General features: G+C 39.7%; 1 non-coding gene across 1 annotated transcript; it reads right to left on the reverse strand.

Annotated features, from left to right (window-relative positions):
- Positions 1-32,647: 32,647 nt before the first annotated feature.
- On the reverse strand, positions 32,648-32,755 carry LOC148580337 (small nucleolar RNA R71). Its single transcript, XR_015895818.1, has one exon. It is a non-coding gene; the product is annotated as a small nucleolar RNA R71 (small nucleolar RNA).
- Positions 32,756-143,290: the final 110,535 nt, after the last annotated feature.

Consider the following 143,290-nt stretch of genomic DNA (forward strand, 5'->3'; position numbering starts at 1 on the left):
TATTTTTATTTTTATTTTTATTTTTATTTTTTTTTTACGTTGTGCTTACCTTCGTTCTTTAAATGACGCTATCTCGAGAAGGACACATAAAGGCGAGCCGTAATGGCCACATCTTCGGCAGGCTCCTCCGGTTTTTTTTTCCGGTTTTTCTCTCTGGGTTTTTTTTTTTTTTACGTTGTGCTGACCATCGTTCTTTAAATGACGATATCCCGAGAAGGACACATAAAGGCGAGCCGTAATGGCCTCATCTTCGGCAGCCTCCTCCAGTTTTTTTACCGGTTTTTTTTTTTAACGTTGTGCTGACCATCGTTCTTTAAATGACGCTATCCCGAGAAGGACACATAAAGGCGAGCCGTAATGGCCTCATCTTCGGCAGGCTCCTCCGGTTTTTTTTTCGGATTTTTTCTATGGGTTTTTTTTTTTTTTTTTTTTTTTTTTACGTTGTGCTGACCCTCGTTCTTTAAATGACGCTATCTCGAGGAGGACACATAAAGGCAAGTCGTAGTGGCCTCATTTTCGGCAGGCTCCAGTTTTTTTACTGTTTTTTTTTTAACGTTGTGCTGACCATCGTTCTTTAAATGACGCTATCCCGAGAAGGACACATAAAGGCGACCCGTAATGGCCTCATCTTCGGCAGGCTCCTCCGGTTTTTTTTTTCGGATTTTTTCTATAGGTTTTTTTTTTTTTTTTTTTTTAGGTTGTGCTGACCCTCGTTCTTTAAATGACGCTATCTCGAGGAGGACACATAAAGGCGAGTCGTAATTGCCTCATCTTCGGCAGGGTCCAGTTTTTTTACCGTTTTTTTTTTAACGTTGTGCTGACCATCGTTCTTTAAACGACGCTATCTCGAGAAGGACACATAAAGGCGACCCGTAATGGCCTCATCTTCGGCAGGCTCCTCCGGTTTTTTTCCGGATTTTTTCTCTGGGTTTTTTTTTTGTACGTTGTGCTAACACTCGTTCTTTAAATGACGCTATCCCGAGAAAGACACATAAAGGTGAGTCGTAATAGCCTCATCTTTGGCAGGCTCCTCTAGTTTTTTTCCGGTTTTTTTCTCTATTTTTTTTATTCTTATTTTTATTTTTATTTTTTTTACGTTGTGCTGACCTTCGTTCTTTAAATGACGCTATCCTGAAAAGGACATATAAAGGCGAGCTGTAATGGCCTCATATTCGGCAGGCTCCTCCGGTTTTTTTACCAGGTTTTTTTTTTTTTATTTTTAACGTTGTGCTGACCTTCGTTCTTTAAATGACGCTATCCCGAGAAGGACACATAAAGGCGAGCCGTAATGGCCTTATCTTCGGCAGGCTCCTCCGGTTTTTTTTTCGGATTTTTTCTATAGGTTTTTTTTTTTTTTTTTTTTTTTTTTTTTTTAACGTTGTGCTGACCCTCGTTCTTTAAATGACGCTATCTCGAGGAGGACACATACAGGCGAGTCGTAATTGCCTCATCTTCGGCAGGCTCCAATTTTTTTACCGTTTTTTTTTACGTTGTGCTGACCATCGTTCTTTAAATGACGCTATCCCGAGAAGGACACATAAAGGCGACCCGTAATGGCCTCATCTTCGGCAGGCTCCTCCGGTTTTTTCCGGATTTTTTTCTCTGGGATTTTTTTTTTTTTTTTTTACGTTGTGCTAACCCTCGTTCTTTAAATGACGCTCTCCCGAGAAAGACACATAAAGGTGAGTCGTAATGGCCTCATCTTTGGTAGGCTCCTCTAGTTTTTTTCCGGTTTTTTTCTCTATTTTTTTTATTCTTATTTTTATTTTTATTTTTTTTTACGTTGTGCTGACCTTCGTTCTTTAAATGACGCTATCCTGAAAAGGACATATAAAGGCGAGCCGTAATGGCCTCATATTCGGCGGGCTCCTCCGGTTTTTTTACCAGTTTTTTTCTCTGGTTTTTTTTTTTTTTTTTTTTTAACGTTGTGCTGACCTTCGTTCTTTAAATGACGCTATCCCGAGAAGGACACATAAAGGCGAGCTGTAATGGCCTCATCTTCGGCAGGCTCCTCCGGTTTTTTTTCCGATTTTTTCTATGGGTTTTTTTTTTTTTTTTTTATGTTGTGCTGACCCTCGTTCTTTAAATGACGCTATCTCGAGGAGGACACATAAAGGCGAGTCGTAATGGCCTCATTTTCGGCAGGCTCCAGTTTTTTTATCGTTTTTTTTTTAACGTTGTGCTGACCATCGTTCTTTAAATGACGCTATCCCGAGAAGGACACATAAAGGCGACCCGTAATGGCCTCATCTTCGGCAGGCTCCTCCGGTTTTTTTTTCGGATTTTTTTCTCTGGGTTTTTTTTTTTTTTTTTTTACATTGTGCTGACCATCGTTCTTTAAATGACGATATCCCGAGAAGGACACATAAAGGCGAGCCGTAATGGCCTCATCTTCGGCAGCCTCCTCCAGTTTTTTTACCGGTTTTTTTTTTAACGTTGTGCTGACCATCGTTCTTTAAATGACGCTATCCCGAGAAGGACACATAAAGGCGAGCCGTAATGGCCTCATCTTCGGCAGGCTCTTCCGGTTTTTTTTAAACGGATTTTTTCTATGGTTTTTTTTTTTTTTTTTTTTACGTTGTGCTGACCCTCGTTCTTTAAATGACGCTATCTCGAGGAGGACACATAAAGGCAAGTCGTAATGGCCTCATCTTCGGCAGGCTCCAGTTTTTTTACCATTTTTTTTTTAACGTTGTGCTGACCCTCGTTCTTTAAATGACGCTATCCCGAGGAGGACACATAAAGGCGAGCCGTAATGGCCTCATCTTCGGCAGGCTCCTCCGGTTTTTTTTTTCGGATTTTTTCTATAGGTTTTTTTTTTTTTTTTTTAGGTTGTGCTGACCCTCGTTCTTTAAATGACGCTATCTCGAGGAGGACACATAAAGGCGAGTCGTAATTGCCTCATCTTCGGCAGGGCCCAGTTTTTTTACCGTTTTTTTTTTAACGTTGTGCTGACCATCGTTCTTTAAACGACGCTATCTCGAGAAGGACACATAAAGGCGACCCGTAATGGCCTCATCTTCGGCAGGCTCCTCCGGTTTTTTTCCGGATTTTTTCTCTGGGTTTTTTTTTTGTACGTTGTGCCAACACTCGTTCTTTAAATGACGCTATCCCGAGAAAGACACATAAAGGTGAGTCGTAATAGCCTCATCTTTGGCAGGCTCCTCTAGTTTTTTTCCGGTTTTTTTCTCTATTTTTTTTATTCTTATTTTTATTTTTATTTTTTTTACGTTGTGCTGACCTTCGTTCTTTAAATGACGCTATCCTGAAAAGGACATATAAAGGCGAGCCGTAATGGCCTCATATTCGGCAGGCTCCTCCGGTTTTTTTACCGGTTTTTTTCTCTGGTTTTTTTTTTTTTAACGTTGTGCTGACCTTCGTTCTTTAAATGACGCTATCCCGAGAAGGACACATAAAGGCGAGCCGTAATGGCCTTATCTTCGGCAGGCTCCTCCGGTTTTTTTTTTCGGATTTTTTCTATAGGTTTTTTTTTTTTTTTTTTAACGTTGTGCTGACCCTCGTTCTTTAAATGACACTATCTCGAGGAGGACACATAAAGGCGAGTCGTAATTGCCTCATCTTCGGCAGGCTCCAATTTTTTTACCGTTTTTTTTTACGTTGTGCTGACCATCGTTCTTTAAATGACGCTATCCCGAGAAGGACACATAAAGGCGACCCGTAATGGCCTCATCTTCGGCAGGCTCCTCCGGTTTTTTCCGGATTTTTTTCTCTGGGATTTTTTTTTTTTTTTTACGTTGTGCTGACCCTCGTTCTTTAAATGACGCTCTCCCGAGAAAGACACATAAAGGTGAGTCGTAATGGCCTCATCTTTGGTAGGCTCCTCTAGTTTTTTTCCGGTTTTTTTCTCTATTTTTTTTATTCTTATTTTTATTTTTATTTTTTTTTACGTTGTGCTGACCTTCGTTCTTTAAATGACGCTATCCTGAAAAGGACATATAAAGGCGAGCCGTAATGGCCTCATATTCGGCAGGCTCCTCCGGTTTTTTTACCAGTTTTTTTCTCTGGTTTTTTTTTTTTTTTTTTTTTTTTTTTTTAACGTTGTGCTGACCTTCGTTCTTTAAATGACGCTATCCCGAGAAGGACACATAAAGGCGAGCTGTAATGGCCTCATCTTCGGCAGGCTCCTCCGGTTTTTTTTCCGATTTTTTCTATGGGTTTTTTTTTTTTTTTTATGTTGTGCTGACCCTCGTTCTTTAAATGACGCTATCTCGAGGAGGACACATAAAGGCGAGTCGTAATGGCCTCATTTTCGGCAGGCTCCAGTTTTTTTATCGTTTTTTTTTAACGTTGTGCTGACCATCGTTCTTTAAATGACGCTATCCCGAGAAGGACACATAAAGGCGACCCGTAATGGCCTCATCTTCGGCAGGCTCCTCCAGTTTTTTTTCCGGATTTTTTCTCTGGGTTTTTTTTTTTTTTTTTTACATTGTGCTGACCATCGTTCTTTAAATGACGATATCCCGAGAAGGACACATAAAGGCGAGCCGTAATGGCCTCATCTTCGGCAGCCTCCTCCAGTTTTTTTACCGGTTTTTTTTTTTAACGTTGTGCTGACCATCGTTCTTTAAATGACGCTATCCCGAGAAGGACACATAAAGGCGAGCCGTAATGGCCTCATCTTCGGCAGGCTCCTCCGGTTTTTTTTTCGGATTTTTTCTATGGGTTTTTTTTTTTTTTTTTTTTTTTTTTTTTTTTTTGCGTTGTGCTGACCCTCGTTCTTTAAATGACGCTATCTCGAGGAGGACACATAAAGGCAAGTCGTAATGGCCTCATCTACGGCAGGCTCCAGTTTTTTTACCGTTTTTTTTTTTTAACGTTGTGCTGACCATCGTTCTTTAAATGACGCTATCCCGAGAAGGACACATAAAGGCGACCCGTAATGGCCTCATCTTCGGCAGGCTCCTCCGGTTTTTTCCGGATTTTTTTCTCTGGGATTTTTTTTTTTTTTTACGTTGTGCTGACCCTCGTTCTTTAAATGACGCTATCCCGAGAAAGACACATAAAGGTGAGTCGTAATGGCCTCATCTTTGGTAGGCTCCTCTAGTTTTTTTCCGGTTTTTTTCTCTATTTTTTTTATTCTTATTTTTATTTTTATTTTTTTTACGTTGTGCTGACCTTCGTTCTTTAAATGACGCTATCCTGAAAAGGACATATAAAGGCGAGCCGTAATGGCCTCATATTCGGCAGGCTCCTCCGGTTTTTTTACCAGTTTTTTTCTCTGGTTTTTTTTTTTTTTTTTTTAACGTTGTGCTGACCTTCGTTCTTTAAATGACGCTATCCCGAGAAGGACACATAAAGGCGAGCTATAATGGCCTCATCTTCGGCAGGCTCCTCCGGTTTTTTTTCCGATTTTTTCTATGGGTTTTTTTTTTTTTTTATGTTGTGCTGACCCTCGTTCTTTAAATGAAGCTATCTCGAGGAGGACACATAAAGGCGAGTCGTAATGGCCTCATTTTCGGCAGGCTCCAGTTTTTTTATCGTTTTTTTTTTAACGTTGTGCTGACCATCGTTCTTTAAATGACGCTATCCCGAGAAGGACACATAAAGGCGACCCGTAATGGCCTCATCTTCGGCAGGCTCCTCCGGTTTTTTTTCCGGATTTTTTCTCTGGGTTTTTTTTTTTTTTTTTACATTGTGCTGACCATCGTTCTTTAAATGACGATATCCCGAGAAGGACACATAAAGGCGAGCCGTAATGGCCTCATCTTCGGCAGCCTCCTCCAGTTTTTTTACCGGTTTTTTTTTTTAACGTTGTGCTGACCATCGTTCTTTAAATGACGCTATCCCGAGAAGGACACATAAAGGCGAGCCGTAATGGCCTCATCTTCGGCAGGCTCCACCAGTTTTTTTTTCGGATTTTTTCTATGGGTTTTTTTTTTTTTTTTTACGTTGTGCTGACGCTCGTTCTTTAAATGACGCTATCTCGAGGAGGACACATAAAGGCAAGTCGTAATGGCCTCATCTTCGGCAGGCTCCAGTTTTTTTACCGTTTTTTTTTTTTAACGTTGTGCTGACCATCGTTCTTTAAATGACGCTATCCCGAGAAGGACACATAAAGGCGACCCGTAATGGCCTCATCTTCGGCAGGCTACTCCGGTTTTTTCCGGATTTTTTTCTCTGGGATTTTTTTTTTTTTTTACGTTGTGCTGACCCTCGTTCTTTAAATGACGCTATCCCGAGAAAGACACATAAAGGTGAGTCGTAATGGCCTCATCTTTGGTAGGCTCCTCTAGTTTTTTTCTCTGTTTTTTTTATTTTTATTTTTATTTTTATTTTTTTTTACGTTGTGCTTACCTTCGTTCTTTAAATGACGCTATCTCGAGAAGGACACATAAAGGCGAGCCGTAATGGCCACATCTTCGGCAGGCTCCTCCGGTTTTTTTTTCCGGTTTTTCTCTCTGGGTTTTTTTTTTTTTTTTTTTTTTTTACGTTGTGCTGACCATCGTTCTTTAAATGACGATATCCCGAGAAGGACACATAAAGGCGAGCCGTAATTGCCTCATCTTCGGCAGCCTCCTCCAGTTTTTTTACCGGTTTTTTTTTTAACGTTGTGCTGACCATCGTTCTTTAAATGACGCTATCCCGAGAAGGACACATAAAGGCGAGCCGTAATGGCCTCATCTTCGGCAGGCTCCTCCGGTTTTTTTTTCGGATTTTTACTATGGTTTTTTTTTTTTTTTTTTTTTTTTTTTTTTTTTTTTTTACGTTGTGCTGACCCTCGTTCTTTAAATGACGCTATCTCGAGGAGGACACATAAAGGCAAGTCGTAGTGGCCTCATCTTCGGCAGGCTCCAGTTTTTTTACCGTTTTTTTTAACGTTGTGCTGACCATCGTTCTTTAAATGACGCTATCCCGAGAAGGACACATAAAGGCGACCCGTAATGGCCTCATCTTCGGCAGGCTACTCCGGTTTTTTCCGGATTTTTTTCTCTGGGATTTTTTTTTTTTTTTTACGTTGTGCTGACCCTCGTTCTTTAAATGACGCTATCCCGAGAAAGACACATAAAGGTGAGTCGTAATGGCCTCATCTTTGGTAGGCTCCTCTAGTTTTTTTCTCTGTTTTTTTTATTTTTATTTTTATTTTTATTTTTTTTTACGTTGTGCTTACCTTCGTTCTTTAAATGACGCTATCTCGAGAAGGACACATAAAGGCGAGCCGTAATGGCCACATCTTCGGCAGGCTCCTCCGGTTTTTTTTTCCGGTTTTTCTCTCTGGGTTTTTTTTTTTTTTTTTTTTTTTTTTTTTTTTTTTTTTTACGTTGTGCTGACCATCGTTCTTTAAATGACGATATCCCGAGAAGGACACATAAAGGCGAGCCGTAATGGCCTCATCTTCGGCAGCCTCCTCCAGTTTTTTTACCGGTTTTTTTTTAACGTTGTGCTGACCATCGTTCTTTAAATGACGCTATCCCGAGAAGGACACATAAAGGCGAGCCGTAATGGCCTCATCTTCGGCAGGCTCCTCCGGTTTTTTTTTTCGGATTTTTTCTATGGTTTTTTTTTTTTTTTTTTTTTTTTTTTTTTTTTTTTTACGTTGTGCTGACCCTCGTTCTTTAAATGACACTATCTCGAGGAGGACACATAAAGGCAAGTCGTAATGGCCTCATCTTCGGCAGGCTCCAGTTTTTTTACCGTTTTTTTTTTAACGTTGTGCTGACCCTCGTTCTTTAAATGACGCTATCCCGAGAAAGACACATAAAGGTGAGTCGTAATGGCCTCATCTTTGGTAGGCTCCTCTAGTTTTTTTCCGGTTTTTTTCTCTATTTTTTTTATTCTTATTTTTATTTTTATTTTTTTTACGTTGTGCTGACCTTCGTTCTTTAAATGACGCTATCCTGAAAAGGACATATAAAGGCGAGCCGTAATGGCCTCATATTCGGCAGGCTCCTCCGGTTTTTTTACCAGTTTTTTTCTCTGGTTTTTTTTTTTTTTTTTTTAACGTTGTGCTGACCTTCGTTCTTTAAATGACGCTATCCCGAGAAGGACACATAAAGGCGAGCTGTAATGGCCTCATCTTCGGCAGGCTCCTCCGGTTTTTTTTCCGATTTTTTCTATGGGTTTTTTTTTTTTTTTTTATGTTGTGCTGACCCTCGTTCTTTAAATGAAGCTATCTCGAGGAGGACACATAAAGGCGAGTCGTAATGGCCTCATTTTCGGCAGGCTCCAGTTTTTTTATCGTTTTTTTTTAACGTTGTGCTGACCATCGTTCTTTAAATGACGCTATCCCGAGAAGGACACATAAAGGCGACCCGTAATGGCCTCATCTTCGGCAGGCTCCTCCGGTTTTTTTTCCGGATTTTTTCTCTGGGTTTTTTTTTTTTTTTTACATTGTGCTGACCATCGTTCTTTAAATGACGATATCCCGAGAAGGACACATAAAGGCGAGCCGTAATGGCCTCATCTTCGGCAGCCTCCTCCAGTTTTTTTACCGGTTTTTTTTTTTAACGTTGTGCTGACCATCGTTCTTTAAATGACGCTATCCCGAGAAGGACACATAAAGGCGAGCCGTAATGGCCTCATCTTCGGCAGGCTCCACCGGTTTTTTTTTCGGATTTTTTCTATGGGTTTTTTTTTTTTTTTTACGTTGTGCTGACGCTCGTTCTTTAAATGACGCTATCTCGAGGAGGACACATAAAGGCAAGTCGTAATGGCCTCATCTTCGGCAGGCTCCAGTTTTTTTACCGTTTTTTTTTTTTAACGTTGTGCTGACCATCGTTCTTTAAATGACGCTATCCCGAGAAGGACACATAAAGGCGACCCGTAATGGCCTCATCTTCGGCAGGCTCCTCCGGTTTTTTCCGGATTATTTTCTCTGGGATTTTTTTTTTTTTTTACGTTGTGCTGACCCTCGTTCTTTAAATGACGCTATCCCGAGAAAGACACATAAAGGTGAGTCGTAATGGCCTCATCTTTGGTAGGCTCCTCTAGTTTTTTTCCGGTTTTTTTCTCTGTTTTTTTTATTTTTATTTTTATTTTTATTTTTATTTTTTTTTACGTTGTGCTTACCTTCGTTCTTTAAATGACGCTATCTCGAGAAGGACACATAAAGGCGAGCCGTAATGGCCACATCTTCGGCAGGCTCCTCCGGTTTTTTTTTCCGGTTTTTCTCTCTGGGTTTTTTTTTTTTTTTTTTTTTTTACGTTGTGCTGACCATCGTTCTTTAAATGACGATATCCCGAGAAGGACACATAAAGGCGAGCCGTAATTGCCTCATCTTCGGCAGCCTCCTCCAGTTTTTTTACCGGTTTTTTTTTTAACGTTGTGCTGACCATCGTTCTTTAAATGACGCTATCCCGAGAAGGACACATAAAGGCGAGCCGTAATGGCCTCATCTTCGGCAGGCTCCTCCGGTTTTTTTTTCGGATTTTTACTATGGTTTTTTTTTTTTTTTTTTTTTTTTTTTTTTTTTTTTTTTTTTTTTTTTACGTTGTGCTGACCCTCGTTCTTTAAATGACGCTATCTCGAGGAGGACACATAAAGGCAAGTCGTAGTGGCCTCATCTTCGGCAGGCTCCAGTTTTTTTACCGTTTTTTTTAACGTTGTGCTGACCATCGTTCTTTAAATGACGCTATCCCGAGAAGGACACATAAAGACGAGCCGTAATGGCCTCATCTTCGGCAGGCTCCTCCGGTTTTTTTTTTCGGATTTTTTCTATGGTTTTTTTTTTTTTTTTTTTTTTTTTTTTTTTTTTTTTTTTTTTTTTTTTTTTTTTTTTTTTTTTACGTTGTGCTGACCCTCGTTCTTTAAATGACGCTATCTCGAGGAGGACACATAAAGGCAAGTCGTAATGGCCTCATCTTCGGCAGGCTCCAGTTTTTTTACCGTTTTTTTTTTAACGTTGTGCTGACCCTCGTTCTTTAAATGACGCTATCCCGAGAAAGACACATAAAGGTGAGTCGTAATGGCCTCATCTTTGGTAGGCTCCTCTAGTTTTTTTCCGGTTTTTTTCTCTATTTTTTTTATTCTTATTTTTATTTTTATTTTTTTTACGTTGTGCTGACCTTCGTTCTTTAAATGACGCTATCCTGAAAAGGACATATAAAGGCGAGCCGTAATGGCCTCATATTCGGCAGGCTCCTCCGGTTTTTTTACCAGTTTTTTTCTCTGGTTTTTTTTTTTTTTTTTTAACGTTGTGCTGACCTTCGTTCTTTAAATGACGCTATCCCGAGAAGGACACATAAAGGCGAGCTGTAATGGCCTCATCTTCGGCAGGCTCCTCCGGTTTTTTTTCCGATTTTTTCTATGGGTTTTTTTTTTTTTTTTTTATGTTGTGCTGACCCTCGTTCTTTAAATGAAGCTATCTCGAGGAGGACACATAAAGGCGAGTCGTAATGGCCTCATTTTCGGCAGGCTCCAGTTTTTTTATCGTTTTTTTTTTAACGTTGTGCTGACCATCGTTCTTTAAATGACGCTATCCCGAGAAGGACACATAAAGGCGACCCGTAATGGCCTCATCTTCGGCAGGCTCCTCCGGTTTTTTTTCCGGATTTTTTCTCTGGGTTTTTTTTTTTTTTTTACATTGTGCTGACCATCGTTCTTTAAATGACGATATCCCGAGAAGGACACATAAAGGCGAGCCGTAATGGCCTCATCTTCGGCAGCCTCCTCCAGTTTTTTTACCGGTTTTTTTTTTTAACGTTGTGCTGACCATCGTTCTTTAAATGACGCTATCCCGAGAAGGACACATAAAGGCGAGCCGTAATGGCCTCATCTTCGGCAGGCTCCACCGGTTTTTTTTTCGGATTTTTTCTATGGGTTTTTTTTTTTTTTTTTTACGTTGTGCTGACGCTCGTTCTTTAAATGACGCTATCTCGAGGAGGACACATAAAGGCAAGTCGTAATGGCCTCATCTTCGGCAGGCTCCAGTTTTTTTACCGTTTTTTTTTTTTAACGTTGTGCTGACCATCGTTCTTTAAATGACGCTATCCCGAGAAGGACACATAAAGGCGACCCGTAATGGCCTCATCTTCGGCAGGCTCCTCCGGTTTTTTCCGGATTTTTTTCTCTGGGATTTTTTTTTTTTTTTTACGTTGTGCTGACCCTCGTTCTTTAAATGACGCTATCCCGAGAAAGACACATAAAGGTGAGTCGTAATGGCCTCATCTTTGGTAGGCTCCTCTAGTTTTTTTCCGGTTTTTTTCTCTGTTTTTTTTATTTTTATTTTTATTTTTATTTTTATTTTTTTTTACGTTGTGCTTACCTTCGTTCTTTAAATGACGCTATCTCGAGAAGGACACATAAAGGCGAGCCGAAATGGCCACATCTTCGGCAGGCTCCTCCGGTTTTTTTTTCCGGTTTTTCTCTCTGGGTTTTTTTTTTTTTTTTTTTTTTTTTACGTTGTGCTGACCATCGTTCTTTAAATGACGATATCCCGAGAAGGACACATAAAGGCGAGCCGTAATTGCCTCATCTTCGGCAGCCTCCTCCAGTTTTTTTACCGGTTTTTTTTTTAACGTTGTGCTGACCATCGTTCTTTAAATGACGCTATCCCGAGAAGGACACATAAAGGCGAGCCGTAATGGCCTCATCTTCGGCAGGCTCCTCCGGTTTTTTTTTCGGATTTTTACTATGGTTTTTTTTTTTTTTTTTTTTTTTTTTTTTTTTTTTTTACGTTGTGCTGACCCTCGTTCTTTAAATGACGCTATCTCGAGGAGGACACATAAAGGCAAGTCGTAGTGGCCTCATCTTCGGCAGGCTCCAGTTTTTTTACCGTTTTTTTTAACGTTGTGCTGACCATCGTTCTTTAAATGACGCTATCCCGAGAAGGACACATAAAGGCGACCCGTAATGGCCTCATCTTCGGCAGGCTACTCCGGTTTTTTCCGGATTTTTTTCTCTGGGATTTTTTTTTTTTTTTTTACGTTGTGCTGACCCTCGTTCTTTAAATGACGCTATCCCGAGAAAGACACATAAAGGTGAGTCGTAATGGCCTCATCTTTGGTAGGCTCCTCTAGTTTTTTTCTCTGTTTTTTTTATTTTTATTTTTATTTTTTTTTACGTTGTGCTTACCTTCGTTCTTTAAATGACGCTATCTCGAGAAGGACACATAAAGGCGAGCCGTAATGGCCACATCTTCGGCAGGCTCCTCCGGTTTTTTTTTCCGGTTTTTCTCTCTGGGTTTTTTTTTTTTTTTTTTTTTTTTTTTTTTTTTTTTTTTTTTTTTTTTTTTTTACGTTGTGCTGACCATCGTTCTTTAAATGACGATATCCCGAGAAGGACACATAAAGGCGAGCCGTAATGGCCTCATCTTCGGCAGCCTCCTCCAGTTTTTTTACCGGTTTTTTTTTAACGTTGTGCTGACCATCGTTCTTTAAATGACGCTATCCCGAGAAGGACACATAAAGGCGAGCCGTAATGGCCTCATCTTCGGCAGGCTCCTCCGGTTTTTTTTTTCGGATTTTTTCTATGGTTTTTTTTTTTTTTTTTTTTTTTTTTTTTTTTTTTTTTTTTTTTTTTTACGTTGTGCTGACCCTCGTTCTTTAAATGACGCTATCTCGAGGAGGACACATAAAGGCAAGTCGTAATGGCCTCATCTTCGGCAGGCTCCAGTTTTTTTACCGTTTTTTTTTTAACGTTGTGCTGACCATCGTTCTTTAAATGACGCTATCCCGAGAAGGACACATAAAGGCGACCCGTAATGGCCTCATCTTCGGCAGGCTCCTCTGGTTTTTTTCCGGATTTTTTCTCTGGGTTTTTTTTTTTTTTAATACGTTGTGCTGACCCTCGTTCTTTAAATGACGCTATCCCGAGGAGGACACATAAAGGCGAGCCGTAATGGCCTCATCTTCGGCAGGCTCCTCCGTTTTTTTTTTTCGGATTTTTTCTATAGGTTTTTTTTTTTTTTTTTTTAGGTTGTGCTGACCCTCGTTCTTTAAATGACGCTATCTCGAGGAGGACACATAAAGGCGAGTCGTAATTGCCTCATCTTCGGCAGGCTCCAGTTTTTTTACCGTTTTTTTTTAACGTTGTGCTGACCATCGTTCTTTAAACGACGCTATCTCGAGAAGGACACATAAAGGCGACCCGTAATGGCCTCATCTTCGGCAGGCTCCTCCGGTTTTTTTCCGGATTTTTTCTCTGGGTTTTTTTTTTGTACGTTGTGCTAACACTCGTTCTTTAAATGACGCTATCCCGAGAAAGACACATAAAGGTGAGTCGTAATAGCCTCATCTTTGGCAGGCTCCTCTAGTTTTTTTCCGGTTTTTTTCTCTATTTTTTTATTCTTATTTTTATTTTTATTTTTTTTTACGTTGTGCTGACCTTCGTTCTTTAAATGACGCTATCCTGAAAAGGACATATAAAGGCGAGCCGTAATGGCCTCATATTCGGCAGGCTCCTCCGGTTTTTTTACCGGTTTTTTTCTTTGGTTTTTTTTTTTTTTTAACGTTGTGCTGACCTTCGTTCTTTAAATGACGCTATCCCGAGAAGGACACATAAAGGCGAGCCGTAATGGCCTCATCTTCGGCAGGCTCCTCCGGTTTTTTTTCCGATTTTTTTATGGGTTTTTTTTTTTTACGTTGTGCTGACCCTCGTTCTTTAAATGACGCTATCTCGAGGAGGACACATAAAGGCGAGTCGTAATGGCCTCATTTTCGGCAGGCTCCAGTTTTTTTATCGTTTTTTTTTTAACGTTGTGCTGACCATCGTTCTTTAAATGACGCTATCCCGAGAAGGACACATAAAGGCAACCCGTAATGGCCTCATCTTCGGCAGGCTCCTCCGGTTTTTTTTCCGGATTTTTTCTCTGGGTTTTTTTTTTTTTTTTTTACATTGTGCTGACCATCGTTCTTTAAATGACGATATCCCGAGAAGGACACATAAAGGCGAGCCGTAACGGCCTCATCTTCGGCAGCCTCCTCCAGTTTTTTTACCGGTTTTTTTTTTTAACGTTGTGCTGACCATCGTTCTTTAAATGACGCTATCCCGAGAAGGACACATAAAGGCGAGGCGTAATGGCCTTATCTTCGGCAGGCTCCTCCGGTTTTTTTTTTCGGATTTTTTCTATAGGTTTTTTTTTTTTTTTTTTTTTTTAACGTTGTGCTGACCCTCGTTCTTTAAATGACGCTATCTCGAGGAGGACACATAAAGGCGAGTCGTAATTGCCTCATCTTCGGCAGGCTCCAATTTTTTTACCGTTTTTTTTTACGTTGTGCTGACCATCGTTCTTTAAATGACGCTATCCCGAGAAGGACACATAAAGGCGACCCGTAATGGCCTCATCTTCGGCAGGCTCCTCCGGTTTTTTCCAGATTTTTTTCTCTGGTTTTTTTTTTTTTTTTTTAACGTTGTGCTGACCTTTGTTCTTTAAATGACGCTATCCCGAGAAGGACACATAAAGGCGAGCCGTAATGGCCTCATCTTCGGCAGGCTCCTCCGGTTTTTTTTCCGATTTTTTCTATGGGTGTTTTTTTTTTTTTTTATGTTGTGCTGACCCTCGTTCTTTAAATGACGCTATCTCGAGGAGGACACATAAAGGCGAGTCGTAATGGCCTCATTTTCGGCAGGCTCCAGTTTTTTTATCGTTTTTTTTTAACGTTGTGCTGACCATCGTTCTTTAAATGACGCTATCCCGAGAAGGACACATAAAGGCGTGCCGTAATGGCCTTATCTTCGGCAGGCTCCTCTGGTTTTTTTTTTCGGATTTTTTCTATAGGTTTTTTTTTTTTTTTTTACGTTGTGCTGACCCTCGTTCTTTAAATGACGCTATCTCGAGGAGGACACATAAAGGAGAGTCGTAATTGCCTCATCTTCGGCAGGCTCCAATTTTTTTACCGTTTTTTTTTACGTTGTGCTGACCATCGTTCTTTAAATGACGCTATCCCGAGAAGGACACATAAAGGCGACCCGTAATGGCCTCATCTTCGGCAGGCTCCTCCGGTTTTTTCCGGATTTTTTTCTCTGGGATTTTTTTTTTTTTTTTTTTTTTTACGTTGTGCTGACCCTCGTTCTTTAAATGACGCTATCCCGAGAAAGACACATAAAGGTGAGTCGTAATGGCCTCATCTTTGGTAGGCTCCTCTAGTTTTTTTCCGGTTTTTTTCTCTATTTTTTTTATTCTTATTTTTATTTTTATTTTTTTTTACGTTGTGCTGACCTTCGTTCTTTAAGTGACGCTATCCTGAAAAGGACATATAAAGGCGAGCCGTAATGGCCTCATATTCGGCAGGCTCCTCCGGTTTTTTTACCGGTTTTTTTCTCTGGTTTTTTTTTTTTTTTTTTTTTTTTTTTTTTTTTTTTTAACGTTGTGCTGACTTTCGTTCTTTAAATGACGCTATCCTGAGAAGGACACATAAAGGCGAGCCGTAATGGCCTCATCTTCGGCAGGCTCCTCCGGTTTTTTTTCCGATTTTTTCTATGGGTGTTTTTTTTTTTTTTTTTATGTTGTGCTGACCCTCGTTCTTTAAATGACGCTATCTCGAGGAGGACACATAAAGGCGAGTCGTAATGGCTTCATTTTCGGCAGGCTCCAGTTTTTTTATCATTTTTTTTAACGTTGTGCTGACCATCGTTCTTTAAATGACGCTATCCCGAGAAGGACACATAAAGGCGTGCCGTAATGGCCTTATCTTCGGCAGGCTCCTCCGGTTTTTTTTTTCGGATTTTTTCTATAGGTGTTTTTTTTTTTTTTACGTTGTGCTGACCCTCGTTCTTTAAATGATGCTATCTCGAGGAGGACACATAAAGGCGAGTCGTAATTGCCTCATCTTCGGCAGGCTCCAATTTTTTTACCGTTTTTTTTTACGTTGTGCTGACCATCGTTCTTTAAATGACACTATCCCGAGAAGGACACATAAAGGCGACCCGTAATGGCCTCATCTTCGGCAGGCTCCTCCGGTTTTTTCCGGATTTTTTTCTCTGGGATTTTTTTTTTTTTTTTTTACGTTGTGCTGACCCTCGTTCTTTAAATGACGCTATCCCGAGAAAGACACATAAAGGTGAGTCGTAATGGCCTCATCTTTGGTAGGCTCCTCTAGTTTTTTTCCGGTTTTTTTCTCTATTTTTTTTATTCTTATTTTTATTTTTATTTTTTTTTACGTTGTGCTGACCTTCGTTCTTTAAATGACGCTATCCTGAAAAGGACATATAAAGGCGAGCCGTAATGGCCTCATATTCGGCAGGCTCCTCCGGTTTTTTTACCGGTTTTTTTCTTTGGTTTTTTTTTTTTTTTTTTTTTAACGTTGTGCTGACCTTCGTTCTTTAAATGACGCTATCCCGAGAAGGACACATAAAGGCGAGCCGTAATGGCCTCATCTTCGGCAGGCTCCTCCAGTTTTTTTTCCGATTTTTTCTATGGGTGTTTTTTTTTTTTTTTATGTTGTGCTGACCCTCGTTCTTTAAATGACGCTATCTCGAGGAGGACACATAAAGGCGAGTCGTAATGGCTTCATTTTCGGCAGGCTCCAGTTTTTTTATCGTTTTTTTTTAACGTTGTGCTGACCATCGTTCTTTAAATGACGCTATCCCGAGAAGGACACATAAAGGCGTGCCGTAATGGCCTTATCTTCGGCAGGCTCCTCCGGTTTTTTTTTTCGGATTTTTTCTATAGGTTTTTTTTTTTTTTTTTTTACGTTGTGCTGACCCTCGTTCTTTAAATGACGCTATCTCGAGGAGGACACATAAAGGCGAGTCGTAATTGCCTCATCTTCGGCAGGCTCCAATTTTTTTACCGTTTTTTTTTACGTTGTGCTGACCATCGTTCTTTAAATGACGCTATCCCGAGAAGGACACATAAAGGCGACCCGTAATGGCCTCATCTTCGGCAGGCTCCTCCGGTTTTTTCCGGATTTTTTTCTCTGGGATTTTTTTTTTTTTTTTTTACTTTGTGCTGACCCTCGTTCTTTAAATGACGCTATCCCGAGAAAGACACATAAAGGTGAGTCGTAATGGCCTCATCTTTGGTAGGCTCCTCTAGTTTTTTTCCGGTTTTTTTCTCTATTTTTTTTATTCTTATTTTTATTTTTATTTTTTTTTACGTTGTGCTGACCTTCATTCTTTAAATGACGCTATCCTGAAAAGGACATATAAAGGCGAGCCGTAATGGCCTCATATTCGGCAGGCTCCTCCGGTTTTTTTACCGGTTTTTTTCTCTGGTTTTTTTTTTTTTTTTTTTTTAACGTTGTGCTGACCTTCGTTCTTTAAATGACGCTATCCCGAGAAGGACACATAAAGGCGAGCCGTAATGGCCTCATCTTCGGCAGGCTCCTCCGGTTTTTTTTCCGATTTTTTCTATTGGTGTTTTTTTTTTTTTTTTATGTTGTGCTGACCCTCGTTCTTTAAATGACGCTATCTCGAGGAGGACACATAAAGGCGAGTCGTAATGGCCTCATTTTAGGTAGGCTCCAGTTTTTTTATCGTTTTTTTTTAACGTTGTGCTGACCATCGTTCTTTAAATGACGCTATCCCGAGAAGGACACATAAAGGCGTGCCGTAATGGCCTTATCTTCGGCAGGCTCCTCCGGTTTTTTTTTTCGGATTTTTTCTATAGGTTTTTTTTTTTTTTTTTACGTTGTGCTGACCCTCGTTCTTTAAATGACGCTATCTCGAGGAGGACACATAAAGGCGAGTCGTAATTGCCTCATCTTCGGCAGGCTCCAATTTTTTTACCGTTTTTTTTTACGTTGTGCTGACCATCGTTCTTTAAATGACGCTATCCCGAGAAGGACACATAAAGGCGACCCGTAATGGCCTCATCTTCGGCAGGCTCCTCCGGTTTTTTCCGGATTTTTTTCTCTGGGATTTTTTTTTTTTTTTTTTTTTACGTTGTGCTGACCCTCGTTCTTTAAATGACGCTATCCCGAGAAAGACACATAAAGGTGAGTCGTAATGGCCTCATCTTTGGTAGGCTCCTCTAGTTTTTTTCCGGTTTTTTTCTCTATTTTTTTTATTCTTATTTTTATTTTTATTTTTTTTTTACGTTGTGCTGACCTTCGTTCTTTAAATGACGCTATCCTGAAAAGGACATATAAAGGCGAGCCGTAATGGCCTCATATTCGGCAGGGTCCTCCGGTTTTTTTCTCTGGTTTTTTTTTTTTTTTTTTTTTTTTTAACGTTGTGCTGACCTTCGTTCTTTAAATGACGCTATCCCGAGAAGGACACATAAAGGCGAGCCGTAATGGCCTCATCTTCGGCAGGCTCCTCCGGTTTTTTTTCCGATTTTTTCTATGGGTTTTTTTTTTTTTTTTTATGTTGTGCTGACCCTCGTTCTTTAAATGACGCTATCTCGAGGAGGACACATAAAGGCGAGTCGTAATGGCCTCATTTTCGGCAGGCTCCAGTTTTTTATAGTTTTTTTTTTAACGTTGTGCTGACCATCGTTCTTTAAATGACGCTATCCCGAGAAGGACACATAAAGGCGACCCGTAATGGCCTCATCTTCGGCAGGCTCCTCCGGTTTTTTTTCCGGATTTTTTCTCTGGGTTTTTTTTTTTTTTTTTTTTTACATTGTGCTGACCATCGTTCTTTAAATGACGATATCCCGAGAAGGACACATAAAGGCGAGCCGTAATGGCCTCATCTTCGGCAGCCTCCTCCAGTTTTTTTACCGGTTTTTTTTTTAACGTTGTGCTGACCATCGTTCTTTAAATGACGCTATCCCGAGAAGGACACATAAAGGCGAGCCGTAATGGCCTTATCTTCGGCAGGCTCCTCCGGTTTTTTTTTTCGGATTTTTTCTATAGGTTTTTTTTTTTTTTTTACGTTGTGCTGACCCTCGTTCTTTAAATGACGCTATCTCGAGGAGGACACATAAAGGCGAGTCGTAATTGCCTCATCTTCGGCAGGCTCCAATTTTTTTACCGTTTTTTTTACGTTGTGCTGACCATCGTTCTTTAAATGACGCTATCCCGAGAAGGACACATAAAGGCGACCCGTAATGGCCTCATCTTCGGCAGGCTCCTCCGGTTTTTTCCGGATTTTTTTCCTTGGGATTTTTTTTTTTTTTTTTTTTTTACGTTGTGCTGACCCTCGTTCTTTAAATGACGCTATCCCGAGAAAGACACATAAAGGTGAGTCGTAATGGCCTCATCTTTGGTAGGCTCCTCTAGTTTTTTTCCGGTTTTTTTCTCTATTTTTTTTATTCTTATTTTTATTTTTATTTTTTTTTACGTTGTGCTGAACTTCGTTCTTTAAATGACGCTATCCTGAAAAGGACATATAAAGGCGAGCCGTAATGGCCTCATATTCGGCAGGCTCCTCCGGTTTTTTTACCGGTTTTTTTCTCTGGTTTTTTTTTTTTTTTTTAACGTTGTGCTGACCTTCGTTCTTTAAATGACGCTATCCCGAGAAGGACACATAAAGGCGAGCCGTAATGGCCTCATCTTCGGCAGGCTCCTCCGGTTTTTGTTTCCGATTTTTTCTATGGGTTTTTCTTTTTTTTTTTTATGTTGTGCTGACCCTCGTTCTTTAAATGACGCTATCTCGAGGAGGACACATAAAGGCGAGTCGTAATGGCCTCATTTTCGGCAGGCTCCAGTTTTTTTATCATTTTTTTTTAACGTTGTGCTGACCATCGTTCTTTAAATGACGCTATCCCGAGAAGGACACATAAAGGCAACCCGTAATGGCCTCATCTTCGGCAGGCTCCTCCGGTTTTTTTTCCGGATTTTTTCTCTGGGTTTTTTTTTTTTTTTTACATTGTGCTGACCATCGTTCTTTAAATGACGATATCCCGAGAAGGACACATAAAGGCGAGCCGTAATGGCCTCATCTTCGGCAGCCTCCTCCAGTTTTTTTACCGGATTTTTTTTTTAACGTTGTGCTGACCATCGTTCTTTAAATGACGCTATCCCGAGAAGGACACATAAAGGCGAGCCGTAATGGCCTCATCTTCGGCAGGCTCCTCCGGTTTTTTTTTCGGATATTTTCTATGGGTTTTTTTTTTTTTTTTTTTTTTTTTTTTTTTTTACGTTGTGCTGACCCTCGTTCTTTAAATGACGCTATCTCGAGGAGGACACATAAAGGCAAGTCGTAATGGCCTCATCTTCGGCAGGCTCCAGTTTTTTTACCGTTTTTTTTAACGTTGTGCTGACCATCGTTCTTTAAATGACGCTATCCCGAGAAGGACACATAAAGGCGACCCGTAATGGCCTCATCTTCGGCAGGCTCCTCCGGTTTTTTCCGGATTTTTTTCTCTGGGATTTTTTTTTTTTTTTTACGTTGTGCTGACCCTCGTTCTTTAAATGACGCTATCCCGAGAAAGACACATAAAGGTGAGTCGTAATGGCCTCATCTTTGGTAGGCTCCTCTAGTTTTTTTCCAGTTTTTTTCTCTATTTTTTTTATTTTTATTTTTATTTTTATTTTTTTTTACGTTGTGCTTACCTTCGTTCTTTAAATGACGCTATCCCGAGAAGGACACATAAAGGCGAGCCGTAATGGCCACATCTTCGGCAGGCTCCTCCGGTTTTTTTTTCCGGTTTTTCTCTCTGGGTTTTTTTTTTTTTTTTTTTTTTTATGTTGTGCTGACCATCATTCTTTAAATGACGATATCCCGAGAAGGACACATAAAGGCGAGCCGTAATGGCCTCATCTTCGGCAGCCTCCTCCAGTTTTTTTACCGGTTTTTTTTTTAACGTTGTGCTGACCATCGTTCTTTAAATTACGCTATCCCGAGAAGGACACATAAAGGTGAGCCGTAATGGCCTCATCTTCGGCAGGCTCCTCCGGTTTTTTTTTCGGATTTTTTCTATGGGTTTTTTTTTTTTTTACGTTGTGCTGATCCTCGTTCTTTAAATGACGCTATCTCGAGGAGGACACATAAAGGCGAGTCGTAATGGCCTCATCTTCGGCAGGCTCCAGTTTTTTTACCGTTTTTTTTTTAACGTTGTGCTGACCATCGTTCTTAAAATGACGCTATCCCGAGAAGGACACATAAAGGCGACCCGTAATGGCCTCATCTTCGGCAGGCTCCTCCGGTTTTTTTCCGAATTTTTTCTTTGGGTTTTTTTTTTTTTTTTTTTTTTACATTGTTCTGACCCTCGTTCTTTAAATGACGCTATCCCGAGGAGGACACATAAAGGCGAGTCGTAATGGCCTCATCTTTGGCAGGCTCCTCTGGTTTTTTTCCGGTTTTTTTCTCTGTTTTTTTTATTTTTATTTTTATTTTTTTTTTTATTTTTTTTTATTTTTTTTACGTTGTGCTGACCTTCGTTCTTTAAATGACGCTATCCTGAGAAGGACATATAAAGGCGAGCCGTAATGGCCTCATCTTCGGCAGGCTCCTCCGGTTTTTTTACCGGTTTTTTCTCAAGTTTTTTTTTTTTTTTTTTTTTAACGTTGTGCTGACCTTCATTCTTTAAATGACGCTATCCCGAGAAGGACACATAAAGGCGAGTGATGACAAGTCATCTTAGCCTATTTTAGCTAGTCTTTTTCTTTTGTTTTCATTAGAATTATGCACTTTCTTGAGCTACAAGCAAGCTAATTGAGTAGATTTTCATGTTTCCCTTGATTGAACCAACCATATATGAATTCATGCCATTTCATGAGGTTTTGTGCTATATTTGTTGCATATTATGAAAGAATGAAGATCTCATGATTTTGAGCAAAGCTTTGATGAGTTTGGTTGATTAATGATAGGTGAAGAAAGCTTGGAGAAAGGTTGAAGCAAAGAGGAATGGCTAGAAGTGAAGAATGGAATAAGTGAAAATTGAACCAGAGGCATGAAGTTAGCCCCAACGTTAGCCCCCTAACTTGGAGGCTAACGTTGGGCATGAAAGATCACTCCCTGGACTCCCCACGTTTGAGCCAACGTTAGCCCCCTAACTTGGAGGCTAACGTTGGCAAGAGAAACTTGAAACTCATCCCTGGGCCAGCCAACGTTTGCACCAACGTTAGCCCCCTAACTTGGAGGCTAACGTTGGCACATGAGTTATAAAGGGGGAGAAGGCCAACGTTTGCGCCAACGTTAGCCCCCTAACTTGGAGGCTAACGTTGGCACATGAATCACAAAGGGAGGGGCACCAACGTTTGCGCCAACGTTAGCCCCCTAACTTGGAGGCTAACGTTGGCACCACTAGCACTAAGCAAGGCCAACGTTAGGGTCAAAGTTAGACCCCTAACGTTGGCACCAACGTCCAAACCAGGGAATCATGCTTGCTGCTATGAAAAGTTAGGGTCAAAGTTAGACCCCTAACTTTGGCCCTAACGTTGGGACCAACTATGGCTAACTTCAAAACCGGTTCAATTGGTTCACTTCGGTTCTTCTTCAAACTTCAAGAGCAATCAACCAAGGCCTCTTTCAACCCAATTCCACCAAGAACAAAGGCCCAACTCAAGGCTTGAAGATCATTTTGGAAAGTGTATAAATAGGATAGAATTCAAGTTATTAAGGAGAGCTTTCCTTTTAGAATTTTCAATATAGTTTTCGGAGAGCTTTTGAACTTGAGTGAACTTTAATTTCTTGCTTTCATTGCTTTCAATTTCATTTTACATTTGTCTTAGATCTTGGATTGGAGAATTGAAGAAATTCTGTTTCAATCTCAATCTTGGATCTCTCTGTTTCTTTACTATTAATTGAATTTCATTTCCGGTTCATTGTTCTTCATCTCTTTTCTTTGCAATTTACAATTTCCTTGCTATTGTTCTTGTTGGATCTAGGAAGGCATTGAGATCTAGACTTGGTTTTCTAGTCTCTGGGTCCTGAGATCTGAATTTCTCATTTCAATTCCCTGTTTATTGCTTTTTCTGTCCATTTACTTTACTGCTTCAAGATCCGGTTCAATCCCAATTCCCTTTCCCTCTTCTGTTTGATGCAATTTAGTTTTTCTTTGTTTAAATTCTGCAAATCCATTCCCCAATTCCCTTTACATTTCAAGCAATTTATATTCCTTGCACTTTAAGATTCCGCAATTTACATTTCTTGCACTTTAAGTTTCTGCCATTTAATTTCTTGTTCTTTAAGTTTCAGCAATTTATTTCTTGTTCTCTTTACTTCAATGCAATTTACATTCTGCAAGTCACACAATCATCAACCAAATCTTGATTCGCTTGACTAAATCAACTACTAAACTAAAATTGCTCAATCCTTCAATCCCTGTGGGATCGACCTCACTCCCGTGAGTTTTTATTACTTGATACGACCCGATACACTTGCCGGTTAGTTTTGGGTGTTTTGGGAGAGATTTATATTTCCTCCAAAATATCTCATCAAGTTTTTGGCGCCGTTGCCGGGGATTGATTAGATTGACAATGATTAAGTGAGGTGGTAATTTAGATCAAGCACTTTTTCTTTAATTTTTGACTAACCCACTAACTGTTTGAAGTTTTGCCTGAGCTAATAGAAACCTCATTCTAGCAATAGAGTGAAATTTCCTTGGCTCATCCTGCTGAATATGGTTTTCATAGTTTGAAAAACAAACGAGAGGAGTGGTTTTCATTCATTACCCTCTCAAGTTTGCCCACTGTTTGATGCTTTGTGTCAACTGATCCTTCAATCATATCCTGGTCTGAATATGCTCTGTCTTCACTTGAATTGGTTGTGACTGTGCAGATCATGGAAGGGAACTCAACAAATTCTAGCAATCATGAGAGTAATACCCCCACCTTGGATGATAATGTAACCCATAGTTCGAAGCAACTATCCATAGCCATGAATGATGTTGCCCAATGGTTTGAAGCTTTTCCACAAGGAAGCATTATCGGATGGGAAGAACTGATGAATGGACTCCTAGTCAAATTTAACCCACCACAAGGAGTTGTTAAGCAAGAGGCAGAAGTGCATCCCTTAGAGAAAGAAATTGAAGGTGCTCGTGCAGTAATAAGCCAAAACAAGCAGATGCATCAGCAGACTCTACAACAATTAGATATGATGGCTAAAAAAATCATTGAGTTGAGACATGCTGTAGTACATACATACAACCTGACTCAAAGCTCATATGGGTATAATCAAGCTGAACAAAGCTTTGGGGCCATTAACCGAGAGCAACAAAGCTATGAGCAACTACAAGCTCCAAGCAATCACTCTAGCATGCTCCATAACAGGCCTCAGAATGATGTGTACAATCCACCTTGGAGAACTCATTCTAATGGGAGGGGGGTTGAGAACCAAAACCAAAGACCAAGGAACTTCAACTACAACAACCATTTCCCAAACTTGCAAAAACCATACGGCCCACCCTTCCAACCTCAGATACCTCTCAACCAACAACCTTCACAACACTATCATAGGACCACCAATTTGGAGGTCTTAATAGAGAAAATGATGGAACACCAAGAAATAACAAACAAAAACCAGGAAGCCTCATTGAAGATCCTGGAGAGTCAGATTGGGCAGCTCTCCAAGCAAATTTCTATTGAGAGATCTTTAAGCTCACTGCCCAGTGACACAATCTCAAATTTGCAACAACATCACCACACCATCTCACAGAATTCTCAAAGGATTTCCAATCTAGAAAGTGGAGTAGAGAGAATGATGACACATCTAAAAAGGATGAACAAACACTATGAGGACCTACTCGGGGGAATTGAGAAGCAAATAGAACAATTAGCCAAAAACCTCACAGAAACAAGTAAGAAGGAAGCAAAGCCTCACTTAGTTGGACAATGGGACAAGGAGAAGAAGGCTCAGAATCTGAAATAAGCAAGCACAGAGGATGTCAAGCTAGTGACATTAAAAGAGCGCTTGTTGGGAGGCAACCCAACCTGAGGTAGTTTTCTGTTCATAACTATTTTAATAAAAAGGTTAATTAGTTTATCTACTTTGCAAAGAAGCTAAGTTTGGTGTTACACACCAAAACAACATAAGAGAGAATGAAGGATTTTAAGTTTGGTGTTTCACCAAAATCCCATCATAAAACACATTCTCATTTTCTGCATAATGCTGGCTTCAAGCATGATGGATGAACTAGTTAACTATTCTGCTGTTTCCTAGTTTTCAGTTTTATCAATGTTGAAAAAGAAAAAGAGTTTCACACATGGTTAATCCGATGCATTGGCAAGGTGCTAAGTTTGGTGTTCCCACACCAGAGTAAGTACAAAGGCCACGAATAAATCATGCAAGCTAACCATTTTTCAAGTGCTTGGGGAACAAGCAACTTGCAATATCATTGCAGAGGTCCATACAAGCTGTTGGAAGGATTAAGCATCATCAACCAAAGAAACAATAGATGAACCTAAAGGCCAGCAATGATGATGATGAGAAGAAGGAAAGCAAGTGAACTCCAACAGGTTGTATTGTTAAGTGATTATTTTACATCAAATATTGCTGTGATTGCAAGTTGGATTGTATCCCTATTTACCCTGCCTGTCTGCATAGTATGGTTTCCTTTCTATATACCCCCGCCTGCATACATAGCATAGTCTTTCTTTATAATTCAATAAGCAAGGTGTCTGATCATTCACAACATTCTTATCTTCAAAACTTGTTTGCACTCAATTTTCAAGAAATGCATCATATGAAAGTTCTTTGAAAAGAAGGATTGAGGAATCAATCAGTTTTGAGGCAAGCAAAAGATTGGGAGAAGTGGTGGTTCTAGTTGTATGATTTTGTATCGAGGTTGCATGCTTGTGAAAACTTGCATGGGAGCTCATAGGCGGGACATGAAGTTCAAAGAAGTATTGTGGAGATTCTCAAAAATCTATTGATCCAAGAAGCAGCAAACAAAACAAAAGAAAGAAAAGAAAATACAAAAACAACAAGAACATGGTCCAAGGCTCTGAGCATCAATTACTAGGCAGAAAAGAAAGAAGAAACAATGACTCAAAGAGTTGTTAGCCTAGTAAAATGCTTGTGGTTGAAGTGTGTCAAGGAAAGAGGCTTGAGCAAGTAAATCCTTAGGGGTGCTTTAACACCTAATACCTTAAAACCAACTGGTTTAGGAGTATTGATTGAAAGCTTATCTAAAGAGCCGCTTTGAGACATGATACTTAGAGTCAAGGCCAAAGCACAGAAACTATAAGCTGCTTCAAGGTGATTACATATAAAGAGATCTCCATGGTACCATTTGGATGAAAATCCTAAGACCTACGACTCCCAATATGTAAGGACTAGTGAGCACTGAAGCCCTTGCATGAGCATATGATTTAGAGTTCACCCCACTGATACTTGATCACTTCACTCACTGCACTTTACAAGTGTCCCTCAATCCATCTTAATTGAAAGAATCTTGGAGCATAAATCTATTTCTTGCTTGGGGACAAGCAAGCTTTAAGTTTGGTGTTGTGATGACAAGTCATCTTAGCCTATTTTAGCTAGTCTTTTTCTTTTGTTTTCATTAGAATTATGCACTTTCTTGAGCTACAAGCAAGCTAATTGAGTAGATTTTCATGTTTCCCTTGATTGAACCAACCATATATGAATTCATGCCATTTCATGAGGTTTTGTGCTATATTTGTTGCATATTATGAAAGAATGAAGATCTCATGATTTTGAGCATAGCTTTGATGAGTTTGGTTGATTAATGATAGGTGAAGAAAGCTTGGAGAAAGGTTGAAGCAAAGAGGAATGGCTAGAAGTGAAGAATGGAATAAGTGAAAATTGAACTAGAGGCATGAAGTTAGCCCCAACGTTAGCCCCCTAACTTGGAGGCTAACGTTGGGCATGAAAGATCACTCCCTGGACTCCCCACGTTTGAGCCAACGTTAGCCCCCTAACTTGGAGGCTAACGTTGGCAAGAGAAACTTGAAACTCATCCCTGGGCCAGCCAACGTTTGCGCCAACGTTAGCCCCCTAACTTGGAGGCTAACGTTGGCACATGAGTTATAAAGGGGGAGAAGGCCAACGTTTGCGCCAACGTTAGCCCCCTAACTTGGAGGCTAACGTTGGCACCACTAGCACTAAGCAAGGCCAACGTTAGGGTCAAAGTTAGACCCCTAACGTTGGCACCAACGTCCAAACCAGGGAATCATGCTTGCTGCTATGAAAAGTTAGGGTCAAAGTTAGACCCCTAACTTTGGCCCTAACGTTGGGACCAACTATGGCTAACTTCAAAACCGGTTCAATTGGTTCACTTCGGTTCTTCTTCAAACTTCAAGAGCAATCAACCAAGGCCTCTTTCAACCCAATTCCACCAAGAACAAAGGCCCAACTCAAGGCTTGAAGATCATTTTGGAAAGTGTATAAATAGGATAGAATTCAAGTTATTAAGGAGAGCTTTCCTTTTAGAATTTTCAATATAGTTTTCGGAGAGCTTTTGAACTTGAGTGAACTTTAATTTCTTGCTTTCATTGCTTTCAATTTCATTTTACATTTGTCTTGGATCTTGGATTGGAGAATTGAAGAAATTCTGTTTCAATCTCAATCTTGGATCTCTCTGTTTCTTTACTATTAATTGAATTTCATTTCCGGTTCATTGTTCTTCATCTCTTTTCTTTGCAATTTACAATTTCCTTGCTATTGTTCTTGTTGGATCTAGGAAGGCATTGAGATCTAGACTTGGTTTTCTAGTCTCTGGGTCCTGAGATCTGAATTTCTCATTTCAATTCCCTGTTTATTGCTTTTTCTGTCCATTTACTTTACTGCTTCAAGATCCGGTTTAATCCCAATTCCCTTTCCCTCTTCTGTTTGATGCAATTTAGTTTTTCTTTGTTTAAATTCTGCAAATCCATTCCCCAATTCCCTTTACATTTCAAGCAATTTATATTCCTTGCACTTTAAGATTCCGCAATTTACATTTCTTGCACTTTAAGTTTCTGCCATTTAATTTCTTGTTCTTTAAGTTTCAGCAATTTATTTCTTGTTCTCTTTACTTCAATGCAATTTACATTCTGCAAGTCACACAATCATCAACCAAATCTTGATTCGCTTGACTAAATCAACCACTAAACTAAAATTGCTCAATCCTTCAATCCCTGTGGGATCGACCTCACTCCCGTGAGTTTTTATTACTTGATACGACCCGATACACTTGCCGGTTAGTTTTGGGTGTTTTGGGAGAGATTTATATTTCCTCCAAAATATCTCATCAGCGAGCCGTAATGGCCTCATCTTCGGCAGGCTCCTCCGGTTTTTTTTCGGATTTTTTCTATGGGTTTTTTTTTTTTTTACGTTGTGCTGACCCTCGTTCTTTAAATGACGCTATCTCGAGGAGGACACATAAAGGCGAGTCGTAATGGCCTCATTTTCGGCAGGCTCCAGTTTTTTTACCGTTTTTTTTTAACGTTGGGCTGACCATCGTTCTTTAAATGACGCTATCCCGAGAAGGACACATAAAGGCGACCCGTAATGGCCTCATCTTCGGCAGGCTCCTCCGGTTTTTTTTCGGATTTTTTCTCTCGTTTTTTTTTTTTTACGTTATGCTGACCATCGTTCTTTAAATGACGATATCCCGAGAAGGACACATAAAGGCGAGCCGTAATGGCCTCATCTTTGGCAGCTGATGAGCGGATAATTTATACGCTTTTTGACATTGTTTTTAGTATGTTTTTAGTAGGATTTAGTTACTTTTAGGGATGTTTTCATTATTTTTTATGTTAAATTCACATTTCTGGACTTTACTATGAGTTTGTTTGTTTTTCTGTGATTTCAGGTATTTTCTGGTTGAAATTGAGGGACTTGAGCAGAAATCAGATTCAGAGGTTGAAAAAGGACTGCTGATGCTGTTGGATTCTGACCTCCCTGCACTCAAAGTGGATTTTCTGGAGCTACAGAACTCGAAATGGCGCGCTTCCAATTGCGTTGGAAAGTAGACATCCAGGGCTTTCCAGAAATATATAATAGTCCATACTTTGGCCAGGAATTGACGACGTAAACTGGCGTTCAACGCCAGCCTTCTGCCCAAATCTGGCGTCCAGCGCCAGAAAAGGATCCAAAACCAGAGTTGAACGCCCAAACTGGCACAGAAACTGGCGTTCAACTCCACAAATGGCCTCTGCACGTGCTACACTTAAGCTCAGCCCAAACACACACCAAGTGGGCCCAGGAAGTGGATTTATGCATCAATTACTTACTCATGTAAACCCTAGTGGCTAGTTTATTATAAATAGGACCTTTTACTAGTCTTTTTGACCATCTTTGGATCTTTGGATTCCCTTATGATCCTTTGATCACGTTTTAGGGGGCTGGCCATCTCGGCCATGCCTGGACCTTCACTTATGTATTTTCAACGGTAGAGTTTCTACACTCCATAGATTAAGGTGTGGAGCTCTGCTGTTCCTCAAAGATTAATGAAAGTACTACTATTTTCTATTCAATTCATCTTATTTCGCTTCTAAGATATCCATTCGCACCCAAGAACGTGATGAAGGTGATGATTATGTGTGACGCTCATCACCATCTCCCCTACGAACACGTGCCTGACAAACACTTCTGTTCTACATGAAATAAGCTAGAATGAGTATCTCTTAGATCTCCTAACCAGAATCTTCATGGCGTAAGCTAGAATGATGGCGGCATTCAAGAGAATCCGGAAAGTCTAAACCTTGTCTGTGGTATTCTGAGTAGGATTCAATGATTGAATGACTGTGACGAGCTTCAAACTCGCGATTGTTGGGCGTTAGTGACAGACGCAAAAGGAGGGTGAATCCTATTCCAGCATGATCGAGAACCGACAGATGAATAGCCGTGCCGTGACAGGGTGCGTGAGCATATGATTCACTGAGAGGAGGGGATGTAGCCACTGACAACGGTGATGCCCTTGCATACAGCCAACCATGGAAAAGAGTAAGACTGATTGGATGAAGATAGTAGGAAAGCAGAGGTTCAGAGGAACGAAAAGCATCTCCATTCGCTTATCTGAAATCCCTGCCAATGAATCTACATAAGTATCTCTATCCCTTTTATTGTTTATTTTAATCTAATAAAGTATCATGTTTAAATCCGCCTGACTGAGAATTGCAAGGTGACCATAGCTTGCTTCATACCAACAATCTCCGTGGGATTCAACCCTTACTCACGTAAGGTATTACTTGGACGACCCAGTGCACTTGCTGGTTAGTTGAACGGAGTTGTGTCCACACATAGAGCCACAATGAGGATTCAATACAATTATATATTGTTAATCACACACAAGTACAAAGAACGTGGAACACAATTTCGTGCACCAAGTTTTTGGCGCCGTTGCCGGGGATTGTTTGAGTTTTTGGCAAGCTTTTGGTCCGGTAACATCAGTGCCAGATTCCCTTTTGATCCGGCAATAGCACCAAGTTTTTGGCGCCGTTGCCGGGGATTGTTTGAGTTTGGACAACTGACGGTTCATCTTGTTGCTCAGATTAGGTAATTTTCTTTTTATTTTATTTTCAAAAATTTTTCAAAAAAAAAATTTTTAAAATTTTCTCATCTGTTTTCGAAAAAAATAAAAATGTTTTCAAAAATAAATTATTCTATGGCTTCAAAATTTTTAAGAATGAATTCTAGTGTTTCATGAAATATGTTGAATCATATCTGGCTGTAAAGCCATACCCAAACTACTTTGGGATTGGTATTCAACTAATCACTCCAGCCCATGTAATTATATGTTGCAGCCTGGCTGGCTGTAAAGCCATGTCTAAATTCATTTGGACTGAGGCTTGAAATTTGTTATCAAGAGAAAATTAGTTGTTGCTCATCCACCTGCTGCTGATCCATGATCACCTGCTGAAGCTTGGCTGGCCATTGGCCATGTCTAGTGTTTTGGACTGGAGCTTTCTTTGAAAGCTTGGCTGGCTAGTGAGCCATGTCTAATTCCTGGACTGAAGCTTTAGACTAACATGGCAAGATTCCTGGAATTCATATTAAAAATTTTGGAATCCTTATTTTTCTTTTTCATATAATTTTCGAAAAAAAAAATCCAAAAAAATTAGAAAATCATAAAAATCAAAAATATTTTGTGTTTCTTGTTTGAGTCTTGAGTCATATCATAAGTTTGGTGTCACTTGCATATGCATCTTGCATTTTTTCGAAAATATCATGCATTCATAGTGTTCTTCATGATCTTCAAGTTGTTCTTGGTAAGTCTTCTTGTTTGATCTTGATGATTTTTTGTTTTATGTCTTTTCATGTTTATCATATGCATTCTTGAATTCTTAGTGTCTAAGCATTAAAGAATTCTAAGTTTGGTGTCTTGCATGTTTTCTTTGCATTAAAAATTTTTCAAAATTGTGTCTATGATGTTCATCTTGACATTCAAAGTGTTCTTGGTGTTCATCTTGACATTCATAGCATTCTTGCATGCATTCATTGTTTTGATCTAAAAAATTTCATGCATTGCATATTTTTCATGTTTTTCATAAAAAATTCAAAAATAAAAAAAATATATCTTTCCCTTTTTCTCTCATCAAATTCAAAAATTTGAGTTGACTTTTTCAAAAAATTTTAAAATTAAATTGTTTCTCATGAGTCAAATTAAATTTTCAATTTGAAAATCTTATCTTTTTCAAAATCTTTTTCAAAAATCAAATCTTTTTCAAAATTCTTAGTTATTTTCGAAAATTCCAAAAATATTTTTCTTATTTTTATACCAAATTTTCGAAAATGACATAATCAATTAATGTTTTGATTCAAAAATTTGAAGTTTGTTACTTGCTTGTTAAGAAAGATTCAAACTTTAAGTTCTAGAATCATATCTTGTGATTTCTTATGAATCAAGTCATTAATTGTGATTTTAAAAATCAAATCTTTTTTTCAAAAACTAATTCCTATCATATCTTTTCAAAAATATCTTCTTATCTTATCTTTTTCAAAAATATCTTTTCAAAATATCTTTTCTAACCTCCTAACTTCTTATCTTTTCAAAATTTGTTTCAACTAACTAACTAACTTTTTGTTTGTTTCTTAACTTTTTCAAAACTACCTAACTAACTTTCTCTCTCTCATTTTCGAAAATATCTTCCCTCTTTTTCAAAAATTTCTTTTTAATTAACTAATTATTTTTATTTTTTATTTTTAATTTCAAAAAAAATTTTTCGAAAAATTTCTAACATTTTTCAAAAACCATTTTTCAAAAATCACTAACTCTTTTTCAAAATAATTTTCGAAAATTATCCCTCCCCCATCCTATTCTATTTATTCACTCATATCCTAACATCTCATTTCACCTCCTTCCATCCTCACAGTTGTGTTTCTTCCATTATATTACATTCTTTGTCTCCCCCTCTTCTTCCACTCACACAGGGATCCCTATACTGTGGTATAAAGGATCTCCATTATTATTATTATTTTTCTGTCCATTCTTCCTTGTCATATGAGCAGGAGCAAGGATAAGAACATTCTTGTGGAAGCAGATCCAGAACCTGAAAGAACTCTGAAGAAAAAATTAAGAGAAGCTAAAATACAACAATCCAGAGATAACCTTTCAGAAATTTTCGAACAGGCAGAGGAGATGGCAGCCGAAAATAATAATAATGTAAGGAAGATGCTTGGTGACTTTACTGCACCTAATTCCAGTTTACATGGAAGAAGCATCTCCATTCCTGCCATTGGAGCAAACAACTTTGAGCTGAAACCTCAATTAGTTTCTCTGATGCAGCAGAACTGCAAGTTTCATGGACTTCCATCTGAAGATCCTTTTCAGTTCTTAACTGAATTCTTGCAGATATGTGATACTGTTAAGACTAATGGAGTAGATCCTGAAGTCTACAGGCTCATGCTTTTTCCTTTTGCTGTAAGAGACAGAGCTAGATTATGGTTGGATTCTCAACCCAAAGACAGCCTGAACTCTTGGGATAAGCTGGTCACGGCTTTCTTAGCCAAGTACTTTCCTCCTCAAAAGCTGAGCAAGCTTAGAGCTGATGTTCAAACCTTCAGACAGAAAGAAGGTGAATCCCTCTATGAAGCTTGGGAAAGATACAAACAGTTGACCAAAAAGTGTCCTTCTGACATGCTTTCAGAATGGACCATCCTGGATATATTCTATGATGGTTTATCTGAGTTATCAAAGATGTCATTGGATACCTCTGCAGGTGGATCCATTCACCTAAAGAAAACGCCTGCAGAAGCTCAAGAACTCATTGACATGGTTGCTAATAACCAGTTCATGTACACTTCTGAAAGGAATCCTGTGAGTAATGGGACGCCTATGAAGAAGGGAGTTCTTGAGGTTGATACTCTGAATGCCATATTGGCTCAGAATAAAATATTGACTCAGCAAGTCAATATGATCTCTCAGAGTCTGCATAGAATGCAAGCTGCAGCCAACAGTACTCAAGAGGCTTCTCCTGAAAAAGAAGCTTATGATCCTGAGAACCCTGCAATAGCAGAGGTAAATTACTTAGGTGAACCTTATGGAAACACCTATAACTCAACATGGAGAAATCATCCAAATTTCTCATGGAAGGATCAAAAGCCCCAACAAGGCTTTAATAATGGTGGAAGAAACAGGTTTAGCAATAGCAAGCCTTTTCCATCATCAACTCAGCAACAGACAGAGAACTCTGAACAAAATGCTTCTAATTTAGCAAATCTAGTCTCTGATCTATCTAAGGCCACTGTAAGTTTCATGAATGAAACAAGGTCTTCCATTAGAAATCTGGAAGCACAAGTGGGCCAGCTGAGTAAAAGGATCACTGAAATCCCTCCTAGTACTCTCCCAAGCAATACAGAAGAGAACCCAAAAGGAGAGTGCAAGGCCATTGACATAAGCGCCATGGCCGAACCTGTGAGGAAAGGAGAGGACGTGAATCCCAAGGAGGAAGACCTCCTGGGACGTCCAGTGATCAATAAGGAGCTTCCCTCTGAGGAACCAAAGGAATCTGAGACTCATCTAGAGACCATAGAGAGTCCATTGACCCTCCTTATGCCCTTCATGAGCTCTGATGAGTATTCCCCTTCTGAAGAGAATGAGGATGTCACTGAAGAGCAAATGCCAAGTTTCTTGGTGCAATCATGAAGCTGAATGCCAAATTGTTTGGCATTGATGCTTGGGAAGTTGAACCTCCCTTGTTCATCAATGAACTAAGTGATCTGGATCAACTGACATTGCCTCAGAAGAGACAGGATCCTGGAAAGTTCATAATACCCTGTACCATAGGCACCATGATCTTTAAAGCTCTGTGTGACCTTGGTTCAGGAATAAACCTCATGCCCCTCTGTGTAATAGAGAAACTGGGAATCTATGGGGTGCAAGCTGCTAAAATCTCACTAGAGATGGCAGACAGCTCAAGAAGACAGGCTTATGGACAAGTAGAAGATGTATTAGTAAAGGTTGAGGGCCTTTACATACCTACTAATTTCATAGTCCTGGATACTGGAAAGGAAGAAGATGAATCCATCATCCTAGGAAGACCTTTCCTGGCCACAGCAAGAGCTGTGATTGATGTTGACAGAGGTGAAATAGTCCTTCAATGGAATGAGAACTCCCTTGTATTCAAAACTCAAGGATCTCCCTCTGCAACCATGGAGAGGAAGCTTGAAAAGCTTCTCTCAAAGCAGAGTCAACCAGAGCCCCCACAGTCAAACTCTAAGTTTGGTGTTGGGAGGCCACAACCAAACTCTAAGTTTGGTGTTGAAATCCCATATCCAAACTCTAAGTTTGGTGTTGGAGAGTTTCAACAAAGCTCTGCACATCTGTGAGGCTCCATGAGAGCCCACTGTCAAGCTATTGACATTAAAGAAGCGCTTGTTGGGAGGCAACCCAATGTTTATTTATCTAACTATATTTTTCTTAGTTATGTGTCTTTATAGGTTCATGATCATGAGGAGTCACAAAATAAATATAAAAATTGAAAACGGAATCAAAAACAGCAGAAGAAAAATCACACCCTGGAGGAGCATCTGTCTGGCGTTCAAACGCCAGAACAGAGCATAGTTCTGGCGCTGAACGCCCAGAATGGGAGCATCCTGGCGCTGAACGCCCAGAACAAGCATGGTTCTGGCGTTCAACGCCAGAAATGGCAGCAAAGGGGGCGCTGAACGCCCAGAGTTGTGTGCAAGGGCATTTTACATGCCTAAATTGGTGCAGGGATGTAAATGCCTTGACACCTCAGGATCTGTGGACCCCACAGGATCATCTCAGGATCTGTGGACCCCACAGGATCTCCACCTACCTCATCATCTCTCTTTCCATTCATGATTATCCCTTCTGTTATCCATTTACCACTCACATCCATACACCCACTACCTTCAAAATTCAACATCTCTCTCTCTCTCTCACCCAATCCCACCCATATGGCCGAATACACACTCCCATCCATCTCCTCCATATCTTCTTCATTCTTTCTTCTTTTCCTCGAGGGCGAGCAACATTCTAAGTTTGGTGTGGTAAAAGCATAGCTTTTTTGTTTTTTCCATAACCATTGATGGCACCTAAGGCCAGAGAAACCTCTAGAAAGAGGAAAGGGAAGACAAAAGCTTCCATCAAGGGTCTATAGCTCAGTGGAAGAACATTTGACTGCAAATCAAGAGATCCCTGAGATACCTCAGGGGATACATTTTCTTCCACACAATTATTGGAAGCAACTAAGGGTGGAACATCAAGAGCACTCCATCATCCTTCATGAAATCAGAGAAGATCTAAAAAGCAATGAAGGAGGAGCAACAAAGACAAGGAAGAGACATAGAAGAGCCCAAGAACATCATTGAAACGGCATCATCACTAAGGTGGATTCATTCTTTGCTCTTACTTTTTCTGTTTTTCGTTTTCTATGTTATGTGCTTATCCATGTTTGTGTCTTCACTACATGATCATTAGTAGTTAGTAACTTTGTCTTAAAGTTATAAATGTCCTATGAATCCATCACCTCTCTTAAATGAAAACTGTTTTAATTCAAAAGAACAAGAAGTACATGAGTTTTGAATTTATCCTTGAACTTAGTTTAATTATATTGATGTGGTGATAATGCTTCTTGTTTTCTGAATGTATGCTTGAACAGTGCATATGTCTTTTGAAGTTGTTGTTTAAGAATGTTAAATATGTTGGCTCTTGAAAGAATGATGACTAGGAGACATGTTATTTGATAATCTGAAAAATCATAGAAATGATTCTTGAAGCAAGAAAAAGCAGCAAAAAAAAAAAAAACAAAGCTTGCAGAAAAAAAATATAATATAAAAAAATAGGCGAAAAAAAAAAAAGATAGAAAGAAAAAGAAAAAGCAAGCAGAAAAAGCCAATAACCCTTAAAACCAAAAGGCAAGGGCAAATAAAAAGGATCCCAAGGCTTTGAGCATCAGTGGATAGGAGGGACTAAAGGAATAAAATCCTGGTCTTAGCGGCTAAACCAAGCTGTCCCTAACCATGTGCTTGTGGCGTGTAGGTGTCAAGTGAAAACTTAAGACTGAGCGGTTAAAGTCAAGGTCCAAAGCAAAAAAACAAAGAGTGTGCTTAAGAACCCTGGACACCTCTAATTGGGGACTTTAGCAAAGCTGAGTCACAATCTGAAAAGGTTCACCCAATTATGTGTCTGTGGCATTTATGTATCCGGTGGTAATACTGGAAAACAAAGTGCTTAGGGCCACGGCCAAGACTCATAAAGAAGCTGTGTTCAAGAATCATCATACTGAACTAAGAGAGTCAATAACACTATTCGAAATCTGAAGTTCCTATAGATGCCAATCATTCTGAACCTCAATGGATAAAGTGAGATGCCAAAACTATTCAAGAGGCAAAAAGCTATAAGTCCCGCTCATATGATTGAAGCTCTGTTTCATTGATAGTTTGGAATTTATAGTATATTCTCTTCTTTTTATCCTATTTTGATTTTTAGTTGCTTGGGGACAAGCAACAATTTAAGTTTGGTGTTGTGATGAGCGGATAATTTATACGCTTTTTGACATTGTTTTTAGTATGTTTTTAGTAGGATTTAGTTACTTTTAGGGATGTTTTCATTAGTTTTTATGTTAAATTCACATTTCTGGACTTTACTATGAGTTTGTGTGTTTTTCTATGATTTCAGGTATTTTCTGGCTGAAATTGAGGGACTTGAGCAGAAATCAGATTCAGAGGATGAAAAAGGACTGCTGATGCTGTTGGATTCTGACCTCCCTGCACTCAAAGTAGATTTTCTGGAGCTACAGAACTCAAAATGGCGCGCTTCCAATTGCGTTGGAAAGTAGACATCCAGGGCTTTCCAGCAATATATAATAGTCCATACTTTGGCCAAGAATTGACGACGTAAACTGGCATTCAACGCCAGCCTTCTGCCCAAATCTGGCGTCCAGCGCCAGAAAAGGATCCAAAACCAGAGTTGAACGCCCAAACTGGCACAGAAACTGGCGTTCAACTCCACAAATGGCCTCTGCACGTGCTACACTTAAGCTCAGCCCAAACACACACCAAGTGGGCCCAGGAAGTGGATTTATGCATCAATTACTTACTCATGTAAACCCTAGTGGCTAGTTTATTATAAATAGGACCTTTTACTAGTCTTTTTGACCATCTTTGGATCTTTGGATTCCCTTATGATCCTTTGATCACGTTTTAGGGGGCTGGCCATCTCGGCCATGCCTGGACCTTCACTTATGTATTTTCAACGGTAGAGTTTCTACACTCCATAGATTAAGGTGTGGAGCTCTGCTGTTCCTCAAAGATTAATGAAAGTACTACTGTTTTCTATTCAATTCATCTTATTTCGCTTCTAAGATATCCATTCGCACCCAAGAACGTGATGAAGGTGATGATTATGTGTGACGCTCATCACCATCTCCCCTACGAACACGTGCCTGACAAACACTTCTGTTCTACATGAAATAAGCTAGAATGAGTATCTCTTAGATCTCCTAACCAGAATCTTCGTGGCGTAAGCTAGAATGATGGCGGCATTCAAGAGAATCCGGAAAGTCTAAACCTTGTCTGTGGTATTCCGAGTAGGATTCAATGATTGAATGACTGTGACGAGCTTCAAACTCGCGATTGTTGGGCGTTAGTGACAGACGCAAAAGGAGGGTGAATCCTATTCCAGCATGATCGAGAACCAACAGATGAATAGCCGTGCCGTGACAGGGTGCGTGAGCATATGATTCACTGAGAGGAGGGGATGTAGCCACTGACAACGGTGATGCCCTTGCATACAGCCAGCCATGGAAAGGAGTAAGACTGATTGGATGAAGATAGTAGGAAAGCAGAGGTTCAGAGGAACGAAAAGCATCTCCATTCGCTTATCTGAAATCCCTGCCAATGAATCTACATAAGTATCTCTATCCCTTTTATTGTTTATTTTAATCTAATAAAGTATCATGTTTAAATCCGCCTGACTGAGAATTGCAAGGTGACCATAGCTTGCTTCATACCAACAATCTCCGTGGGATTCGACCCTTACTCACGTAAGGTATTACTTGGACGACCCAGTGCACTTGCTGGTTAGTTGAACGGAGTTGTGTCCACACATAGAGCCACAATGAGGATTCAATACAATTATATATTGTTAATCACACACAAGTACAAAGAACGTGGAACACAATTTCGTGCACCAGCAGCCTCCTCCAGTTTTTTTACCGGTTTTTTTTTTAACGTTGTGCTGACCATCGTTCTTTAAATGACACTATCCCGAGAAGGACACATAAAGGCGACCCGTAATGGCCTCATCTTCGGCAGGCTCCTCCGGTTTTTTTCCGGATTTTTTCTCTGGATTTTTTTTTTTTTTTACGTTGTGCTAACCATCATTCTTTAAATGACGATATCCCGAGAAGGACACATAAAGGCGAGCCGTAATGTCCTCATCTTCGGCAGCCTCCTCCAATTTTTTTACCGGTTTCTTTTTTTTTAACGTTGTGCTGACCATCGTTCTTTAAATGACGCTATCCGGAGAAGGACACATAAAGGCGAGCCGTAATGGCCTCATCTTCGGCAGGCTACTTCGGTTTTTTTTCGGATTTTTTTTATGGGTATTTTTTTTTTTTTTTTACGTTGTGCTGACCCTCGTTCTTTAAATGACGCTATCTCGAGGAGGACACATAAAGGCGAGTCGTAATGGCCTCATCTTCAGCAGGCTCCAGTTTTTTTACCGTTTTTTTTTTTTAACGTTGTGCTGACCATCATTCTTTAAATGACGCTATCCCGAGAAGGACACATCAAGGCGACCCGTAATGGCCTCATCTTCGGCAGGCTCCTCCGATTTTTTTTCGGATTTTTTCTATGGTTTTTTTTTTTTTTACGTTGTGCTAACCCTCGTTCTTTAAATCACGCTATCTCGAGGAGGACACATAAATGCAAGTCGTAATGGCCTCATCTTCGGCAGGCTCCAGTTTTTTTACCGTTTTTTTTTTAACGTTGTGCTGACCATCGTTCTTTAAATGACGTTATCCCGAGAAGGACACATAAAGGCGACCCATAATGGCCTCATCTTCGGCAGCCTCCTCCAGTTTTTTTACCGGTTTTTTTTTTTAACGTTGTCCTGACCATCGTTCTTTAAATGACACTATCCCGAGAAGGACACATAAAGGCGAGCCGTAATGGCCTCATCTTCGGCAGGCTCCTCCGGTTTTTTTTTTCGGATTTTTTCTATGGGTTTTTTTTTTTTTATTACGTTGTGCTGACCCTCGTTCTTTAAATGACGCTATCCCGAGGAGGACACATAAAGGCGAGTCGTAATTGCCTCATCTTCGGCAGGCTCCAGTTTTTATACCGTTTTTTTTTTAACGTTGTGCTGACCATCGTTCGTTAAATGACGCTATCCCGAGAAGGACACATAAAGGCGACCCGTAATGGCCTCATCCTCGGCAGGCTCCTCCGGTTTTTTTCCGGATTTTTTCTCTGGGTTTTTTTTTTTTTTTTTTTTACGTTGTGCTGACCCTCGTTCTTTAAATGACGCTATCCCGAGAAGGACACATAAAGGCGAGCCTTAATGGCCTTATCTTCGGCAGGCTCCTCCGGTTTTTTTTCGTTTTTTTTCTTTGTTTTTTTTTTTTTACGTTGTGCTAACCCTCGTTCTTTAAATGACGCTATCCCGAGGAGGACACATAAAGGCGAGTCGTAATGGCCTCATCTTCGGCAGGCTCCAGTTTTTTTACCGTTTTTTTTTTAACGTTGTGCTGACCATCGTTCTTTAAATGACGCTATCCCGAGAAGGACACATAAAGGCGACCCGTAATGGCCTCATCTTCGGCATTCTCCTCCAGTTTTTTTTCGGATTTTTTCTCTCGTTTTTTTTTTACGTTGTGCTGACCATCGTTCTTTAAATGACGATATCCCGAGAAGGACACATAAAGGCGAGCCGTAATGGCCTCATCTTCAGCAGCCTCCTCCAGTTTTTTTACCGGTTTTTTTTTTAACGTTGTGCTGACCATCATTCTTTAAATGACGCTATCCCGAGAAGGACACATAAAGGCGAGCCGTAATGGCCTCATCTTCGGCAGGCTCCTCCGGTTTTTTTCGGATTTTTTCTATGGGTTTTTTTTTTTTTACGTTGTGCTGACCCTCGTTCTTTAAATGACGCTATCTCGAGGAGGACACATAAAGGCGAGTCGTAATGGCCTCATCTTCGGCAGGCTCCAGTTTTTTTACCGTTTTTTTTTTTTAACGTTGTGCTGACCATCGTTCTTTAAATGAGGCTATCCCGAGAAGGACACATAAAGGCGACCCGTAATGGCCTCATCTTCGACAGGAGCCTCCGGTTTTTTTCCGTATTTTTTCTCTGGATTTTTTTTTTTTTTTTTTACGTTGTGCTGACCCTCGTTCTTTAAATGACGCTATCCTGAGGAGGACACATAAAGGCGAGTCGTAATGGCCTCATCTTTGGCAGGCTCCTCTGGTTTTTTTCCGGTTTTTTTCTCTGTTTTTTTTATTTTTATTTTTTTTTACGTTGTGTTGACCTTCGTTCTTTAAATGACGCTATCCCGAGAAGGACACATAAAGGCGAGCCGTAATGGCCACATCTTCGGCAGGCACCTCCGTTCTTTTTCCGTTTTTTTTTTCTTTTTTTTCTTTTATGTTGTGCTGACCCTCATTCTTTAAATGACGCTATCCCGAGAAGGACACATAAAGGTGAGCTGTAATGGCCTCATCTTCGGCAGGCTCCTCCAGTTTTTTTCGGATTTTTTCTCTGCGTTTTTTTTTTTTTACGTTGTGCTGATCCTCGTTCTTTAAATGACGCTATCCCGAGGAGGACACATAAAGGCGAGTCGTAATGGCCTCATCTTCGGCAGGCTCCTCCGGTTTTTTTTTCTGATTTTTTCTATGGGTTTTTTTTTTTTTTTTTTTTTTTTTTTTTTACGTTGTGCTGACCCTCGTTCTTTAAATGATGCTATCCCGAGAAAGACACATAAAGGTGAGTCGTAATGGCCTCATCTTTGGCAGGCTCCTCTAGTTTTTTTCTGGTTTTTTTCTATGTTTTTTTATTTTTATTTTTATTTTTTTTTACGTTGTGCTGACCTTCGTTCTTTAAATGACGCTATCCTGAGAAGGACATATAAAGGCGAGCCGTAATGGCCTCATCTTCGGCAGGCTCCTCCGGTTTTTTTCTCTGGGTCTTTTTTTTTTTTTAACGTTGTGCTGACCTTCGTTCTTTAAATGACGCTATCCCGAGAAGGACACATAAAGGCGAGCCGTAATGGCCTCATCTTCGGCAGGCTCCTCCGGTTGTTTTTTCGGATTTTTTCTATGGGGTTTTTTTTTTTTTTTTTTTTAACGTTGTGCTGACCCTCGTTCTTTAAATGACGCTATCCCGAGAAGGACACATAATGGCGACCCGTAATAGCCTCATCTTCGGCAGGCTCCTCCGGTTTTTTTCCGGATTTTTTCTCTGGGTTTTTTATTTTTATTTTTATTTTTATTTTTATTTTTCTTATTTTTATTTTTTTTAACGTTGTGCTGACCATCGTTCTTTAAATGACGCTATCCCGAGAAGGACACATAAAGGCGAGCCGTAATGGCCACATCTTCGGCAGGCACCTCCGTTCTTTTTCCGTTTTTTTTTCTTTTTTTTCTTTTATGTTGTGCTGACCCTCATTCTTTAAATGACGCTATCCCGAGAAGGACACATACAGGTGAGCTGTAATGGCCTCATCTTCGGCAGGCTTCTCCAGTTTTTTTCGGATTTTTTCTCTGCGTTTTTTTTTTTACGTTGTGCTGATCCTCGTTCTTTAAATGACGCTATCCCGAGGAGGACACATAAAGGCGAGTCGTAATGGCCTCATCTTCGGCAGGCTCCTCCGGTTTTTTTTTTTTCGGATTTTTTCTATGGGTTTTTTTTTTTTTTTTTTTTTTTTTTTTTTTTTTTTTTTTTTTTTTTTACGTTGTGCTGACCCTCGTTCTTTAAATGACGCTATCCCGAGAAGGACACATAAAGGCGACCCGTAATGGCCTCATCTTCGGCAGGCTCCGCCGGTTTTTTTCCGGATTTTTTCTCTGGGTTTTTTTTTTTTTTTTTTTTTTACGTTGTGCTGACCCTCGTTCTTTAAATGATGCTATCCCGAGAAAGACACATAAAGGTGAGTCGTAATGGCCTCATCTTTGGCAGGCTCCTCTAGTTTTTTTCTGGTTTTTTTCTATGTTTTTTTATTTTTATTTTTATTTTTTTTACGTTGTGCTGACCTTCGTTCTTTAAATGACGCTATCCTGAGAAGGACATATAAAGGCGAGCCGTAATGGCCTCATCTTCGGCAGGCTCCTCCGGTTTTTTTCTCTGGGTCTTTTTTTTTTTTTTAACGTTGTGCTGACCTTCGTTCTTTAAATGACACTATCCCGAGAAGGACACATAAAGGCGAGCCGTAATGGCCTCATCTTCGGCAGGCTCCTCCGGTTGTTTTTTCGGATTTTTTCTATGGGGTTTTTTTTTTTTTAACGTTGTGCTGACCCTCGTTCTTTAAATGACGCTATCCCGAGAAGGACACATAAAGGCGACCCGTAATAGCCTCATCTTCGGCAGGCTCCTCCGGTTTTTTTCCGGATTTTTTCTCTGGGTTTTTTATTTTTATTTTTATTTTTATTTTATTTATTTTTTTTTTACGTTGTGCTGACCCTCGTTCTTTAAATGATGCTATCCCGAGAAAGACACATAAAGGTGAGTCGTAATGGCCTCATCTTTGGCAGGCTCCTCTAGTTTTTTTTCGGTTTTTTCTATGTTTTTTTATTTTTATTTTTATTTTTCTTATTTTTATTTTTTTTAACGTTGTGCTGACCATCGTTCTTTAAATGACGCAATCCCGAGAAGGACACATAAAGGCGAGCCGTAATGGCCACATCTTCGGCAGGCACCTCCGTTCTTTTTCCGTTTTTTTTTTCTTTTTTTTCTTTTATGTTGTGCTGACCCTCATTCTTTAAATGACGCTATCCCGAGAAGGACACATAAAGGTGAGCTGTAATGGCCTCATCTTCGGCAGGCTTCTCCATTTTTTTCGGATTTTTTCTCTGCGTTTTTTTTTTTTTACGTTGTGCTGATCCTCGTTCTTTAAATGACGCTATCCCGAGGAGGACACATAAAGGCGAGTCGTAATGGCCTCATCTTCGGCAGGCTCCTCCGGTTTTTTTTTCCGGATTTTTTCTCTGGGTTTTTTTTTTTTTTTTTTTTACGTTGTGCTGACCCTCGTTCTTTAAATGATGCTATCCCGAGAAAGACACATAAAGGTGAGTCGTAATGGCCTCATCTTTGGCAGGCTCCTCTAGTTTTTTTCTGGTTTTTTTCTATGTTTTTTTATTTTTATTTTTATTTTTATTTTTTTTACGTTGTGCTGACCTTCGTTCTTTAAATGACGCTATCCTGAGAAGGACATATAAAGGCGAGCCGTAATGGCCTCATCTTCGGCAGGCTCCTCCGGTTTTTTTCTCTGGGTCTTTTTTTTTTTTAACGTTGTGCTGACCTTCGTTCTTTAAATGACACTATGCCGAGAAGGACACATAAAGGCGAGCCGTAATGGCCTCATCTTCGGCAGGCTCCTCCGGTTGTTTTTTCGGATTTTTTCTATGGGTTTTTTTTTTTTTTTTTTTTTTTAACGTTGTGCTGACCCTCGTTCTTTAAATGACGCTATCCCGAGAAGGACACATAAAGGCGACCCGTAATAGCCTCATCTTCGGCAGGCTCCTCCGGTTTTTTTCCGGATTTTTTCTCTGGGTTTTTTATTTTTATTTTTATTTTTTATTTTTTTTTTTACGTTGTGCTGACCCTCGTTCTTTAAATGATGCTATCCCGAGAAAGACACATAAAGGTGAGTCGTAATGGCCTCATCTTTGGCAGGCTCCTCTAGTTTTTTTTCGGTTTTTTTCTATGTTTTTTTATTTTTATTTTTATTTTTTTTATTTTTATTTTTTTTACGTTGTGCTGACCTTCGTTCTTTAAATGACGCTATCCCGAGAAGGACACATAAAGGCGAGCCGTAATGGCCACATCTTCGGCAGGCTCCTCCGGTCTTTTTCCTTTTTTTTTTTTTTTTTTTTACGTTGTGCTGACCCTCGTTCTTTAAAAGACACTATCCCGAGGAGGACACATAAAGGCGAGCCTTAATGGCCTCATCTTCGGCAGGCTCCTCCGGTTTTTTTTCGGTTTTTTTCTCTGTTTTTTTTTTTACGTTGTGCTGACCCTCGTTCTTTAAATGACGCTATCCCGAGGAGGACACATAAAGGCGAGTCATAATGGCCTCATCTTCGGCAGGCTCCAGTTTTTTTACCGTTTTTTTTAACGTTGTGCTGACCATCGTTCTTTAAATGACGCTATCCCGAGAAGGACACATAAAGGCGACCCGTAATGGCCTCATCTTCGGCAGGCTCCTCCGGTTTTTATTCGGATTTTTTCTCTCGTTTTTTTTTACGTTGTGCTGACCATCGTTCTTTAAATGACGATATCCCGAGAAGGACACATAAAGGCGAGCCGTAATGGCCTCATCTTCGGCAGCCTCCTCCAGTTTTTTTTCCCGTTTTTTTTTTAACGTTGTGCTGACCATCGTTCTTTAAATGACGTTATCCCGAGAAGGACACATAAAGGCGAGCCGTAATGGCCTCATCTTCGGCAGGCTCCTCCGGTTTTTTTTCGGATTTTTTCTAAGGGTTTTTTTTTTTTTACGTTGTGCTGACCCTCGTTCTTTAAATGACGCTATCCCGAGGAGGACAAATAAAGGCGAGTCGTAATGGCCTCATCTTCGGCAGGCTCCATTTTTTTACTGTTTTTTTTTTTAACGTTGTGCTGACTATCGTTCTTTAAATGACGCTATCCCGAGAAGGACACATTAAGGCGACCCGTAATGGCCTCATCTTCGGCAGGCTCCTCCGGTTTTTTTCCGGATTTTTTCTCTGGGTTTTTTTTTTTGACGTTGTGCTGACCATCATTCTATAAATGATGATATCCCGAGAAGGACACATAAAGGCGAGCCGTAATGGCCTCATCTTCGGCAGCCTCCTCCAATTTTTTGACCGGTTTCTTTTTTTTTTAACGTTGTGCTGACCATCGTTCTTTAAATGACGCTATCCTGAGAAGGACACATAAAGGCGAGCCGTAATGGCCTCATCTTCGGCAGGCTGCTTCGGTTTTTTTTCGGATTTTTTTTATGGTTTTTTTTTTTTTTTTTTTTTTTTTTTTTTTTTTTTTTTACGTTGTGCTGACCCTCGTTCTTTAAATGACGCTATCTCGAGGAGGACACATAAAGGCGAGTCGTAATGGCCTCATCTTCGGCAGGCTCCGGTTTTTTTACCGTTTTTTTTTAACGTTGTGCTGACCATCGTTCTTTAAATGACGCTATCCCGAGAAGGACACATAAAGGCGACCCGTAATGGCCTCATCTTCGGCAGGCTCCTCCGGTTTTTTTCCGGATTTTTTCTCTGGGTTTTTTTTTTTTTTTATGTTGTGCTGACCCTCGTTCTTTAAATGACGCTATCCCGAGGAGGACAAATAAAGGCGAGTCGTAATGGCCTCATCTTCGGCAGGCTCCAGTTTTTTTACTGTTTTTTTTTTAACGTTGTGCTGACCATCGTTCTTTAAATGACGCTATCCCGAGAAGGACACATGAAGGCGACCCGTAATGGCCTCATCTTCGGCAGGCTCCTCCAGTTTTTTTCAGATTTTTTCTGTGCGTTTTTTTTTTTTTTTTTTACGTTGTGCTGATCCTCGTTCTTTAAATGACGCTATCCCGAGGAGGACACATAAAGGCGAGTCGTAATGGCCTCATCTTCGGCAGGCTCCAGTTTTTTTACCGTTTTTTTTAACGTTGTGCTGACTATCGTTCTTTAAATGACGCTATCCCGAGAAGGACACATTAAGGCGACCCGTAATGGCCTCATCTTCGGCAGGCTCCTCCGGTTTTTTTCCGGATTTTTTCTCTGGGTTTTTTTTTTTTGACGTTGTGCTGACCATCATTCTATAAATGACGATATCCCGAGAAGGACACATAAAGGCGAGCCGTAATAGCCTCATCTTCGGCAGCCTCCTCCAATTTTTTGACCGGTTTCTTTTTTTTTTTAACGTTGTGCTGACCATCGTTCTTTAAATGACGCTATCCCGAGAAGGACACAAAAAGGCGAGCCGTAATGGCCACATCTTCGGCAGGTACCTCCGGTCTTTTTTTTTTTATGTTGTGCTGACCCTCATTCTTGAAATGACGCTATCCCGAGAAGGACACATAAAGGTGAGCTGTAATGGCCTCATCTTCGGCAGGCTCCTCCGGTTTTTTTCGGATTTTTTCTCTGCGTTTTTTTTTTTTACGTTGTGCTGATCCTCGTTCTTTAAATGACGCTATCCCGAGGAGGACACATAAAGGCGAGTCGTAATGGCCTCATCTTCGGCAGGCTCCAGTTTTTTTACCGTTTTTTTTAACGTTGTGCTGACCATCGTTCTTTAAATGACGCTATCCCGAGAAGGACACATAAAGGCGACCCGTAATGGCCTCATCTTCGGCAGGCTCCTCCGGTTTTTTTCCGGATTTTTTCTCTGGGTTTTTTTTTTTACGTTGTGCTGACCATCATTCTTTAAATGACGATATCCCGAGAAGGACACTTAAAGGCGAGCCGTAATATCCTCATCTTCGGCAGCCTCCTCCAATTTTTTTACCGGTTTCTTTTTTTTTTAACGTTGTGCTGACCATCGTTCTTTAAATGACGCTATCCCGAGAAGGACACATAAAGGCGAGCCGTAATGGCCTCATCTTCGGCAGGCTGCTTCGGTTTTTTTCGGATTTTTTTTATGGGTTTTTTTTTTTTTTTTTTTTTTTTTTTACGTTGTGCTGACCCTCGTTCTTTAAATGACGCTATCTCGAGGAGGACACATAAAGGCGAGTCGTAGTGGCCTCATCTTCGGCAGGCTCCAGTTTTTTTACCGTTTTTTTTTTTTTTAACGTTGTGCTGACCATCGTTCTTTAAATGACGCTTTCCCGAGAAGGACACATAAAGGCGACCTGTAATGGCCTCATCTTCGGCAGGCTCCTCCGGTTTTTTTCCGGATTTTTTCTCTGGGTTTTTTTTTTTACGTTGTGCTGACCATCGTTCTTTAAATGACGATATCCCGAGAAGGACACATAAAGGCGAGCCGTAATGGCCTCATCTTCGGCAACCTCCTCCAGTTTTTTTACCGGTTTTTTTTTAACGTTGTGCTGACCATCGTTCTTTAAATGACGCTATCCCGAGAAGGACACATAAAGGCGAGCCGTAATGGCCTCATCTTCGGCAGGCTCCTCCGGTTTTTTTTTCGGATTTTTTCTATGGGTTTTTTTTTTTTTTTTTACGTTGTGCTGATCCTCGTTCTTTAAATGACGCTATCTCGAGGAGGACACATAAAGGCGAGTCGTAATGGCCTCATCTTCGGCAGGCTCCAGTTTTTTTACCGTTTTTTTTATTTTTATTTTTATTTTTATTTTTTTTACGTTGTGCTTACCTTCGTTCTTTAAATGACGCTATCCCGAGAAGGACACATAAAGGCGAGCCGTAATGGCCACATCTTCGGCAGGCACCTCCGGTCTTTTTCCGTTTTTTTTTTTTTTTTTTATGTTGTGCTGACCCTCATTCTTTAAATGACGCTATCCCGAGAAGGACACATAAAGGTGAGCTGTAATGGCCTCATTTTCGGCAGGCTCCTCCGGTTTTTTTCGGATTTTTTCTCTACGTTTGTTTTTTTTTACGTTGTGCTGATCCTCGTTCTTTAAATGACGCTATCCCGAGGAGGACACATAAAGGCGAGTCGTAATGGCCTCATCTTCGGCAGGCTCCGGTTTTTTTACCGTTTTTTTTAACGTTGTGCTGACCATCGTTCTTTAAATGACGCTATCCCGAGAAGGACACATAAAGGCGACCCGTAATGGCCTCATCTTCGGCAGGCTCCTCCGGTTTTTTTCCGGATTTTTTCTCTGGGTTTTTATTTTTTTTTTACGTTGTGCTGACCATCATTCTTTAAATGACGTTATCCCGAGAAGGACACATAAAGGCGAGCCGTAATGGCCTCATCTTCGGCAGGCTGCTTCGTTTTTTTTTGGATTTTTTTTATGGTTTTTTTTTTTTTTTTACGTTGTGATGACCCTCGTTCTTTAAATGACGCTATCTCGAGGAGGACACATAAAGGCGAGTCGTAATGGCCTCATCTTCGGCAGGCTCCAGTTTTTTTACCGTTTTTTTTTTAACGTTGTGCTGACCATCGTTCTTTAAATGACGCTATCCCGAGAAGGACACATAAAGGCGACCCGTAATGGCCTCATCTTCGGCAGGCTCCTCCGGTTTTTTTCCGGATTTTTTCTCTGGGTTTTTTTTTTTTTTACGTTGTGCTGACCATCATTCTTTAATTGACGATATCCCGAGAAAGACACATAAAGGAGAGCCGTAATGGCCTCATCTTCGGCAGCCTCCTCCAATTTTTTTACCGGTTTCTTTTTTTTTTTACGTTGTGCTGACCATCGTTCTTTAAATGACGATATCCCGAGAAGGACACATAAAGGCGAGCCGTAATGGCCACATCTTCGGCAGCCTCCTCCAGTTTTTTAACCGGTTTTTTTTTAACGTTGTGCGGACCATCGTTCTTTAAATGACGCTATCCCGAGAAGGACACATAAAGGCGAGCCGTAATGGCCTCATCTTCGGCAGGCTCCTCCGGTTTTTTTTTCGGATTTTTTCTATGGGTTTTTTTTTTTTTTTACGTTGTGCTGATCCTCGTTCTTTAAATGACGCTATCTCGAGGAGGACACATAAAGGCGAGTCGTAATGGCCTCATCTTCGGCAGGCTCCAGTTTTTTTACCGTTTTTTTTTAACGTTGTGCTGACCATCGTTCTTTAAATGACGCTATCCCGAGAAGGACACATAAAGGCGACCCGTAATGGCCTCATCTTCGGCAGGCTCCTCCGGTTTTTTTCCGAATTTTTTCTTTGGGGTTTTTTTTTTTTTTTTTTTTACATTGTTCTGACCCTCGTTCTTTAAATGACGCTATCCTGAGGAGGACACATAAAGGCGAGTCGTAATGGCCTCATCTTTGGCAGGCTCCTCTGGTTTTTTTCCGGTTTTTTTCTCTGTTTTTTTTATTTTTATTTTTATTTTTTTTTTTTACGTTGTGCTTACCTTCGTTCTTTAAATGACGCTATCCCGAGAAGGACACATAAAAGCGAGCCGTAATGGCCACATCTTCGGCAGGCACCTCCAGTCTTTTTCCGTTTTTTTTTTTTTTTTTTTTTTTATGTTGTGCTGACCCTCATTCTTTAAATGACGCTATCCCGAGAAGGACACATAAAGGTGAGCTGTAATGGCCTCATCTTCAGCAGGCTCCTCCGGTTTTTTTCAGATTTTTTCTCTACGTTTGTTTTTTTTTTACGTTGTGCTGATCCTCGTTCTTTAAATGACGCTATCCTGAGGAGGACACATAAAGGCGAGTCGTAATGGCCTCATCTTCGGCAGGCTCCGGTTTCTTTACCGTTTTTTTTTAACGTTGTGCTGACCATCGTTCTTTAAATGACGCTATCCCGTGAAGGACACATAAAGGCGACCCGTAATGGCCTCATCTTCGGCAGGCTCCTCCGGTTTTTTTCCGGATTTTTTCTCTGGGTTTTTATTTTTTTTTTTACGTTGTGCTGACCATCATTCTTTATATGACGATATCCCGAGAAGGACACTTAAAGGCGAGCCGTAATGGCCTCATCTTCGGTAGCCTCCTCCAATTTTTTTACTGGTTTCTTTTTTTTTAACGTTGTGCTGACCATCGTTCTTTAAATGACGTTATCCCGAGAAGGACACATAAAGGCGAGCCGTAATGGCCTCATCTTCGGCAGGCTGCTTCGGTTTTTTTTTGGATTTTTTTTATAGTTTTTTTTTTTTTTTTTACGTTGTGATGACCCTCGTTCTTTAAATGACGCTATCTCGAGGAGGACACATAAAGGCGAGTCGTAATGGCCTCATCTTCGGCAGGCTCCAGTTTTTTTACCGTTTTTTTTAACGTTGTGCTGACCATCGTTCTTTAAATGACGCTATCCCGAGAAGGACACGTAAAGGCGACCCGTAATGGCCTCATCTTCGGCAGGCTCCTCCGATTTTTTTCAGAATTTTTTCTCTGGGTTTTTTTTTTTTTTTTTTACGTTGTGCTGACCCTCGTTCTTTAAATGACGCTATCCCGAGGAGGACACATAAAGGCGAGTCGTAATGGCCTCATCTTTGGCAGGCTCTTCTGGTTTTTTTCCGGTTTTTTCTCTGTTTTTTTATTTTTATTTTTATTTTTATTTTTTTTTACGTTGTGCTGACCTTCGTTCTTTAAATGATGCTATCCCGAGAAGGACACATAAAGGCGAGCCGTAATGGCCACATCTTCGGCAGGCACCTCCGGTCTTTTTCTGTTTTTTTTTTTTTTTTTACGTTGTGCTGACCATCATTCTTTAAATGACGATATCCCGAGAAGGACACATAAAGGCGAGCCGTAATGGCCTCATCTTCGGCAGCCTCCTCCAATTTTTTTACCGGTTTCTTTTTTTTTAACGTTGTGCTGACCATCGTTCTTTAAATGACGCTATCCCGAGAAGGACACAAAAAGGCGAGCCGTAATGGCCTCATCTTCGGCAGGCTGCTTCGGTTTTTTTTCGGATTTTTTTTTTTGGGTTTTTTTTTTTTTTTTTTTTTACGTTGTGCTGACCCTCGTTCTTTAAATGACGCTATCTCGAGGAGGACACATAAAGGCGAGTCGTAATGGCCTCATCTTCGGCAGGCTCCAGTTTTTTTACAATTTTTTTTTTTAACGTTGTGCTGACCATCGTTCTTTAAATGACGCTATCCCGAGAAGGACACATAAAGGCGACCCGTAATGGCCTCATCTTCGGCAGGCTCCTCCGGTTTTTTTCCGAATTTTTTCTTTGGTTTTTTTTTTTTTTTTTTTACATTGTTCTGACCCTCGTTCTTTAAATGACGCTATCCTGAGGAGGACACATAAAGGCGAGTCGTAATGGCCTCATCTTTGGCAGGCTCCTCTGGTTTTTTTCCGGTTTTTTTCTCTGTTTTTTTTATTTTTATTTTTATTTTTTTTTTTTTTACGTTGTGCTTACCTTCGTTCTTTAAATGACGCTATCCCGAGAAGGACACATAAAGGCGAGCCGTAATGGCCACATCTTCGGCAGGCACCTCCAGTCTTTTTCCGTTTTTTTTTTTTTTTTTTTTTATGTTGTGCTGACCCTCATTCTTTAAATGACGCTATCCCGAGAAGGACACATAAAGGTGAGCTGTAATGGCCTCATCTTCGGCAGGCTCCTCCGGTTTTTTTCGGATTTTTTCTCTACGTTTGTTTTTTTTTACGTTGTGCTGATCCTCGTTCTTTAAATGACGCTATCCTGAGGAGGACACATAAAGGCGAGTCGTAATGGCCTCATCTTCGGCAGGCTCCGGTTTCTTTACCGTTTTTTTTTAACGTTGTGCTGACCATCGTTCTTTAAATGACGCTATCCCGTGAAGGACACATAAAGGCGACCCGTAATGGCCTCATCTTCGGCAGGCTCCTCCGGTTTTTTTCCGGATTTTTTCTCTGGGTTTTTATTTTTTTTTTTACGTTGTGCTGACCATCATTCTTTATATGACGATATCCCGAGAAGGACACTTAAAGGCGAGCCGTAATGGCCTCATCTTCGGTAGCCTCCTCCAATTTTTTTACTGGTTTCTTTTTTTTTAACGTTGTGCTGACCATCGTTCTTTAAATGACGTTATCCCGAGAAGGACACATAAAGGCGAGCCGTAATGGCCTCATCTTCGGCAGGCTGCTTCGGTTTTTTTTTGGATTTTTTTTATAGTTTTTTTTTTTTTTTTTACGTTGTGATGACCCTCGTTCTTTAAATGACGCTATCTCGAGGAGGACACATAAAGGCGAGTCGTAATGGCCTCATCTTCGGCAGGCTCCAGTTTTTTTACCGTTTTTTTTAACGTTGTGCTGACCATCGTTCTTTAAATGACGCTATCCCGAGAAGGACACGTAAAGGCGACCCGTAATGGCCTCATCTTCGGCAGGCTCCTCCGATTTTTTTCAGAATTTTTTCTCTGGGTTTTTTTTTTTTTTTTTTACGTTGTGCTGACCCTCGTTCTTTAAATGACGCTATCCCGAGGAGGACACATAAAGGCGAGTCGTAATGGCCTCATCTTTGGCAGGCTCTTCTGGTTTTTTTCCGGTTTTTTCTCTGTTTTTTTATTTTTATTTTTATTTTTATTTTTATTTTTTTTTACGTTGTGCTGACCTTCGTTCTTTAAATGATGCTATCCCGAGAAGGACACATAAAGGCGAGCCGTAATGGCCACATCTTCGGCAGGCACCTCCGGTCTTTTTCTGTTTTTTTTTTTTTTTTTACGTTGTGCTGACCATCATTCTTTAAATGACGATATCCCGAGAAGGACACATAAAGGCGAGCCGTAATGGCCTCATCTTCGGCAGCCTCCTCCAATTTTTTTACCGGTTTCTTTTTTTTTAACGTTGTGCTGACCATCGTTCTTTAAATGACGCTATCCCGAGAAGGACACAAAAAGGCGAGCCGTAATGGCCTCATCTTCGGCAGGCTGCTTCGGTTTTTTTTCGGATTTTTTTTTTTGGGTTTTTTTTTTTTTTTTTTTTTACGTTGTGCTGACCCTCGTTCTTTAAATGACGCTATCTCGAGGAGGACACATAAAGGCGAGTCGTAATGGCCTCATCTTCGGCAGGCTCCAGTTTTTTTACAATTTTTTTTTTTAACGTTGTGCTGACCATCGTTCTTTAAATGACGCTATCCCGAGAAGGACACATAAAGGCGACCCGTAATGGCCTCATCTTCGGCAGGCTCCTCCGGTTTTTTTCCGAATTTTTTCTTTGGTTTTTTTTTTTTTTTTTACATTGTTCTGACCCTCGTTCTTTAAATGACGCTATCCTGAGGAGGACACATAAAGGCGAGTCGTAATGGCCTCATCTTTGGCAGGCTCCTCTGGTTTTTTTCCGGTTTTTTTCTCTGTTTTTTTTATTTTTATTTTTATTTTTATTTTTTTTTACGTTGTGCTTACCTTCGTTCTTTAAATGACGCTATCCCGAGAAGGACACATAAAGGCGAGCCGTAATGGCCACATCTTCGGCAGGCACCTCCAGTCTTTTTCCGTTTTTTTTTTTTTTTTTTTTTATGTTGTGCTGACCCTCATTCTTTAAATGACGCTATCCCGAGAAGGACACATAAAGGTGAGCTGTAATGGCCTCATCTTCGGCAGGCTCCTCCGGTTTTTTTCGGATTTTTTCTCTACGTTTGTTTTTTTTTACGTTGTGCTGATCCTCGTTCTTTAAATGACGCTATCCTGAGGAGGACACATAAAGGCGAGTCGTAATGGCCTCATCTTCGGCAGGCTCCGGTTTCTTTACCGTTTTTTTTTAACGTTGTGCTGACCATCGTTCTTTAAATGACGCTATCCCGTGAAGGACACATAAAGGCGACCCGTAATGGCCTCATCTTCGGCAGGCTCCTCCGGTTTTTTTCCGGATTTTTTCTCTGGGTTTTTATTTTTTTTTTTACGTTGTGCTGACCATCATTCTTTATATGACGATATCCCGAGAAGGACACTTAAAGGCGAGCCGTAATGGCCTCATCTTCGGTAGCCTCCTCCAATTTTTTTACTGGTTTCTTTTTTTTTAACGTTGTGCTGACCATCGTTCTTTAAATGACGTTATCCCGAGAAGGACACATAAAGGCGAGCCGTAATGGCCTCATCTTCGGCAGGCTGCTTCGGTTTTTTTTTGGATTTTTTTTATGGTTTTTTTTTTTTTTTTTTACGTTGTGATGACCCTCGTTCTTTAAATGACGCTATCTCGAGGAGGACACATAAAGGCGAGTCGTAATGGCCTCATCTTCGGCAGGCTCCAGTTTTTTTACCGTTTTTTTTAACGTTGTGCTGACCATCGTTCTTTAAATGACGCTATCCCGAGAAGGACACGTAAAGGCGACCCGTAATGGCCTCATCTTCGGCAGGCTCCTCCGATTTTTTTCAGAATTTTTTCTCTGGGTTTTTTTTTTTTTTTTTTTTACGTTGTGCTGACCCTCGTTCTTTAAATGACGCTATCCCGAGGAGGACACATAAAGGCGAGTCGTAATGGCCTCATCTTTGGCAGGCTCTTCTGGTTTTTTTCCGGTTTTTTCTCTGTTTTTTTATTTTTATTTTTATTTTTATTTTTTTTTACGTTGTGCTGACCTTCGTTCTTTAAATGATGCTATCCCGAGAAGGACACATAAAGGCGAGCCGTAATGGCCACATCTTCGGCAGGCACCTCCGGTCTTTTACTGTTTTTTTTTTTTTTTTACGTTGTACTGACCATCATTCTTTAAATGACGATATCCCGAGAAGGACACATAAAGGCGAGCCGTAATGGCCTCATCTTCGGCAGCCTCCTCCAATTTTTTTACCGGTTTCTTTTTTTTTTAACGTTGTGCTGACCATCGTTCTTTAAATGACGCTATCCCGAGAAGGACACAAAAAGGCGAGCCGTAATGGCCTCATCTTCGGCAGGCTGCTTTCGGTTTTTTTTCGGATTTTTTTTATGGGTTTTTTTTTTTTTTTTTTTTTTTACGTTGTGCTGACCCTCGTTCTTTAAATGACGCTATCTCGAGGAGGACACATAAAGGCGAGTCGTAATGGCCTCATCTTCGGCAGCCTCCAGTTTTTTTACAATTTTTTTTTTTAACGTTGTGCTGACCATCGTTCTTTAAATGACGCTATCCCGAGAAGGACACATAAAGGCGACCCGTAATGGCCTCATCTTCGGCAGGCTCCTCCGGTTTTTTTCCGGATTTTTTCTCTGGGTTTTTTTTTTTTTTTTACGTTGTGCTGACCATCGTTCTTTAAATGACGATATCCCGAGAAGGACACATAAAGGCGAGCCGTAATGGCCTCATCTTCGGCAGCCTCCTCCAGTTTTTTTACCGGTTTTTTTTTTAACGTTGTGCTGACCATCGTTCTTTAAATGACGCTATCCCGAGAAGGACACATAAAGGCGAGCCGTAATGGCCTCATCTTCGGCAGGCTCCTCCGGCTTTTTTACAGATTTTTTCCATAGGTTTTTTTTTTTTTTTTTACGTTGTGCTGACCCTCGTTCTTTAAATGACGCTATCTCGAGGAGGACACATAAAGGCGAGTCGTAATTGCCTCATCTTCGGCAGGCTCCAGTTTTTTTACCGTTTTTTTTTTAACGTTGTGCTGACCATCGTTCTTTAAATGACGCTATCCCGAGAAGGACACATAAAGGCGACCCGTAATGGCCTCATCTTCGGCAGGCTCCTCCGGTTTTTTTCCGGATTTTTTCTCTGGGTTTTTTTTTTTTTTTTTTTTTTTTTACGTTGTGCTGACCCTCGTTCTTTAAATGACGCTATCCCGAGAAAGACACATAAAGGTGAGTCGTAATGGCCTCATCTTTCGCAGGCTCCTCTAGTTTTTTTCCGGTTTTTTCTCTGTTTTTTTTATTTTTATTTTTATTTTTATTTTTTTTTACATTGTGCTGACCTTCGTTCTTTAAATGACGCTATCCTGAGAAGGACAAATAAAGGCGAGACGTAATGGCCTCATCTTCGGCAGGCTCCTCCGGTTTTTTTACCGGTTATTTTCTCTGGTTTTTTTTTTTTTTTAACGTTGTGCTGACCTTCGTTCTTTAAATGACGCTATCCCGAGAAGGACACATAAAGGCGAGCCGTAATGGCCTCATCTTCGGCAGGCTCCTCCGGTTTTTTTTCGGATTTTTTCTATGGGTTTTTTTTTTTTTTAACGTTGTGCTGACCCTCGTTCTTTAAATGACGCTATCTCGAGGAGGACACATAAAGGCGAGTCGTAATGGCCTCATTTTCGGCAGGCTCCAGTTTTTTTACCGTTTTTTTTTTAACGTTGTGCTTACCATCGTTCTTTAAATGACGCTATCCCGAGAAGGACACATAAAGGCGACCCGTAATGGCCTCATCTTCGGCAGGCTCCTCCGGTTTTTTTCCGGATTTTTTCTCTGGGTTTTTTTTTTTTTTTTTTTTTTACGTTGTGCTGACCCTCGTTCTTTAAATGACGCTATCCCGAGAAAGACACATAAAGGTGAGTCGTAATGGCCTCATCCTCCGCAGGCTCCTCTAGTTTTTTTCCGGTTTTTTCTCTGTTTTTTTTATTTTTATTTTTATTTTTATTTTTTTTTACATTGTGCTGACCTTCGTTCTTTAAATGACGCTATCCTGAGAAGGACAAATAAAGGCGAGACGTAATGGCCTCATCTTCGGCAGGCTCCTCCGGTTTTTTTACCGGTTATTTTCTCTGGTTTTTTTTTTTTTTTAACGTTGTGCTGACCTTCGTTCTTTAAATGACGCTATCCCGAGAAGGACACATAAAGGCGACCCGTAATGGCCTCATCTTTGGCAGGCTCCTCCGGTTTTTTTCCGGATTTTTTCTCTGGGTTTTTTTTTTTTTTTACGTTGTGCTCACCATCGTTCTTTAAATGACGATATCCCGAGAAGGACACATAAAGGCGAGCCGTAATGGCCTCATCTTCGGCAGCCTCCTCCAGTTTTTTTACCGGTTTTTTTTTTTAACGTTGTGCTGACCATCGATCTTTAAATGACGCTATCCCGAGAAGGACACATAAAGGCGAGCCGTAATGGCCTCATCTTCGGCAGGCTCCTCCGGTTTTTTTTTCGGATTTTTTCTATGGGTTTTTTTTTTTTTTTTTTTATGTTGTGCTGACCCTCGTTCTTTAAATGACGCTATCTCGAGGAGGACACATAAAGGCGAGTCGTAATGGCCTCATCTTCGGCAGGCTCCAATTTTTTTACGATTTTTTTTTTAACGTTGTGCTGACCATCGTTCTTTAAATGACGATATCCCGAGAAGGATGATGACAAGTCATCCTAGCCCATTTTAGCTAGTCTTTTTCTTTTGTTTTCATTAGAATTATGCACTTTCTTAAGCTACAAGCAAGCTAATTGAGTAGATTTTCATGTTTCCCTTGATTGAACCAACCATATGTGAATTCATGCCATTTCATGAGGTTTTGAACTATATTTGTTGCATATTGTGGAAGATTGAATACCTCATGATTTTGAGCAAAACTTTGATTAGTTTGGTTGATCAATGATAGGTGAAGAAGGCTTGGAGAAAGGTTGAAGCAAAGAGGAATGGCTAGGAGTGAAGAGAGGACAATGGAATAAGTGAAAATTGAACCGGGTTGCATGAAGTTAGCCCCAACGTTAGCCCCCTAACTTGGAGGCTAACGTTGGGCATATGAATCACTCTTTGGAAGTAGCCAACGTTAGCTCCAACGTTAGCCCCCTAACTTGGAGGCTAACGTTGGAACTTGAGAGTTTCTCCCTGGGCTACCAACGTTTGCGCCAACGTTAGCCCCCTAACTTGGAGGCTAACGTTGGCACTTAAATCACAATGGGGGAGTAGGCAACGTTTGCGCCAACGTTAGCCCCCTAACGTGGAGGCTAACGTTGGCACCAATCACACCAAGCAAGGCCAACGTTAGGGTCAAAGTTAGACCCCTAACGTTGGCACCAACGTCTAAACCAGAAGAATGTGGTTTGCTGATATGAAAAGTTAGGGTCAAAGTTAGACCCCTAACTTTGACCCTAACGTTGAAGACCAACGTTGGCTAACTCCATTTCCGGTTCAATTGGTTCACTTCGGTTCTTCTTCAATCTTCAAGAGCAATCAACCAAGGCCTCTTTCAACCCAATTCCACCAAGAACAAAGGCCCAACTCAAGGCTTGAAGAACATTTTGGAAAGTGTATAAATAGGATAGAATTCAATTTGTTTAGAGAGTTTTTCGGGAGAGTTTTCTTTTAGAGCTTTCCTTTTAGAATTTTCATAAGAGTTTTTGGGAAGCTTTTGTCACTGAGTGAACTTTAATTTCTTGTTTTCATTTGCTTTCAATTTCATTTTACTTTTGTCTTGGATCTTGGATTGGAGAATTGAAGAAATTCTGTTTCAATCTCAATCTTGGATCTCTCTGTTTATTTACTGCTTAATTGAATTTCCGTTTCTGTTACTTACTTCATCTATTCTCTTTGCAATTTACAATTTCCTTGCTATTGTTCTTGTTGGATCTAGGAAGGCATTGAGATCTAGACTTGGTTTTCTAGTCTCTGGGTCCTGAGATCTAAATTCTCATTTCAATTCTCTGTTTAATGCTTTCATTGTTCATTTACTTTGCTGTTATAAGATCCGGTTCAATCCCAACTCCCTTTTCCTCTTCTGTTTGATGCAATTTAGTTTTCCCTTGTTTAAATTCTGCAAATCCTCATCCCAATCCCCTTTACTTTTCAAGCAATTTACATTTCTTGCACTTTAAGATTCTGCGATTTACATTTCTTGCACTTTAAGTTTCTGTCATTTAATTTCTTGTCCTTTAAGTTTCAGCAATTTACTTTCCCGCTCTCTTTAATTTCATGCAATTTACATTCTGCAAATCACAAATCACCCAACCAACACTTGATTCGCTTGACTAAATCAACCACTAAACTAAAATTGCTCAATCCTTCAATCCCTGTGGGATCGACCTCACTTCCGTGAGTTTTTATTACTTGATACGACCCGGTACACTTGCCGGTTAGTTTTGGGTGTTTTGGTAGAAATTCGTTTCTCATCAAAATATCTCATCAAGTTTTTGGCGCCGTTGCCGGGGATTGATTAGATTGACAATGATTAAGTGAGGTGGTAATCTAGATCAAGCACTTTTTCTTTATTTTTCTTTAACCTTTGATTAACCCACTAACTGTTTGAATTTTTGCTTAAGCTAACTAAAACTTCATTCTAGCAGTAGATTGAAGTATCACTGGTTTGTGTGCTCTTATGTTCTGCTTGTATGTCAGGTACACAAAGAGCCATACCCAATTTTCATGAACAAGACGAAAGAACTCTCAGGAGGTTAAGAAGAGCCGAAAGAGGGAAAAGTATTGTTGGAGAAGAAGAATCTGAGGAAGAATACCACGAGATGGAAGGAGATACATCTAATCCAGGAGAAGGAGTTAATAATCCACCACAACAGAGGAGAGTATTGGCTTCCTATACTTTTGCAAATGCTAGACATTGTGGAAGCAGCATTCTCACCCCTAATGTCAATGCAAATAACTTTGAACTGAAGCCACAACTCATCACATTGGTCCAGAATAACTGCTCATTTGGAGGAGGACCATTGGAGGATCCAAATCAACATCTATCTACCTTCTTGAGGATCTGTGACACTGTCAAATCCAATGGTGTGAATCCTGAGACTTACAAGCTTCTGCTGTTCCCGTTCTCATTAAGGGATAAGGCTGCACAATGGCTTGAAACTTTTCCCCAAGCAAGTATCACTAGTTGGGATGACTTGGTGGCTAAATTTCTAGCCAAATTCTATCCACCCCAGAGAGTCATCAGGCTGAAAACTGAGGTGCAGACATTCACACAATTAGATGCTGAATCCTTGTATGAAGCATGGGAGAGGTACAAAGCCTTAATCAGAAAGTGCCCTCCAGAGATGTTCAATGAATGGGATGTGCTGCAAAATTTCTATGAAGGCCTGACATTGAAATCTCAGGAGGCATTAGATCATTCTGCTGGAGGTTCACTACAACTAATGAAAACTGCTGAGGAAGCTCAGAATCTTGTGGACATGGTGGCCAACAATCAATATTTCTTTGCTCATCAAAGAAGCCGCCAACCATCACAAAGAAGAGGAGTAATGGAACTAGACGGAGTGGATTCAATCCTAGCTCAAAACAAGATGATGCAGCAGCAATTTCAACAACAATTTGAGCAAATGGCTAAGAGGATTGACAGTCTCCAAGTTGCAGCAGTCAACACTAGCCAGCCATCAACCACATGGGGTCAGAGTGAAGAGACTCAAGAGGAGCAACAACAAGAACAAGTCCAGTACATGCACAACCAAAATTCTGGGCCAAATGAAGTATATGGTGACACTTACAACCCTTCTTGGAAGAACCACCCAAACCTTAGGTGGGGAGACAATCACAACCAAAATCAACAACCATGGCAGAGAAACTCAAACCAAAACACTTTAAGAAACAACCAAAACCACAACCAGCAGCAAACCAACCAAAACCCCTACAGAAAACCTCAAAACAACTACTCCAACCCCAACCATTACCAATCTAATAACCAACCCACCAACCAAAATGTCTACCATCCACCATCCACATTTCACAACCCACCACAAGCATCACCTGAATCTCACAGACTCACCAACTTGGAAACCTTGATAGACAAAATGTGGAAACACCAAGAAATGACAACCAAGAACCATGAAGCCTCCATGAAGAGCCTAGAGAGGCAAATTGGGCAAATCTCCAAACAGATTTCTGTTGAGAAATCTTCAAGCTCACTGCCAAGTGACACAATCCCAAATCCTAAGGAAGAATGCAAGGCAATACAATTGAGGAGTGGAAAAGTCTTGGTGAAAAATGAAGAAGCAACCAAGAAGCCAAAGGAAAGTGACAAGAAACAAGCTGAAGAAGAGAAAGTCAATGACAAGAAGGAGGCAGCAAGCAAGCCAACTCAGGATCAAGCTCAAGAAAAAGAAGATCAGCCACAAAAATCAAGAAAGGGAAAGGAAGTAATTGAAGAGCCAACTGAGGACCAAAGGCAGGGAAATAACTTCACTCCTCCCTTGCCATATCCTCAAAGGTTTAACAAGGAAACTAAGGACCAACACTTCCCAAAATTTCTTGAAATCTTCAAGAAGTTAGAAATCAATATTCCCTTAACTGAAGCACTTGAGCAAATGCCCCTGTACGCAAAGTTCTTGAAGGAACTTATCAACAAGAAGAGGAGTTGGCAAGTTAATGAAACTGTACTGCTCACTGAGGAATGCAGAGCACTAATCCAGAAGGGACTTCCTCCCAAACTTGAGGACCCTGGGAGTTTCTTTCTACCCTGCGCCATTGGCAGTATGACTATCAAGAAGGCGATGTGTGACTTGGGAGCTAGTATCAATCTGATGCCTGCTTCTCTAGTAAAAAAGTTAGGCATAAAAGAGGTAAAACCGGTACAGATGTCTCTAGAATTGGTGGACAAATCAGTGATATGCCCCAGTGGTATAATTGAGAACCTTCTAGTCAAAGTAGACAGATTCATCTTCCCAGCAGATTTTGTGATCCTGGATTCGAATCAGGATGAGGGCGATTCCATTATACTGGGAAGACCGTTTTTAGCCACTGCTAGGGCCATCATAGACATAGAGCAAGGAGAATTAACCCTCAGGATGCATAATGAAAGTATCACTCTGAGTGTACTACCAGAAACACCGAACAGTAATGAAAAGAAGGATGGTACAGAAACAGACAAGGAGAATCTGCAGTGGAGGGAGGAAATCAACAAGACAAACAACAACTGCCCTCCCAAGCAAGAGATAGACGATACAGCAGGCCAAAAAGAGAAAGAGACTGTGCAAAGTAATGAAGAAGCTCAAGGGAACATTGTAGTATTGGCAACTAAGAAAAGGAATTTCAAAAGGGAGCCTGTTTTCAAAGAAGAAGAATTAACAAAAGGAAGGAAGAAAAACAAAAATAGAATCAAAAAGGGGTGGAAGAACAAAAAAATCCCAACAGAAGGGCTCTTCAAAGGTGACAAAGTGCAGTTAGTCTATCAACAACTGGGAACAGACCAACAGACTAACGATTACTACACTGTGAGCAAAATATTATCACTAGAACATGCTGAGATAGAGCACCAAGGAACAAAGAAGAAGCTCACGATCAGAGGGGACAAGTTGAGGCACTACAGTCATCAACCACCATAAAAGAAAGCTTCAATGTCAAGCTAGTGACAATAAAAGAGCGCTTGTTGGGAGGCAACCCAACCGGAGGTACTTTTCTTTCATAGTTAGTTCAATAAAAAGGTTAAATGAGTAGTATGTATTGCAAGGAGCTAAGTTTGGTGTTTCACACCAAAACATATTAAGGGAGAATGAAGGATTCTAAGTTTGGTGTTCCACCAAAATCTTACTTAAAAGCACATTCTCACTTTCTATATAAAGAGCTACCAGCTCCAAGCAATCTGACAAATCATTTAAGCATTGTCTGTTTCTAGTTTTCAATTTTATTACCTTTAGCGAAGATTTAAGCTTTCACATATGGTTATGGATAAGAAACATGGCAAGAGACTGAGTTTGGTGTTCACACACCAAAGTAAGTTCAAACGCCTACAAGAAAGTCTTGCACACTAACAAATCACATAAGGGCTTGAGAAACAAGCAACTTCCATTAACACTGCAGAAAATCAATCACTCTTATGGGAGGACTACTCACCATTAGCTGAGATGAAAGAAGAAGGAGCCACCAAGAGGTTGTATTGTCATTTAACTCCATCAGTATTGAATTGCTCAAATTTGGAAGTATGAATATGCCCATTTTAACAGAAACTGTTAGTGTAGTATGCATCAATTATGTTTTTGTAGGCTGTTTTTTTTATGTGTTGGCTTGTGTGTTCATTTTCACTTAACAAGAAGTATGTGTTGTCCCCTGCATCTTTAAATTTAATAAAAGAACAGTTTGAATGTGAAGTGAAATGGTCTCTGTTAGTTAGAAGTGGAATAAAAGTAAGTGGTGGTGTGTGTGATTGCATTATAACTCACTTTAGTGAATAAAGAGCTAAGATATCTCCTTCTAAGTAGAGAGTGGCCTATTGTCTATGAATCTCAATTGAATAGAATTCCTTGGTTAGAAAGAAAAACAAAAAAAAGAAAGAAAGAACAAAGAAAGCTAAAAGGTGGCAAAACAAAAGAAAAACAAAAAGAAATAAAGCTGGACACCAATAGCTTGAACTCTGAAATATATGCCTGTGATGTTTTTGTACTAGGATCTGCTTGGATTAGTAAGCTCTTAGGAGTGCCTCAACACTTGGTGACTTGGGTTAACTAACCCGGGATCATCAGCTGAAAATCCACTATCAAGAGCAACCTAACTACAAAGCATTTAGTAGCCCAAAGAGGTGCTGGGCATCAATGTTTTAAGAAGGAATGTGAGCCAAGTGTCTATGGTGAATAATGTGTCAAGTATAAAAAGAAAATGAACTTGCTACACATGACACTCAAATAAAGCTTTTGAATAAAGTAATAGCCAAGGATAAAGGAATAATGAGAGGTCATAGCAGTATGCCACTTGAAACTTGAAGGAAACTTTCTAGGCCTAGGAGTCAATAAGAAGTGAGCATTTGCATATCCACATAAAACCCCATGAACTATCAATAACACTTTGCTAGCATGAACTTCCTCTTCCATTTCATTCTTTCTTCTTAATAAATTCATTTCTTGCTTGGGGACAAGCAAGCTTTAAGTTTGGTGTTGTGATGACAAGTCATCCTAGCCCATTTTAGCTAGTCTTTTTCTTTTGTTTTCATTAGAATTATGCACTTTCTTAAGCTACAAGCAAGCTAATTGAGTAGATTTTCATGTTTCCCTTGATTGAACCAACCATATGTGAATTCATGCCATTTCATGAGGTTTTGAACTATATTTGTTGCATATTGTGGAAGATTGAATACCTCATGATTTTGAGCAAAACTTTGATTAGTTTGGTTGATCAATGATAGGTGAAGAAGGCTTGGAGAAAGGTTGAAGCAAAGAGGAATGGCTAGGAGTGAAGAGAGGACAATGGAATAAGTGAAAATTGAACCGGGTTGCATGAAGTTAGCCCCAACGTTAGCCCCCTAACTTGGAGGCTAACGTTGGGCATATGAATCACTCTTTGGAAGTAGCCAACGTTAGCTCCAACGTTAGCCCCCTAACTTGGAGGCTAACGTTGGAACTTGAGAGTTTCTCCCTGGGCTACCAACGTTTGCGCCAACGTTAGCCCCCTAACTTGGAGGCTAACGTTGGCACTTAAATCACAATGGGGGAGTAGGCAACGTTTGCGCCAACGTTAGCCCCCTAACGTGGAGGCTAACGTTGGCACCAATCACACCAAGCAAGGCCAACGTTAGGGTCAAAGTTAGACCCCTAACGTTGGCACCAACGTCTAAACCAGAAGAATGTGGTTTGCTGATATGAAAAGTTAGGGTCAAAGTTAGACCCCTAACTTTGACCCTAACGTTGAAGACCAACGTTGGCTAACTCCATTTCCGGTTCAATTGGTTCACTTCGGTTCTTCTTCAATCTTCAAGAGCAATCAACCAAGGCCTCTTTCAACCCAATTCCACCAAGAACAAAGGCCCAACTCAAGGCTTGAAGAACATTTTGGAAAGTGTATAAATAGGATAGAATTCAATTTGTTTAGAGAGTTTTTCGGGAGAGTTTTCTTTTAGAGCTTTCCTTTTAGAATTTTCATAAGAGTTTTTGGGAAGCTTTTGTCACTGAGTGAACTTTAATTTCTTGTTTTCATTTGCTTTCAATTTCATTTTACTTTTGTCTTGGATCTTGGATTGGAGAATTGAAGAAATTCTGTTTCAATCTCAATCTTGGATCTCTCTGTTTATTTACTGCTTAATTGAATTTCCGTTTCTGTTACTTACTTCATCTATTCTCTTTGCAATTTACAATTTCCTTGCTATTGTTCTTGTTGGATCTAGGAAGGCATTGAGATCTAGACTTGGTTTTCTAGTCTCTGGGTCCTGAGATCTAAATTCTCATTTCAATTCTCTGTTTAATGCTTTCATTGTTCATTTACTTTGCTGTTATAAGATCCGGTTCAATCCCAACTCCCTTTTCCTCTTCTGTTTGATGCAATTTAGTTTTCCCTTGTTTAAATTCTGCAAATCCTCATCCCAATCCCCTTTACTTTTCAAGCAATTTACATTTCTTGCACTTTAAGATTCTGCGATTTACATTTCTTGCACTTTAAGTTTCTGTCATTTAATTTCTTGTCCTTTAAGTTTCAGCAATTTACTTTCCCGCTCTCTTTAATTTCATGCAATTTACATTCTGCAAATCACAAATCACCCAACCAACACTTGATTCGCTTGACTAAATCAACCACTAAACTAAAATTGCTCAATCCTTCAATCCCTGTGGGATCGACCTCACTTCCGTGAGTTTTTATTACTTGATACGACCCGGTACACTTGCCGGTTAGTTTTGGGTGTTTTGGTAGAAATTCGTTTCTCATCAAAATATCTCATCAAGTTTTTGGCGCCGTTGCCGGGGATTGATTAGATTGACAATGATTAAGTGAGGTGGTAATCTAGATCAAGCACTTTTTCTTTATTTTTCTTTAACCTTTGATTAACCCACTAACTGTTTGAATTTTTGCTTAAGCTAACTAAAACTTCATTCTAGCAGTAGATTGAAGTATCACTGGTTTGTGTGCTCTTATGTTCTGCTTGTATGTCAGGTACACAAAGAGCCATACCCAATTTTCATGAACAAGACGAAAGAACTCTCAGGAGGTTAAGAAGAGCCGAAAGAGGGAAAAGTATTGTTGGAGAAGAAGAATCTGAGGAAGAATACCACGAGATGGAAGGAGATACATCTAATCCAGGAGAAGGAGTTAATAATCCACCACAACAGAGGAGAGTATTGGCTTCCTATACTTTTGCAAATGCTAGACATTGTGGAAGCAGCATTCTCACCCCTAATGTCAATGCAAATAACTTTGAACTGAAGCCACAACTCATCACATTGGTCCAGAATAACTGCTCATTTGGAGGAGGACCATTGGAGGATCCAAATCAACATCTATCTACCTTCTTGAGGATCTGTGACACTGTCAAATCCAATGGTGTGAATCCTGAGACTTACAAGCTTCTGCTGTTCCCGTTCTCATTAAGGGATAAGGCTGCACAATGGCTTGAAACTTTTCCCCAAGCAAGTATCACTAGTTGGGATGACTTGGTGGCTAAATTTCTAGCCAAATTCTATCCACCCCAGAGAGTCATCAGGCTGAAAACTGAGGTGCAGACATTCACACAATTAGATGCTGAATCCTTGTATGAAGCATGGGAGAGGTACAAAGCCTTAATCAGAAAGTGCCCTCCAGAGATGTTCAATGAATGGGATGTGCTGCAAAATTTCTATGAAGGCCTGACATTGAAATCTCAGGAGGCATTAGATCATTCTGCTGGAGGTTCACTACAACTAATGAAAACTGCTGAGGAAGCTCAGAATCTTGTGGACATGGTGGCCAACAATCAATATTTCTTTGCTCATCAAAGAAGCCGCCAACCATCACAAAGAAGAGGAGTAATGGAACTAGACGGAGTGGATTCAATCCTAGCTCAAAACAAGATGATGCAGCAGCAATTTCAACAACAATTTGAGCAAATGGCTAAGAGGATTGACAGTCTCCAAGTTGCAGCAGTCAACACTAGCCAGCCATCAACCACATGGGGTCAGAGTGAAGAGACTCAAGAGGAGCAACAACAAGAACAAGTCCAGTACATGCACAACCAAAATTCTGGGCCAAATGAAGTATATGGTGACACTTACAACCCTTCTTGGAAGAACCACCCAAACCTTAGGTGGGGAGACAATCACAACCAAAATCAACAACCATGGCAGAGAAACTCAAACCAAAACACTTTAAGAAACAACCAAAACCACAACCAGCAGCAAACCAACCAAAACCCCTACAGAAAACCTCAAAACAACTACTCCAACCCCAACCATTACCAATCTAATAACCAACCCACCAACCAAAATGTCTACCATCCACCATCCACATTTCACAACCCACCACAAGCATCACCTGAATCTCACAGACTCACCAACTTGGAAACCTTGATAGACAAAATGTGGAAACACCAAGAAATGACAACCAAGAACCATGAAGCCTCCATGAAGAGCCTAGAGAGGCAAATTGGGCAAATCTCCAAACAGATTTCTGTTGAGAAATCTTCAAGCTCACTGCCAAGTGACACAATCCCAAATCCTAAGGAAGAATGCAAGGCAATACAATTGAGGAGTGGAAAAGTCTTGGTGAAAAATGAAGAAGCAACCAAGAAGCCAAAGGAAAGTGACAAGAAACAAGCTGAAGAAGAGAAAGTCAATGACAAGAAGGAGGCAGCAAGCAAGCCAACTCAGGATCAAGCTCAAGAAAAAGAAGATCAGCCACAAAAATCAAGAAAGGGAAAGGAAGTAATTGAAGAGCCAACTGAGGACCAAAGGCAGGGAAATAACTTCACTCCTCCCTTGCCATATCCTCAAAGGTTTAACAAGGAAACTAAGGACCAACACTTCCCAAAATTTCTTGAAATCTTCAAGAAGTTAGAAATCAATATTCCCTTAACTGAAGCACTTGAGCAAATGCCCCTGTACGCAAAGTTCTTGAAGGAACTTATCAACAAGAAGAGGAGTTGGCAAGTTAATGAAACTGTACTGCTCACTGAGGAATGCAGAGCACTAATCCAGAAGGGACTTCCTCCCAAACTTGAGGACCCTGGGAGTTTCTTTCTACCCTGCGCCATTGGCAGTATGACTATCAAGAAGGCGATGTGTGACTTGGGAGCTAGTATCAATCTGATGCCTGCTTCTCTAGTAAAAAAGTTAGGCATAAAAGAGGTAAAACCGGTACAGATGTCTCTAGAATTGGTGGACAAATCAGTGATATGCCCCAGTGGTATAATTGAGAACCTTCTAGTCAAAGTAGACAGATTCATCTTCCCAGCAGATTTTGTGATCCTGGATTCGAATCAGGATGAGGGCGATTCCATTATACTGGGAAGACCGTTTTTAGCCACTGCTAGGGCCATCATAGACATAGAGCAAGGAGAATTAACCCTCAGGATGCATAATGAAAGTATCACTCTGAGTGTACTACCAGAAACACCGAACAGTAATGAAAAGAAGGATGGTACAGAAACAGACAAGGAGAATCTGCAGTGGAGGGAGGAAATCAACAAGACAAACAACAACTGCCCTCCCAAGCAAGAGATAGACGATACAGCAGGCCAAAAAGAGAAAGAGACTGTGCAAAGTAATGAAGAAGCTCAAGGGAACATTGTAGTATTGGCAACTAAGAAAAGGAATTTCAAAAGGGAGCCTGTTTTCAAAGAAGAAGAATTAACAAAAGGAAGGAAGAAAAACAAAAACAGAATCAAAAAGGGGTGGAAGAACAAAAAAATCCCAACAGAAGGGCTCTTCAAAGGTGACAAAGTGCAGTTAGTCTATCAACAACTGGGAACAGACCAACAGACTAACGATTACTACACTGTGAGCAAAATATTATCACTAGAACATGCTGAGATAGAGCACCAAGGAACAAAGAAGAAGCTCACGATCAGAGGGGACAAGTTGAGGCACTACAGTCATCAACCACCATAAAAGAAAGCTTCAATGTCAAGCTAGTGACAATAAAAGAGCGCTTGTTGGGAGGCAACCCAACCGGAGGTACTTTTCTTTCATAGTTAGTTCAATAAAAAGGTTAAATGAGTAGTATGTATTGCAAGGAGCTAAGTTTGGTGTTTCACACCAAAACATATTAAGGGAGAATGAAGGATTCTAAGTTTGGTGTTCCACCAAAATCTTACTTAAAAGCACATTCTCACTTTCTATATAAAGAGCTACCAGCTCCAAGCAATCTGACAAATCATTTAAGCATTGTCTGTTTCTAGTTTTCAATTTTATTACCTTTAGCGAAGATTTAAGCTTTCACATATGGTTATGGATAAGAAACATGGCAAGAGACTGAGTTTGGTGTTCACACACCAAAGTAAGTTCAAACGCCTACAAGAAAGTCTTGCACACTAACAAATCACATAAGGGCTTGAGAAACAAGCAACTTCCATTAACACTGCAGAAAATCAATCACTCTTATGGGAGGACTACTCACCATTAGCTGAGATGAAAGAAGAAGGAGCCACCAAGAGGTTGTATTGTCATTTAACTCCATCAGTATTGAATTGCTCAAATTTGGAAGTATGAATATGCCCATTTTAACAGAAACTGTTAGTGTAGTATGCATCAATTATGTTTTTGTAGGCTGTTTTTTTTATGTGTTGGCTTGTGTGTTCATTTTCACTTAACAAGAAGTATGTGTTGTCCCCTGCATCTTTAAATTTAATAAAAGAACAGTTTGAATGTGAAGTGAAATGGTCTCTGTTAGTTAGAAGTGGAATAAAAGTAAGTGGTGGTGTGTGTGATTGCATTATAACTCACTTTAGTGAATAAAGAGCTAAGATATCTCCTTCTAAGTAGAGAGTGGCCTATTGTCTATGAATCTCAATTGAATAGAATTCCTTGGTTAGAAAGAAAAACAAAAAAAAGAAAGAAAGAACAAAGAAAGCTAAAAGGTGGCAAAACAAAAGAAAAACAAAAAGAAATAAAGCTGGACACCAATAGCTTGAACTCTGAAATATATGCCTGTGATGTTTTTGTACTAGGATCTGCTTGGATTAGTAAGCTCTTAGGAGTGCCTCAACACTTGGTGACTTGGGTTAACTAACCCGGGATCATCAGCTGAAAATCCACTATCAAGAGCAACCTAACTACAAAGCATTTAGTAGCCCAAAGAGGTGCTGGGCATCAATGTTTTAAGAAGGAATGTGAGCCAAGTGTCTATGGTGAATAATGTGTCAAGTATAAAAAGAAAATGAACTTGCTACACATGACACTCAAATAAAGCTTTTGAATAAAGTAATAGCCAAGGATAAAGGAATAATGAGAGGTCATAGCAGTATGTCACTTGAAACTTGAAGGAAACTTTCTAGGCCTAGGAGTCAATAAGAAGTGAGCATTTGCATATCCACATAAAACCCCATGAACTATCAATAACACTTTGCTAGCATGAACTTCCTCTTCCATTTCATTCTTTCTTCTTAATAAATTCATTTCTTGCTTGGGGACAAGCAAGCTTTAAGTTTGGTGTTGTGATGACAAGTCATCCTAGCCCATTTTAGCTAGTCTTTTTCTTTTGTTTTCATTAGAATTATGCACTTTCTTAAGCTACAAGCAAGCTAATTGAGTAGATTTTCATGTTTCCCTTGATTGAACCAACCATATGTGAATTCATGCCATTTCATGAGGTTTTGAACTATATTTGTTGCATATTGTGGAAGATTGAATACCTCATGATTTTGAGCAAAACTTTGATTAGTTTGGTTGATCAATGATAGGTGAAGAAGGCTTGGAGAAAGGTTGAAGCAAAGAGGAATGGCTAGGAGTGAAGAGAGGACAATGGAATAAGTGAAAATTGAACCGGGTTGCATGAAGTTAGCCCCAACGTTAGCCCCCTAACTTGGAGGCTAACGTTGGGCATATGAATCACTCTTTGGAAGTAGCCAACGTTAGCTCCAACGTTAGCCCCCTAACTTGGAGGCTAACGTTGGAACTTGAGAGTTTCTCCCTGGGCTACCAACGTTTGCGCCAACGTTAGCCCCCTAACTTGGAGGCTAACGTTGGCACTTAAATCACAATGGGGGAGTAGGCAACGTTTGCGCCAACGTTAGCCCCCTAACGTGGAGGCTAACGTTGGCACCAATCACACCAAGCAAGGCCAACGTTAGGGTCAAAGTTAGACCCCTAACGTTGGCACCAACGTCTAAACCAGAAGAATGTGGTTTGCTGATATGAAAAGTTAGGGTCAAAGTTAGACCCCTAACTTTGACCCTAACGTTGAAGACCAACGTTGGCTAACTCCATTTCCGGTTCAATTGGTTCACTTCGGTTCTTCTTCAATCTTCAAGAGCAATCAACCAAGGCCTCTTTCAACCCAATTCCACCAAGAACAAAGGCCCAACTCAAGGCTTGAAGAACATTTTGGAAAGTGTATAAATAGGATAGAATTCAATTTGTTTAGAGAGTTTTTCGGGAGAGTTTTCTTTTAGAGCTTTCCTTTTAGAATTTTCATAAGAGTTTTTGGGAAGCTTTTGTCACTGAGTGAACTTTAATTTCTTGTTTTCATTTGCTTTCAATTTCATTTTACTTTTGTCTTGGATCTTGGATTGGAGAATTGAAGAAATTCTGTTTCAATCTCAATCTTGGATCTCTCTGTTTATTTACTGCTTAATTGAATTTCCGTTTCTGTTACTTACTTCATCTATTCTCTTTGCAATTTACAATTTCCTTGCTATTGTTCTTGTTGGATCTAGGAAGGCATTGAGATCTAGACTTGGTTTTCTAGTCTCTGGGTCCTGAGATCTAAATTCTCATTTCAATTCTCTGTTTAATGCTTTCATTGTTCATTTACTTTGCTGTTATAAGATCCGGTTCAATCCCAACTCCCTTTTCCTCTTCTGTTTGATGCAATTTAGTTTTCCCTTGTTTAAATTCTGCAAATCCTCATCCCAATCCCCTTTACTTTTCAAGCAATTTACATTTCTTGCACTTTAAGATTCTGCGATTTACATTTCTTGCACTTTAAGTTTCTGTCATTTAATTTCTTGTCCTTTAAGTTTCAGCAATTTACTTTCCCGCTCTCTTTAATTTCATGCAATTTACATTCTGCAAATCACAAATCACCCAACCAACACTTGATTCGCTTGACTAAATCAACCACTAAACTAAAATTGCTCAATCCTTCAATCCCTGTGGGATCGACCTCACTTCCGTGAGTTTTTATTACTTGATACGACCCGGTACACTTGCCGGTTAGTTTTGGGTGTTTTGGTAGAAATTCGTTTCTCATCAAAATATCTCATCAAAGGACACATAAAGGCGACCCGTAATGGCCTCATCTTCGGCAGGCTCCTCCGGTTTTTTTCCGGATTTTTTCTCTGGGTTTTTTTTTTTTGTATGTTGTGCTGACCCTCGTTCTTTAAATGACGCTATCCCGAGAAAGACACATAAAGGTGAGTCGTAATGGCCTCATCTTTGGCAGGCTCCTCTAGTTTTTTTCTGGTTTTTTTCTTTGTTTTTTTTTATTTTTATTTTATTTTTATTTTTTTTTACGTTGTGCTGACCTTCGTTCTTTAAATGACGCTATCCTGAGAAGGACATATAAAGGCGAGCCGTAATGGCCTCATCTTCGGCAGGCTCCTCCGTTTTTTTTACCGGTTTTTTTCTCTGTTTTTTTTTTTTTTATACGTTGTGCTGACCCTCGTTCTTTAAATGACGCTATCCTGAGGAGGACACATAAAGGCGAGTCGTAATGGCCTCATCTTTGGCAGGCTCCTCTGGTTTTTTTCCGTTTTTTTTCTCTGTTTTTTTTATTTTTATTTTTATTTTTATTTTTTGTTACGTTGTGCTGACCCTCGTTCTTTAAATGACGCTAACCCGAGAAGGACATATAAAGGTGAGCCGTAATGGCCACATCTTCGGCAGGCACCTCCGGTCTTTTTCCGTTTTTTTTCTTTTTTTTTTTCATGTTGTGCTGACTCTCATTCTTTAAATGACGCTATCCCGAGAAGGACACATAAAGGTGAGCTGTAATGGCGTCATCTTCGGCAGGCTCCTCCGGTTTTTTTCGGATTTTTTCTCTGCGTTTTTTTTTTTTACGTTGTTCTGATCATCGTTCTTTAAATGACGCTACCCCGAGGAGGACACATAAAGGCGAGTCGTAATGGCCTCATCTTCGGCAGGCTCCAGTTTTTTTACCGTTTTTTTTTAACGTTGTGCTGACCATCGTTCTTTAAATGACGCTATCCCGAGAAGGACACATAAAGGCGACCCGTAATGGCCTCATCTTCGGCAGGCTCCTCCGGTTTTTTTCCGGATTTTTTCTCTGGGTTTTTTTTTTTTTACGTTGTGCTGACCATCATTCTTTAATTGACGATATCCCGAGAAAGACACATAAAGGAGAGCCGTAATGGCCTCATCTTCGGCAGCCTCCTCCAATTTTTTTACCGGTTTCTTTTTTTTTTAACGTTGTGCTGACCATCGTTCTTTAAATGACGCTATCCCGAGAAGGACACATAAAGGCGAGCCGTAATGGCCACATCTTCGGCAGGCTCCTCCGGTTTTTTTTTCCGGTTTTTTTCTCTGGGTTTTTTTTTTTTTTTATTACGTTGTGTTGACCATCGTTCTTTAAATGACGATATCCCGAAAAGGACACATAAAGGGGAGCCGTAATGGCCTCATCTTCGGCAGCCTCTTCCAGTTTTTTTACCGTTTTTTTTTTTTAACGTTGTGCTGACCATCGTTCTTTAAATGACGTTATCCCGAGAAGGACACATAAAGGCGAGCCGTAATGGCCTCATCTTCGGCAGGCTCCTCCGGTTTTTTTTTCGGATTTTTTCTATGGGTTTTTTTTTTTTTTTTTTTTACGTTGTGCTGACCCTCGTTCTTTAAATGACGCTATCTCGAGGAGGACACATAAAGGCGAGTCGTAATGGCCTCATCTTCGGCAGGCTCCAGTTTTTTTACAATTTTTTTTTTTAACGTTGTGCTGACCATCGTTCTTTAAATGACGCTATCCCGAGAAGGACACATAAAGGCGACCCGTAATGGCCTCATCTTCGGCAGGCTCCTCCGGTTTTTTTCCGAATTTTTTCTTTGGTTTTTTTTTTTTTTTTTACATTGTTCTGACCCTCGTTCTTTAAATGACGCTATCCTGAGGAGGACACATAAAGGCGAGTCGTAATGGCCTCATCTTTGGCAGGCTCCTCTGGTTTTTTTCCGGTTTTTTTCTCTGTTTTTTTTATTTTTATTTTTATTTTTTTTTTTTACGTTGTGCTTACCTTCGTTCTTTAAATGACGCTATCCCGAGAAGGACACATAAAGGCGAGCCGTAATGGCCACATCTTCGGCAGGCACCTCCAGTCTTTTTCCGTTTTTTTTTTTTTTTTTTATGTTGTGCTGACCCTCATTCTTTAAATGACGCTATCCCGAGAAGGACACATAAAGGTGAGCTGTAATGGCCTCATCTTCGGCAGGCTCCTCCGGTTTTTTTCGGATTTTTTCTCTACGTTTGTTTTTTTTTTACGTTGTGCTGATCCTCGTTCTTTAAATGACGCTATCCTGAGGAGGACACATAAAGGCGAGTCGTAATGGCCTCATCTTCGGCAGGCTCCGGTTTCTTTACCGTTTTTTTTTAACGTTGTGCTGACCATCGTTCTTTAAATGACGCTATCCCGTGAAGGACACATAAAGGCGACCCGTAATGGCCTCATCTTCGGCAGGCTCCTCCGGTTTTTTTCCGGATTTTTTCTCTGGGTTTTTATTTTTTTTTTTACGTTGTGCTGACCATCATTCTTTATATGACGATATCCCGAGAAGGACACTTAAAGGCGAGCCGTAATGGCCTCATCTTCGGTAGCCTCCTCCAATTTTTTTACTGGTTTCTTTTTTTTTAACGTTGTGCTGACCATCGTTCTTTAAATGACGTTATCCCGAGAAGGACACATAAAGGCGAGCCGTAATGGCCTCATCTTCGGCAGGCTGCTTCGGTTTTTTTTTGGATTTTTTTTATGGTTTTTTTTTTTTTTTTTTTTACGTTGTGATGACCCTCGTTCTTTAAATGACGCTATCTCGAGGAGGACACATAAAGGCGAGTCGTAATGGCCTCATCTTCGGCAGGCTCCAGTTTTTTTACCGTTTTTTTTAACGTTGTGCTGACCATCGTTCTTTAAATGACGCTATCCCGAGAAGGACACGTAAAGGCGACCCGTAATGGCCTCATCTTCGGCAGGCTCCTCCGATTTTTTTCAGAATTTTTTCTCTGGGTTTTTTTTTTTTTTTTTTTACGTTGTGCTGACCCTCGTTCTTTAAATGACGCTATCCCGAGGAGGACACATAAAGGCGAGTCGTAATGGCCTCATCTTTGGCAGGCTCTTCTGGTTTTTTTCCGGTTTTTTCTCTGTTTTTTTATTTTTATTTTTATTTTTATTTTTTTTACGTTGTGCTGACCTTCGTTCTTTAAATGATGCTATCCCGAGAAGGACACATAAAGGCGAGCCGTAATGGCCACATCTTCGGCAGGCACCTCCGGTCTTTTTCTGTTTTTTTTTTTTTTTACGTTGTACTGACCATCATTCTTTAAATGACGATATCCCGAGAAGGACACATAAAGGCGAGCCGTAATGGCCTCATCTTCGGCAGCCTCCTCCAATTTTTTTACCGGTTTCTTTTTTTTTTAACGTTGTGCTGACCATCGTTCTTTAAATGACGCTATCCCGAGAAGGACACAAAAAGGCGAGCCGTAATGGCCTCATCTTCGGCAGGCTGCTTTCGGTTTTTTTTCGGATTTTTTTTATGGGTTTTTTTTTTTTTTTTTTTTTTACGTTGTGCTGACCCTCGTTCTTTAAATGACGCTATCTCGAGGAGGACACATAAAGGCGAGTCGTAATGGCCTCATCTTCGGCAGCCTCCAGTTTTTTTACAATTTTTTTTTTTAACGTTGTGCTGACCATCGTTCTTTAAATGACGCTATCCCGAGAAGGACACATAAAGGCGACCCGTAATGGCCTCATCTTCGGCAGGCTCCTCCGGTTTTTTTCCGGATTTTTTCTCTGGGTTTTTTTTTTTTTTTACGTTGTGCTGACCATCGTTCTTTAAATGACGATATCCCGAGAAGGACACATAAAGGCGAGCCGTAATGGCCTCATCTTCGGCAGCCTCCTCCAGTTTTTTTACCGGTTTTTTTTTTAACGTTGTGCTGACCATCGTTCTTTAAATGACGCTATCCCGAGAAGGACACATAAAGGCGAGCCGTAATGGCCTCATCTTCGGCAGGCTCCTCCGGCTTTTTTTCAGATTTTTTCCATAGGTTTTTTTTTTTTTTTTTTTACGTTGTGCTGACCCTCGTTCTTTAAATGACGCTATCTCGAGGAGGACACATAAAGGCGAGTCGTAATTGCCTCATCTTCGGCAGGCTCCAGTTTTTTTACCGTTTTTTTTTTAACGTTGTGCTGACCATCGTTCTTTAAATGACGCTATCCCGAGAAGGACACATAAAGGCGACCCGTAATGGCCTCATCTTCGGCAGGCTCCTCCGGTTTTTTTCCGGATTTTTTCTCTGGGTTTTTTTTTTTTTTTTTTTTTTTTTTTTTTTACGTTGTGCTGACCCTCGTTCTTTAAATGACGCTATCCCGAGAAAGACACATAAAGGTGAGTCGTAATGGCCTCATCTTTCGCAGGCTCCTCTAGTTTTTTTCCGGTTTTTTCTCTGTTTTTTTTATTTTTATTTTTATTTTTATTTTTTTTTACATTGTGCTGACCTTCGTTCTTTAAATGACGCTATCCTGAGAAGGACAAATAAAGGCGAGAGGTAATGGCCTCATCTTCGGCAGGCTCCTCCGGTTTTTTTACCGGTTATTTTCTCTGGTTTTTTTTTTTTTTAACGTTGTGCTGACCTTCGTTCTTTAAATGACGCTATCCCGAGAAGGACACATAAAGGCGAGCCGTAATGGCCTCATCTTCGGCAGGCTCCTCCGGTTTTTTTTCGGATTTTTTCTATGGGTTTTTTTTTTTTTTAACGTTGTGCTGACCCTCGTTCTTTAAATGACGCTATCTCGAGGAGGACACATAAAGGCGAGTCGTAATGGCCTCATTTTCGGCAGGCTCCAGTTTTTTTACCGTTTTTTTTTTAACGTTGTGCTTACCATCGTTCTTTAAATGACGCTATCCCGAGAAGGACACATAAAGGCGACCCGTAATGGCCTCATCTTTGGCAGGCTCCTCCGGTTTTTTTCCGGATTTTTTCTCTGGGTTTTTTTTTTTTTTTACGTTGTGCTCACCATCGTTCTTTAAATGACGATATCCCGAGAAGGACACATAAAGGCGAGCCGTAATGGCCTCATCTTCGGCAGCCTCCTCCAGTTTTTTTACCGGTTTTTTTTTTTAACGTTGTGCTGACCATCGATCTTTAAATGACGCTATCCCGAGAAGGACACATAAAGGCGAGCCGTAATGGCCTCATCTTCGGCAGGCTCCTCCGGTTTTTTTTTCGGATTTTTTCTATGGGTTTTTTTTTTTTTTTTTTTATGTTGTGCTGACCCTCGTTCTTTAAATGACGCTATCTCGAGGAGGACACATAAAGGCGAGTCGTAATGGCCTCATCTTCGGCAGGCTCCAATTTTTTTACGATTTTTTTTTTTAACGTTGTGCTGACCATCGTTCTTTAAATGACGATATCCCGAGAAGGACACATAAAGGCGACCCGTAATGGCCTCATCTTCGGCAGGCTCCTCCGGTTTTTTTCCGGATTTTTTCTCTGGGTTTTTTTTTTTTGTATGTTGTGCTGACCCTCGTTCTTTAAATGACGCTATCCCGAGAAAGACACATAAAGGTGAGTCGTAATGGCCTCATCTTTGGCAGGCTCCTCTAGTTTTTTTCTGGTTTTTTTCTTTGTTTTTTTTTATTTTTATTTTATTTTTATTTTTTTTTACGATGTGCTGACCTTCGTTCTTTAAATGACGCTATCCTGAGAAGGACATATAAAGGCGAGCCGTAATGGCCTCATCTTCGGCAGGCTCCTCCGTTTTTTTTACCGGTTTTTTTCTCTGTTTTTTTTTTTTTTATACGTTGTGCTGACCCTCGTTCTTTAAATGACGCTATCCTGAGGAGGACACATAAAGGCGAGTCGTAATGGCCTCATCTTTGGCAGGCTCCTCTGGTTTTTTTCCGTTTTTTTTCTCTGTTTTTTTTATTTTTATTTTTATTTTTATTTTTTGTTACGTTGTGCTGACCCTCGTTCTTTAAATGACGCTAACCCGAGAAGGACATATAAAGGTGAGCCGTAATGGCCACATCTTCGGCAGGCACCTCCGGTCTTTTTCCGTTTTTTTTCTTTTTTTTTTTCATGTTGTGCTGACTCTCATTCTTTAAATGACGCTATCCCGAGAAGGACACATAAAGGTGAGCTGTAATGGCGTCATCTTCGGCAGGCTCCTCCGGTTTTTTTCGGATTTTTTCTCTGCGTTTTTTTTTTTTACGTTGTTCTGATCATCGTTCTTTAAATGACGCTACCCCGAGGAGGACACATAAAGGCGAGTCGTAATGGCCTCATCTTCGGCAGGCTCCAGTTTTTTTACCGTTTTTTTTTTAACGTTGTGCTGACCATCGTTCTTTAAATGACGCTATCCCGAGAAGGACACATAAAGGCGACCCGTAATGGCCTCATCTTCGGCAGGCTCCTCCGGTTTTTTTCCGGATTTTTTCTCTGGGTTTTTTTTTTTTTACGTTGTGCTGACCATCATTCTTTAATTGACGATATCCCGAGAAAGACACATAAAGGAGAGCCGTAATGGCCTCATCTTCGGCAGCCTCCTCCAATTTTTTTACCGGTTTCTTTTTTTTTTAACGTTGTGCTGACCATCGTTCTTTAAATGACGCTATCCCGAGAAGGACACATAAAGGCGAGCCGTAATGGCCACATCTTCGGCAGGCTCCTCCGGTTTTTTTTTCCGGTTTTTTTCTCTGGGTTTTTTTTTTTTTTTTATTACGTTGTGTTGACCATCGTTCTTTAAATGACGATATCCCGAAAAGGACACATAAAGGGGAGCCGTAATGGCCTCATCTTCGGCAGCCTCTTCCAGTTTTTTTACCGTTTTTTTTTTTTAACGTTGTGCTGACCATCGTTCTTTAAATGACGTTATCCCGAGAAGGACACATAAAGGCGAGCCGTAATGGCCTCATCTTCGGCAGGCTCCTCCGGTTTTTTTTTCGGATTTTTTCTATGGGTTTTTTTTTTTTTTTTTTTACGTTGTGCTGACCCTCGTTCTTTAAATGACGCTATCTCGAGGAGGACACATAAAGGCGAGTCGTAATGGCCTCATCTTCGGCAGGCTCCAGTTTTTTTACCGTTTTTTTTTTAACGTTGTGCTGACCATCGTTCTTTAAATGACGTTATCCCGAGAAGGACACATAAAGGCGACCCGTAATGGCCTCATCTTCGGCAGGCTCCTCCGGTTTTTTTCCGGATTTTTTCTCTGAGTTTTTTTTTTTTTTTATTACGTTTTGCTGACCCTCGTTCTTTAAATGACGCTATCCCGAGGAGGACACATAAAGGCGACCCGTAATGGCCTCATCTTCGGCAGGCTCCTCCGGTTTTTTTCCGGATTTTTTCTCTGAGTTTTTTTTTTTTTGTGCTGGCCATCGTTCTTTAAATGACGCTATCCCGAGAAGGACACCTAAAGGCGAGCTGTAATGGCTTCATCTTTGGCAGGCTCCTCCGGTTTTTTGTCGGTTTTTTCTCTGAGTTTTTTTTTATTTTTTTTATTTTTTTTTATATTTTTTTTTACGTTGTGCTCACCTTCGTTCTTTAAATGACGCTATCCCAGAAGGACACATAAAGGCGAGCCGTAATGGCCTCATCTTCGGCAGGCTCCTCCGGTTTTTTTTTTCGGTTATTTCTCAGAGTTTTTTTTTTTCTTTACGTTGTGCTGACCTTCGTTCTTTAAATGACGCTATCCCGAGAAGGACACATAAAGGCGAGCCGTAATGGCCTCATCTTCGGCAGGCTCCTTCCGTTTTTTTTTTCGGTTATTTCTCTGAGTTTTTTTTTTTTTTTTTTTTTTTTTTTTTTTTTTTTTTTTTTTTTTTACGTTGTGCTGACCATCGTTCTTTAAATGACGCTATCTCGAGAAGGACACATAAAGGCGAGCCGTAATGGCCTCATCTTCGGCAGCCTCCACCGGTTTTTTTTTTTCGGTTATTTCTCTGAGTTTTTTTTTATTTTTATTTTTACGTTGTGCTGACCTTCGTTCTTTAAATGACGCTATCCCGAGAAGGACACATAAAGGCGAGCCGTAATGGCCTCATCTTCGGCAGGCTCCTCCGGTTTTTTTTTTCGGTTATTTCTCAGAGTTTTTTTTTTTCTTTACGTTGTGCTGACCTTCGTTCTTTAAATGACGCTATCCCGAGAAGGACACATAAAGGCGAGCCGTAATGGCCTCATCTTCGGCAGGCTCCTCTGGTTTTTTTTTTCGGTTATTTCTCTGAGTTTTTTTTTTTTTTATATACGTTGTGCTGACCTTCGTTCTTTAAATGACGCTATCCCGAGAAGGACACATAAAGGCGAGTCGTAATGGCCTCATCTTCGGCAGGCTCCTCCGGTTTTTTTTTCGGTTATTTCTCTGAGTTTTTTTTTTTTTTTTTTTTATATACGTTGTGCTGACCTTCGTTCTTTAAATGACGCTATCCCGAGAAGGACACATAAAGGTGAGTCGTAATGTCCTCATCTTCGGCAGGCTCCTCCGGTTATTTTTTTTCGGTTATTTCTCAGAGTTTTTTTTTTTTCTTTACGTTGTGCTGACCTTCGTTCTTTAAATGACGCTATCCCGAGAAGGACACATAAAGGCGAGCCGTAATGGCCTCATCTTCGGCAGGCTCCTTCGGTTTTTTTTTTCGGTTATTTCTCTGAGTTTTTTTTTTTTTTTTTTTTTTTTTTTTTTTTTTATGTTGTGCTGACCATCGTTCTTTAAATGACGCTATCCCGAGAAGGACACATAAAGGCGAGCCGTAATGGCCTCATCTTCGGCAGGCTCCTCCGGTTTTTTTTTCGGTTATTTCTTTGAGTTTTTGTTTTTTTTTTTTTTTTCGTTGTGCTGACCTTCGTTCTTTAAATGACGCTATCTCGAGAAGGACACATAAAGGCGAACCGTAATGGCCTCATCTTCGGCAGGCTCCTCCGGTTTTTTTTTTCGGTTATTTCTCAGAGTTTTTTTTTTCTTTACGTTGTACTGACCATCGTTCTTTAAATGACGCTATCCCGAGAAGGACACATAAAGGCGAGCCGTAATGGCCTCATCTTCGGCAGGCTCCTCTGGTTTTTTTTTTCGGTTATTTCTCTGTTTTTTTTTTTTGTTTTTTTTTTTATATATATATATATACGTTGTGCTGACCTTCGTTCTTTAAATGACGCTATCCCGAGAAGGACACATAAAGGCGAGCTGTAATGGCCTCATCTTCGGCAGGCTCCTCCGGTTTTTTTTTCGGTTATTTCTCTGAGTTTTTTTTTTTTTTTTTTTTTTTTTTTTTTTTTTTTTTTTTTTTTTTTTTTTTTTTTTTTTTTTTTTTTTTTTTTTTTTTTTTTTTTTTTTTTTTTTTTTTTTTTTTTTTTTTTTTTTTTACGTTGTGCTGACGATCGTTCTTTAAATGACGTTATCCCGAGAAGGACACCTAAAGGCGAGCCGTAATGGCCTCATCTTTGGCAGGCACCTCCGGTTTTTTTTTTCGGTTATTTCTCTGAGTTTTTTTTTTTTTTTACGTTGTGCGGACCTTCGTTCTTTAAATGACGCTATCCCGAGAAGGACACATAAAGGCGAGCTGTAATGGCCTCATCTTCGGCAGGCTCCTCCGGTTTTTTGTCGGTTTTTTCTCTGAGTTTTTTTTTTTTTTTTTTTTTTTAACGTTGTGCTGACCATCGTTCTTTAAATGACGCTATCTTGAGAAGGACACATAAAGGCGAGCCGTAATGGCCTCATCTTCAGCAGGCTCCTCCGGTTTTTTTTTTCGGTTATTTCTCTGAGTTTTTTTTTTTTTTTATTTTTACGTTGTGCTGACCTTCCTTCTTTAAATGACGCTATCCCGAGAAGGACACATAAAGGCGAGCCGTAATGGCCTCATCTTCGGCAGGTTCCTCCGGTTTTTTTTTTCGGTTATTTCTCAGAGTTTTTTTTTTTTCTTTACGTTGTGCTGACCATCGTTCTTTAAATGACGCTATCTCGAGAAGGACACATAAAGGCGAGCCGTAATGGCCTCATCTTCGGCAGGCTCCTCCGGTTTTTTTTTTCGGTTATTTCTCTGAGTTTTTTTTTTTTTTTTTTACGTTGTGCTGACCTTCCTTCTTTAAATGACGCTATCCCGAGAAGGACACATAAAGGCGAGCCGTAATGGCCTCATCTTCGGCAGGCTCCTCCGGTTTTTTTTTTCGGTTATTTCTCAGAGTTTTTTTTTTTTTTCTTTACGTTGTGCTGACCTTCGTTCTTTAAATGACGCTATCCCGAGAAGGACACATAAAGGCGAGCCGTAATAGCCTCATCTTCGGCAGGCTCCTTCGGTTTTTTTTTCGGTTATTTCTCTGAGTTTTTTTTTTTTTTTTTATATACGTTGTGCTGACCTTCGTTCTTTAAATGACGCTATCCCGAGAAGGACACAAAAAGGCGAGTCGTAATGGCCTCATCTTCGGCAGGCTCCTCCGGTTTTTTTTTCGGTTATTTCTCAGAGTTTTTTTTTTTTTTTTTTTATATACGTTGTGCTGACCTTCGTTCTTTAAATGACGCTATCCCGAGAAGGACACATAAAGGTGAGTCGTAATGGCCTCATCTTCGGCAGGCTCCTCCGGTTTTTTTTTTCGGTTATTTCTCTGAGTTTTTGTTTTTTTTTTTTTCGTTGTGCTGACCTTCGTTCTTTAAATGACGCTATCCCGAGAAGGACACATAAAGGCGAACCGTAATGGCCTCATCTTCGGCAGGCTCCTCCGGTTTTTTTTTTCGGTTATTTCTCAGAGTTTTTTTTTTCTTTACGTTGTACTGACCATCGTTCTTTAAATGACGCTATCCCGAGAAGGACACATAAAGGCGAGCCGTAATGGCCTCATCTTCGGCAGGCTCCTCTGAGTTTTTTTTTTTTTTTTTTTTTTTTGCTTTTTTTTTTTTTTTTTACGTTGTGCTGACGATCGTTCTTTAAATGACGCTATCCCGAGAAGGACACCTAAAGGCGAGCCGTAATGGCCTCATCTTTGGCAGGCACCTCCGGTTTTTTTTTTCGGTTATTTCTCTGAGTTTTTTTTTTTTTTTTTAGTTGTGCGGACCTTCGTTCTTTAAATGACGCTATCCCGAGAAGGACACATAAAGGCGAGCTGTAATGGCCTCATCTTCGGCAGGCTCCTCCGGTTTTTTGTCGGTTTTTTCTCAGAGTTTTTTTTTTTTTTTTTTTTTTTTTTTTTTTTTTTTTTTTTTATATACGTTGTGCTCACCTTCGTTCTTTAAATGACGCTATCCCGAGAAGGACACATAAAGGCGAGCCGTAATGGCCTCATCTTCGGCAGGCTCCTCCGGTTTTTTTTTTCGGTTATTTCTCAGAGTTTTTTTTTTTCTTTACGTTGTGCTGACCTTCGTTCTTTAAATGACGCTATCCCGAGAAGGACACATAAAGGCGAGCCGTAATGGCCTCATCTTCGGCAGGCTCCTCCGGTTTTTTTTTTCGGTTATTTCTCTGAGTTTTTTTTTCTTTACGTTGTGCTGACCTTCGTTCTTTAAATGACGCTATCCCGAGAAGGACACAAAAAGGCGAGCCGTAATGGCCTCATCTTCGGCAGGCTCCACTGGTTTTTTTTTCGGTTATTTATCTGAGTTTTTTTTTTTTTATATATATATATACGTTGTGCTGACCTTCGTTCTTTAAATGACGCTATCCCGAGAAGGACACATAAAGGCGAGCTGTAATGGCCTCATCTTCGGCAGGCTCCTCCGGTTTTTTTTTCGGTTATTTCTCTGAGTTTTTTTTTTTTTTTTTTTTTTTTTTTTTTTTTTTTTTTTTTTTTTTTTTTTTTTTACTTTGTGCTGACCATCGTTCTTTAAATGACGCTATCCCGAGAAGGACACCTAAAGGCGAGCTGTAATGGCCTCATCTTTGGCAGGCTCCTCCGGTTTTTTGTCGGTTTTTTCTCTGTGTTTTTTTTTTTTTTTTTTTTTTTTTTTTTTTTTTACGTTGTGCTGACCATCGTTCTTTAAATGACGCTATCTCGAGAAGGACACATAAAGGCGAGCCGTAATGGCCTCATCTTCAGCAGGCTCCTCCGGTTTTTTTTTCGGTTATTTCTCTGAGTTTTTTTTTTATTTTTACGTTGTGCTGACCTTCCTTCTTTAAATGACGCTATCCCGAGAAGGACACATAAAGGCGAGCCGTAATGGCCTCATCTTCGGCAGGCTCCTCCGTTTTTTTTTTCGGTTATTTCTCAGAGTTTTTTTTTTCTTTACGTTGGGCTGACCTTCGTTCTTTAAATGACGCTATCCCGAGAAGGACACATAAAGGCAAGTCGTAATGGCCTCATCTTCGGCAGGCTCCTCCGGTTTTTTTTTCGGTTATTTCTCTGAGTTTTTTTTTTTTTTTTTTTTTTATATACGTTGTGCTGACCTTCGTTCTTTAAATGACGCTATCCCGAGAAGGACACATTAAGGTGAGTCGTAATGTCCTCATCTTCGGCAGGCTCCTCCGGTTATTTTTTTTCGGTTATTTCTCAGAGTTTTTTTTTTTTCTTTACGTTGTGCTGACCTTCGTTCTTTAAATGACGCTATCCCGAGAAGGACACATAAAGGCGAGCCGTAATGGCCTCATCTTCGGCAGGCTCCTTCGGTTTTTTTTTTCGGTTATTTCTCTGAGTTTTTTTTTTTTTTTTTTTTTTTTTTTTTTTTTTATGTTGTGCTGACCATCGTTCTTTAAATGACGCTATCCCGAGAAGGACACATAAAGGCGAGCCGTAATGGCCTCATCTTCGGCAGGCTCCTCCGGTTTTTTTTTTCGGTTATTTCTCTGAGTTTTTGTTTTTTTTTTTTTCGTTGTGCTGACCTTCGTTCTTTAAATGACGCTATCCCGAGAAGGACACATAAAGGCGAACCGTAATGGCCTCATCTTCGGCAGGCTCCTCCGGTTTTTTTTTTCGGTTATTTCTCAGAGTTTTTTTTTTCTTTACGTTGTACTGACCATCGTTCTTTAAATGACGCTATCCCGAGAAGGACACATAAAGGCGAGCCGTAATGGCCTCATCTTCGGCAGGCTCCTCCGGTTTTTTTTTTCGGTTATTTCTCTGAGTTTTTTTTTTCTTTACGTTGTGCTGACCTTCGTTCTTTAAATGACGCTATCCCGAGAAGGACACAAAAAGGCGAGCCGTAATGGCCTCATCTTCGGCAAGCTCCACTGGTTTTTTTTTTCGGTTATTTATCTGAGTTTTTTTTTTATATATATATATACGTTGTGCTGACCTTCGTTCTTTAAATGACGCTATCCCGAGAAGGACACATAAAGGCGAGCTGTAATGGCCTCATCTTCGGCAGGCTCCTCCGGTTTTTTTTTCGGTTATTTCTCTGAGTTTTTTTTTTTTTTTTTTTTTTTTTTTTTTTTTTTTTTTACTTTGTGCTGACCATCGTTCTTTAAATGACGCTATCCCGAGAAGGACACCTAAAGGCGAGCTGTAATGGCCTCATCTTTGGCAGGCTCCTCCGGTTTTTTGTCGGTTTTTTCTCTGTGTTTTTTTTTTTTTTTTTTTACGTTGTGCTGACCATCGTTCTTTAAATGACGCTATCTCGAGAAGGACACATAAAGGCGAGCCGTAATGGCCTCATCTTCAGCAGGCTCCTCCGGTTTTTTTTTCGGTTATTTCTCTGAGTTTTTTTTTTATTTTTACGTTGTGCTGACCTTCCTTCTTTAAATGACGCTATCCCGAGAAGGACACATAAAGGCGAGCCGTAATGGCCTCATCTTCGGCAGGCTCCTCCGTTTTTTTTTTCGGTTATTTCTCAGAGTTTTTTTTTTCTTTACGTTGGGCCGACCTTCGTTCTTTAAATGACGCTATCCCGAGAAGGACACATAAAGGCAAGTCGTAATGGCCTCATCTTCGGCAGGCTCCTCCGGTTTTTTTTTCGGTTATTTCTCTGAGTTTTTTTTTTTTTTTTTTTTTTTTTTATATACGTTGTGCTGACCTTCGTTCTTTAAATGACGCTATCCCGAGAAGGACACATAAAGGTGAGTCGTAATGTCCTCATCTTCGGCAGGCTCCTCCGGTTATTTTTTTTCGGTTATTTCTCAGAGTTTTTTTTTTTCTTTACGTTGTGCTGACCTTCGTTCTTTAAATGACGCTATCCCGAGAAGGACACATAAAGGCGAGCCGTAATGGCCTCATCTTCGGCAGGCTCCTTCGGTTTTTTTTTTCGGTTATTTCTCTGAGTTTTTTTTTTTTTTTTTTTTTTTTTTTTTTTTTTTATGTTGTGCTGACCATCGTTCTTTAAATGACGCTATCCCGAGAAGGACACATAAAGGCGAGCCGTAATGGCCTCATCTTCGGCAGGCTCCTCCGGTTTTTTTTTTCGGTTATTTCTCTGAGTTTTTGTTTTTTTTTTTTTCGTTGTGCTGACCTTCGTTCTTTAAATGACGCTATCCCGAGAAGGACACATAAAGGCGAACCGTAATGGCCTCATCTTCGGCAGGCTCCTCCGGTTTTTTTTTTCGGTTATTTCTCAGAGTTTTTTTTTTCTTTACGTTGTACTGACCATCGTTCTTTAAATGACGCTATCCCGAGAAGGACACATAAAGGCGAGCCGTAATGGCCTCATCTTCGGCAGGCTCCTCTGAGTTTTTTTTTTTTTTTTTTTTTTTGCTTTTTTTTTTTTTTTTTTTACGTTGTGCTGACGATCGTTCTTTAAATGACGCTATCCCGAGAAGGACACCTAAAGGCGAGCCGTAATGGCCTCATCTTTGGCAGGCACCTCCGGTTTTTTTTTTCGGTTATTTCTCTGAGTTTTTTTTTTTTTTTTTAGTTGTGCGGACCTTCGTTCTTTAAATGACGCTATCCCGAGAAGGACACATAAAGGCGAGCTGTAATGGCCTCATCTTCGGCAGGCTCCTCCGGTTTTTTGTCGGTTTTTTCTCAGAGTTTTTTTTTTTTTTTTTTTTTTTTTTTTTTTTTTTTTTTTTTTTTTTTTTTTTTTTTTTACGTTGTGCTCACCTTCGTTCTTTAAATGACGCTATCCCGAGAAGGACACATAAAGGCGAGCCGTAATGGCCTCATCTTCGGCAGGCTCCTCCGGTTTTTTTTTTCGGTTATTTCTCAGAGTTTTTTTTTTTCTTTACGTTGTGCTGACCTTCGTTCTTTAAATGACGCTATCCCGAGAAGGACACATAAAGGCGAGCCGTAATGGCCTCATCTTCGGCAGGCTCCTCCGGTTTTTTTTTTCGGTTATTTCTCTGAGTTTTTTTTTTCTTTACGTTGTGCTGACCTTCGTTCTTTAAATGACGCTATCCCGAGAAGGACACAAAAAGGCGAGCCGTAATGGCCTCATCTTCGGCAGGCTCCACTGGTTTTTTTTTTCGGTTATTTATCTGAGTTTTTTTTTTTTTATATATATATATACGTTGTGCTGACCTTCGTTCTTTAAATGACGCTATCCCGAGAAGGACACATAAAGGCGAGCTGTAATGGCCTCATCTTCGGCAGGCTCCTCCGGTTTTTTTTTCGGTTATTTCTCTGAGTTTTTTTTTTTTTTTTTTTTTTTTTTTTTTTTTTTTTTTTTTTTTTTTTTTTTTTTACTTTGTGCTGACCATCGTTCTTTAAATGACGCTATCCCGAGAAGGACACCTAAAGGCGAGCTGTAATGGCCTCATCTTTGGCAGGCTCCTCCGGTTTTTTGTCGGTTTTTTCTCTGAGTTTTTTTTTTTTTTTTTTTTTTTTTTTTTTTTTTTTTACGTTGTGCTGACCATCGTTCTTTAAATGACGCTATCTCGAGAAGGACACATAAAGGCGAGCCGTAATGGCCTCATCTTCAGCAGGCTCCTCCGGTTGTTTTTTTCGGTTATTTCTCTGAGTTTTTTTTTTATTTTTACGTTGTGCTGACCTTCCTTCTTTAAATGACGCTATCCCGAGAAGGACACATAAAGGCGAGCCGTAATGGCCTCATCTTCGGCAGGCTCCTCCGTTTTTTTTTTCGGTTATTTCTCAGAGTTTTTTTTTTTCTTTACGTTGTGCTGACCTTCGTTCTTTAAATGACGCTATCCCGAGAAGGACACATAAAGGCGAGCCGTAATGGCCTCATCTTCGGCAGGCTCCTCCGGTTTTTTTTTTCGGTTATTTCTCTGAGTTTTTTTTTTCTTTACGTTGTGCTGACCTTCGTTCTTTAAATGACGCTATCCCGAGAAGGACACAAAAAGGCGAGCCGTAATGGCCTCATCTTCGGCAGGCTCCACTGGTTTTTTTTTTCGGTTATTTATCTGAGTTTTTTTTTTTTTTATATATATATATACGTTGTGCTGACCTTCGTTCTTTAAATGACGCTATCCCGAGAAGGACACATAAAGGCGAGCTGTAATGGCCTCATCTTCGGCAGGCTCCTCCGGTTTTTTTTTCAGTTATTTCTCTGAGTTTTTTTTTTTTTTTTTTTTTTTTTTTTTTTTTTTTTTTTTTTTTTTTTTTTTTTTTTTTTTTTTTTTTTACTTTGTGCTGACCATCGTTCTTTAAATGACGCTATCCCGAGAAGGACACCTAAAGGCGAGCTGTAATGGCCTCATCTTTGGCAGGCTCCTCCGGTTTTTTGTCGGTTTTTTCTCTGAGTTTTTTTTTTTTTTTTTTTTTTTTTTTTTTTACGTTGTGCTGACCATCGTTCTTTAAATGACGCTATCTCGAGAAGGACACATAAAGGCGAGCCGTAATGGCCTCATCTTCAGCAGGCTCCTCCGGTTTTTTTTTTCGGTTATTTCTCTGAGTTTTTTTTTTATTTTTACGTTGTGCTGACCTTCCTTCTTTAAATGACGCTATCCCGAGAAGGACACATAAAGGCGAGCCGTAATGGCCTCATCTTCGGCAGGCTCCTCCGTTTTTTTTTTCGGTTATTTCTCAGAGTTTTTTTTTTTCTTTACGTTGTGCTGACCTTCGTTCTTTAAATGACGCTATCCCAAGAAGGACACATAAAGGCGAGCCGTAATGGCCTCATCTTCGGCAGGCTCCTCCGGTTTTTTTTTTCGGTTATTTCTCTGAGTTTTTTTTTTTTTTTATTTTTACGTTGTGCCGACCTTCGTTCTTTAAATGACGCTATCCCGAGAAGGACACATAAAGGCGAGTCGTAATGGCCTCATCTTCGGCAGGCTCCAGTTTTTTTACCGTTTTTTTTTTAACGTTGTGCTGACCATCGTTCTTTAAATGACGCTATCCCGAGAAGGACACATAAAGGCGACCCGTAATGGCCTCATCTTCGGTAGGCTCCTCCGGTTTTTTTCCGGATTTTTTCTCTGGGTTTTTTTTTTTTACGTTGTGCTGACCATCATTCTTTAATTGACGATATCCCGAGAAAGACACATAAAGGAGAGCCGTAATGGCCTCATCTTCGGCAGCCTCCTCCAATTTTTTTACCGGTTTCTTTTTTTTTTAACGTTGTGCTGACCATCGTTCTTTAAATGACGCTATCCCGAGAAGGACACATAAAGGCGAGCCGTAATGGCCACATCTTCGGCAGGCTCCTCCGGTTTTTTTTTCCGGTTTTTTTCTCTGGGTTTTTTTTTTTTTTTATTACGTTGCGCTGACCATCGTTCTTTAAATGACGATATCCCGAAAAGGACACATAAAGGGGAGCCGTAATGGACTCATCTTCGGCAGCCTCTTCCAGTTTTTTTACCGTTTTTTTTTAACGTTGTGCTGACCATCGTTCTTTAAATGACGCTATCCCGAGAAGGACACATAAAGGCGACCCGTAATGGCCTCATCTTCGGCAGGCTCCTCCGGTTTTTTTCCGGATTTTTTCTCTGGGTTTTTTTTTTTTACGTTGTGCTGACCATCATTCTTTAATTGACGATATCCCGAGAAAGACACATAAAGGAGAGCCGTAATGGCCTCATCTTCGGCAGCCTCCTCCAATTTTTTTACCGGTTTCTTTTTTTTTTAACGTTGTGCTGACCATCGTTCTTTAAATGACGCTATCCCGAGAAGGACACATAAAGGCGAGCCGTAATGGCCACATCTTCGGCAGGCTCCTCCGGTTTTTTTTTCCGGTTTTTTTCTCTGGGTTTTTTTTTTTTTTTATTACGTTGCGCTGACCATCGTTCTTTAAATGACGATATCCCGAAAAGGACACATAAAGGGGAGCCGTAATGGACTCATCTTCGGCAGCCTCTTCCAGTTTTTTTACCGTTTTTTTTTAACGTTGTGCTGACCATCGTTCTTTAAATGACGCTATCCCGAGAAGGACACATAAAGGCGACCCGTAATGGCCTCATCTTCGGCAGGCTCCTCCGGTTTTTTTCCGGATTTTTTCTCTGAGTTTTTTTTTTTTTTTGTGCTGACCATCGTTCTTTAAATGACGCTATCCCGAGAAGGACACCTAAAGGCGAGCTGTAATGGCCTCATCTTTGGCAGGCTCCTCCGGTTTTTTGTCGGTTTTTTCTCCGAGTTTTTTTTTTATTTTTTTTTTATTTTTTTTATTTTTTTTTTTACGTTGTGCTCACCTTCGTTCTTTAAATGACGCTATCCCGAGAAGGACACATAAAGGCGAGCCGTAATGGCCTCATCTTCGGCAGGCTCCTCCGGTTTTTTTTTTCGGTTATTTCTCAGAGTTTTTTTTTTTTTTCTTTACGTTGTGCTGACCTTCGTTCTTTAAATGACGCTATCCCGAGAAGGACACATAAAGGCGAGCCGTAATGGCCTCATCTTCGGCAGGCTCCTTCCGTTTTTTTTTTCGGTTATTTCTCTGAGTTTTTTTTTTTTTTTTTTTTTTTTTTTTTTTTTTTTTTTTTTTTTTTTTTTTTTTTTTTTTTTTTTTTACGTTCTGCTGACCATCGTTCTTTAAATGACGCTATCTCGAGAAGGACACATAAAGGCGAGCCGTAATGGCCTCATCTTCGGCAGCCTCCACCGGTTTTTTTTTTAGGTTATTTCTCTGAGTTTTTTTTTTATTTTTATTTTTACGTTGTGCTGACCTTCGTTCTTTAAATGACGCTATCCCGAGAAGGACACATAAAGGCGAGCCGTAATGGCCTCATCTTCGGCAGGCTCCTCTGGTTTTTTTTTCGGTTATTTCTCTGAGTTTTTTTTTTTTTTACGTTGTGCTGACCTTCGTTCTTTAAATGACGCTATCCCGAGAAGGACACATAAAGGCGAGCTGTAATGGCCTCATCTTCGGCAGGCTCCTCCGGTTTTTTTTTCGGTTATTTCTCAGAGTTTTTTTTTTTTTTTTTTTTTTTTTTTTTTTTTTTTTTTTTTTTTTTTTTTTTTTTTTTTTTTTTTTTTTTTTTTTTACGTTGTGCTGACCATCGTTCTTTAAATGACGCAATCCCGAGAAGGACACCTAAAGGCGAGCCGTAATGGCCTCATCTTTGGCAGGCTCCTCCGGTTTTTTTTTTCGGTTATTTCTCTGAGTTTTTTTTTTTTTACGATGTGCTGACCTTCGTTCTTTAAATGACGCTATCCCGAGAAGGACACATAAAGGCGAGCCGTAATGGCCTCATCTTCGGCAGGCTCCTCCGATATTTTTTTTCGGTTATTTCTCTGAGTTTTTTTTTTTTTCATTTTTACGTTGTGCCGACCTTCGTTCTTTAAATGACGCTATCCCGAGAAGGACACATAAAGGCGAGCCGTAATGGCCTCATCTTCGGCAGGCTCCTCCGGTTTTTTTTTTCGGTTATTTCTCAGAGTTTTTTTTTTTCTTTACGTTGTGCTGACCATCGTTCTTTAAATGACGCTATCTCGAGAAGGACACATAAAGGCGAGCCGTAATGGCCTCATCTTCGGCAGGCTCCTCCGGTTTTTTGTCGGTTTTTTCTCTGAGTTTTTTTTTTTTTTTTTTTTTTAACGTTGTGCTGACCATCGTTCTTTAAATGACGCTATCTCGAGAAGGACACATAAAGGCGAGCCGTAATGGCCTCATCTTCAGCAGGCTCCTCCGGTTTTTTTTTTCGGTTATTTCTCTGAGTTTTTTTTTTTTTTATTTTTACGTTGTGCTGACCTTCCTTCTTTAAATGACGCTATCCCGAGAAGGACACATAAAGGCGAGCCGTAATGGCCTCATCTTCGGCAGGCTCCTCCGGTTTTTTTTTTCGGTTATTTCTCAGAGTTTTTTTTTTTCTTTACATTGTGCTGACCATCGTTCTTTAAATGACGCTATCTCGAGAAGGACACATAAAGGCGAGCCGTAATGGCCTCATCTTCGGCAGGCTCCTCCGGTTTTTTTTTTCGGTTATTTCTCTGAGTTTTTTTTTTTTTTTTTTACGTTGTGCTGACCTTCCTTCTTTAAATGACGCTATCCCGAGAAGGACACATAAAGGCGAGCCGTAATGGCCTCATCTTCGGCAGGCTCCTCCGGTTTTTTTTTTCGGTTATTTCTCAGAGTTTTTTTTTTTTTTCTTTACGTTGTGCTGACCTTCGTTCTTTAAATGACGCTATCCCGAGAAGGACACATAAAGGCGAGCCGTAATAGCCTCATCTTCGGCAGGCTCCTTCGGTTTTTTTTTCGGTTATTTCTCTGAGTTTTTTTTTTTTTTTTTTTTACGTTGTGCTGACCCTCGTTCTTTAAATGACGCTATCCCGAGGAGGACACATAAAGGCGACCCGTAATGGCCTCATCTTCGGCAGGCTCCTCCGGTTTTTTTCCGGATTTTTTCTCTGAGTTTTTTTTTTTTTTTTGTGCTGACCATCGTTCTTTAAATGACGCTATCCCGAGAAGGACACCTAAAGGCGAGCTGTAATGGCCTCATCTTTGGCAGGCTCCTCCGGTTTTTTGTCGGTTTTTTCTCCGAGTTTTTTTTTTATTTTTTTTTTATTTTTTTTATTTTTTTTTTTACGTTGTGCTCACCTTCGTTCTTTAAATGACGCTATCCCGAGAAGGACACATAAAGGCGAGCCGTAATGGCCTCATCTTCGGCAGGCTCCTCCGGTTTTTTTTTTCGGTTATTTCTCAGAGTTTTTTTTTTTTCTTTACGTTGTGCTGACCTTCGTTCTTTAAATGACGCTATCCCGAGAAGGACACATAAAGGCGAGCCGTAATGGCCTCATCTTCGGCAGGCTCCTTCCGTTTTTTTTTTCGATTATTTCTCTGAGTTTTTTTTTTTTTTTTTTTTTTTTTTTTTTTTTTTTTTTTTTTTTTTTTTTTTTTTTTTTTTTTTTTACGTTCTGCTGACCATCGTTCTTTAAATGACGCTATCTCGAGAAGGACACATAAAGGCGAGCCGTAATGGCCTCATCTTCGGCAGCCTCCACCGGTTTTTTTTTTCGGTTATTTCTCTGAGTTTTTTTTTTATTTTTATTTTTACGTTGTGCTGACCTTCGTTCTTTAAATGACGCTATCCCGAGAAGGACACATAAAGGCGAGCCGTAATGGCCTCATCTTCGGCAGGCTCCTCCGGTTTTTTTTTTCGGTTATTTCTCAGAGTTTTTTTTTTCTTTACGTTGTGCTGACCTTCGTTCTTTAAATGACGCTATCCCGAGAAGGACACATAAAGGCGAGCCGTAATGGCCTCATCTTCGGCAGGCTCCTCTGGTTTTTTTTTTCGGTTATTTCTCTGAGTTTTATATATATATATATATATATATATATACGTTGTGCTGACCTTCGTTCTTTAAATGACGCTATCCCGAGAAGGACACATAAAGGCGAGCTGTAATGGCTTCATCTTCGGCAGGCTCCTCCGGTTTTTTTTTTCGGTTATTTCTCAGAGTTTTTTTTTTTTTTTTTTTTTTTTTTTTTTTTTTTTTTTTTTTTTTTTTTTTTTTTTTTTTTTTTTACGTTGTGCTGACCATCGTTCTTTAAATGACGCAATCCCGAGAAGGACACCTAAAGGCGAGCCGTAATGGCCTCATCTTTGGCAGGCTCCTCCGGTTTTTTTTTTCGGTTATTTCTCAGAGTTTTTTTTTTTTTACGATGTGCTGACCTTCGTTCTTTAAATGACGCTATCCCGAGAAGGACACATAAAGGCGAGCCGTAATGGCCTCATCTTCGGCAGGCTCCTCCGATATTTTTTTTCGGTTATTTCTCTGAGTTTTTTTTTTTTTCATTTTTACGTTGTGCCGACCTTCGTTCTTTAAATGACGCTATCCCGAGAAGGACACATAAAGGCGAGCCGTAATGGCCTCATCTTCGGCAGGCTCCTCCGGTTTTTTTTTTCGGTTATTTTTCAGAGTTTTTTTTTTTTTCTTTACGTTGTGCTGACCATCGTTCTTTAAATGACGCTATCTCGAGAAGGACACATAAAGGCGAGCCGTAATGGCCTCATCTTCGGCAGGCTCCTCCGGTTTTTTGTCGGTTTTTTCTCTGAGTTTTTTTTTTTTTTTTTTTTTTAACGTTGTGCTGACCATCGTTCTTTAAATGACGCTATCTCGAGAAGGACACATAAAGGCGAGCCGTAATGGCCTCATCTTCAGCAGGCTCCTCCGGTTTTTTTTTTCGGTTATTTCTCTGAGTTTTTTTTTTTTATTTTTACGTTGTGCTGACCTTCCTTCTTTAAATGACGCTATCCCGAGAAGGACACATAAAGGTGAGCCGTAATGGCCTCATCTTCGGCAGGCTCCTCCGGTTTTTTTTTTCGGTTATTTCTCAGAGTTTTTTTTTTCTTTACATTGTGCTGACCATCGTTCTTTAAATGACGCTATCTCGAGAAGGACACATAAAGGCGAGCCGTAATGGCCTCATCTTCGGCAGGCTCCTCCGGTTTTTTTTTTCGGTTATTTCTCTGAGTTTTTTTTTTTTTTTTTTACGTTGTGCTGACCTTCCTTCTTTAAATGACGCTATCTCGAGAAGGACACATAAAGGCGAGCCGTAATGGCCTCATCTTCGGCAGGCTCCTCCGGTTTTTTTTTCGGTTATTTCTCAGAGTTTTTTTTTTTTTCTTTACGTTGTGCTGACCTTCGTTCATTAAATGACGCTATCCCGAGAAGGACACATAAAGGCGAGCCGTAATAGCCTCATCTTCGGCAGGCTCCTTCGGTTTTTTTTTCGGTTATTTCTCTGAGTTTTTTTTTTTTTTTATATACGTTGTGCTGACCTTCGTTCTTTAAATGACGCTATCCCGAGAAGGACACAAAAAGGCGAGTCGTAATGGCCTCATCTTCGGCAGGCTCCTCCGGTTTTTTTTTCGGTTATTTCTCTGATTTTTTTTTTTTTTTATATACGTTGTGCTGACCTTCGTTCTTTAAATGACGCTATCACGAGAAGGACACATAAAGGTGAGTCGTAATGGCCTCATCTTCGGCAGGCTCCTCCGGTTATTTTTTTTCGGTTATTTCTCAGAGTTTTTTTTTTCTTTACGTTGTGCTGACCTTCGTTCTTTAAATGACGCTATCCCGAGAAGGACACATAAAGGCGAGCCATAATGGCCTCATCTTCGGCAGGCTCCTTCGGTTTTTTTTTTCGGTTATTTCTCTGAGTTTTTTTTTTTTTTTTTTTTTTTTATGTTGTGCTGACCATCGTTCTTTAAATGACGCTATCCCGAGAAGGACACATAAAGGCGATCCGTAATGGCCTCATCTTCGGCAGGCTCCTCCGGTTTTTTTTTTCGGTTATTTCTCTGAGTTTTTGTTTTTTTTTTTTTTCGTTGTGCTGACCTTCGTTCTTTAAATGACGCTATCCCGAGAAGGACACATAAAGGCGAACCGTAATGGCCTCATCTTCGGCAGGCTCCTCCGGTTTTTTTTTTCGGTTATTTCTCAGAGTTTTTTTTTTCTTTACGTTGTACTGACCATCGTTCTTTAAATGACGCTATCCCGAGAAGGACACATAAAGGCGAGCCGTAATGGCCTCATCTTCGGCAGGCTCCTCTGAGTTTTTTTTTTTTTTTTTTTTTTTTTTTGCTTTTTTTTTTTTTTTTTACGTTGTGCTGACGATCGTTCTTTAAATGACGCTATCCCGAGAAGGACACCTAAAGGCGAGCCGTAATGGCCTCATCTTTGGCAGGCACCTCCGGTTTTTTTTTTCGGTTATTTCTCTGAGTTTTTTTTTTTTTTTTTACGTTGTGCGGACCTTCGTTCTTTAAATGACGCTATCCCGAGAAGGACACATAAAGGCGAGCTGTAATGGCCTCATCTTCGGCAGGCTCCTCCGGTTTTTTGTCGGTTTTTTCTCAGAGTTTTTTTTTTTTTTTTTTTTTTTTACGTTGTGCTCACCTTCGTTCTTTAAATGACGCTATCCCGAGAAGGACACATAAAGGCGAGCCGTAATGGCCTCATCTTCGGCAGGCTCCTCCGGTTTTTTTTTTCGGTTATTTCTCAGAGTTTTTTTTTTCTTTACGTTGTGCTGACCTTCGTTCTTTAAATGACGCTATCCCGAGAAGGACACATAAAGGCGAGCCGTAATGGCCTCATCTTCGGCAGGCTCCTCCGGTTTTTTTTTTCGGTTATTTCTCTGAGTTTTTTTTTTCTTTACGTTGTGCTGACCTTCGTTCTTTAAATGACGCTATCCCGAGAAGGACACAAAAAGGCGAGCCGTAATGGCCTCATCTTCGGCAGGCTCCACTGGTTTTTTTTTTCGGTTATTTATCTGAGTTTTTTTTTTTTTTTATATATATACGTTGTGCTGACCTTCGTTCTTTAAATGACGCTATCCCGAGAAGGACACATAAAGGCGAGCTGTAATGGCCTCATCTTCGGCAGGCTCCTCCGGTTTTTTTTTCGGTTATTTCTCTGAGTTTTTTTTTTTTTTTTTTTTTTTTTTTTTTTTTTTTTTTTTTTTTTACTTTGTGCTGACCATCGTTCTTTAAATGACGCTATCCCGAGAAGGACACCTAAAGGCGAGCTGTAATGGCCTCATCTTTGGCAGGCTCCTCCGGTTTTTTGTCGGTTTTTTCTCTGAGTTTTTTTTTTTTTTTTTTTTTTTTTTTTTTTTTTTTTTTTTTTTTTTTTTACGTTGTGCTGACCATCGTTCTTTAAATGACGCTATCTCGAGAAGGACACATAAAGGCGAGCCGTAATGGCCTCATCTTCAGCAGGCTCCTCCGGTTTTTTTTTTCGGTTATTTCTCTGAGTTTTTTTTTATTTTTACGTTGTGCTGACCTTCCTTCTTTAAATGACGCTATCCCGAGAAGGACACATAAAGGCGAGCCGTAATGGCCTCATCTTCGGCAGGCTCCTCCTTTTTTTTTGGTTATTTCTCAGAGTTTTTTTTTTTTTCTTTACGTTGTGCTGACCTTCGTTCTTTAAATGACGCTATCCCAAGAAGGACACATAAAGGCGAGCCGTAATGGCCTCATCTTCGGCAGGCTCCTCCGGTTTTTTTTTTTGGTTATTTCTCTGAGTTTTTTTTTTTTTTTATTTTTACGTTGTGCCGACCTTCGTTCTTTAAATGACGCTATCCCGAGAAGGACACATAAAGGCGAGTCGTAATGGCCTCATCTTCGGCAGGCTCCAGTTTTTTTACCGTTTTTTTTTTTAACGTTGTGCTGACCATCGTTCTTTAAATGACGCTATCCCGAGAAGGACACATAAAGGCGACCCGTAATGGCCTCATCTTCGGCAGGCTCCTCCGGTTTTTTTCCGGATTTTTTCTCTGGTTTTTTTTTTTTTTTACGTTGTGCTGACCATCATTCTTTAATTGACGATATCCCGAGAAAGACACATAAAGGAGAGCCGTAATGGCCTCATCTTCGGCAGCCTCCTCCAATTTTTTTACCGGTTTCTTTTTTTTTTAACGTTGTGCTGACCATCGTTCTTTAAATGACGCTATCCCGAGAAGGACACATAAAGGCGAGCCGTAATGGCCACATCTTCGGCAGGCTCCTCCGGTTTTTTTTTCCGGTTTTTTTCTCTGGGTTTTTTTTTTTTTTATTACGTTGCGCTGACCATCGTTCTTTAAATGACGATATCCCGAAAAGGACACATAAAGGGGAGCCGTAATGGCCTCATCTTCGGCAGCCTCTTCCAGTTTTTTTACCGGTTTTTTTTTTAACGTTGTGCTGACCATCGTTCTTTAAATGACGTTATCCCGAGAAGGACACATAAAGGCGAGCCGTAATGGCCTCATCTTCGGCAGGCTCCTCCGGTTTTTTTTTTCGGATTTTTTCTATGGGTTTTTTTTTTTTTTTTACGTTGTGCTGACCCTCGTTCTTTAAATGACGCTATCTCGAGGAGGACACATAAAGGCGAGTCGTAATGGCCTCATCTTCGGCAGGCTCCAGTTTTTTTACCGTTTTTTTTTAACGTTGTGCTGACCATCGTTCTTTAAATGACGCTATCCCGAGAAGGACACATAAAGGCGACCCGTAATGGCCTCATCTTCGGCAGGCTCCTCCGGTTTTTTTCCGGATTTTTTCTCTGAGTTTTTTTTTTTTTTTTTTTTTTTTTTTTTTTTTTTTTTTTTTTTTTTTTTTTTTTTTTTTTTTTTTTTTTTTTTTTTTTTAACGTTGTGCTGACCCTCGTTCTTTAAATGACGCTATCCCGAGGAGGACACATAAAGGCGACCCGTAATGGCCTCATCTTCGGCAGGCTCCTCCGGTTTTTTTCCGGATTTTTTCTCTGAGTTTTTTTTTTTTTTTTTTGTGCTGACCATCGTTCTTTAAATGACGCTATCCCGAGAAGGACACCTAAAGGCGAGCTGTAATGGCCTCATCTTTGGCAGGCTCCTCCGGTTTTTTGTCGGTTTTTTCTCAGAGTTTTTTTTTTATTTTTTTTTTATTTTTTTTATTTTTTTTTTTTACGTTGTGCTCACCTTCGTTCTTTAAATGACGCTATCCCGAGAAGGACACATAAAGGCGAGCCGTAATGGCCTCATCTTCGGCAGGCTCCTCCGGTTTTTTTTTTCGGTTATTTCTCAGAGTTTTTTTTTTTTCTTTACGTTGTGCTGACCTTCGTTCTTTAAATGACGCTATCCCGAGAAGGACACATAAAGGCGAGCCGTAATGGCCTCATCTTCGGCAGGCTCCTTTCGTTTTTTTTTTCGGTTATTTCTCTGAGTTTTTTTTTTTTTTTTTTTTTTTTTTTTTTTTTTTTTTACGTTCTGCTGACCATCGTTCTTTAAATGACGCTATCTCGAGAAGGACACATAAAGGCGAGCCGTAATGGCCTCATCTTCGGCAGCCTCCACCGGTTTTTTTTTTCGGTTATTTCTCTGAGTTTTTTTTTTATTTTTATTTTTACGTTGTGCTGACCTTCGTTCTTTAAATGACGCTATCCCGAGAAGGACACATAAAGGCGAGCCGTAATGGCCTCATCTTCGGCAGGCTCCTCCGATTTTTTTTTTCGGTTATTTCTCAGAGTTTTTTTTTTTTCTTTACGTTGTGCTGACCTTCGTTCTTTAAATGACGCTATCCCGAGAAGGACACATAAAGGCGAGCCGTAATGGCCTCATCTTCGGCAGGCTCCTCTGGTTTTTTTTTCGGTTATTTCTCTGAGTTTTATATATATATATATATATATACGTTGTGCTGACCTTCGTTCTTTAAATGACGCTATCCCGAGAAGGACACATAAAGGCGAGCTGTAATGGCCTCATCTTCGGCAGGCTCCTCCGGTTTTTTTTTCGGTTATTTCTCAGAGTTTTTTTTTTTTTTTTTTTTTTTTTTTTTTTTTTACGTTGTGCTGACCATCGTTCTTTAAATGACGCAATCCCGAGAAGGACACCTAAAGGCGAGCCGTAATGGCCTCATCTTTGGCAGGCTCCTCCGGTTTTTTTTTTCGATTATTTCTCTGAGTTTTTTTTTTTTTTACGATGTGCTGACCTTCGTTCTTTAAATGACGCTATCCCGAGAAGGACACATAAAGGCGAGCCGTAATGGCCTCATCTTCGGCAGGCTCCTCCGATATTTTTTTTCGATTATTTCTCTGAGTTTTTTTTTTTTTCATTTTTACGTTGTGCCGACCTTCGTTCTTTAAATGACGCTATCCCGAGAAGGACACATAAAGGCGAGCCGTAATGGCCTCATCTTCGGCAGGCTCCTCCGGTGTTTTTTTCGGTTATTTCTCAGAGTTTTTTTTTTCTTTACGTTGTGCTGACCTTCGTTCTTTAAATGACGCTATCCCGAGAAGGACACATAAAGGCGAGCCGTAATGGCCTCATCTTCGGCAGGCTCCTCCGGTTTTTTTTTTCGGTTATTTCTCTGAGTTTTTTTTTTTTATTTTTTTTATATACGTTGTGCTGACCTTCGTTCTTTAAATGACGCTATCCCGAGAAGGACACATAAAGGCGAGTCGTAATGGCCTCATCTTCGGCAGGCTCCTCCGGTTTTTTTTTCGGTTATTTCTCTGAGTTTTTTTTTTTTTTTTTTTTTTTTTTTTATATACGTTGTGCTGACCTTCGTTCTTTAAATGACGCTATCCCGAGAAGGACACATAAAGGCGAGTCGTAATGGCCTCATCTTCGGCAGGCTCCTCCGGTTATTTTTTTTCGGTTATTTCTCAGAGTTTTTTTTTTTTTCTTTACGTTGTGCTGACCTTCGTTCTTTAAATGACGCTATCCCGAGAAGGACACATAAAGGCGAGCCGTAATGGCCTCATCTTCGGCAGGCTCCTTCGGTTTTTTTTTTCGGTTATTTCTCTGAGTTTTTTTTTTTTTTTTTTTTTTTTTTTTTTTTTTTTTTTTTTTTTACGTTGTGCTGACCATCGTTCTTTAAATGACGCTATCCCGAGAAGGACACATAAAGGCGAGCCGTAATGGCCTCATCTTCGGCAGGCTCCTCCGGTTTTTTTTTTCGGTTATTTCTCTGAGTTTTTGTTTTTTTTTTTTTTCGTTGTGCTGACCTTCGTTCTTTAAATGACGCTATCCCGAGAAGGACACATAAAGGCGAACCGTAATGGCCTCATCTTCGGCAGGCTCCTCCGGTTTTTTTTTTCGGTTATTTCTCAGAGTTTTTTTTTTTCTTTACGTTGTACTGACTATCGTTCTTTAAATGACGCTATCCCGAGAAGGACACATAAAGGCGAGCCGTAATGGCCTCATCTTCGGCAGGCTCCTCTGGTTTTTTTTTCGGTTATTTCTCTGTTTTTTTTTTGTTTTTTATATATATATATATATATATATATATATATATATATATATATATATATATATATATATATATATATATATATATATATATACGTTGTGCTGACCTTCGTTCTTTAAATGACGCTATCCCGAGAAGGACACATAAAGGCGAGCTGTAATGGCCTCATCTTCGGCAGGCTCCTCCGGTTTTTTTTTCGGTTATTTCTCTGAGTTTTTTTTTTTTTTTTTTTTTTTTTTTTTTTTTTTTTTTTTTTTTTTTTTTACGTTGTGCTGACCATCGTTCTTTAAATGACGCTATCCCGAGAAGGACACATAAAGGCGAGCCGTATTGGCCTCATCTTCGGCAGGCTCCTCTGGTTTTTTTTTTCGGTTATTTCTCTGAGTTTTATATATATATACGTTGTGCTGACCTTCGTTCTTTAAATGACGCTATCCCGAGAAGGACACATAAAGGCGAGCTGTAATGGCCTCATCTTCGGCAGGCTCCTCCGGTTTTTTTTTCGGTTATTTTTTTTTTTTTTTTTTTTACGTTGTGCTGACCATCGTTCTTTAAATGACGCAATCCCGAGAAGGACACCTAAAGGCGAGCCGTAATGGCCTCATCTTTGGCAGGCTCCTCCGGTTTTTTTTTTCGGTTATTTCTCTGAGTTTTTTTTTTTTTTTTACGATGTGCTGACCTTCGTTCTTTAAATGACGCTATCCCGAGAAGGACACATAAAGGCGAGCCGTAATGGCCTCATCTTCGGCAGGCTCCTCCGATATTTTTTTTCGGTTATTTCTCTGAGTTTTTTTTTTTTTCATTTTTACGTTGTGCCGACCTTCGTTCTTTAAATGACGCTATCCCGAGAAGGACACATAAAGGCGAGCCGTAATGGCCTCATCTTCGGCAGGCTCCTCCGGTTTTTTTTTCGGTTATTTCTCAGAGTTTTTTTTTTCTTTACGTTGTGCTGACCTTCGTTCTTTAAATGACGCTATCCCGAGAAGGACACATAAAGGCAAGCCGTAATGGCCTCATCTTCGGCAGGCTCCTCCGGTTTTTTTTTTCGGTTATTTCTCTGAGTTTTTTTTTTCTTTACGTTGTGCTGACCTTCGTTCTTTAAATGACGCTATCCCGAGAAGGACACAAAAAGGCGAGCCGTAATGGCCTCATCTTCGGCAGGCTCCACTGGTTTTTTTTTTTCGGTTATTTCTCTGAGTTTTTTTTTTTTTATTATATATATACGTTGTGCTGACCTTCGTTCTTTAAATGACGCTATCCCGAGAAGGACACATAAAGGCGAGCTGTAATGGCCTCATCTTCGGCAGGCTCCTTCCGTTTTTTTTGGGTTATTTCTCTGAGTTTTTTTTTTTTTTTTTTTTTTTTTTTTTTTTTTTTTTTTTTTTTTTTTTTTTTTTTTTTTTTTTTTTTTTTTTTTTTACGTTGTGCTGACCATCGTTCTTTAAATGACGCTATCTCGAGAAGGACACATAAAGGCGAGCCGTAATGGCCTCATCTTCAGCAGGCTCCTCCGGTTTTTTTTTTCGGTTATTTCTCTGAGTTTTTTTTTTTTTTTTTATTTTTACGTTGTGCTGACCTTCCTTCTTTAAATGACGCTATCCCGAGAAGGACACATAAAGGCGAGCCGTAATGGCCTCATCTTCGGCAGTCTCCTCCGGTTTTTTTTTCAGTTATTTCTCTGAGTTTTTGTTTTTTTTTTTTTTCGTTGTGCTGACCTTCGTTCTTTAAATGACGCTATCCCGAGAAGGACACATAAAGGCGAACCGTAATGGCCTCATCTTCGGCAGGCTCCTCCGGTTTTTTTTTTCGGTTATTTCTCAGAGTTTTTTTTTTCTTTACGTTGTACTGACTATCGTTCTTTAAATGACGCTATCCCGAGAAGGACACATAAAGGCGAGCTGTAATGGCCTCATCTTCGGCAGGCTCCTCCGGTTTTTTTTTTCGGTTATTTCTCTGAGTTTTTTTTTTTTTTTTTTTTTTTTTTTTTTTTTTTTTTTTTTTTTTACGTTGTGCTGACCATCGTTCTTTAAATGACGCTATCCCGAGAAGGACACATAAAGGCGAGCCGTAATGGCCTCATCTTCGGCAGGCTCATCTGGTTTTTTTTTTCGGTTATTTCTCTGAGTTTTATATATATATACGTTGTGCTGACCTTCGTTCTTTAAATGACGCTATCCCGAGAAGGACACATAAAGGCGAGCTGTAATGGCCTCATCTTCGGCAGGCTCCTCCGGTTTTTTTTTCGGTTATTTTTTTTTTTTTTTTTACGTTGTGCTGACCATCGTTCTTTAAATGACGCAATCCCGAGAAGGACACCTAAAGGCGAGCCGTAATGGCCTCATCTTTGGCAGGCTCCTCCGGTTTTTTTTTTCGGTTATTTCTCTGAGTTTTTTTTTTTTTTTACGATGTGCTGACCTTCGTTCTTTAAATGACGCTATCCCGAGAAGGACACATAAAGGCGAGCCGTAATGGCCTCATCTTCGGCAGGCTCCTCCGATATTTTTTTTCGGTTATTTCTCTGAGTTTTTTTTTTTTTTCATTTTTACGTTGTGCCGACCTTCGTTCTTTAAATGACGCTATCCCGAGAAGGACACATAAAGGCGAGCCGTAATGGCCTCATCTTCGGCAGGCTCCTCCGGTTTTTTTTTCGGTTATTTCTCAGAGTTTTTTTTTTTCTTTACGTTGTGCTGACCTTCGTTCTTTAAATGACGCTATTCCGAGAAGGACACATAAAGGCGAGCTGTAATGGCCTCATCTTCGGCAGGCTCCTCCGGTTTTTTTTTCGGTTTTTTCTCAGAGTTTTTTATTTTTTTATTTTTATTTTTTTTTTATTTTTATTTTTTTTTTTTTTACGTTGTGCTGACCTTCGTTCTTTAAATGACGCTATCCCGAGAAGGACACCTAAAGGCGAGCCGTAATGGCCTCATCTTCGGCAGGCTCCTCCGATATTTTTTTTCGGTTATTTCTCTGAGTTTTTTTTTTCTTTACGTTGTGCTGACCTTCGTTCTTTAAATGACGCTATCCCGAGAAGGACACAAAAAGGCGAGCCGTAATGGCCTCATCTTCGGCAGGCTCCACTGGTTTTTTTTTTCGGTTATTTCTCTGAGTTTTTTTTTTTTTTTTTTATTATATATATACGTTGTGCTGACCTTCGTTCTTTAAATGACGCTATCCCGAGAAGGACACATAAAGGCGAGCTGTAATGGCCTCATCTTCGGCAGGCTCCTTCCGTTTTTTTTTTGGGTTATTTCTCTGAGTTTTTTTTTTTTTTTTTTTTTTTTTTTTTTTTTTTTTTTTTTTTTTGCGTTGTGCTGACCATCGTTCTTTAAATGACGCTATCTCGAGAAGGACACATAAAGGCGAGCCGTAATGGCCTCATCTTCAGCAGGCTCCTCCGGTTTTTTTTTTCGGTTATTTCTCTGAGTTTTTTTTTTTTTATTTTTACGTTGTGCTGACCTTCCTTCTTTAAATGACGCTATCCCGAGAAGGACACATAAAGGCGAGCCGTAATGGCCTCATCTTCGGCAGGCTCCTCCGGTTTTTTTTTTCGGTTATTTCTCAGAGTTTTTTTTTTTTTCTTTACGTTGTGCTGACCTTCGTTCTTTAAATGACGCTATCCCGAGAAGCACACATAAAGGCGAGCCGTAATGGCCTCATCTTCGGCAGGCTCCTTCGGTTTTTTTTTCGGTTATTTCTCTGAGTTTCCTTTTTTTTTTTTTTTTTTTTTTTTTTTTTTTTTTTTACGTTGTGCTGACCTTCGTTCTTTAAATGACGCTATCCCGAGAAGGACACATAAAGGCGAGCCGTAATGGCCTCATCTTCGGCAGGCTCCTCCGTTTTTTTTTTTCGGTTATTTCTCAGAGTTTTTTTTTTTTCTTTACGTTGTGCTGACCTTCGTTCTTTAAATGACGCTATCCCGAGAAGGACACATAAAGGCAAGCCGTAATGGCCTCATCTTCGGCAGGCTCCTCCGGTTTTTTTTTTCGGTTATTTCTCTGAGTTTTTTTTTCTTTACGTTGTGCTGACCTTCGTTCTTTAAATGACGCTATCCCGAGAAGGACACAAAAAGGCGAGCCGTAATGGCCTCATCTTCGGCAGGCTCCACTGGTTTTTTTTTTCGGTTATTTCTCTGAGTTTTTTTTTTTTTTTATTATATATATACGTTGTGCTGACCTTCGTTCTTTAAATGACGCTATCCCGAGAAGGACACATAAAGGCGAGCTGTAATGGCCTCATCTTCGGCAGGCTCCTTCCGTTTTTTTTGGGTTATTTCTCTGAGTTTTTTTTTTTTTTTTTTTTTTTTTTTTTTTTTTTTTTTTTTTTTTTTTTTTTACGTTGTGCTGACCATCGTTCTTTAAATGACGCTATCTCGAGAAGGACACATAAAGGCGAGCCGTAATGGCCTCATCTTCAGCAGGCTCCTCCGGTTTTTTTTTTCGGTTATTTCTTTGAGTTTTTTTTTTTTTATTTTTACGTTGTGCTGACCTTCCTTCTTTAAATGACGCTATCCCGAGAAGGACACATAAAGGCGAGCCGTAATGGCCTCATCTTCGGCAGGCTCCTCCGGTTTTTTTTTTCGGTTATTTCTCTGAGTTTTTTTTTTTTTTTTTTCGTTGTGCTGACCTTCGTTCTTTAAATGACGCTATCCCGAGAAGGACACATAAAGGCGAACCGTAATGGCCTCATCTTCGGCAGGCTCCTCCGGTTTTTTTTTTTCGGTTATTTCTCAGAGTTTTTTTTTTCTTTACGTTGTACTGACTATCGTTCTTTAAATGACGCTATCCCGAGAAGGACACATAAAGGCGAGCCGTAATGGCCTCATCTTCGGCAGGCTCCTCTGGTTTTTTTTTCGGTTATTTCTCTGTTTTTTTTTTGTTTTATATATATATATATATATATATATATATATATACGTTGTGCTGACCTTCGTTCTTTAAATGACGCTATCCCGAGAAGGACACATAAAGGCGAGCTGTAATGGCCTCATCTTCGGCAGGCTCCTCCGGTTTTTTTTTCGGTTATTTCTCTGAGTTTTTTTTTTTTTTTTTTTTTTTTTTTTTTTTTTTTTTTTTTTTTTACGTTGTGCTGACCATCGTTCTTTAAATGACGCTATCCCGAGAAGGACACATAAAGGCGAGCCGTAATGGCCTCATCTTCGGCAGGCTCCTCTGGTTTTTTTTTTCGGTTATTTCTCTGAGTTTTATATATATATACGTTGTGCTGACCTTCGTTCTTTAAATGACGCTATCCCGAGAAGGACACATAAAGGCGAGCTGTAATGGCCTCATCTTCGGCAGGCTCCTCCGGTTTTTTTTTCGGTTATTTTTTTTTTTTTTTTTTTTTTACGTTGTGCTGACCATCGTTCTTTAAATGACGCAATCCCGAGAAGGACACCTAAAGGCGAGCCGTAATGGCCTCATCTTTGGCAGGCTCCTCCGGTTTTTTTTTTCGGTTATTTCTCTGAGTTTTTTTTTTTTTTTTACGATGTGCTGACCTTCGTTCTTTAAATGACGCTATCCCGAGAAGGACACATAAAGGCGAGCCGTAATGGCCTCATCTTCGGCAGGCTCCTCCGATATTTTTTTTCGGTTATTTCTCTGAGTTTTTTTTTTTTTTTCATTTTTACGTTGTGCCGACCTTCGTTCTTTAAATGACGCTATCCCGAGAAGGACACATAAAGGCGAGCCGTAATGGCCTCATCTTCGGCAGGCTCCTCCGGTTTTTTTTTCGGTTATTTCTCAGAGTTTTTTTTTTTCTTTACGTTGTGCTGACCTTCGTTCTTTAAATGACGCTATCCCGAGAAGGACACATAAAGGCAAGCCGTAATGGCCTCATCTTCGGCAGGCTCCTCCGGTTTTTTTTTTCGGTTATTTCTCTGAGTTTTTTTTTTCTTTACGTTGTGCTGACCTTCGTTCTTTAAATGACGCTATCCCGAGAAGGACACAAAAAGGCGAGCCGTAATGGCCTCATCTTCGGCAGGCTCCACTGGTTTTTTTTTTCGGTTATTTCTCTGAGTTTTTTTTTTTTTTATTATTATATATATACGTTGTGCTGACCTTCGTTCTTTAAATGACGCTATCCCGAGAAGGACACATAAAGGCGAGCTGTAATGGCCTCATCTTCGGCAGGCTCCTTCCGTTTTTTTTTGGGTTATTTCTCTGATTTTTTTTTTTTTTTTTTTTTTTTTTTTTTTTTTTTTTTTTTTTACGTTGTGCTGACCATCGTTCTTTAAATGACGCTATCTCGAGAAGGACACATAAAGGCGAGCCGTAATGGCCTCATCTTCAGCAGGCTCCTCCGGTTTTTTTTTTCGGTTATTTCTCTGAGTTTTTTTTTTTTTTATTTTTACGTTGTGCTGACCTTCCTTCTTTAAATGACGCTATCCCGAGAAGGACACATAAAGGCGAGCCGTAATGGCCTCATCTTCGGCAGGCTCCTCCGTTTTTTTTTTTCGGTTATTTCTCAGAGTTTTTTTTTTTTTCTTTACGTTGTGCTGACCTTCGTTCTTTAAATGACGCTATCCCAAGAAGGACACATAAAGGCGAGCCGTAATGGCCTCATCTTCGGCAGGCTCCTCCGGTTTTTTTTTTCGGTTATTTCTCTGAGTTTTTTTTTTTTTTTTATTTTTACGTTGTGCCGACCTTCGTTCTTTAAATGACGCTATCCCGAGAAGGACACATAAAGGCGAGCCGTAATGGCCTCATCTTCGGCAGGCTCCTCCGGTTTTTTTTTTCGGTTATTTCTCAGAGTTTTTTTTTCTTTACGTTGTGCTGACCTTCGTTCTTTAAATGACGCTATCCCGAGAAGGACACATAAAGGCGAGCCGTAATGGCCTCATCTTCGGCAGGCTCCTTCGGTTTTTTTTTCGGTTATTTCTCTGAGTTTTTTTTTTTTTTTTTTTTTTTTTTTTTTTTTTTTTTTTTTTTTTTTTTTTTTTTACGTTGTGCTGACCTTCGTTCTTTAAATGACGCTATCCCGAGAAGGACACATAAAGGCGAGCCGTAATGGCCTCATCTTCGGCAGGCTCCTCCGTTTTTTTTTTTGGTTATTTCTCAGAGTTTTTTTTTTCTTTACGTTGTGCTGACCTTCGTTCTTTAAATGACGCTATCCCGAGAAGGACACATAAAGGCGAGCCGTAATTGCCTCATCTTCGGCAGGCTCCTCCGGTTTTTTTTTTCGGTTATTTCTCTGAGTTTTTTTTTTTTTTTTTTTATATATGTTGTGCTGACCTTCGTTCTTTAAATGACGCTATCCCGAGAAGGACACATAAAGGCGAGCCGTAATGGCCTATTCTTCGGCAGGCTCCTCCGGTTATTTTTTTTCGGTTATTTCTTAGAGTTTTTTTTTTTCTTTACGTTGTGCTGACCTTCGTTCTTTAAATGACGCTATCCCGAGAAGGACACATAAAGGCGAGCCGTAATGGCCTTATCTTCGGCAGGCTCCTTTGGTTTTTTTTTTCGGTTATTTCTCAGAGTTTTTTTTTTTTTTTTTTTTTTTTTTTTTTACGTTGTGCTGACCATCGTTCTTTAAATGACGCTATCCCGAGAAGGACACATAAAGGCGAGCCGTAATGGCCTCATCTTCGGCAGGCTCCTCCGGTTTTTTTTTTCGGTTATTTCTCTGAGTTTTTTTTTTTTTTTTTTTTTTTTTTACGTTGTGCTGACCATCATTCTTTAAATGACGCTAACCCGAGAAGGACACATAAAGGCGAGCCGTAATGGCCTCATCTTCGGCAGGCTCCTCCGGTTTTTTTTTGTTATTTCTCTGAGTTTTTTTTTTTTTTCTTTTCGTTGTGCTGACCTTCGTTCTTTAAATGACGCTATCCCGAGAAGGACACATAAAGGCGAGCCGTAATGGCCTCATCTTCGGCAGGCTCCTCCGGTTTTTTTTTTTCGGTTATTTCTCAGAGTTTTTTTTTTCTTTACGTTGTACTGACCATCGTTCTTTAAATGACGCTATCCCGAGAAGGACACATAAAGGCGAGCCGTAATGGCCTCATCTTCGGCAGGCTCCTCTGGTTTTTTTTTTTCGGTTATTTCTCTGAGTTTTTTTTTTTTATATATATATATATAAGTTGTGCTGACCTTCGTTCTTTAAATGACGCTATCCCGAGAAGGACACATAAAGGCGAGCTGTAATGGCCTCATCTTCGGCAGGCTCCTCCGGTTTTTTTTTCGGTTATTTCTCTGAGTTTTTTTTTTTTTTTTTTTTTTTTTTTTTTTTTTACGTTGTGCTGACCATCGTTCTTTAAATGACGCTATCCCGAGAAGGACACATAAAGGCGAGCCGTAATGGCCTCATCTTCGGCAGGCTCATCTGGTTTTTTTTTTCGGTTATTTCTCTGAGTTTTATATATATATACGTTGTGCTGACCTTCGTTCTTTAAATGACGCTATCCCGAGAAGGACACATAAAGGCGAGCTGTAATGGCCTCATCTTCGGCAGGCTCCTCCGTTTTTTTTTTCGGTTATTTTTTTTTTTTTTTTTTTTTTACGTTGTGCTGACCATCGTTCTTTAAATGACGCAATCCCGAGAAGGACACCTAAAGGCGAGCCGTAATGGCCTCATCTTTGGCAGGCTCCTCCGGTTTTTTTTTTCGGTTATTTCTCTGAGTTTTTTTTTTTTTTTTACGATGTGCTGACCTTCGTTCTTTAAATGACGCTATCCCGAGAAGGACACATAAAGGCGAGCCGTAATGGCCTCATCTTCGGCAGGCTCCTCCGATATTTTTTTTCGGTTATTTCTCTGAGTTTTTTTTTTTTTTCATTTTTACGTTGTGCCGACCTTCGTTCTTTAAATGACGCTATCCCGAGAAGGACACATAAAGGCGAGCCGTAATGGCCTCATCTTCGGCAGGCTCCTCCGGTTTTTTTTTCGGTTATTTCTCAGAGTTTTTTTTTTTCTTTACGTTGTGCTGACCTTCGTTCTTTAAATGACGCTATTCCGAGAAGGACACATAAAGGCGAGCTGTAATGGCCTCATCTTCGGCAGGCTCCTCCGGTTTTTTTTTCGGTTTTTTCTCAGAGTTTTTTATTTTTTTATTTTTATTTTTTTTTTATTTTTATTTTTTTTTTTTTACGTTGTGCTGACCTTCGTTCTTTAAATGACGCTATCCCGAGAAGGACACCTAAAGGCGAGCCGTAATGGCCTCATCTTCGGCAGGCTCCTCCGATATTTTTTTTCGGTTATTTCTCTGAGTTTTTTTTTTCTTTACGTTGTGCTGACCTTCGTTCTTTAAATGACGCTATCCCGAGAAGGACACAAAAAGGCGAGCCGTAATGGCCTCATCTTCGGCAGGCTCCACTGGTTTTTTTTTTTCGGTTATTTCTCTGAGTTTTTTTTTTTTTTTTATTATATATATACGTTGTGCTGACCTTCGTTCTTTAAATGACGCTATCCCGAGAAGCACACATAAAGGCGAGCTGTAATGGCCTCATCTTCGGCAGGCTCCTTCCGTTTTTTTTTTGGGTTATTTCTCTGAGTTTTTTTTTTTTTTTTTTTTTTTTTTTTTTTACGTTGTGCTGACCATCGTTCTTTAAATGACGCTATCTCGAGAAGGACACATAAAGGCGAGCCGTAATGGCCTCATCTTCAGCAGGCTCCTCCGGTTTTTTTTTTCGGTTATTTCTCTGAGTTTTTTTTTTTTTTATTTTTACGTTGTGCTGACCTTCCTTCTTTAAATGACGCTATCCCGAGAAGGACACATAAAGGCGAGCCGTAATGGCCTCATCTTCGGCAGGCTCCTCCGGTTTTTTTTTTCGGTTATTTCTCTGAGTTTTTTTTTTTTTTTTTTATATATACGTTGTGCTGACCTTCGTTCTTTAAATGACGCTATCCCGAGAAGGACACATAAAGGCGAGCTGTAATGGCCTCATCTTCGGCAGGCTCCTCCGGTTTTTTTTTCGGTTTTTTCTCAGAGTTTTTTATTTTTTTATTTTTATTTTTTTTTTATTTTTATTTTTTTTTTTTACGTTGTGCTGACCTTCGTTCTTTAAATGACGCTATCCCGAGAAGGACACCTAAAGGCGAGCCGTAATGGCCTCATCTTCGGCAGGCTCCTCCGATATTTTTTTTCGGTTATTTCTCTGAGTTTTTTTTTTCTTTACGTTGTGCTGACCTTCGTTCTTTAAATGACGCTATCCCGAGAAGGACACAAAAAGGCGAGCCGTAATGGCCTCATCTTCGGCAGGCTCCACTGGTTTTTTTTTTCGGTTATTTCTCTGAGTTTTTTTTTTTTTTTATTATATATATACGTTGTGCTGACCTTCGTTCTTTAAATGACGCTATCCCGAGAAGGACACATAAAGGCGAGCTGTAATGGCCTCATCTTCGGCAGGCTCCTTCCGTTTTTTTTTTGGGTTATTTCTCTGAGTTTTTTTTTTTTTTTTTTTTTTTTTTTTTTTTTTTTTTTTTTTTTTTACGTTGTGCTGACCATCGTTCTTTAAATGACGCTATCTCGAGAAGGACACATAAAGGCGAGCCGTAATGGCCTCATCTTCAGCAGGCTCCTCCGGTTTTTTTTTTCGGTTATTTCTCTGAGTTTTTTTTTTTTTTATTTTTACGTTGTGCTGACCTTCCTTCTTTAAATGACGCTATCCCGAGAAGGACACATAAAGGCGAGCCGTAATGGCCTCATCTTCGGCAGGCTCCTCCGGTTTTTTTTTTCGGTTATTTCTCAGAGTTTTTTTTTTTTCTTTACGTTGTGCTGACCTTCGTTCTTTAAATGACGCTATCCCGAGAAGCACACATAAAGGCGAGCCGTAATGGCCTCATCTTCGGCAGGCTCCTTCGGTTTTTTTTTCGGTTATTTCTCTGAGTTTCTTTTTTTTTTTTTTTTTTTTTTTTTTTTTTTACGTTGTGCTGACCTTCGTTCTTTAAATGACGCTATCCCGAGAAGGACACATAAAGGCGAGCCGTAATGGCCTCATCTTCGGCAGGCTCCTCCGTTTTTTTTTTTCGGTTATTTCTCAGAGTTTTTTTTTTTTTTCTTTACGTTGTGCTGACCTTCGTTCTTTAAATGACGCTATCCCGAGAAGGACACATAAAGGCAAGCCGTAATGGCCTCATCTTCGGCAGGCTCCTCCGGTTTTTTTTTTCGGTTATTTCTCTGAGTTTTTTTTTCTTTACGTTGTGCTGACCTTCGTTCTTTAAATGACGCTATCCCGAGAAGGACACAAAAAGGCGAGCCGTAATGGCCTCATCTTCGGCAGGCTCCACTGGTTTTTTTTTTCGGTTATTTCTCTGAGTTTTTTTTTTTTTTTTATTATATATATACGTTGTGCTGACCTTCGTTCTTTAAATGACGCTATCCCGAGAAGGACACATAAAGGCGAGCTGTAATGGCCTCATCTTCGGCAGGCTCCTTCCGTTTTTTTTGGGTTATTTCTCGGAGATTTTTTTTTTTTTTTTTTTTTTTTTTTTTTTTTTTTTTTTTTTTTTTTTACGTTGTGCTGACCATCGTTCTTTAAATGACGCTATCTCGAGAAGGACACATAAAGGCGAGCCGTAATGGCCTCATCTTCAGCAGGCTCCTCCGGTTTTTTTTTTCGGTTATTTCTTTGAGTTTTTTTTTTTTTTATTTTTACGTTGTGCTGACCTTCCTTCTTTAAATGACGCTATCCCGAGAAGGACACATAAAGGCGAGCCGTAATGGCCTCATCTTCGGCAGGCTCCTCCGGTTTTTTTTTTCGGTTATTTCTCTGAGTTTTTTTTTTTTTTTTTCGTTGTGCTGACCTTCGTTCTTTAAATGACGCTATCCCGAGAAGGACACATAAAGGCGAACCGTAATGGCCTCATCTTCGGCAGGCTCCTCCGGTTTTTTTTTTTCGGTTATTTCTCAGAGTTTTTTTTTTCTTTACGTTGTACTGACTATCGTTCTTTAAATGACGCTATCCCGAGAAGGACACATAAAGGCGAGCCGTAATGGCCTCATCTTCGGCAGGCTCCTCTGGTTTTTTTTTCGGTTATTTCTCTGTTTTTTTTTTGTTTTATATATATATATATATATATATACGTTGTGCTGACCTTCGTTCTTTAAATGACGCTATCCCGAGAAGGACACATAAAGGCGAGCTGTAATGGCCTCATCTTCGGCAGGCTCCTCCGGTTTTTTTTTCGGTTATTTCTCTGAGTTTTTTTTTTTTTTTTTTTTTTTTTTTTTTTTTTTTTTTTTTTTTTTTTTTTTTTTTTTTACGTTGTGCTGACCATCGTTCTTTAAATGACGCTATCCCGAGAAGGACACATAAAGGCGAGCCGTAATGGCCTCATCTTCGGCAGGCTCCTCTGGTTTTTTTTTTTCGGTTATTTCTCTGAGTTTTTTTTTTCTTTACGTTGTACTGACCATCGTTCTTTAAATGACGCTATCCCGAGAAGGACACATAAAGGCGAGCCGTAATGGCCTCATCTTCGGCAGGCTCCTCTGGTTTTTTTTTTTCGGTTATTTCTCTGAGTTTTTTTTTTTTTTATATATATATATATAAGTTGTGCTGACCTTCGTTCTTTAAATGACGCTATCCCGAGAAGGACACATAAAGGCGAGCTGTAATGGCCTCATCTTCGGCAGGCTCCTCCGGTTTTTTTTTCGGTTATTTCTCTGAGTTTTTTTTTTTTTTTTTTTTTTTTTTTTTTTTTTTACGTTGTGCTGACCATCGTTCTTTAAATGACGCTATCCCGAGAGGGACACATAAAGGCGAGCCGTAATGGCCTCATCTTCGGCAGGCTCATCTGGTTTTTTTTTTCGGTTATTTCTCTGAGTTTTATATATATATACGTTGTGCTGACCTTCGTTCTTTAAATGACGCTATCCCGAGAAGGACACATAAAGGCGAGCTGTAATGGCCTCATCTTCGGCAGGCTCCTCCGGTTTTTTTTTCGGTTATTTTTTTTTTTTTTTTTTTTTTTACGTTGTGCTGACCATCGTTCTTTAAATGACGCAATCCCGAGAAGGACACCTAAAGGCGAGCCGTAATGGCCTCATCTTTGGCAGGCTCCTCCGGTTTTTTTTTTCGGTTATTTCTCTGAGTTTTTTTTTTTTTTTTACGATGTGCTGACCTTCGTTCTTTAAATGACGCTATCCCGAGAAGGACACATAAAGGCGAGCCGTAATGGCCTCATCTTCGGCAGGCTCCTCCGATATTTTTTTTCGGTTATTTCTCTGAGTTTTTTTTTTTTTTTCATTTTTACGTTGTGCCGACCTTCGTTCTTTAAATGACGCTATCCCGAGAAGGACACATAAAGGCGAGCCGTAATGGCCTCATCTTCGGCAGGCTCCTCCGGTTTTTTTTTCGGTTATTTCTCAGAGTTTTTTTTTTTCTTTACGTTGTGCTGACCTTCGTTCTTTAAATGACGCTATTCCGAGAAGGACACATAAAGGCGAGCTGTAATGGCCTCATCTTCGGCAGGCTCCTCCGGTTTTTTTTTCGGTTTTTTCTCAGAGTTTTTTATTTTTTTATTTTTATTTTTTTTTTATTTTTATTTTTTTTTTTTTACGTTGTGCTGACCTTCGTTCTTTAAATGACGCTATCCCGAGAAGGACACCTAAAGGCGAGCCGTAATGGCCTCATCTTCGGCAGGCTCCTCCGATATTTTTTTTCGGTTATTTCTCTGAGTTTTTTTTTTCTTTACGTTGTGCTGACCTTCGTTCTTTAAATGACGCTATCCCGAGAAGGACACAAAAAGGCGAGCCGTAATGGCCTCATCTTCGGCAGGCTCCACTGGTTTTTTTTTTCGGTTATTTCTCTGAGTTTTTTTTTTTTTATTATATATATACGTTGTGCTGACCTTCGTTCTTTAAATGACGCTATCCCGAGAAGGACACATAAAGGCGAGCTGTAATGGCCTCATCTTCGGCAGGCTCCTTCCGTTTTTTTTTTGGGTTATTTCTCTGAGTTTTTTTTTTTTTTTTTTTTTTTTTTTTTTTTTTTTTTTTTTTTTTTTTTTTTTTTTTTTTTTTTTTTTTTTTTTTACGTTGTGCTGACCATCGTTCTTTAAATGACGCTATCTCGAGAAGGACACATAAAGGCGAGCCGTAATGGCCTCATCTTCAGCAGGCTCCTCCGGTTTTTTTTTTCGGTTATTTCTCTGAGTTTTTTTTTTTTATTTTTACGTTGTGCTGACCTTCCTTCTTTAAATGACACTATCCCGAGAAGGACACATAAAGGCGAGCCGTAATGGCCTCATCTTCGGCAGGCTCCTCCGGTTTTTTTTTTCGGTTATTTCTCAGAGTTTTTTTTTTTCTTTACGTTGTGCTGACCTTCGTTCTTTAAATGACGCTATCCCGAGAAGCACACATAAAGGCGAGCCATAATGGCCTCATCTTCGGCAGGCTCCTTCGGTTTTTTTTTCGGTTATTTCTCTGAGTTTCTTTTTTTTTTTTTTTTTTTTTTTTTTTTTTTTTTACGTTGTGCTGACCTTCGTTCTTTAAATGACGCTATCCCGAGAAGGACACATAAAGGCGAGCCGTAATGGCCTCATCTTCGGCAGGCTCCTCCGTTTTTTTTTTTCGGTTATTTCTCAGAGTTTTTTTTTTTTTTTCTTTACGTTGTGCTGACCTTCGTTCTTTAAATGACGCTATCCCGAGAAGGACACATAAAGGCAAGCCGTAATGGCCTCATCTTCGGCAGGCTCCTCCGGTTTTTTTTTTCGGTTATTTTTCTGAGTTTTTTTTTTCTTTACGTTGTGCTGACCTTCGTTCTTTAAATGACGCTATCCCGAGAAGGACACAAAAAGGCGAGCCGTAATGGCCTCATCTTCGGCAGGCTCCACTGGTTTTTTTTTTCGGTTATTTCTCTGAGTTTTTTTTTTTTTTTTTATTATATATATACGTTGTGCTGACCTTCGTTCTTTAAATGACGCTATCCCGAGAAGGACACATAAAGGCGAGCTGTAATGGCCTCATCTTCGGCAGGCTCCTTCCGTTTTTTTTGGGTTATTTCTCTGAGTTTTTTTTTTTTTTTTTTTTTTTTTTTTTTTTTTTTTTTTTTTTTTACGTTGTGCTGACCATCGTTCTTTAAATGACGCTATCTCGAGAAGGACACATAAAGGCGAGCCGTAATGGCCTCATCTTCAGCAGGCTCCTCCGGTTTTTTTTTTCGGTTATTTCTTTGAGTTTTTTTTTTTTTATTTTTACGTTGTGCTGACCTTCCTTCTTTAAATGACGCTATCCCGAGAAGGACACATAAAGGCGAGCCGTAATGGCCTCATCTTCGGCAGGCTCCTCCGGTTTTTTTTTTTCGGTTATTTCTCTGAGTTTTTTTTTTTTTTTTTTTCGTTGTGCTGACCTTCGTTCTTTAAATGACGCTATCCCGAGAAGGACACATAAAGGCGAACCGTAATGGCCTCATCTTCGGCAGGCTCCTCCGGTTTTTTTTTTCGGTTATTTCTCAGAGTTTTTTTTTTCTTTACGTTGTACTGACTATCGTTCTTTAAATGACGCTATCCCGAGAAGGACACATAAAGGCGAGCCGTAATGGCCTCATCTTCGGCAGGCTCCTCTGGTTTTTTTTTCGGTTATTTCTCTGTTTTTTTTTTGTTTTATATATATATATATATATACGTTGTGCTGACCTTCGTTCTTTAAATGACGCTATCCCGAGAAGGACACATAAAGGCGAGCTGTAATGGCCTCATCTTCGGCAGGCTCCTCCGGTTTTTTTTTCGGTTATTTCTCTGAGTTTTTTTTTTTTTTTTTTTTTTTTTTTTTTTTTTTTTTTTACGTTGTGCTGACCATCGTTCTTTAAATGACGCTATCCCGAGAAGGACACATAAAGGCGAGCCGTAATGGCCTCATCTTCGGCAGGCTCCTCTGGTTTTTTTTTTTCGGTTATTTCTCTGAGTTTTATATATATATACGTTGTGCTGACCTTCGTTCTTTAAATGACGCTATCCCGAGAAGGACACATAAAGGCGAGCTGTAATGGCCTCATCTTCGGCAGGCTCCTCCGGTTTTTTTTTCGGTTATTTTTTTTTTTTTTTTTTTTTTACGTTGTGCTGACCATCGTTCTTTAAATGACGCAATCCCGAGAAGGACACCTAAAGGCGAGCCGTAATGGCCTCATCTTTGGCAGGCTCCTCCGGTTTTTTTTTTCGGTTATTTCTCTGAGTTTTTTTTTTTTTTTTACGATGTGCTGACCTTCGTTCTTTAAATGACGCTATCCCGAGAAGGACACATAAAGGCGAGCCGTAATGGCCTCATCTTCGGCAGGCTCCTCCGATATTTTTTTTCGGTTATTTCTCTGAGTTTTTTTTTTTTTTTCATTTTTACGTTGTGCCGACCTTCGTTCTTTAAATGACGCTATCCCGAGAAGGACACATAAAGGCGAGCCGTAATGGCCTCATCTTCGGCAGGCTCCTCCGGTTTTTTTTTCGGTTATTTCTCAGAGTTTTTTTTTTTCTTTACGTTGTGCTGACCTTCGTTCTTTAAATGACGCTATCCCGAGAAGGACACATAAAGGCAAGCCGTAATGGCCTCATCTTCGGCAGGCTCCTCCGGTTTTTTTTTTCGGTTATTTCTCTGAGTTTTTTTTTTCTTTACGTTGTGCTGACCTTCGTTCTTTAAATGACGCTATCCCGAGAAGGACACCAAAAGGCGAGCCGTAATGGCCTCATCTTCGGCAGGCTCCACTGGTTTTTTTTTTCGGTTATTTCTCTGAGTTTTTTTTTTTTTTATTATTATATATATACGTTGTGCTGACCTTCGTTCTTTAAATGACGCTATCCCGAGAAGGACACATAAAGGCGAGCTGTAATGGCCTCATCTTCGGCAGGCTCCTTCCGTTTTTTTTTGGGTTATTTCTCTGAGTTTTTTTTTTTTTTTTTTTTTTTTTTTTTTTTTTTTTTTTTTTTTTTTTTTTTTTTTTACGTTGTGCTGACCATCGTTCTTTAAATGACGCTATCTCGAGAAGGACACATAAAGGCGAGCCGTAATGGCCTCATCTTCAGCAGGCTCCTCCGGTTTTTTTTTCGGTTATTTCTCTGAGTTTTTTTTTTTTTATTTTTACGTTGTGCTGACCTTCCTTCTTTAAATGACGCTATCCCGAGAAGGACACATAAAGGCGAGCCGTAATGGCCTCATCTTCGGCAGGCTCCTCCGTTTTTTTTTTCGGTTATTTCTCAGAGTTTTTTTTTTTTCTTTACGTTGTGCTGACCTTCGTTCTTTAAATGACGCTATCCCAAGAAGGACACATAAAGGCGAGCCGTAATGGCCTCATCTTCGGCAGGCTCCTCCGGTTTTTTTTTTCGGTTATTTCTCTGAGTTTTTTTTTTTTTTTATTTTTACGTTATGCCGACCTTCGTTCTTTAAATGACGCTATCCCGAGAAGGACACATAAAGGCGAGCCGTAATGGCCTCATCTTCGGCAGGCTCCTCCGGTTTTTTTTTTCGGTTATTTCTCAGAGTTTTTTTTTCTTTACGTTGTGCTGACCTTCGTTCTTTAAATGACGCTATCCCGAGAAGGACACATAAAGGCGAGCCGTAATGGCCTCATCTTCGGCAGGCTCCTTCGGTTTTTTTTTTCGGTTATTTCTCTGAGTTTTTTTTTTTTTTTTTTTTTTTTTTTTTTTTTTTTTTTTTTTTTTTTTTTTTTTTTTTTTTTTTTTTACGTTGTGCTGACCTTCGTTCTTTAAATGACGCTATCCCGAGAAGGACACATAAAGGCGAGCCGTAATGGCCTCATCTTCGGCAGGCTCCTCCGTTTTTTTTTTTGGTTATTTCTCAGAGTTTTTTTTTTCTTTACGTTGTGCTGACCTTCGTTCTTTAAATGACGCTATCCCGAGAAGGACACATAAAGGCGAGCCGTAATTGCCTCATCTTCGGCAGGCTCCTCCGGTTTTTTTTTTCGGTTATTTCTCTGAGTTTTTTTTTTTTTTTTTTTTTTATATATATGTTGTGCTGACCTTCGTTCTTTAAATGACGCTATCCCGAGAAGGACACATAAAGGCGAGCCGTAATGGCCTATTCTTCGGCAGGCTCCTCCGGTTATTTTTTTTCGGTTATTTCTCAGAGTTTTTTTTTTTCTTTACGTTGTGCTGACCTTCGTTCTTTAAATGACGCTATCCCGAGAAGGACACATAAAGGCGAGCCGTAATGGCCTTATCTTCGGCAGGCTCCTTTGGTTTTTTTTTTCGGTTATTTCTCTGAGTTTTTTTTTTTTTTTTTTTTTTTTTATTTTACGTTGTGCTGACCATCGTTCTTTAAATGACGCTATCCCGAGAAGGACACATAAAGGCGAGCCGTAATGGCCTCATCTTCGGCAGGCTCCTCCGGTTTTTTTTTTCGGTTATTTCTCTGAGTTTTTTTTTTTTTTTTTTTTTTTTACGTTGTGCTGACCATCATTCTTTAAATGACGCTATCCCGAGAAGGACACATAAAGGCGAGCCGTAATGGCCTCATCTTCGGCAGGCTCCTCCGGTTTTTTTTTTGTTATTTCTCTGAGTTTTTTTTTTTTTTCTTTTCGTTGTGCTGACCTTCGTTCTTTAAATGACGCTATCCCGAGAAGGACACATAAAGGCGAGCCGTAATGGCCTCATCTTCGGCAGGCTCCTCCGGTTTTTTTTTTTCGGTTATTTCTCAGAGTTTTTTTTTTCTTTACGTTGTACTGACCATCGTTCTTTAAATGACGCTATCCCGAGAAGGACACATAAAGGCGAGCCGTAATGGCCTCATCTTCGGCAGGCTCCTCTGGTTTTTTTTTTTCGGTTATTTCTCTGAGTTTTTTTTTTTTATATATATATATATATAAGTTGTGCTGACCTTCGTTCTTTAAATGACGCTATCCCGAGAAGGACACAAAAAGGCGAGCTGTAATGGCCTCATCTTCGGCAGGCTCCTCCGGTTTTTTTTTCGGTTATTTCTCTGAGTTTTTTTTTTTTTTTTTTTTTTTTTTTTTTTTTTAACGTTGTGCTGACCTTCGTTCTTTAAATGACGCTATCCCGAGAAGGACACATAAAGGCGAGCTGTAATGGCCTCATCTTCGGCAGGCTCCTCCGGTTTTTTGTCGGTTTTTTCTCAGAGTTTTTTTTTTTTTTTTTTTTTTTTTTTTTTTTTTTTTTTTTTTTTTTTTTTTTTTTTTTTTTTACGTTGTGCTGACCATCGTTCTTTAAATGACGCTATCCCGAGAAGGACACATAAAGGCGAGCCGTAATGGCCTCATCTTCGGCAAGCTCCTCCGGTTTTTTTTTTCGATTATTTCTCAGAGTTTTTTTTTTCTTTACGTTGTGCTGACCTTCGTTCTTTAAATGACGCTATCCCGAGAAGGACACATAAAGGCGAGCCGTAATGGCCTCATCTTCGGCAGGCTCCTCTGGTTTTTTTTTTCGATTATTTCTCTGAGTTTTTTTTTTTATATATATACGTTGTGCTGACTTTCGTTCTTTAAATGACGCTATCCCGAGAAGGACACATAAAGGCGAGCTGTAATGGCCTCATCTTCGGCAGGCTCCTCCGGTTTTTTTTTCGGTTATTTCTCTGAGTTTTTTTTTTTTTTTTTTTTTTTTTTTTTTTTTTTTTTTTTTTTTTTTTTTTTTTTTTTAACGTTGTGCTGACCATCGTTCTTTAAATGACGCTATCCCGAGAAGGACACCTAAAGGCGAGCCGTAATGGCCTCATCTTTGGCAGGCTCCTCCGGTTTTTTTTTTCGGTTATTTCTCTGAGTTTTTTTTTTTTTTTACGTTGTGCTGACCTTCGTTCTTTAAATGACGCTATCCCGAGAAGGACACATAAAGGCGAGCTGTAATGGCCTCATCTTTGGCAGGCTCCTCCGGTTTTTTTTTTCGGTTATTTTTCTGAGTTTTTTTTTTTTTTTTTTTTTTTACGTTGTGCTGACCATCGTTCTTTAAATGACGCTATCTCGAGAAGGACACATAAAGGCGAGCCGTAATGGCCTCATCTTCGGCAGTCTCCACCGGTTTTTTTTTCGGTTATTTCTCTGAGTTTTTTTTTTTTTTTTTTTTACGTTGTGCTGACCTTCGTTCTTTAAATGACGCTATCCCGAGAAGGACACATAAAGGCGAGCCGTAATGGCCTCATCTTCGGCAGGCTCCTCCGGTTTTTTTTTTCGGTTTTTTCTCAGAGTTTTTTTTTTTTCTTTACGTTGTGCTGACCTTCGTTCTTTAAATGACGCTATCCCGAGAAGGACACATGAAGGCGAGCCGTAATGGCCTCATCTTCGGCAGGCTCCTTCGGTTTTTTTTTCGGTTATTTCTCTGAGTTTTTTTTTTTTATTACGTTGTGCTGACCTTCGTTCTTTAAATGACGCTATCCCGAGAAGGACACATAAAGGCGAGCCGTAATGGCCTCATCTTCGGCAGGCTCCTCCGTTTTTTTTTTCGGTTATTTCTCAGAGTTTTCTTTTTTCTTTACGTTGTGCTGACCTTCGTTCTTTAAATGACGCTATCCCGAGAAGGACACATAAAGGCGAGCCGTAATGGCCTCATCTTCGGCAGGCTCCTCCGATTTTTTTTTTCGGTTATTTCTCTGAGTTTTTTTTTTTTTTTTCATTTTTACGTTGTGCCGACCTTCGTTCTTTAAATGACGCTATCCCGAGAAGGACACATAAAGGCGAGCCGTAATGGCCTCATCTTCGGCAGGCTCCTCCGGTTTTTTTTTTCGGTTATTTCTCAGAGTTTTTTTTTTCTTTACGTTGTGCTGACCTTCGTTCTTTAAATGACGCTATCCCGAGAAGGACACATAAAGGCGAGCCGTAATGGCCTCATCTTCGGCAGGCTCCTTCGGTTTTTTTTTTCGGTTATTTCTCTGAGTTTTTTTTTTTTTTTTTTTTTTTTTTTTTTTTTTTTTTTTTTTTTTTTTTTTTTTTTTTTTTTTTTTACGTTGTGCTGACCTTCGTTCTTTAAATGACGCTATCCCGAGAAGGACACATAAAGGCGAGCCGTAATGGCCTCATCTTCGGCAGGCTCCTCCGGTTTTTTTTTTCGGTTATTTCTCTGAGTTTTTTTTTTTTTTTTTTTTTTTTTTTTTTTTTTTTTTTTTTTTTTTTTTTTTTTTTTTTTTTTTACGTTGTGCTGACCATCGTTCTTTAAATGACGCTATCCCGAGAAGGACTCATAAAGGCGAGCCGTAATGGCCTCATCTTCGGCAAGCTCCTCCGGTTTTTTTTTTCGATTATTTCTCAGAGTTTTTTTTTTCTTTACGTTGTGCTGACCTTCGTTCTTTAAATGACGCTATCCCGAGAAGGACACATAAAGGCGAGCCGTAATGGCCTCATCTTCGGCAGGCTCCTCTGGTTTTTTTTTCGATTATTTCTCTGAGTTTTTTTTTTTATATATATACGTTGTGCTGACTTTCGTTCTTTAAATGACGCTATCCCGAGAAGGACACATAAAGGCGAGCTGTAATGGCCTCATCTTCGGCAGGCTCCTCCGGTTTTTTTTTCGGTTATTTCTCTGAGTTTTTTTTTTTTTTTTTTTTTTTTTTTTTTTTTTTTTTTTTTTAACGTTGTGCTGACCATCGTTCTTTAAATGACGCTATCCCGAGAAGGACACCTAAAGGCGAGCCGTAATGGCCTCATCTTTGGCAGGCTCCTCCGGTTTTTTTTTTCGGTTATTTCTCTGAGTTTTTTTTTTTTTTTACGTTGTGCTGACCTTCGTTCTTTAAATGACGCTATCCCGAGAAGGACACATAAAGGCGAGCTGTAATGGCCTCATCTTTGGCAGGCTCCTCCGGTTTTTTTTTTCGGTTATTTTTCTGAGTTTTTTTTTTTTTTTTTTTTTTACGTTGTGCTGACCATCGTTCTTTAAATGACGCTATCTCGAGAAGGACACATAAAGGCGAGCCGTAATGGCCTCATCTTCGGCAGTCTCCACCGGTTTTTTTTTCGGTTATTTCTCTGAGTTTTTTTTTTTTTTTTTTACGTTGTGCTGACCTTCGTTCTTTAAATGACGCTATCCCGAGAAGGACACATAAAGGCGAGCCGTAATGGCCTCATCTTCGGCAGGCTCCTCCGGTTTTTTTTTTCGGTTTTTTCTCAGAGTTTTTTTTTTTTCTTTACGTTGTGCTGACCTTCGTTCTTTAAATGACGCTATCCCGAGAAGGACACATGAAGGCGAGCCGTAATGGCCTCATCTTCGGCAGGCTCCTTCGGTTTTTTTTTCGGTTATTTCTCTGAGTTTTTTTTTTTATTACGTTGTGCTGACCTTCGTTCTTTAAATGACGCTATCCCGAGAAGGACACATAAAGGCGAGCCGTAATGGCCTCATCTTCGGCAGGCTCCTCCGTTTTTTTTTTCGGTTATTTCTCAGAGTTTTCTTTTTTCTTTACGTTGTGCTGACCTTCGTTCTTTAAATGACGCTATCCCGAGAAGGACACATAAAGGCGAGCCGTAATGGCCTCATCTTCGGCAGGCTCCTCCGATTTTTTTTTTCGGTTATTTCTCTGAGTTTTTTTTTTTTTTTCATTTTTACGTTGTGCCGACCTTCGTTCTTTAAATGACGCTATCCCGAGAAGGACACATAAAGGCGAGCCGTAATGGCCTCATCTTCGGCAGGCTCCTCCGGTTTTTTTTTTCGGTTATTTCTCAGAGTTTTTTTTTTCTTTACGTTGTGCTGACCTTCGTTCTTTAAATGACGCTATCCCGAGAAGGACACATAAAGGCGAGCCGTAATGGCCTCATCTTCGGCAGGCTCCTTCGGTTTTTTTTTTCGGTTATTTCTCTGAGTTTTTTTTTTTTTTTTTTTTTTTTTTTTTTTTTTTTTTATGTACGTTGTGCTGACCTTCGTTCTTTAAATGACGCTATCCCGAGAAGGACACATAAAGGCGAGCCGTAATGGCCTCATCTTCGGCAGGCTCCTCCGGTTTTTTTTTTCGGTTATTTCTCTGAGTTTTTTTTTTTTTTTTTTTTTTTTTTTTTTTTTTTTTTTTTTTTTTTTTACGTTGTGCTGACCATCATTCTTTAAATGACGCTATCCCGAGAAGGACACATAAAGCCGAGCCGTAATGGCCTCATCTTCGGCAGGCTCCTCCGGTTTTTTTTTTGGTTATTTCTCTGAGTTTTTTTTTTTTTTTTCGTTGTGCTGACCTTCGTTCTTTAAATGACGTTATCCCGAGAAGGACACATAAAGGCGAGCCGTAATGGCCTCATCTTCGGCAGGCTCCTCCGGTTTTTTTTTTCGGTTATTTCTCAGAGTTTTTTTTTTTCTTTACGTTGTACTGACCATCGTTCTTTAAATGACGCTATCCCGAGAAGGACACATAAAGGCGAGCCGTAATGGCCTCATCTTCGGCAGGCTCCTCTGGTTTTTTTTTTCGGTTATTTCTCTGAGTTTTTATATATATATATATATATATATATATATATATATATATATACGTTGTGCTGACCTTCGTTCTTTAAATGACGCTATCCCGAGAAGGACACATAAAGGCGAGCTGTAATGGCCTCATCTTCGGTAGGCTCCTCCGGTTTTTTTTTCGGTTATTTCTCTGAGTTTTTTTTTTTTTTTTTTTTTTTTTTACGTTGTGCTGACCATCGTTCTTTAAATGACGCTATCCCGAGAAGGACACATAAAGGCGAGCCGTAATGGCCTCATCTTCGGCAAGCTCCTCCGGTTTTTTTTTTCGATTATTTCTCAGAGTTTTTTTTTTCTTTACGTTGTGCTGACCTTCGTTCTTTAAATGACGCTATCCCGAGAAGGACACATAAAGGCGAGCCGTAATGGCCTCATCTTCGGCAGGCTCCTCTGGTTTTTTTTTCGATTATTTCTCTGAGTTTTTTTTTTTATATATATACGTTGTGCTGACTTTCGTTCTTTAAATGACGCTATCCCGAGAAGGACACATAAAGGCGAGCTGTAATGGCCTCATCTTCGGCAGGCTCCTCCGGTTTTTTTTTCGGTTATTTCTCTGAGTTTTTTTTTTTTTTTTTTTTTTTAACGTTGTGCTGACCATCGTTCTTTAAATGACGCTATCCCGAGAAGGACACCTAAAGGCGAGCCGTAATGGCCTCATCTTTGGCAGGCTCCTCCGGTTTTTTTTTTCGGTTATTTCTCTGAGTTTTTTTTTTTTTTTACGTTGTGCTGACCTTCGTTCTTTAAATGACGCTATCCCGAGAAGGACACATAAAGGCGAGCTGTAATGGCCTCATCTTTGGCAGGCTCCTCCGGTTTTTTTTTTCGGTTATTTTTCTGAGTTTTTTTTTTTTTTTTTTTTTTTTTACGTTGTGCTGACCATCGTTCTTTAAATGACGCTATCTCGAGAAGGACACATAAAGGCGAGCCGTAATGGCCTCATCTTCGGCAGTCTCCACCGGTTTTTTTTTCGGTTATTTCTCTGAGTTTTTTTTTTTTTTTTTTTTACGTTGTGCTGACCTTCGTTCTTTAAATGACGCTATCCCGAGAAGGACACATAAAGGCGAGCCGTAATGGCCTCATCTTCGGCAGGCTCCTCCGGTTTTTTTTTTCGGTTTTTTCTCAGAGTTTTTTTTTTTTCTTTACGTTGTGCTGACCTTCGTTCTTTAAATGACGCTATCCCGAGAAGGACACATGAAGGCGAGCCGTAATGGCCTCATCTTCGGCAGGCTCCTTCGGTTTTTTTTTCGGTTATTTCTCTGAGTTTTTTTTTTTTATTACGTTGTGCTGACCTTCGTTCTTTAAATGACGCTATCCCGAGAAGGACACATAAAGGCGAGCCGTAATGGCCTCATCTTCGGCAGGCTCCTCCGTTTTTTTTTTCGGTTATTTCTCAGAGTTTTCTTTTTTCTTTACGTTGTGCTGACCTTCGTTCTTTAAATGACGCTATCCCGAGAAGGACACATAAAGGCGAGCCGTAATGGCCTCATCTTCGGCAGGCTCCTCCGATTTTTTTTTTCGGTTATTTCTCTGAGTTTTTTTTTTTTTTTTCATTTTTACGTTGTGCCGACCTTCGTTCTTTAAATGACGCTATCCCGAGAAGGACACATAAAGGCGAGCCGTAATGGCCTCATCTTCGGCAGGCTCCTCCGGTTTTTTTTTTCGGTTATTTCTCAGAGTTTTTTTTTTCTTTACGTTGTGCTGACCTTCGTTCTTTAAATGACGCTATCCCGAGAAGGACACATAAAGGCGAGCCGTAATGGCCTCATCTTCGGCAGGCTCCTTCGGTTTTTTTTTTCGGTTATTTCTCTGAGTTTTTTTTTTTTTTTTTTTTTTTTTTTTTATTTACGTTGTGCTGACCTTCGTTCTTTAAATGACGCTATCCCGAGAAGGACACATAAAGGCGAGCCGTAATGGCCTCATCTTCGGCAGGCTCCTCCGGTTTTTTTTTTCGGTTATTTCTCTGAGTTTTTTTTTTTTTTTTTTTTTTTTTTTTTTTTTTTTTTTTTTTTTTTTTTTTTTTTTTTTTTTTTTTTTTTTTTTACGTTGTGCTGACCATCATTCTTTAAATGACGCTATCCCGAGAAGGACACATAAAGGCGAGCCGTAATGGCCTCATCTTCGGCAGGCTCCTCCGGTTTTTTTTTTGGTTATTTCTCTGAGTTTTTTTTTTTTTTTTCGTTGTGCTGACCTTCGTTCTTTAAATGACGTTATCCCGAGAAGGACACATAAAGGCGAGCCGTAATGGCCTCATCTTCGGCAGGCTCCTCCGGTTTTTTTTTTCGGTTATTTCTCAGAGTTTTTTTTTTTCTTTACGTTGTACTGACCATCGTTCTTTAAATGACGCTATCCCGAGAAGGACACATAAAGGCGAGCCGTAATGGCCTCATCTTCGGCAGGCTCCTCTGGTTTTTTTTTTCGGTTATTTCTCTGAGTTTTTATATATATATATATATATATATATATATATATATATATATATATATATATATACGTTGTGCTGACCTTCGTTCTTTAAATGACGCTATCCCGAGAAGGACACATAAAGGCGAGCTGTAATGGCCTCATCTTCGGTAGGCTCCTCCGGTTTTTTTTTCGGTTATTTCTCTGAGTTTTTTTTTTTTTTTTTTTTTTTTTTTTTTTTTTTTTTTTTTTTTTTTTTTTTTTTTTTTTTTTTTTTTTACGTTGTGCTCACCTTCGTTCTTTAAATGACGCTATCCCGAGAAGGACACATAAAGGCGAGCTGTAATGGCCTCATCTTTGGCAGGCTCCTCCGGTTTTTTTTTTCGGTTATTTTTCTGAGTTTTTTTTTTTTTTTTTTTTTTACGTTGTGCTGACCATCGTTCTTTAAATGACGCTATCTCGAGAAGGACACATAAAGGCGAGCCGTAATGGCCTCATCTTCGGCAGTCTCCACCGGTTTTTTTTCCGGTTATTTCTCTGAGTTTTTTTTTTTTTTTTTTACGTTGTGCTGACCTTCGTTCTTTAAATGACGCTATCCCGAGAAGGACACATAAAGGCGAGCCGTAATGGCCTCATCTTCGGCAGGCTCCTCCGGTTTTTTTTTTCGGTTTTTTCTCAGAGTTTTTTTTTTTTTCTTTACGTTGTGCTGACCTTCGTTCTTTAAATGACGCTATCCCGAGAAGGACACATGAAGGCGAGCCGTAATGGCCTCATCTTCGGCAGGCTCCTTCGGTTTTTTTTTCGGTTATTTCTCTGAGTTTTTTTTTTTTATTACGTTGTGCTGACCTTCGTTCTTTAAATGACGCTATCCCGAGAAGGACACATAAAGGCGAGCCGTAATGGCCTCATCTTCGGCAGGCTCCTCCGTTTTTTTTTTCGGTTATTTCTCAGAGTTTTCTTTTTTCTTTACGTTGTGCTGACCTTCGTTCTTTAAATGACGCTATCCCGAGAAGGACACATAAAGGCGAGCCGTAATGGCCTCATCTTCGGCAGGCTCCTCCGATTTTTTTTTTCGGTTATTTCTCTGAGTTTTTTTTTTTTTTCATTTTTACGTTGTGCCGACCTTCGTTCTTTAAATGACGCTATCCCGAGAAGGACACATAAAGGCGAGCCGTAATGGCCTCATCTTCGGCAGGCTCCTCCGGTTTTTTTTTTCGGTTATTTCTCAGAGTTTTTTTTTTCTTTACGTTGTGCTGACCTTCGTTCTTTAAATGACGCTATCCCGAGAAGGACACATAAAGGCGAGCCGTAATGGCCTCATCTTCGGCAGGCTCCTTCGGTTTTTTTTTTCGGTTATTTCTCTGAGTTTTTTTTTTTTTTTTTTTTTTTTTTTTTTTTTTTTTTTTTTTACGTTGTGCTGACCTTCGTTCTTTAAATGACGCTATCCCGAGAAGGACACATAAAGGCGAGCCGTAATGGCCTCATCTTCGGCAGGCTCCTCCGGTTTTTTTTTTCGGTTATTTCTCTGAGTTTTTTTTTTTTTTTTTTTTTTTTTTTTTTTTTTTTTTTTTTTTTTTTTTTTTTTTACGTTGTGCTGACCATCATTCTTTAAATGACGCTATCCCGAGAAGGACACATAAAGGCGAGCCGTAATGGCCTCATCTTCGGCAGGCTCCTCCGGTTTTTTTTTTGGTTATTTCTCTGAGTTTTTTTTTTTTTTCGTTGTGCTGACCTTCGTTCTTTAAATGACGTTATCCCGAGAAGGACACATAAAGGCGAGCCGTAATGGCCTCATCTTCGGCAGGCTCCTCCGGTTTTTTTTTTCGGTTATTTCTCAGAGTTTTTTTTTTTCTTTACGTTGTACTGACCATCGTTCTTTAAATGACGCTATCCCGAGAAGGACACATAAAGGCGAGCCGTAATGGCCTCATCTTCGGCAGGCTCCTCTGGTTTTTTTTTTCGGTTATTTCTCTGAGTTTTTATATATATATATATATATATATATATATATATATATATATATATATATATATATATATATATATATATATACGTTGTGCTGACCTTCGTTCTTTAAATGACGCTATCCCGAGAAGGACACATAAAGGCGAGCTGTAATGGCCTCATCTTCGGCAGGCTCCTCCGGTTTTTTTTTCGGTTATTTCTCTGAGTTTTTTTTTTTTTTTTTTTTTTTTTTTTTTTTTTTTTTTTTTTTTTTTTTTTTTTTTTTTTTTTTTTTTTTTTTTTTACGTTGTGCTCACCTTCGTTCTTTAAATGACGCTATCCCGAGAAGGACACATAAAGGCGAGCCGTAATGGCCTCATCTTCGGCAGGCTCCTCCGGTTTTTTTTTTCGATTATTTCTCAGAGTTTTTTTTTCTTTACGTTGTGCTGACCTTCGTTCTTTAAATGACGCTATCCCGAGAAGGACACATAAAGGCGAGCCGTAATGGCCTCATCTTCGGCAGGCTCCTCTGGTTTTTTTTTTCGATTATTTCTCTGAGTTTTTTTTTTTATATATATACGTTGTGCTGACCTTCGTTCTTTAAATGACGCTATCCCGAGAAGGACACATAAACGCGAGCTGTAATGGCCTCATCTTCGGCAGGCTCCTCCGGTTTTTTTTTCGGTTATTTCTCTGAGTTTTTTTTTTTTTTTTTTTTTTTTTTTTTTTTTTTTTTTTTTTTACGTTGTGCTGACCATCGTTCTTTAAATGACGCTATCCCGAGAAGGAGACATAAAGGCGAGCCGTAATGGCCTCATCTTCGGCAGGCTCCTCTGGTTTTTTTTTTCGGTTATTTCTCTGAGTTTTTATATATATATATATATATATATATATATATATATATATATATACGTTGTGCTTACCTTCGTTCTTTAAATGACGCTATCCCGAGAAGGACACATAAAGGCGAGCTGTAATGGCCTCATCTTCGGCAGGCTCCTCCGGTTTTTTTTTCGGTTATTTCTCTGAGTTTTTTTTTTTTTTTTTTTTTTTTTTTTTTTTTTTTTACGTTGTGCTGACCATCGTTCTTTAAATGACGCTATCCCGAGAAGGACACCTAAAGGCGAGCCGTAATGGCCTCATCTTTGGCAGGCTCCTCCGGTTTTTTTTTTCGGTTATTTCTCTGAGTTTTTTTTTTTTTTTTTTATATATGTTGTGCTGACCTTCGTTCTTTAAATGACGCTATCCCGAGAAGGACACATAAAGGCGAGCCGTAATGGCCTATTCTTCGGCAGGCTCCTCCGGTTATTTTTTTTCGGTTATTTCTCAGAGTTTTTTTTTTTCTTTACGTTGTGCTGACCTTCGTTCTTTAAATGACGCTATCCCGAGAAGGACACATAAAGGCGAGCCGTAATGGCCTTATCTTCGGCAGGCTCCTTTGGTTTTTTTTTTCGGTTATTTCTCTGAGTTTTTTTTTTTTTTTTTTTTATTTTACGTTGTGCTGACCATCGTTCTTTAAATGACGCTATCCCGAGAAGGACACATAAAGGCGAGCCGTAATGGCCTCATCTTCGGCAGGCTCCTCCGGTTTTTTTTTTCGGTTATTTCTCTGAGTTTTTTTTTTTTTTTTTTTTTTACGTTGTGCTGACCATCATTCTTTAAATGACGCTATCCCGAGAAGGACACATAAAGGCGAGCCGTAATGGCCTCATCTTCGGCAGGCTCCTCCGGTTTTTTTTTTGTTATTTCTCTGAGTTTTTTTTTTTTTCTTTTCGTTGTGCTGACCTTCGTTCTTTAAATGACGCTATCCCGAGAAGGACACATAAAGGCGAGCCGTAATGGCCTCATCTTCGGCAGGCTCCTCCGGTTTTTTTTTTTCGGTTATTTCTCAGAGTTTTTTTTTTCTTTACGTTGTACTGACCGTTGTTCTTTAAATGACGCTATCCCGAGAAGGACACATAAAGGCGAGCCGTAATGGCCTCATCTTCAGCAGGCTCCTCTGGTTTTTTTTTTTCGGTTATTTCTCTGAGTTTTTTTTTTTTTATATATATATATATAAGTTGTGCTGACCTTCGTTCTTTAAATGACGCTATCCCGAGAAGGACACAAAAAGGCGAGCTGTAATGGCCTCATCTTCGGCAGGCTCCTCCGGTTTTTTTTTCGGTTATTTCTCTGAGTTTTTTTTTTTTTTTTTTTTTTTTTTTTTAACGTTGTGCTGACCTTCGTTCTTTAAATGACGCTATCCCGAGAAGGACACATAAAGGCGAGCTGTAATGGCCTCATCTTCGGCAGGCTCCTCCGGTTTTTTTTCGGTTATTTCTCTGAGATTTTTTTTTTTTTTTTTTTTTTTTTTTTTTTTTTTTTTTTTTTTTTTTTTTTTTTTTTACGTTGTGCTGACCATCGTTCTTTAAATGACGCTATCCCGAGAAGGACACATAAAGGCGAGCCGTAATGGCCTCATCTTCGGCAAGCTCCTCCGGTTTTTTTTTTCGATTATTTCTCAGAGTTTTTTTTTTCTTTACGTTGTGCTGACCTTCGTTCTTTAAATGACGCTATCCCGAGAAGGACACATAAAGGCGAGCCGTAATGGCCTCATCTTCGGCAGGCTCCTCTGGTTTTTTTTTTCGATTATTTCTCTGAGTTTTTTTTTTATATATATACGTTGTGCTGACTTTCGTTCTTTAAATGACGCTATCCCGAGAAGGACACATAAAGGCGAGCTGTAATGGCCTCATCTTCGGCAGGCTCCTCCGGTTTTTTTTTCGGTTATTTCTCTGAGTTTTTTTTTTTTTTTTTTTTTTTTTTTTTTTTTTTTTTTTTTTTTTATAACGTTGTGCTGACCATCGTTCTTTAAATGACGCTATCCCGAGAAGGACACCTAAAGGCGAGCCGTAATGGCCTCATCTTTGGCAGGCTCCTCCGGTTTTTTTTTTCGGTTATTTCTCTGAGTTTTTTTTTTTTTTTTACGTTGTGCTGACCTTCGTTCTTTAAATGACGCTATCCCGAGAAGGACACATAAAGGCGAGCTGTAATGGCCTCATCTTTGGCAGGCTCCTCCGGTTTTTTTTTTCGGTTATTTTTCTGAGTTTTTTTTTTTTTTTTTTTTTACGTTGTGCTGACCATCGTTCTTTAAATGACGCTATCTCGAGAAGGACACATAAAGGCGAGCCGTAATGGCCTCATCTTCGGCAGTCTCCACCGGTTTTTTTTTCGGTTATTTCTCTGAGTTTTTTTTTTTTTTTTTTACGTTGTGCTGACCTTCGTTCTTTAAATGACGCTATCCCGAGAAGGACACATAAAGGCGAGCCGTAATGGCCTCATCTTCGGCAGGCTCCTCCGGTTTTTTTTTTCGGTTTTTTCTCAGAGTTTTTTTTTTTTCTTTACGTTGTGCTGACCTTCGTTCTTTAAATGACGCTATCCCGAGAAGGACACATGAAGGCGAGCCGTAATGGCCTCATCTTCGGCAGGCTCCTTCGGTTTTTTTTTCGGTTATTTCTCTGAGTTTTTTTTTTTTATTACGTTGTGCTGACCTTCGTTCTTTAAATGACGCTATCCCGAGAAGGACACATAAAGGCGAGCCGTAATGGCCTCATCTTCGGCAGGCTCCTCCGTTTTTTTTTTCGGTTATTTCTCAGAGTTTTCTTTTTTCTTTACGTTGTGCTGACCTTCGTTCTTTAAATGACGCTATCCCGAGAAGGACACATAAAGGCGAGCCGTAATGGCCTCATCTTCGGCAGGCTCCTCCGATTTTTTTTTTCGGTTATTTCTCTGAGTTTTTTTTTTTTTCATTTTTACGTTGTGCCGACCTTCGTTCTTTAAATGACGCTATCCCGAGAAGGACACATAAAGGCGAGCCGTAATGGCCTCATCTTCGGCAGGCTCCTCCGGTTTTTTTTTTCGGTTATTTCTCAGAGTTTTTTTTTTTTCTTTACGTTGTGCTGACCTTCGTTCTTTAAATGACGCTATCCCGAGAAGGACACATAAAGGCGAGCCGTAATGGCCTCATCTTCGGCAGGCTCCTTCGGTTTTTTTTTTCGGTTATTTCTCTGAGTTTTTTTTTTTTTTTTTTTTTTTTTTTTTTTTTTTTTTTTTTTTTTACGTTGTGCTGACCTTCGTTCTTTAAATGACGCTATCCCGAGAAGGACACATAAAGGCGAGCCGTAATGGCCTCATCTTCGGCAGGCTCCTCCGGTTTTTTTTTTCGGTTATTTCTCTGAGTTTTTTTTTTTTTTTTTTTTTTTTTTTTTTTTTTTTTTTTTTTTTACGTTGTGCTGACCATCATTCTTTAAATGACGCTATCCCGAGAAGGACACATAAAGGCGAGCCGTAATGGCCTCATCTTCGGCAGGCTCCTCCGGTTTTTTTTTTGGTTATTTCTCTGAGTTTTTTTTTTTTTTTTCGTTGTGCTGACCTTCGTTCTTTAAATGACGTTATCCCGAGAAGGACACATAAAGGCGAGCCGTAATGGCCTCATCTTCGGCAGGCTCCTCCGGTTTTTTTTTTCGGTTATTTCTCAGAGTTTTTTTTTTTCTTTACGTTGTACTGACCATCGTTCTTTAAATGACGCTATCCCGAGAAGGACACATAAAGGCGAGCCGTAATGGCCTCATCTTCGGCAGGCTCCTCTGGTTTTTTTTTTCGGTTATTTCTCTGAGTTTTTTTATATATATATATATATATATATATATATATATATATATATATATATATATATATATATATACGTTGTGCTGACCTTCGTTCTTTAAATGACGCTATCCCGAGAAGGACACATAAAGGCGAGCTGTAATGGCCTCATCTTCGGCAGGCTCCTCCGGTTTTTTTTTCGGTTATTTCTCTGAGTTTTTTTTTTTTTTTTTTTTTTTTTTTTTTTTTTTTTTTTTTTTTTTTTTTTTTTTTTTTTTTTTTTTTTTTTTTTTTTTACGTTGTGCTCACCTTCGTTCTTTAAATGACGCTATCCCGAGAAGGACACATAAAGGCGAGCCGTAATGGCCTCATCTTCGGCAGGCTCCTCCGGTTTTTTTTTTCGATTATTTCTCAGAGTTTTTTTTTTCTTTACGTTGTGCTGACCTTCGTTCTTTAAATGACGCTATCCCGAGAAGGACACATAAAGGCGAGCCGTAATGGCCTCATCTTCGGCAGGCTCCTCTGGTTTTTTTTTTCGATTATTTCTCTGAGTTTTTTTTTTATATATATACGTTGTGCTGACCTTCGTTCTTTAAATGACGCTATCCCGAGAAGGACACATAAAGGCGAGCTGTAATGGCCTCATCTTCGGCAGGCTCCTCCGGTTTTTTTTTCGGTTATTTCTCTGAGTTTTTTTTTTTTTTTTTTTTTTTTTTTTTTTTTTTTTTACGTTGTGCTGACCATCGTTCTTTAAATGACGCTATCCCGAGAAGGAGACATAAAGGCGAGCCGTAATGGCCTCATCTTCGGCAGGCTCCTCTGGTTTTTTTTTTCGGTTATTTCTCTGAGTTTTTTTTTATATATATATATATATATATATATATACGTTGTGCTTACCTTCGTTCTTTAAATGACGCTATCCCGAGAAGGACACATAAAGGCGAGCTGTAATGGCCTCATCTTCGGCAGGCTCCTCCGGTTTTTTTTTCGGTTATTTCTCTGAGTTTTTTTTTTTTTTTTACGTTGTGCTGACCATCGTTCTTTAAATGACGCTATCCCGAGAAGGACACCTAAAGGCGAGCCGTAATGGCCTCATCTTTGGCAGGCTCCTCCGGTTTTTTTTTTTCGGTTATTTCTCTGAGTTTTTTTTTTTTTTTTACGTTGTGCTGACCTTCGTTCTTTAAATGACGCTATCCCGAGAAGGACACATAAAGGCGAGCTGTAATGGCCTCATCTTCGGCAGGCTCCTCCGTTTTTTTTTTCGGTTATTTTTCAGAGTTTTTTTTTTTCTTTACGTTGTGCTGACCTTCGTTCTTTAAATGACGCTATCCCGAGAAGGACACATAAAGGCGAGCCGTAATGGCCTCATCTTCGGCAGGCTCCTCCGATTTTTTTTTTCGGTTATTTCTCTGAGTTTTTTTTTTTTTTTTCATTTTTACGTTGTGCCGACCTTCGTTCTTTAAATGACGCTATCCCGAGAAGGACACATAAAGGCGAGCCGTAATGGCCTCATCTTCGGCAGGCTCCTCCAGTTTTTTTTTTCGGTTATTTCTCAGAGTTTTTTTTTTTTTCTTTACGTTGTGCTGACCTTCGTTCTTTAAATGACGCTATCCCGAGAAGGACACATAAAGGTGAGCCGTAATGGCCTCATCTTCGGCAGGCTCCTTCGGTTTTTTTTTCGGTTATTTCTCTGAGTTTTTTTTTTTTTTTTTTTTACGTTGTGCTTACCTTCGTTCTTTAAATGACGCTATCCCGAGAAGGACACATAAAGGCGAGCCGTAATGGCCTCATCTTCGGCAGGCTCCTCCGGTTTTTTTTTTCGGTTATTTCTCTGAGTTTTTTTTTTTTTTTTTTTTTTTTTTTTTTTTTTTTTTTTTTTTTTTTTTTTTTTTTTTTTTTTTTTTTTACGTTGTGCTGACCATCATTCTTTAAATGACGCTATCCCGAGAAGGACACATAAAGGCGAGCCGTAATGGCCTCATCTTCGGCAGGCTCCTCCGGTTTTTTTTTTGGTTATTTCTCTGAGTTTTTTTTTTTTTTTTTCGTTGTGCTGACCTTCGTTCTTTAAATGACGCTATCCCGAGAAGGACACATAAAGGCGAGCCGTAATGGCCTCATCTTCGGCAGGCTCCTCCGGTTTTTTTTTTCGGTTATTTCTCAGAGTTTTTTTTTTCTTTACGTTGTACTGACCATCGTTCTTTAAATGACGCTATCCCGAGAAGGACACATAAAGGCGAGCCGTAATGGCCTCATCTTCGGCAGGCTCCTCTGGTTTTTTTTTCGGTTATTTCTCTGAGTTTTTTTTTTTATATATATATATATATATATATATATATATATATACGTTGTGCTGACCTTCGTTCTTTAAATGACGCTATCCCGAGAAGGACACATAAAGGCGAGCCGTAATGGCCTCATCTTCGGCAGGCTCCTCCGGTTTTTTTTTTCGGTTATTTCTCTGAGTTTTTTTTTTTTTTTTTTTTTTTTTTTTTTTTTTTTTTTTTTTTTTTTTTTTACGTTGTGCTGACCATCATTCTTTAAATGACGCTATCCCGAGAAGGACACATAAAGGCGAGCCGTAATGGCCTCATCTTCGGCAGGCTCCTCCGGTTTTTTTTTTCGGTTATTTCTATGAGTTTTTTTTTTTTTTTTTTTTTTTTTTTTTTTTTTTTTTTTTTTTTTTTTTTTTTTTTTTTTTTTTTTTTTTTTTTTTTTTTTACGTTGTGCTGACCATCGTTCTTTAAATGACGCTATCCCGAGAAGGACACATAAAGGCGAGCCGTAATGGCCTCATCTTCGGCAAGCTCCTCCGGTTTTTTTTTTCGATTATTTCTCAGAGTTTTTTTTTTCTTTACGTTGTGCTGACCTTCGTTCTTTAAATGACGCTATCCCGAGAAGGACACATAAAGGCGAGCCGTAATGGCCTCATCTTCGGCAGGCTCCTCTGGTTTTTTTTTCGATTATTTCTCTGAGTTTTTTTTTTTATATATATACGTTGTGCTGACTTTCGTTCTTTAAATGACGCTATCCCGAGAAGGACACATAAAGGCGAGCTGTAATGGCCTCATCTTCGGCAGGCTCCTCCGGTTTTTTTTTCGGTTATTTCTCTGAGTTTTTTTTTTTTTTTTTTTTTTTTTTTTTTTTTTTTTTTTTTTTTTTTTTTTTTTTTTTTTTTTTTTTAACGTTGTGCTGACCATCGTTCTTTAAATGACGCTATCCCGAGAAGGACACCTAAAGGCGAGCCGTAATGGCCTCATCTTTGGCAGGCTCCTCCGGTTTTTTTTTTCGGTTATTTCTCTGAGTTTTTTTTTTTTTTTTACGTTGTGCTGACCTTCGTTCTTTAAATGACGCTATCCCGAGAAGGACACATAAAGGCGAGCTGTAATGGCCTCATCTTTGGCAGGCTCCTCCGGTTTTTTTTTTCGGTTATTTTTTTGAGTTTTTTTTTTTTTTTTTTTTTTTACGTTGTGCTGACCATCGTTCTTTAAATGACGCTATCTCGAGAAGGACACATAAAGGCGAGCCGTAATGGCCTCATCTTCGGCAGTCTCCACCGGTTTTTTTTTCGGTTATTTCTCTGAGTTTTTTTTTTTTTTTTTTTACGTTGTGCTGACCTTCGTTCTTTAAATGACGCTATCCCGAGAAGGACACATAAAGGCGAGCCGTAATGGCCTCATCTTCGGCAGGCTCCTCCGGTTTTTTTTTTCGGTTTTTTCTCAGAGTTTTTTTTTTTCTTTACGTTGTGCTGACCTTCGTTCTTTAAATGACGCTATCCCGAGAAGGACACATGAAGGCGAGCCGTAATGGCCTCATCTTCGGCAGGCTCCTTCGGTTTTTTTTTCGGTTATTTCTCTGAGTTTTTTTTTTTTATTACGTTGTGCTGACCTTCGTTCTTTAAATGACGCTATCCCGAGAAGGACACATAAAGGCGAGCCGTAATGGCCTCATCTTCGGCAGGCTCCTCCGTTTTTTTTTTCGGTTATTTCTCAGAGTTTTCTTTTTTCTTTACGTTGTGCTGACCTTCGTTCTTTAAATGACGCTATCCCGAGAAGGACACATAAAGGCGAGCCGTAATGGCCTCATCTTCGGCAGGCTCCTCCGATTTTTTTTTTCGGTTATTTCTCTGAGTTTTTTTTTTTTTTTTCATTTTTACGTTGTGCCGACCTTCGTTCTTTAAATGACGCTATCCCGAGAAGGACACATAAAGGCGAGCCGTAATGGCCTCATCTTCGGCAGGCTCCTCCGGTTTTTTTTTTCGGTTATTTCTCAGAGTTTTTTTTTTCTTTACGTTGTGCTGACCTTCGTTCTTTAAATGACGCTATCCCGAGAAGGACACATAAAGGCGAGCCGTAATGGCCTCATCTTCGGCAGGCTCCTTCGGTTTTTTTTTTCGGTTATTTCTCTGAGTTTTTTTTTTTTTTTTTTTTTTTTTTTTTTTTTTTATTTACGTTGTGCTGACCTTCGTTCTTTAAATGACGCTATCCCGAGAAGGACACATAAAGGCGAGCCGTAATGGCCTCATCTTCGGCAGGCTCCTCCGGTTTTTTTTTTCGGTTATTTCTCTGAGTTTTTTTTTTTTTTTTTTTTTTTTTTTTTTTTTTTTTTTTTTTTTTTTTTTTTTACGTTGTGCTGACCATCATTCTTTAAATGACGCTATCCCGAGAAGGACACATAAAGGCGAGCCGTAATGGCCTCATCTTCGGCAGGCTCCTCCGGTTTTTTTTTTGGTTATTTCTCTGAGTTTTTTTTTTTTTTTTCGTTGTGCTGACCTTCGTTCTTTAAATGACGTTATCCCGAGAAGGACACATAAAGGCGAGCCGTAATGGCCTCATCTTCGGCAGGCTCCTCCGGTTTTTTTTTTCGGTTATTTCTCAGAGTTTTTTTTTTCTTTACGTTGTACTGACCATCGTTCTTTAAATGACGCTATCCCGAGAAGGACACATAAAGGCGAGCCGTAATGGCCTCATCTTCGGCAGGCTCCTCTGGTTTTTTTTTTCGGTTATTTCTCTGAGTTTTTTTTTATATATATATATATATATATATATATATATATATATATATACGTTGTGCTGACCTTCGTTCTTTAAATGACGCTATCCCGAGAAGGACACATAAAGGCGAGCTGTAATGGCCTCATCTTCGGTAGGCTCCTCCGGTTTTTTTTTCGGTTATTTCTCTGAGTTTTTTTTTTTTTTTTTTTTTTTTTTTTTTTTTTTTTTTTTTTTTTTACGTTGTGCTCACCTTCGTTCTTTAAATGACGCTATCCCGAGAAGGACACATAAAGGCGAGCTGTAATGGCCTCATCTTTGGCAGGCTCCTCCGGTTTTTTTTTTCGGTTATTTTTCTGAGTTTTTTTTTTTTTTTTTTTTTACGTTGTGCTGACCATCGTTCTTTAAATGACGCTATCTCGAGAAGGACACATAAAGGCGAGCCGTAATGGCCTCATCTTCGGCAGTCTCCACCGGTTTTTTTTTCGGTTATTTCTCTGAGTTTTTTTTTTTTTTTTTTTTACGTTGTGCTGACCTTCGTTCTTTAAATGACGCTATCCCGAGAAGGACACATAAAGGCGAGCCGTAATGGCCTCATCTTCGGCAGGCTCCTCCGGTTTTTTTTTTCGGTTTTTTCTCAGAGTTTTTTTTTTTTTCTTTACGTTGTGCTGACCTTCGTTCTTTAAATGACGCTATCCCGAGAAGGACACATGAAGGCGAGCCGTAATGGCCTCATCTTCGGCAGGCTCCTTCGGTTTTTTTTTCGGTTATTTCTCTGAGTTTTTTTTTTTTATTACGTTGTGCTGACCTTCGTTCTTTAAATGACGCTATCCCGAGAAGGACACATAAAGGCGAGCCGTAATGGCCTCATCTTCGGCAGGCTCCTCCGTTTTTTTTTTCGGTTATTTCTCAGAGTTTTCTTTTTTCTTTACGTTGTGCTGACCTTCGTTCTTTAAATGACGCTATCCCGAGAAGGACACATAAAGGCGAGCCGTAATGGCCTCATCTTCGGCAGGCTCCTCCGATTTTTTTTTTCGGTTATTTCTCTGAGTTTTTTTTTTTTTTCATTTTTACGTTGTGCCGACCTTCGTTCTTTAAATGACGCTATCCCGAGAAGGACACATAAAGGCGAGCCGTAATGGCCTCATCTTCGGCAGGCTCCTCCGGTTTTTTTTTTCGGTTATTTCTCAGAGTTTTTTTTTTTCTTTACGTTGTGCTGACCTTCGTTCTTTAAATGACGCTATCCCGAGAAGGACACATAAAGGCGAGCCGTAATGGCCTCATCTTCGGCAGGCTCCTTCGGTTTTTTTTTTCGGTTATTTCTCTGAGTTTTTTTTTTTTTTTTTTTTTTTTTTTTTTTTTTTTTTTTTTTTACGTTGTGCTGACCTTCGTTCTTTAAATGACGCTATCCCGAGAAGGACACATAAAGGCGAGCCGTAATGGCCTCATCTTCGGCAGGCTCCTCCGGTTTTTTTTTTCGGTTATTTCTCTGAGTTTTTTTTTTTTTTTTTTTTTTTTTTTTTTTTTTTTTTTTTTTTTTTTTTTTTTTTTTTTTTTTTTTTTTTTTTTTACGTTGTGCTGACCATCATTCTTTAAATGACGCTATCCCGAGAAGGACACATAAAGGCGAGCCGTAATGGCCTCATCTTCGGCAGGCTCCTCCGGTTTTTTTTTTGGTTATTTCTCTGAGTTTTTTTTTTTTTTTTCGTTGTGCTGACCTTCGTTCTTTAAATGACGTTATCCCGAGAAGGACACATAAAGGCGAGCCGTAATGGCCTCATCTTCGGCAGGCTCCTCCGGTTTTTTTTTTCGGTTATTTCTCAGAGTTTTTTTTTTTCTTTACGTTGTACTGACCATCGTTCTTTAAATGACGCTATCCCGAGAAGGACACATAAAGGCGAGCCGTAATGGCCTCATCTTCGGCAGGCTCCTCTGGTTTTTTTTTTCGGTTATTTCTCTGAGTTTTTATATATATATATATATATATATATATATATATATATACGTTGTGCTGACCTTCGTTCTTTAAATGACGCTATCCCGAGAAGGACACATAAAGGCGAGCTGTAATGGCCTCATCTTCGGCAGGCTCCTCCGGTTTTTTTTTCGGTTATTTCTCTGAGTTTTTTTTTTTTTTTTTTTTTTTTTTTTTTTTTTTTTTTTTTTTTTTTTTTTTTTTTTTTTTTTTTTTTTTTTTTTTTTTTTTACGTTGTGCTCACCTTCGTTCTTTAAATGACGCTATCCCGAGAAGGACACATAAAGGCGAGCCGTAATGGCCTCATCTTCGGCAGGCTCCTCCGGTTTTTTTTTTCGATTATTTCTCAGAGTTTTTTTTTTCTTTACGTTGTGCTGACCTTCGTTCTTTAAATGACGCTATCCCGAGAAGGACACATAAAGGCGAGCCGTAATGGCCTCATCTTCGGCAGGCTCCTCTGGTTTTTTTTTTCGATTATTTCTCTGAGTTTTTTTTTTTATATATATACGTTGTGCTGACCTTCGTTCTTTAAATGACGCTATCCCGAGAAGGACACATAAACGCGAGCTGTAATGGCCTCATCTTCGGCAGGCTCCTCCGGTTTTTTTTTCGGTTATTTCTCTGAGTTTTTTTTTTTTTTTTTTTTTTTTTTTTTTTTTTTTTTTTTTTTTTTTTACGTTGTGCTGACCATCGTTCTTTAAATGACGCTATCCCGAGAAGGAGACATAAAGGCGAGCCGTAATGGCCTCATCTTCGGCAGGCTCCTCTGGTTTTTTTTTTCGGTTATTTCTCTGAGTTTTTATATATATATATATATATATATATATATATATATATATATATATATATATATATATATATACGTTGTGCTTACCTTCGTTCTTTAAATGACGCTATCCCGAGAAGGACACATAAAGGCGAGCTGTAATGGCCTCATCTTCGGCAGGCTCCTCCGGTTTTTTTTTCGGTTATTTCTCTGAGTTTTTTTTTTTTTTTTTTTTTTTTTTTTTTTTTTTTTTTTTTTTTTTTACGTTGTGCTGACCATCGTTCTTTAAATGACGCTATCCCGAGAAGGACACCTAAAGGCGAGCCGTAATGGCCTCATCTTTGGCAGGCTCCTCCGGTTTTTTTTTTCGGTTATTTCTCTGAGTTTTTTTTTTTTTTTTTTTATATATGTTGTGCTGACCTTCGTTCTTTAAATGACGCTATCCCGAGAAGGACACATAAAGGCGAGCCGTAATGGCCTATTCTTCGGCAGGCTCCTCCGGTTATTTTTTTTCGGTTATTTCTCAGAGTTTTTTTTTTTCTTTACGTTGTGCTGACCTTCGTTCTTTAAATGACGCTATCCCGAGAAGGACACATAAAGGCGAGCCGTAATGGCCTTATCTTCGGCAGGCTCCTTTGGTTTTTTTTTTCGGTTATTTCTCTGAGTTTTTTTTTTTTTTTTTTTATTTTACGTTGTGCTGACCATCGTTCTTTAAATGACGCTATCCCGAGAAGGACACATAAAGGCGAGCCGTAATGGCCTCATCTTCGGCAGGCTCCTCCGGTTTTTTTTTTCGGTTATTTCTCTGAGTTTTTTTTTTTTTTTTTTTTTTACGTTGTGCTGACCATCATTCTTTAAATGACGCTATCCCGAGAAGGACACATAAAGGCGAGCCGTAATGGCCTCATCTTCGGCAGGCTCCTCCGGTTTTTTTTTTGTTATTTCTCTGAGTTTTTTTTTTTTTCTTTTCGTTGTGCTGACCTTCGTTCTTTAAATGACGCTATCCCGAGAAGGACACATAAAGGCGAGCCGTAATGGCCTCATCTTCGGCAGGCTCCTCCGGTTTTTTTTTTCGGTTATTTCTCAGAGTTTTTTTTTTCTTTACGTTGTACTGACCATTGTTCTTTAAATGACGCTATCCCGAGAAGGACACATAAAGGCGAGCCGTAATGGCCTCATCTTCGGCAGGCTCCTCTGGTTTTTTTTTTTCGGTTATTTCTCTGAGTTTTTTTTTTTTATATATATATATATAAGTTGTGCTGACCTTCGTTCTTTAAATGACGCTATCCCGAGAAGGACACAAAAAGGCGAGCTGTAATGGCCTCATCTTCGGCAGGCTCCTCCGGTTTTTTTTTCGGTTATTTCTCTGAGTTTTTTTTTTTTTTTTACGTTGTGCTGACCTTCGTTCTTTAAATGACGCTATCCCGAGAAGGACACATAAAGGCGAGCTGTAATGGCCTCATCTTTGGCAGGCTCCTCCGGTTTTTTTTTTCGGTTATTTTTCTGAGTTTTTTTTTTTTTTTTTTTTTTACGTTGTGCTGACCATCGTTCTTTAAATGACGCTATCTCGAGAAGGACACATAAAGGCGAGCCGTAATGGCCTCATCTTCGGCAGTCTCCACCGGTTTTTTTTTCGGTTATTTCTCTGAGTTTTTTTTTTTTTTTTTTTTACGTTGTGCTGACCTTCGTTCTTTAAATGACGCTATCCCGAGAAGGACACATAAAGGCGAGCCGTAATGGCCTCATCTTCGGCAGGCTCCTCCGGTTTTTTTTTTCGGTTTTTTCTCAGAGTTTTTTTTTTTTCTTTACGTTGTGCTGACCTTCGTTCTTTAAATGACGCTATCCCGAGAAGGACACATGAAGGCGAGCCGTAATGGCCTCATCTTCGGCAGGCTCCTTCGGTTTTTTTTTCGGTTATTTCTCTGAGTTTTTTTTTTTTATTACGTTGTGCTGACCTTCGTTCTTTAAATGACGCTATCCCGAGAAGGACACATAAAGGCGAGCCGTAATGGCCTCATCTTCGGCAGGCTCCTCCGTTTTTTTTTTCGGTTATTTCTCAGAGTTTTCTTTTTTCTTTACGTTGTGCTGACCTTCGTTCTTTAAATGACGCTATCCCGAGAAGGACACATAAAGGCGAGCCGTAATGGCCTCATCTTCGGCAGGCTCCTCCGATTTTTTTTTTCGGTTATTTCTCTGAGTTTTTTTTTTTTTTCATTTTTACGTTGTGCCGACCTTCGTTCTTTAAATGACGCTATCCCGAGAAGGACACATAAAGGCGAGCCGTAATGGCCTCATCTTCGGCAGGCTCCTCCGGTTTTTTTTTTCGGTTATTTCTCAGAGTTTTTTTTTTTTCTTTACGTTGTGCTGACCTTCGTTCTTTAAATGACGCTATCCCGAGAAGGACACATAAAGGCGAGCCGTAATGGCCTCATCTTCGGCAGGCTCCTTCGGTTTTTTTTTTCGGTTATTTCTCTGAGTTTTTTTTTTTTTTTTTTTTTTTTTTTTTTTTTTTTTTTTTTTTTTTTTACGTTGTGCTGACCTTCGTTCTTTAAATGACGCTATCCCGAGAAGGACACATAAAGGCGAGCCGTAATGGCCTCATCTTCGGCAGGCTCCTCCGGTTTTTTTTTTCGGTTATTTCTCTGAGTTTTTTTTTTTTTTTTTTTTTTTTTTTTTTTTTTTTTTTTTTTTTTTACGTTGTGCTGACCATCATTCTTTAAATGACGCTATCCCGAGAAGGACACATAAAGGCGAGCCGTAATGGCCTCATCTTCG

Source organism: Arachis ipaensis, chromosome B10 (assembly GCF_059453495.1).
Source record: "Arachis ipaensis isolate K30076 ecotype BB chromosome B10, ASM5945349v1, whole genome shotgun sequence".
NCBI classification, from domain to species: domain Eukaryota; kingdom Viridiplantae; phylum Streptophyta; class Magnoliopsida; order Fabales; family Fabaceae; genus Arachis; species Arachis ipaensis.